We start from the raw sequence: 139,259 nt of genomic DNA, 5'->3' as shown, positions 1-139,259 counted from the left end.
AGACTCACCCACCAAGCTGCTATGTGGAATGAGAGGTCCTGCCTCCCTCTGCAGTGTGTGACCCTCCTTAGCACTCACCTAGCGAGAATATTTCCCAGAGGAGGACCCCAAAGGACCAGACGTCACTCTGGGTAGTGTAGACCTTGTCAAAGATGCTCTCTGGAGCCATCCACTTTAGTGGGAGACGGGCCTGCAAGAGGTAGAGTCAAGGCAACAAGCGTTCAGTTGGGGACATGTCCCAGGACAGCCCTTCTTGTAGCAATGATATGAAAGGAAACTAGAGCCGATAGCCCTGCTCCTCTCTCCTTGGGGGTATGGAGGTTTGGTGAGTTCAGAAGGAGGGGTGAAGACACTGAAAGGAGGAGGAAAGAGTATAAAGAAAAAAAGTAAATTAATGACAAGCTGGAAGGCAGAAAAAAGGAGACATAGGCCTGGTGGTGGAGGAGGAGGACAGCACATACATCGTTGGGCCAATGGTTCCTGGTCCTAGCCACACAAGTGGTTCCACTCCTCCTTTTTCAACTTTTCCTCAGTTTATTCCAGCCCCAGAGTAGTTTATGAACACCTGAAGGGGGGGTAATCTGTATAGAGTTTGAGAAGATAGCACTCACACTGCCTTTCCTGACATAGTCAGGGTCCTTGTAGATGTCCCGGGCCAGACCGAAGTCACAGATCTTTACCACGTTGTTCTCTGACAGCAGGATATTCCGAGCTGCCAAGTCTCTGTGGATGCACTGAGGGCACATGAAGAGGAAGGAACAAAATCAGAGGGATGGGAACCACTATCAGAAGTGCAAAACACCCCCTCCTCTCTCCTTCTATTGTGAACCTGAGGTGTAAGGTGAGAGTGATGGAGGTGGGAAGGAGCTAAAAACAAACATTTCAAAGGGAGGATGAAATGCAACATAACTAAATTCCCAACTTTGTGTACACCAAACTGCATCAGACTTCCTGAGAAGTGTAAGGCAGATCACTGAATCTCTCTGTGTGTCACCTGTAAAGTAGCTGTAGGCAGGTCTTCTCTGGTCAGGCATGCATAAAAGAAGAGGCGAAGGAAGAGACGGGTGAACTCACCTTTCGGGATGCCAGGAACTCCATGCCACGTGCAACCTGGAAGCTGTAGCAGATCAGGTCTTCCATAGTCAAGGGACTTTGCCACAAGTCATCCACTGTCCAGGAGTACAAGAAAATAATTAGACAGAGAGCGGTCTCTTGTCCTCCTTGAATTGCTCTGGGGCTGTGGGATATAACTAGCCCTTTTATGAGATAAAGTTAGTCCTCAGTGCTAACTGGAGTAAACAGCTCCTCTCTAGGATTTTCTGCTTGGGTGACAAAGAGCACATGGCAGGAACCTGATGAAGTGTGAGGAAAATTAGTCCAGCCTCCAGCACGTTTCAGTCAGGCAGAGTTGGGGGTAACAGGGCTGGACAGGACTCTGAAGGTCAGCTCATTGTTCCCATCCTAGGGAGGACCCACTGATGTCCCCCTAATTCTCCTTTCTTTTAGCTAAAAAAATTCAAAATGGTTTAAATCCCCCTTTTGGGTTTCGAGAGTCTATTACAAGAGACAAGAGATGTCTGTTCAGGGAATTGCCACAGAACAGTGGGGTGATCAGCTCCAAGGCTGGGTCCCAGCTGCCCACTGTCATGCTCATTCCCCAGGTTAGCCGAGTATGGCACTTTTCTGGTGGGCCAGGTGAGGGGCTGCTGCAAGGCTGGAGTATTACCTTCCTGGATCTGCTGTGCTGTCTGGCTCTTGTGCATCAGAAAGCGGTTGAAGATTGCACTGTCGCTAGTCCCAGAACGACTCCTTCTGTCTGCTCTCACTGCCTCCACGATGGACTGGACCTGAATACGCAGCCTGGGAGACTTCTCCTGGCAAGGAGAACAAAAACCTCAGCAGGAACAAACACTGTAACCCCTGCATGCTTGAGCTGCACAATCTTTTCCTGTTGTTAGGTTGTAATTCTGGCCTGGAAGCACCTATCTTCCATTGCAGAAATTACATCCCGAATGTGTCCGTGAATCAGGATCACTGTGTAAAGTTGACCTGCTGCTAGAGGGTGTCTTTGTCCCATTGTCACCTTCCAGGCTATGCATCTTCCTTCTCTAGCCACAAGAAATGTCCCTATGGGCAAAGGAAGCTACTTACCCTGTAAGGACTGAATCCTTCCCGCTTGGCCCGCAGGTAGTTTGAGAGGTTTCCATACTTGCAGAACTCAACAATAACCATGAGTGGACCTGGAGAGAAGACGCCAAAGGTCAGGGGAAGAGGTAGGAGCTTGGGATAGGCACAATTTGCCCCAACGCATGTTATGTGCAGTCCTACTGAGCTGTGGCACCTGTCCTAAGTGCACAAACACACCAATAACATCCCCACATGTCCCTGCAGTCACACATGTGGCCAGCAGAAAGGACATGGGACAAGCACTGACCTCTGGAAGCAGACACAGACTACTGCCCTGGGATATTTACCATTGGGTTTGGTACAGGCACCCAGCAAATTCACCACGTTGAGGTGATTCCCGATGTGAATGAGGATCTTCAGCTCTGACATCAGTGCCTTGTGCTCACTTGCAGTAGCTCCCTCTGGAAACACACAGACCATGTCATGATGCCTTCTCACGGCTTTTCACTCCCCCTCACCACCCTTCTCTTAGCAGACTGTTAACGCAAGTCTTGCTGAGGAGGCTGTGACCCCAAAGCCTTGGTACATTTTGTTACTGCATATTTCCTTATGAAATGTCAGAGCCTTCTCTGAAGCTCCCAGGATCCCTTCTGTAATGCTTACGGTGCTCCCAGAACAAAGGACAAGACAACCTGTGTCCAACAGAATTTTCCTTGTGATAGTTGTGCAGGGAAAAAGATCACCTGAGGCTTACATAGAGATGCACACATTTGAATCTCTGCCCTTTCAGCCTCCAAATAGAGATAACAAGCCGTAAAACAATTTGAAAGAAAATTAAAACCAAAAGACATCTGAGTCTTTTGATCATGACAGAAGATAAGAACTGTCACAGCTCAAACAGAGAATATCTTTTTATGATTGCTCTCCAGCAGCAAACACAGTGTTGTGCCCCTGCCAGTTCTCTGTACTGCGTTTTCTCCCAGAGTGCCTAATTCGCACTAACTCTTGATCCTCTGTTTTTACCCTCGGGCTTGTTCTCTGGTTTTCTGTGTCTTTTCATACTTCTCTGCTTCCTTATATGCATTTTGCCTTACTTGGGAGTTTGTAAATTTAGTCTGAGAGAGAGAAGCATCCTCTTGGACTGCAGCTGATGGGCCAGGTGAGAGCCATGCCTCAAAGGACTGCAAAGCAACCTTGCCTGGCCGGGCTTCTCTCCACATATGCTGTGCAGATCATCTGTGCACTAAGTGCTGCTGAGATGAGCCATGACTTGATTTCCACATACAGGCCACTGCTGGCCAGACACTGTCTTGGTATTTTGTTGGGTGCCAAACTACAGAATAATGTTTTGGATGTCTGAAAGAGTGGCTATAAAAGCTTAAAATCTCACTCTGGATTGACTAGGCTTTGGGTGCAAAGCCAATTCAACCCTCAAAGCTGGGTAAGAGCTGCCATCTGCTTCCTTACCCAACTCCGAACCTGGCCTGTAAACATGAAATACAGGCATATTTGGAAGAAGGCAATTGGGAGCAACACTTCCTTCAGTGACCTGCCAAAGAGGGGCTCTGGATTCTTGTTCTTCCTTTGAGACAAATCTCATTCTTTGCCTTTCTAGACAGCTAAATTTCCTTGAAAGATGGGTTCCCTAAGTCCTGGCTGTCTGCTCTGCCACTTGCTTTCCAGTGCAGCTGAATGGGGCGAAAGCACCCACGTGGGGAGAACAAGATGATCAACCTTATTGGGGCCATGAGGCCATAAATTAAAATGCTGGCTCCAGCCTCTCCCCTAATTCAGGACTGGCTCAGGCAGAAGCACCCCGGAGTGCTTGTGGGAGATAAAACATTTTCCAGCGCCTTAACAAATGCTTTATATGAAAGATGGGCATTAATAGGGTGGACATGCCCTAGCAGATGCCTCATCCTTTGCTGTCCCCATGGACTCTATATTCGGTTTCTCTCTCCACATACCTTTCAGCATTTTGACTGCTACGGTCTCACAGCTGTTACTTTTATTGATCCCAAACGCTGATGCTTCCACCACCTTCCCAAAGGCACCGTGACCCAGGACTTTACCTATGAGCAAGGAGAGAGGTAGTGTGAAGGAAGGCAGGTGCAGCAGATGCAGAATGGAATCAAAAAACCAAAAAACCCCAACAGGAAACCATGGGAACAAGAGAGAAAAAAGGTCATAAAGGAAAAGGAAGGAGTGGAACATGTGCCCTTCCCAGGTGGCTGCTTGCTCTGGTGGTGAGAATAAGAGAAAGGATGATGGGAGGAACTGAGATAGAGCTGGCATGGACAAAGCTGAGGAAGGAAATGGCCCTGCAGAAATGAGGGGCTGTTTGTTGCCCTCATGCAGAGTGTGTGGGAAAGGTAAATGTGACACCTTGCAGCAGAGCAGTTAGGGCTAATGTCACTGCTTTGTGCCTCAAAGGTAGTCTGCAGCCCTTTTAACTCTCCCAGATAGAGGGAAGAGACTGAAAGTGGATGTCTCATCATGAGGATCATGGATGCAGTCCTGGTCCTGAATTTAGGCTACCTGCTGTGGACTGGACTGTTTTGTCCAAGATGGCCAGTCAGAGAATATGGGGGTAGGTTTTAAAGCATGCCTAGAGGTCTCCTGGTCTCAGTGATGCCTGTGAAGGTACAGTGGTAGAGTCTGGGCTTACAGTTGGCTCAGGTCTATCCACAGTCAGACACAAAGAGATCTTCCAGGCACAGCTGGGTTTCAGGGACAGTGTGGAGAAGAAGATGGAACACCTGAGGCTGAGAGAAGGTATTAAATATGAAGAAGTGTGTAACAAAGCTGGAGGGTGAGTTTGCAGGGTTGGTGGGAAGCCCTGGCTGCAGCACGCAGTGGCAGGGAGGGGGTCCGGCTCACCTAGGCGCAGGCGGTCCCGTGGGAACTCCCACTTGCTGGAATCATAGGGCAGATACTCGCACTGCTCCTCCAAGGGCACCTCGCCAGGGTCCATGATGATGGAGAGGTAGCCCGTCTTGATGTCTGCATGGGCAGGCTGCAGGAATCAGCCAACACAGAGGGTGAGGAGATGCCTTCCCTGCTCTGGGTGCTGACTCCCAGAGGGATTTGGTTCCTTTGCCTGCCTTTACCTGCTTCCCCCTGGCAAAGGCCATTCCCTGTCACGTCCCTATCACAGCCCTTATGCACCTTGTTTTTGGCAGTGAGAGCGCTTGAAGCAACACTCAATGACCCCCTCATACAGCCCCACACCACATACAGCCCCAAGTCCTGCTAAGCCACCTCCCCTGCCCTGGGACAGAGACAGTCACGTACCCTTTTGATGTTACAGAAGATGAGGATAAGGAGGATCCAGAAGAAAACAGCAATAACCCCAGTCCCAATCAGGATGACAATCTCCACATTTGTCCTGTCATCAGACCCTGTGGGACAGAAAGGAAATCGTAGCTTTGGAGATTCCCATTCCATGCCCCAGCTCAGCTGTCCCTTGTGGCCTGGTTCAGGATGTGGGGAGACCGAGGAGGTGTGTTTGCCTGAGCTAAACACACTCTGGACTACAGCTCCTGCTGTGACAACACCATGCTACCAGCAAGGCTAAGGGGCTTTCACTGCCTCCTGCTGCCTGGTGTCACAGGGAAGAGGCATGGGACCTTGGCCACCCTCCTACTCCACCCTTTCATCCCCAGGGATGTTGTGGCTGCTGGTACCTTCCACGGAGACGCTGGCTGAGGAGTTCACACAGCCCTTAGCGTTGCAGACGCTGCACAGGTAGAGCCCAGCATCCTCCTCCCTCACCCTCTGAATGCTCAGTCTCTGGTTGAAGTCTGCCAGGTCGATTCCTGTAAAGCACAGAAGGTTGTGGTCACTCACAACGAGAGGGGATTAGTATACTGGACTCATTCATGCTCAAAATAAGGCTCCTATTTTTCAGCTGGTACATTTTAGGGGGCAAAGTGAAATTGCACCAGCTGGTAGAGGCTCTCTTCTGTGGACTGATAATAGCCCCAGAAATACCCTGGAGGGTCCTTCCCCAGGAAGTGTTTGGAGGAGACGAAACCCTGCAGACAACGCTGGATGGGGACTGTGCCCAGGGAGTCCAGCTGGTGTGTCAAGCTGTGTTTCAGCTCCAGGATCTTTTCTTTTCCCTCTGCAATTAACTTGGATCCTTCCCGTGTTCCTACCATGGGATCTGGGTTTGTCCCTGCACGAGCAGAGATGCCAGGCACTGGGCTGGGAGTAAGAAGATGAATGATTTATCTCTCTCTGCTCTCCAGCTGAATGTGCACATGCACAGAAAGAGCTGAGCCAGGCCCTAGGGCATAGACTTGGCTGGCAAGACTGCATCAAACTGGGATAGAACATGATCAAAACCAGAGTTCAGCCAATTCAGAGAATGGGCCCCTTTGCCTGGGCACAGCAACTCCCAGAATCCAGCAGTGTTCAAATCTCTAGCTGCTGGACATGATGCCCTGCCTTTGATTCACGCCCCAGCCCTCTGTACCTGACACTTCTTCCACCAGTTTCTCGTCTTTGTACCAGCTGATTTCAGGAACATGGTTGCCGTCCACCTTACAGCGCATCTCTATGGAGTCGCTGACGTTCACCCAAATGTCTGTCAGGTTCTGCTTGAGGCGGGGGATCTCCAGGGCTGGAGGAGCAGCACAAAGAGGAGGAGGGGAAAACGGGAAACTGATTGATCAAAAGAATATCTGTGTTCCTGGGAGGCTTTGGGTCTCTGAACCCTGCTGAAGGGTGTCTTGAGAACCCAGGTACCCTGCCTTTGCCACCTTGAGTTTAGCTTGCTTGCATGGCTTTCCCTGGGGATGGACTGGGAAGCTGATGGCAACAAGAGCACCACCTCTCCTCCGTCACTCCCGCCTGCCCTGCGGACCCTCACCCTGCACAGAGATGTATTTCTTGTGGCAGTGCTTCTCCCGGGTCTTCCTGTTCTGCACCTCACACACGTAGTCTCCCTCCTCGCCCAGGGAGATGTTTGGGATGGTGAGCAGCAAGGTTGCATCGTTGGAGTCAGGCTGGAAGCGCAGCTCCCCCTGCATCTTGGTGGCATAGTGGTGGACGTTCTTGCAGTCCAGCACAAGGGGGTTGCCCTCCTCGTCGTGGAGCTTGGAGAGGTTCAGCCGATACCACTGCAGGTTCTCATAGGTGTAGTTGTCTGCGTTGCAGCTCAGCTGTAGGTCCTGCCCCTCGATGGGCTCCTCTGAAGGCTGGGACTCAATCTCAAACCCATCTGGAATGGCTTTCAGGAAGGAAATGAACATGTGAATGAGGTTTCATGGCTGAGCTGCCAGACACAATGAAATGGTCTCTTTGGACTCAGCTCTCTGAGACCTCTCTGTCTTCATTGAGGGTAAAGGAAACCAAATCTAGAACAGAACTGTGAGATGCAGTCTGCCAGGAACCAATGGCTTTAAGCCCAGTGAGTGCTAAGGGATATGCTGAATTCCCAGGGTCAAATTAAGATGGGGTCACAAGAGAAACACAAGTCTGGGAGGTCTGAATTAGGCTGTTACAGCTCTTGGCTCAGCTGCAGCATTCTGTATTGCACACATGCCTGTTTTTACACATGCAAGCAGCTACACAACCAGGCCAGACAACTGCACACGCAGAGAATTACTGGAACAGCAACTGAAGATGTTCATCTGTCTCCACAAAAGCTGGTGGCTCTGACAGCACAGGTGGTACCTACAGGGGCCATGAGCCCAGGCTTCTGAGGTCTGCCCATAGAGGGACGAAGGTAAATCTCTGCTGTGCTATTGATGGGGTCCATGTCCCCAATCTTATGCAGCCCCATATGAGCCACGACTCCAGCTCACGCTGCTGGGCTCCCAGCTTCCTCCTGCCACCAAAATCCCCTGGGGACCCTGCCGAGGGACTCTGGCCAGCAGGACCCTGCCTGGAGCGGATCGGGCAGTGCCACTAGAGGATGCTCTTGGACCAGGCACATCCCCAGCCCAGAGAGCTGCCTGGGCCTGCGCCAGCAAGATGTCCCCCTCCCAGGACCTGCCAGGACTGCTCCAGGACCTGGGCACAGGGCAGCGCTGGCTCGTCCCCAGGTCTGCCTGCCAAACTCTGCCTGCACGATCTTCTGCCATGGCTCCAGGCTTCTGCCACTCTGCAGAGCTCTGGGGTGGCCCTGCTTTCCCACTGGCTTCCCTGCCACTGTTCGGGGTGCTAACTGTGAATTGCAGGACCCGGTGGTTGTAGGGTCCTGCCTGTTTCAAGCAGAGAGCTTGGCTGGTGCAGGTGGAGGGGATGTCTGCAGTACTCACTGGTCACGTAGAAGTAGATCAGCCGCTCGTCTCGACCCACTTTATTAGAGGCGATACACTTGTACATAACTGAAACATTGGCCTCTTGGATGGCCAGTTTGCTGACTGTCTGATGAGGGAAGAGAACAAACAAAGGAGTTAGGAAAGGCAAGAGTGAAGGGAAGTAGCATCAGTGCTACTCTCTGCCAGCCAGCAAAGCACACAGGCCCCACTGCACAATGACCCCAGGCAGCAGCTGTACCTGGGAAAGGGTTATGCAAAAATAGCCCCTTATTCAATAGCCCTTTGTGCGTGTCAACTCATGGACTGGCTCTAGCAACAGCAACATGGTTTTATTCCTGATCTCTGTTCATTTTTATGGATCTCAGCCAGCACAGATGCCTCTCCATGGGAGCAAAATTCTTGCTAAGCCCCTTGGGTCACTGTAGGGATAGGCCTGTGCCCAGCAAGGAGGACATGAACATGATGCAGGACCGAGGGAGTGGCTAAGCTCCTGCCAAGCTTTGTAAAAGTGGGGAGAAAGGGAAGGGGCACTGAGGCTTTGATTCCCTGTGCCCTCTACAGCTAAGTGACTACTTAGTGTCCAACAGAATTCAGTGGCATTTGTAGGTACTTGCAGACCTGCAAGCACTCCTTTTATCCATAAGGGGAAATCAAACCTGTGGAAGTCTCCCAGCTCTCATCACTTCAGGAAGAGCTGTCATCTTCTCTCCCTTTAAATTCCAGGTGTACATAGACATGGTCCTAAAAGCTTCCTCCTTCCTCCTTCCAGCGAGACATGACTAAGATTGGGTGAACAGCCAGGCTGCTGTCCTGTGGGAGCACTGGCCCAGGAGATGCTGCCACCAAATGAGCCAGGAAAGGCAGCTGGGGAGTGAGGCTGCTCTCCTCCTGCCGGCTTACGCTGCACACGTGTGAGCTGCCAAATGTGCTACAAGCACTCCCCTTAGAGGACATCTGCAGTTTGAAGCGCAGGTTTCTCCTCCCTCCCAGTTTAAATGACAAGTTAATCACATGCAAAAATCTAATAATTTTTAAATGCAAAAGAAAATGTATTCTTAGTAGTTTCCCTAAACTACTTTGCCTTTACCATTCATCCCATGGACTTTGGGAAGCATTTCTGTTCTAAGTGGCAATGTTTTAGCTTGTGTCAATCGGAAGGAACGGTCATTCATTCAGTGCATATTCAATACAGCTGAAGTGCCATTATGATTATACTTTTGGGCATTGCCTTTCTATTTCTTGGGGTTATTCAATACAGCTGAAATATTGCTGGCACCTTTGTGTGCTGCCTTTCCTGTTTCTGGGGGATTTTCCTTCTAGTCTGCGCTGTTACGTTTGAGTTAGCGTTTCTGGATTTGACATCATCCTGCTGTCTGCAGTGCATGGCTATGCACTATACACCCTATGCCTCACTCTGGCCTTTCCAGACAAAACAAAAAACAGAGGAGGTAAGTGAAGACAGGCAGAAAGGAGAAGGGGGGGAGCATAAGAAGATTTGAGGAAATAGCATCCCACCACAAGTGGAACAGCTCTCTTCTCCCAGAGCTCTTGCACATCCCTGGCCTGCACAACCTAAGTTGGATCTCCAGGACAGTTATAACCAATCGATGGAATGAGAAGGACACAGCTGAGTAGCAGGAGGAAGAGGAAGAAAAAAGGGGAAAGATCAAAAGGGACCAAGACGAGAGTCACATCTAGAGGGGGACACAAGGGCTTTTCATCCAGGAGCTCCCACCACCCCTGCTTGCCTCCCCGGGGGACACGGGTCCCTGCCTCTCCCTTTGGCTGCTCTGGGAGGAGCAGCATCTGCCCCTGCCACCTTTTTGTCAGAGTGACGAACTGCCGGCCAGGCCAGGGGACGGGAAGTGCCTTTGGAGGTGTGTAGGAAAACAGGAAGTGACTTTCGGAAACAGGGGCCTGTTTGTTTGTTCTGCATCCCTCTGCGAGCGGCTGGTGCCCGACACTGGCAGGAACAGGAACCCCGTCATGGCGCAGACCTGACACTCATGGCTACCAGAGAGACAGAAAGAAACAGGCAGCGAGCAGCGTTTGGTAGTTTGCAGGTCACACGCTGCAATGAGGGAGAGATGTTCCTTCCAGAGAGGAAATGCTGTGATGGAGAAGTGGGCTCTGCGGGGCACACGTGCTCTCAGTCACAAATACGCAGCGGATGGACGCCAGCTTCTCCGTACCACCCTCAACCCACTGGGATGGGGACAGCTGGATGAAAAGCTCCCCCCCACACATCCATATTCCCAAGGTCAGAGATTTCCTGGTCAGTCTGTGACTCCTGCTCTTCTATCCCAGCTGCTGAGGCTGCTCTGCGGGGTTTGGCTCTCCCAGAACAGCTCATGCAAGAGGGCTCAGAAATGGCCCCGGGAGCCCCCAAAGCATGTGCTCCCCCATGCCTCCCTAGCTGGGTGCCCTGTGTTCAGCAGCGATCGGTGTAAACCCTCCTGCGCAGTCATCCCCAGCAGGAGCCTCTCTGGACACAGGGTAATTTCTCAAAGATGACAGCTCTCCCTCGCCCTGGGGCTGCCTGGTACTGCAGAGCCCCAGAGCTGGGAACGGCTGCTGATGGTTTACTTTAGAAGCAGAGGTGTGAAGCCCTCCCCAAACCTGGTTCTGCCAGGCTCATTTCCAAGCCACTTTTACTGGCTGATCACAAATGACCCTTTCGAGGCTGCCTGTTTCCAGCTCCCCACTCCAGGATGGGTTTGGGGCTACAGCCTCACCTTGTTCCGCCCCTCCACAAACTCCACCCAGGTGTCGATGCTCTCGATGGGGTTCACCGCGTCCTGCTGAGACACATCTTTCCAGTCCTTGCACTCGGGCATCCGATCCCGCTGATGGCGCCTTGCTGCCCGGTGCCTGCTATTGCTAATCCAGCAGCCAGGGAGGAGCAGAAGGAAGAGAGAGATGGAGAGAGGGTCAGCTGGGAAAGAGGCATCAAAAACAGCATTGTGTCTGAGAATTAATGACCCCGTCCTTTGACTCTGCAAAATTTTCTGCATATCTTGGTTACACAGTCTTAATGTGTTTTATAAGGGTGCTCTGCAGTCACTAGTGAGGCAAACATTATCTATGGATGTGAAAACTGAGGCAGGGAATGGATACTGGTGTCCCAGGCAGTGTCTTCACCCCCAGATCTGTGCTTTCATCCTTTCCTACTAGGCCTGGAGAAAGGAGGGGGTGAAATCCATTCATGTGTGCCTGGGGCAGTTCTTGATGCCACTTTGCTCTGCAACAAGGCCTTAAACCCCTGCTGTGACTGAGAGTCAAGGGGAAGCTGAGCACCCAAAAAAAGTGGCAAGGGTGCGTGCTGGCAGTGCGGGGCAGAGTGCTCAGTGGGGCAAGCACTTTGGCGAGCTGTGTAAACAACAGGAAGCTCAAAAGTAGCCTCCTGCATCCTCTGTAGCTATGCTAGGCAGAAATACGGTGGCCTTGGGAGACAGTGCTCATAATTCACGGGCCCCTCTGCTTCCTGACAGGGCCACAGTGCGCTTGCATGCAATGGAGAACTCTCTGGCGTTCCTGGCTCGGCAACAGCCTGCACAGGGCTGCGGGACCCGGCTTCCTCCAGGCACCCTGATGTCCTCCACCCTGCCTGTTCTGGCTACAACTCCCCAACATCCCTCTTCCTTCTTCCTGCAAGGCTGCTGCTAAAAAATGCCACTGCAGCCCTGGCTGCTGCTGGCCCAGCTTCCCGGGGCACAGGCAGTGGGCAAGCACTCTTCCTGCCTACCTGTCAGTGCTGCCTGCACAAACACCCTCCTGGCAAAGCATCCTGGAAGCTGGCAGGAACCTGGCACTTCCCTTGGATTCAGCAACTCTTCCTCACACACAGCAGCTCTGTTCCTCTGCCTACAAACACTTTTGTTTCCATTGTTACCCAGCAGAAGGTGAAGGACCAAAAACCCACAGGGACCTTGGTGCAGGAATGGGGTGAACCCGAGCTGCTCTCTCAAGGGGCTGTGACAATTTTTCCTGCAATCTGCCTTAATTTCCCCATTTGCACAGTTGTCAACAGTTTTATTGCAGGTGCTGTGAGGTGTGGCCAGGCCATGGACATCCCTTGCCAGATGCAGAGAGCCAAGGATGCAGGGGATGCTCTGGAAGCCCTTGGTGTCTGGGACCAGCCAGGCTGGGCAAACCTCCTACATGGAGCACAAGAGTCTCTGATGGGTTCCACTCTGTCTCTTTACAGGGCGAGTGGGTATATAGTGCTCTGAGCTATCAGTTCGTGCTGTCCTCCTCTTGCCACAGTGTGGCTGGGAGGAGCTTCTCTATTGGCAAGCAAAAGCAAGACAGGATCTGGGACACAACCACAGTCACAAGGAGCCCAGAATGCCAGGCTGGTGGCCTGGTAAGACAAGGGTGTTGGAAGAAATTGCACTTACAGGCTGCGTCGGGAGAACATCCGACAGGGCATCCATGGCCTCCACTGCCACTGGATCACCTCCGGTGCTGGGATGCCATAGACTGTGCAGGTGAGGGCCTGGGGGCTCCTCCGGGAGTAGATGCTCGGGGAAGAGGCTTCCTTCTCATGGATGCGTGGAGGAACTGCAAGGGTCAGAGTGACACTGTGAGTGGCTGCAGGCTCATCTGCTGCATCCCCAGGCCAGACACAACCCTCCTGAGGCTCATCTATAGAGTCTGGGCACTAAAGCACCATAGCTCTCAGGGCAGCTCCTGGGAAGCTCAAACCTGCAAGGCAGAGCAGGTTATACTCAGGCAGATTTAAGTGATCTCCTTTCTCCTTCCTCTGCAGGATGTGACTGGATGCTGCAGGGCTCAAAGCACTGCCTGGCAGCCCCCAGCACAGGTCTACAGAGCTTGCTGGAGACAAATCTCCAAGCAGCAGCAGCAGCACCCTTCCAGCACTTTCTGTGCTGGCACCTGGTTCCTGCATGACAGGGACCAGTTTCTGCCTGGAGAAAACTCCCTGGGAGCTTCCCACCCAGAGGAACTGCTCCAGCTCCAGGCTCCATGTGTGTTGCAGCTGCCCTGCCCTCAAGTCCACATCAGTCAGGGTCACCCTCAGCAGTGTCTCCAACTGCAGTTGGGAAATGGCCCCTAAGCAAGGACTTATCCTGCCCAGAGTGATGGAGCCAGGAACAAAACTGTGCCATGTCACCCAGGCTGCAAGGAACCAGCCTCACTGTAAACAGAGCATCCCTCAACAAAGCAGGAGAAGGAGATGATGTAGGTACCAAGTGCTTTAGAACATCAATGGGGCCTTGGTCTTGGAACAGGCCCAAGGCTGGGGCCATGGGCTCAGCGCTCTCCCCCCAGCCCCAGCCCTGTCCCCCTCCCTTACCGTTGACAATTAACTGGAGGCTGATGCGCTTCTCCAGTCCTGCCAGCCTGTTTCGCAGAACCAGTGTGTACGTCCCAGCGTGCTGCTCTGACACATCCTTGATCTGCATTGAAGATTGAGATTGCTTGGGAATTAGCTTCCCGTCCTTGTACCTGTGGGGAGGCAGAGAGAAAATGCAGCCATGGGGAGGAAGTGTCCCACTGGCAGCTGGGCAGGGGTTTGCTCATCTCCACTAGAGCGCAGTCAGGGTGCCCCTTGCTGATGCTGGGAACCTCTTCGGAGAGGCCCCTGGGCTTTCCCTGGACCTGAGTTACAGGTCTGCACGTTGTCTTGTACAGCTGGTGTGTGGGGTTGGGGATGTCGCAGCTCTGTCCTGAGCAGTGTGCGGGTGCAAAGCTCTCAGCTCCCAGCCAGCTCTGGTGAAAGTGCAGCACAACATGGTGCACAACCTGACCCTCTTGCCCCTCTGGGCAGCTGTGATCCCTGCTGCAGGGGGATGAGGGGCAGCTCCTGTGGGAGCATCACTTGGTCCTTCCAGACAGTGCAACAGCTGCCAAGCCAGGGCAGGACCTTTGCTGCTTCTCTCTGAGACCTCACCTCCTCCAGTCCCAAGCTATGCAGCTGAGAGCCAGGGCAGGTGGGAGAAATTACCCCCATGGGTGGAAAAAAGTGATGTTTGATACTATCTTGGCCACAGAGGGACCTAGCAAGAAGGCCAGGCTAGGCTTTCCTACTTGGCAGAGGGACAGAGGAGAGAAGATGGCTCAGTCTAAGAAAGATGCGTTACCACTGGAAGTCTGGTGGGGGATAAGCCACAACTTTCACTGGCAGTTTCACGGCTTCATCTCCTGCAGTGGCTTCAATCACTGGGCCCTTTCTCCACTCCACGTTGATAAAGGGCTTTTCTGCAAGAAAAACAGTGAGCATGGAGGAGAGGAGAACACAAAGGGACAGGCTGTCACCAGGCTCCACAGGGCCTGACAGAAAGGACCAAGGACAGGTGGGGAGCTATTGAGGACACAGGGAGGCTGTGCGGCCCCGTGACTTTCCGCTGCAGGAGACAGCTGCCCAGTGCTGCAGCTGCATGTCTCCCAGGCCAGCCATGCCACAGGGCCATGAGCCCTGTGTGTCCTGCCATCCCACTGGCATTTTGGCCAATTTGGTGTTTGCATCTCTCTCTTGTCGTCTTGGCACCTTGCTGAATGTGATCGCGCTCCCAGTGTGGTGCTGGGGCGCGGAAGGGCTGAGGGACTGGAGGAAGGCTGGGTCTCACTAAAGCAAAGTGAGATGGAGGTGCAGGAGCCTTGGGCCGAGCGCTGCCTAAGCAGTCTGGGGACTGCTACTTTTGCAGCTCGGCTCTGCCTGTGGCTCTGTGAGGGAGCGGAAGGTGCCGTACCGTGCACAATGACGTCTGTGCTCTCCTCCAGCATCTGGGCACCGTTGGTGGCAGTGCATGTGTACTTGCCCAGGTCCTGCTGGCTGACATTGTGGAGGGTCAGGATACTAGAGAGCTCCGTGTGCGTCTGCAGGGACCGGCGCTCAGGCTCCATCACTGCCCGCTGCGTCTGTGGGAGGTGGCAGAAAGAAGGAGTTGAAAGAAAGGGAAGGAAAGGCAACAAGCCCTGCGTGACTGACCATGTGAGGCTGGGGCCAGAGTTTAGCACATGGTTTGCTCTGGTCTGCAGCCCAGTAGTCAGGCTGGGAGCCCTATAGGTACATGAACAGAGTGATGCCCTCAGGGAACTCCTCTATCTCACTGTTCACAAGAGCCAGAGTCTACCATGGGGGGAAAACACAGCAGGGAATGGACCCCCTCACAGGTTCTTGGTAACCAGGGCTGTGTGGCTAGAATAGCTCCTTTAAAGCCAACAATATTTGCTTTGGATTTGCACTGGTGGAAGTGAGCCCAGTGTTTGCTCAGGAGAGCCCCAGAGCAATAACACCTCAGCAAGGAGGGTGCTTTCTGCTGGGAAAAGGGGTTTTCCCTCTGCCAGCCTTCTGCTACAGAGAGAAAAATGGGAAAGCACTCTGACCGAGATGTCCGGGGCACAACATGGTTAGGGATCATGAAGCAGAGCCCTGCCAATGATGTGAAGAGGAACAACAAAGAGGCAGGAGGGGACAACTCAGAGGGAAGTGGTTTAGTGCACGGGGAGCTGCTGTGTTTGCTGGTACCTGTTTGCCAGGGTAAGTCCACTGGAAGCGGACACCAGAGTTGAACTCAGCCCACACCGTGCAGTTCAAGACCAGCTTCTCTCCCACTAGCAGCTCCATGGCTTTCTTGGGATACAGCTGGATGTCGTACAGCTCACTCCCTGGTGCAGAAGAGGCAAAGAAAAGACATTTCTGATCTGTTAACCCTTTGACTCAGATTATGCAGTTACAGCAGGCTTGGGCATGACGTCCTGCTGCTTGGTGTATCTTTGTCTGGCACGCAGTGAAGGAGATATAAGCACCATGCAGAGTATGTGTTGCTAAGGAGGACCACAACAACCCCATGAACCACACTGATGGACTTTAGAGTCATCCAAACTGCCCCCTCACACCCTCCCAAATATTCACCTGCTATATGGATGATGAAGAAATTGGATTTGAAGACCTTCTTATCAATGACAGTCTCACACTGGACGAACAAGGAGTCCCTGATCAAGTGTGTGGGTACCTGCACCCCCTTCTTGTTGTCCCAGAAAGTATTTTTCCCATCAGGGTAGATGAGGGAATTTTGCTGGAAGAAATCAACATATTACCAACTGAAATAAGAAGATAACAACATTCCCGCCCCTTCCAGGCTTTGCACTGGCTAACACATCCCCTTTGTGGGAAGAAATGATGCAGCATCATGCTGTGCTGGCCTCTCGCCCACTCCCCCTGAGGGTTTGTCATCTAGGAATCCCCTACACCCCGAGCAGTCGAGTAGCTGTGTCTTACACCATGAGCCTCCCCATCTGCAGAGTGGGCCAGAGACTTCCAGGAATGGAAACTTGTAGTGATAGCTAAGGAAACTGTCCCAAACATCAGCCCCACTGGGATGAGTGCTGACCTTGGGTAGTGTCCTTCCCGGGCAAGGGAAAGGTCCTCGTCCCCCAGAGTGTCCCTGGAGGGCTTTGTACAATAGTAACACTCATCCTGGAAGGATGTATTTGCGTTGTAAAAAAAAGAAAAAAAAAAAAGGCACAAACAAACTGATAACAGAGTTGTTTTTAGTCATCAACCCCAGGGCTGCAGCCTCCTCCCTTGTGGGGATGCTGACCACCTAGGGGGCTTGTAGATCACAGAGATCAGAGCAAAGAGGGGATGCTGTGGGGAAATGGGATTAAAACAAAGTCTTGTTTTGTTACATAGAGCTCCAGGGAAGAGAAGTAAGGTTGGCAGGAAACCCGTGGGGTCTGCCCAAGGGAACTGGACAGCACAGCTTCAACCAGTAAATAAAACGAGGAAGCCAGTGGCTTGTACTTTCCATGGAAAATGTATCCCATGCATTTTCCATTCCTGGCAGTGCCTATCCTGCTTCCACTCAGGTGATTACAAAGGCAGAACAAATGCAACACAACTCAGTCTGGAGTCTTCCACTGGCCGAGCTCTCACCGAAATCAGTGTGACGTTAAGATCTGGGACGGACACGAGGCATGGTACCCAAGTGTTCTCCTTCTTGCTAATGAGGAGGGTCTCCGGCTTGTTGATAAATGGCTGTTCAAAATCTGATGAAGAGATAGAAGAAGAAGAACAACTAAACAGAGACAAGGACTGGGAAGAGGGACCAGCCAGAAGAAAAGGAGGCTTTCTGGCTTTCTTCAATACAGCATGAGTTTGCCAGAGGGAGCGGTGCTGAGCTGGACAGCCCATCTGCAATGTGTGACAGTTGGAGGAGACACCTGGAGCTCGGGAATGCAAAGGGAGCAGCCGAGGTAGTCGCCTCCGCACCAAACACTGTACGGGTGGAGCGGCACTTGTGTGACGTTTGGGCAGTGCTGGAAATGACCTCCCCTTTCCTGGCCCCCTCAGGGTCTCTGCCTGGGTCTGACCAGTTTGTGAAACTGGCACATCTCAGTCCTGGGCTCAGCGCCTGCCCAGCTGGTGACAGTGTGTGGACCCATGGCGGGGACAGCGTGGGGCTGTGCTGCCCTGGTGCAGCAGTGGCAGCATGACCTTCCAGGGCGAGGAAATGATCCGCAACAGAATGGTATGCAGATGTCATCCTGCAGCCATCCCGGCCGGCAGATAAACAGATGAGCTGAGCTTTCCAGGGCTGCCACCCCACTGCCTCCCAACTGCTGCAAGCACAAATATTGACAGGAAGAGCAAAACCACCCAAAATTAATCAGTGAAATGACTTAGCAAGGCCAGGGGTGTTACTCTAAACTCAACGTGGAGAGAACACCAAGAAGCAGCAGAAGGGCCTGCCCCATCCTGCTCAGTGTGTTGCTTGTGTCAAATGAGAAAAGCCCAAGTAGGACTTTGTGGTGGAAGGGAGTTAATGGCAGCATATAAAGGAGATTTGTTGTGGCCCTGACCCGTCATGCCAGGCACCATCCAGTCACAGAGCACAAAATCCAACCCAGTCCCAAAGAGCTGGCAAGCTACCAGGGCAGCACAGACCCCATTTCTGATTCTCTCTCAGATACACTGGAAAAAGCTGGTGAGATCAGATGCAAAAGACACTTGTACCCCAAGCCATGGCTGGCTGGGGTAAAATGACAAGTCAGAGATGAATTTGGCAATGATCCCCATTTGGGGATCCTGCTTTTCAAATCACACTGGGCCCAACCCAGTGCTCACTGTGTTAAGTGTATAAGGGAATTCCTTTAATTTTTGATCTATAAAGCTGTTGCTTCAGTGAGTGTCATGTTGCAAAGACTTACTCTCGGTGAAGCACTTTTTTCTACAGCTTGGGTGAAACAAGCCATGCACAGGAAACATGTTGGTCAGGTCCCATGAAAATATTGATTTCCCAGAGAATTCTTATCTTTATTTCCTGGGATTTTGTGCTACCACAGGATTGCTGTCTTCTGAAATCACAGATTTGTTTCTGAGTATGAACATGTTCCTCATTCCTCTCCTGAGACCTGGGCACATGAGAGGGAGGAGGTACACAACTGCCAGAGGTAGGAGACTATGAGGGCCCCTCCAAGCTCAGATGGCAGCCAAGAACAAACTGATTTACTGGGCTGGTCTTGCTGCCAATGAGCTTGTGATTCATGCACTAACTCCCCTCTCTGACCACATCACATATTTTCTGTAAGGCCGTCTTAATGACTCGGATGGGAATAATTTAGCATCTTCTTCATTAATATATGCTAAGCTTTATGAGATGAGGGCTGTACATATCCTATTCCACCCTGATGAGGCATTCTGTATGTTTACAGTGCTATCTGTAGCTGTAATAAAACACACACCTAACCGGACACATGGGAAATGAGACATATGAGTGGGGAGTTCACTTGAGAACTGAGCTGCAGGTAAAATACAGAAAACCCAATTTTCCAGCCAAGCACAGATATTTTGTTTCTGGCAATTCCACCAAGCTCTCAACATGAGAAATGAGGTTGATGGATAAATCTGTGGTCTGATCATGCTGTCTCCAAACATCCCTGACACTTACATCAGCCCTTCCAAGCTCTCAAGGGACAGTTCCACATTACAGCCCAGTTCAGCAGGAACAGGCAGAGCTTTATCTGGATGCTCTGCAATGGCTACAGTTACCGTATGCCTGGGTTTTCCTGACATGTCCCTGTCCTGTCTGGAAAGGTGGATTCTGGGGTTTCCTGGATGTTTGATAGCCATAACAGGGGACAGCTTGATTGGAATGAGTATGAACATGTGCTGTGCAGCCATGTGCACAGCAACACTGTGAGGTGTTGGCTGGATCTGTTGCACACACGCTGTCCACAGGCGCTGTGAGTCCCATGGGCCCTAACAATGGGGGATTTATTGCCCCTAAACTACACATGCATGCGTGCTGCTGTCTGGTAAACAAGAGAGTCATTACTGAGCTGCAGATGAGGCTGGAGGTGAGAAAAGGTGGACAATGGAGTGAAGTAAGTTACGTTTTCAGGATCACACAGAAAATCAGCCTCTTGCAAATGCATTCTCTGCATGTAAGCCTGTCAGGTTGTACTTCTTTTTAGCACGTGTAATAAGCTTTCTGGCTTCACCCTGATACAACACTCTAGAGTGTCTGAACCCTCCTTGTCCAACGTGTCTGGGATCTAGGGAAGCTCTGTCCTGTATTAGGATGGGCAGCAGAGCCTATGGGAAGAGGAGGCAATTGCCCAAACAGACCCCAGTTCCTCTCCAGCAGCTGCCCAGCTTTTCTGATTTGCCTCTGCATTTTTCTCAGCATAGCTGCAGAGGCAAATTTGGCTTTGCCCTGGGACTTCTGAAAAATGCATCTTGTATGTCATGACCTGCCTGGCTCATGACAACTGCACCAACTAATAAATGGGGGCGGAAAGAGAAATAGTTCAGCCAACTGTTTCCAGGGGACAGTGCTCATTTATCTTGCTAGAGCAGGCTGTGAGCAGTGGGGGAGATGGCAGAGGAGCCCCTGGGGCATGGGGAAACTGAGTATTGGCCCTGCAGCCACTTGCGGTTCCACCTCCAAGCCTGGTGGACCAGCCCTCCTCCTCCAAAACTTGTCTTACGACCCTGGTGCATGGGCAGCCTCTGCTCAGACAGTGTGGAGAGGAGCATCTGGGTCTGCCACGGCGGGGTGGCTCCAGGGCCATCCAGCCTGGGGACAGCAGGAGGCTGCACATGGTGTGTCTGTGCGACTGTCTCTCTCTCTCTCAACTCAGCTTTACAGAACGTTGTCATCCCTAGTTACTAGCATCTCCGAGAGCCCCCAGCTGCCCAAAAGCTAACTCTTGTGCTTTTTTTAGCAGTTGAGAGTCCCTGAGGCCCGGCTCTCACTCCTTAAATTCCTGCATTCCAGCCCAGCTGGAGTGATGCCCCCAGGCTGGGACATAATTGAATCCCAGGCACTGCTGCCATCCCCCAGAAATGGACGGATATTGGTTTCCTCAAAGTGCAGGGAGCAAGCCCTTGGCCCCTTCCCTGAGCCAGCAGCAGCCACACTCTGCTCTAGGAGGCCAGGGGGCAGATGGGTTTTTTAATCTTCCTGATATTATACTGGTGCATAGACTGCCCCTGAGTTCCCCCAGCCTGAAGGTACACACTGACGGATGGCTCTTACCTCTCACAAACACATAGGTGCTGACTGCTGTGGTGCCCTCGATTTTGGCATCAATGTACTTGTAGTAGCAGCGGTAGTAACCCGTGTCGTTCGCCTGGGTCTCTGTCAGCACCAGGACCTTGCAGTACGGCTTCATGCCAGTCCCCTCACAGTCTTCTTCTCGGATTGCCCGGCCACTGATGGGGGCTGCTGAGGCCACCAACTCAGTCTCCTTCTCCTTCCCAGCAGGGTCCACCTTGACCCCAGGCCACGACCACTCCAAGGGGTGCTGTCCTCTAGACATGGGCAAAGAGAAGAGTTATCTCTGGGGGGAGCAGGGTGAATGAGATGGGGATTTCACTGCCCTGCGTCACCCAGTGCGCTCTGCACGTGGCCCATCCAGGCACCGCTCTTGGGCTGTGTTAAGGAGGAACGGCCATCCTGCCAGGTGGAAAACAGGCACGAGGAGATGGCAGGCAGCTTCACTAATCGCTGGGCAAGCAGAGGCTCATCCCCTTCCCCAGGCCACCTCTCCAGCCATGCTAAGCTGTAAGATATCAGCCCACTCACAAAGACATCCCCCCTCCCGTGACTGTTGATGCCAGGACAGGGAGTCACACAGGGGTCCTCAGGGAAAGGCTCCATTTATTTTCTATTCCCTCTCATTATAAGAAGGGTTCAGAGCTATTAAAAAAACACATGGATGTGATGAGTTCCTTTGGCTCAGTGCAGCTGCTGGCTGGGGCTTGTGATGTGATGAATGGAGTGGGAAGGAGAATGAGGGGAGGAGAGCAGACTGGAAAAAAAATGCTAAAGAAAAAAGCAGGAGGGAGTCAGGGATAAAACACAGAGAGCAGAAAACAAGGGGAGGCTCAGCTGATCGCCTTCTCTCCAGCTGCCAGCTGTATTTCCTTCCCTGGTGCTGTGGGAGGGGGTTCCCTTGCTCTGCACAGCCCCCTGCAGCCCCCTCGCCCCCCAGCACGCTCCCCGCACTGGGGCTGCTGCCCCTTCCCGCTCTGCAGAGACACGGAGCTACAGACACCCCTCCGAGGGCACGACCGCAGAGCCTGTTCACCAACAGTCCGAAGACAAACAGAAAACTCCAGGAACTGCAAGAAACCCCCAGACAGAGCTTGCACGTGTGCATTTATATATAGCTGAGGATCTCCGGAGCGGGATGCTTGCATATGCACATGTATGCACACGCCGCCATCCCTTGCTATAACTGCTCTTGTTTACTACAAACAAAACAAGCTTTTATTCCATGCTGGAAGTTTCCTTCTTTGAAATCAGAGCCCTTTTCAGAGGAAGGCCTAGTTCCCCCTTGAAAGTTTGCCAGTGTAGCTGAAAGTCTCTTAAGAATGTGGAAAAAAAAAAAGGAAAAAAAAAAAAGACATGGCAAGAGACAGCTGTGGGGGTAAAAGTGGCCTTTTGTCAGCACCGTTTGCTCTATTAGGAGAAACCGGGTTCATCTATTATTCAAGTTGGGAATTGGTGTGTTGGCACACGCAGCTCCCTCTGCCAAGGCAGCTCTGCGGGCAGATGCTTTTAAGCACAGCCAGACTGTGGCTGTCACCAATAGCTTGATCCAGCCAGCAAGGGACAGCTAGTGGAAGTGAGATAAGGTGCCATCGGAGAGCACAATGGCTCAGATGCAATGAGGACAGGATTTCTGTCCAAGCACGGGGAAAAGAGCTGCCCCTTTGTATTTGTCTTCGGCAGCTGATTTATCTTCCTGCAGACTTTGCTCTCTTCCAGCTCCCACTGCCCAGCTCTCCAAGGATGAGTTTGGAGGCAGTGTGCTGTGCTGTCCCTGTGTCACCAGGCGCAAGGGCTCCAGAGGCAGTGACGTGCCCTTGGGGACAGCCATGCAGCCCCTCTGATCCAGCTCAAACTTCTGCGTTCACTAAAAGTGCCATCGGTGCCTGAGGCAAGACTGGAAGTACAGCTCTGGTGGCTTGTGTCCATGGTTCACAGCAGGCTTTTCCAAAGGATCAGAGTCTCACAAACACTTTGATAAAAATAAGACTCTTGAACTTTGAGTTTTTCCCATCCTATGCATGCACAGGGAAAATAATAACGAATTGGATCACCAAACCGCTAACACTCGGTGCCCTCTGCCATGCCCATTGCTGCTGCACCCACTCTGGGGCTGGCCCTGCTCTCAGCCCAGAGCCAAGAGCTTCAGACCCCTACTGTGCAAAGGAGCCCCAAAGCCCTTTGCGTTTGCTCAGGCATTTTTGGCGCTTCACGTGGAGCAGGGTAATTGTGCAAGTCTCCAGTGTTTCCGCTTTCTGTTTGTTTACCCACTGGGATTTTCACGCATTATCAGATCTACTTGTTTTATTAACCATCAAGGCTAGCAGTAGCTGAGTGACACGTATTTATATAAACACGGATGGGCCAGTACAAACAGACCCGCAGACCAGCCCACAGGCAGCTCTAAACTAAGGCATTCCTTGCATCATGTGCTGTGCAACCAGACCCAGTGGGGACACAAAGGTGTAGGCATTAGTGAGTCCAAGTTAGAATCACCAGTGTGTTGAGGGCCAGAAGAACACAGGGATGAGGGCATGCCAGGCTCACTTGGGTTTATTTCTAAATCTACACTCTACATTTGGGGAAAGGTCCAGGCAGCAGTTTTGGATGGTTCCCTCCCTCCTACGTGTCACCTTTGAAGATTTGTTAGCAAGTTGTTTTCTTTCAGCTCTGCGATAATGTGCCTCTGGGTGACAGATTCTGCTGATGCCAGCTGGAAACAGATGCACTGTAGGCTTCTCCACAGCTGTTTTCCTAAATCTTGTTAGGACAGATGCTCTTCAAGGGAGATGTTGCAATTGGCACCACTTTTCTTCAATCCTCTTTGAAGCTACCACGTGTGGAATGTGATGGGCAAAGCTGGCTGTGGCTGTGTGGCTTAGCTGGGATAAGACAGATCCTATTTCAGCACCACAGAGGATGTTCACAGCAGTCACACACATGTAGGAAAGAGCAGCAGGTGTTGTGTGTCCCCAGATGCTGCTCCAGAGCAGCCATGGCAGGGCATTGCCTTGTCCTCGGGCTCCTTCAGCCCTGCCACAGTGCTCATCTCCTCCATAGGAGTCAAGAGGGCTCCAGGGTCAAATTCTTCCTTTCTGACAGAGTAGAGTTTGTGCATCCACAAGCACTTGTGAGTCAGCTCTATGAATGAGTCGCTGGGCAGCGAAGGGCAACCTTGCCCTTATTTTTCTATATACCATGGCTGGGTGATGGTCCCTCTTCACTTGAGTGCCCTGCGCCTGCAGGATGGGATGGGAAAGGATAGGATGGGATGGCACAGCTAGGATCGAGCTGATCCCTCCAGAGGTTTCTGCTGTTGTGCAGCTGGCTTCTGTGGGCTCTGCTCCAATGTTCATGAACTGGAACAGCACAAGCTCTTTGCTTTCCCTGAGAACAGGCTGCTGAGGGCATGAATGCAGAGATTCACAATATTCTTCCTTCTTGAGATGGGAGCTAATAAAAGACAAACTGTCCATGTGGGCATCAGCCCCTTTTCCCTACTCTGCCATATGCTGAGATCAAAACATCACTGGGGCTCTCAGCCAGCCCTGGCGTGATCTGTAATTTCAGGAATGCTCCTGTGCTGATCCCTCACTCTGTCTGGACCTCTCAAGGGTGACAGGGGAACGTGCCTGTATGTGATGCCATTTGCAAAAGCAGAGCTGCAGCATCTGCTGGCTCTTTGCAGGTGTGCTGTGGTTTTGCATCTCTGTTAAGCACGCCCAGCTCCAGAGGCATCGCTCATCCCATGGCCGGGCACGGACTCTGGTCACCGATGAGGCGAGGCGGGCTGTGGAGCAGAAGGGGGGCTGCAGAGCTGCGGTGGGTGAGATCCAGGCTGCTGTGAGGGAGCCTGAGAGCTCAGTCAGCTGCGGGACTCTCACGCTCGGTGGGTGAAGCTTGAAAGGTCTCCAGGGAGTCTCACATGGGGTTTTTGAGCTCAGCTTTCTGCTGCAGCACTGCTTCAAGCAGGCCTGTGCTCCTGGCGCCAGGGCAGCTCGAAGAGCAGCCAGAGGACATTGTTCTCAAGGGAAGACCAGGGTCAAACTGAAGCCACCTCCAACACAATGCTCAGCAGGGAATCTCTGGATCCTGGATTTGATTTCATATGTGTTTCTGCCCTACCCTGCCCCACCACCCTCTCCTTTGCCTGTTCTCTTGGTGGTCTGCATGTTTTTCCCTTCAGCTTCATTAACACAAGCCAGGTCTTCCCAGGGTGGGCCATGGTCCAGAGAAGAGGTTGGAGAAGCAGCTGGGTGTAATTAGAGATCCAGTGACCAGGAAAGATTTACTTTTCATTGAAATGAAGTAATAGTGTCCCACAGTCAAAATCCTTTCCTCAAGATATTAGACAAACACAAGCTTGAGATCTCGGAGGGAGAAGGGGAAACTCTGGGCCACACAGAAGATGCTGAGACTTATTTACCTGCGGATGGTGCAAAGGACAGTGCACAGCCCCTGAGGAGCACATCTGGGATAGCAGGGTGCAGAGGTGGGGGTCAGCCAGGGAGCAGCAGGGGCAGAGGGTGCATGGGTTTTAGTACTGTTTGCAGATGGCCTTTCTGCACTTCGCCTGGCCAGTTCAGTTTTGCACAGCACCTGGGAGCCAGGGGTAGAGATGTTCCTTATCTCAGCTGTGTCCACGCCAGCACGCTGTAGGGATGCTGTGCAGCGAGCCTGAAAGACAAGCCTTGGCACCGCAGCAGGAAAGAGGGAGGTTGCTGACACTTGGAGTGACTCTATAGCTTGCACAACGCTCCCTGCAAGGGCAGGCCATGCCGAGTCTGTGTTGGAAATAAGATTTTTTTTCCACTTAATGTGAGTTTCCTTCATATTAATCAATACACAACAAATGCACATGGAAAGGGCAATCTTGTCGTTCACAGTCCAGAAGGGTTAGAAAACAAAAGCTTTACACTTCATGGCTCTAAGCAGGTGTGTTCATGCTTGACTGCAGAAGACACTTTCTTTAAGCACTCCTCTACCTTCAGTATGTGCTTTAGTCTTGGCTTAATCTGCAAGCAACACAGTCTTGAAGACACTTTCTGTGTCCCTCCATGGGTCACTGCTGAAAAAGAGTCTGGCCTCATTATAAGCTCATTTGGAATAATCTCACTGAATCTCTCCTCTCTTCCAAGGTTTTAACGGAGTGTCTGCTCCCACATCCCTCTGTGGAAAGAACTGCCATTGCAGAGCCCTGGAGTCCCCAGACTCCCTCCTCTTCCTCTATGCCCCCACAGCAGCTATATGGTTGACCACAGTCCTCCACCTCATGCATTTCCTACAACCAAGCACACACCACAGCTCCTCAGGTCACCTTACGAACAAGCCCACAACCACTTAGCTTCCCAGACCAAGTGAAATCAGTTCAGTACAACCTTCAACCACCTCTTCTTTGTTCCTGTTCCCTGGCTACGAACCGATTCACAAAGTAAAAGCAATGCCATCTGTTCCAGGAAAAGTTAAATATGTTTATGACAAGACATGAACACAGTGCCAGCCAAGTGTTTGCCGTAATTGCTCCATGGTTATATATAACACTGAGAAACACCCATTTGAGGCCCACGCTGAATTTATACCCCCATTGGGCCCTAGCACTCAGATCCTGAGCACGGATCTGCTTTCAGCTGCTGAAGGGAAACTCCAGCTTTGTCAGGAAAATTGACCTTGGTCAGTTCTCCCACTTGTGTGGTTTTTTTTTCCTGAGATAGGGGGTAGTGCTGAGAACATGTACAGCTGAGTGTCCCAGCATGGGATGAATCAGTTCAGGCATATCACCTTCTCAGAGCCACAGTCTCCAAAATGACCAGGGATTCTCCAGCTCCTCTCACGGAGTTATTAGCCTGGCCTGGCTGAGGTTTCTCTTCACCTCCATGTCTCCAAGTAAGAGTGTTCAATCCCATCTCCTCTGAGACATCTTCAGGTTTTCAATTAATTAATTAGATGAATTCACACTTGGTGAATGTGGCAGATTTCTAGTTGGCCATGCTACTTTGCAGGTATACCACAGCCAAGATGTCCCCAGTGGGCTCTTCCTGCCTGGTCCTCCAATACCCACCAGGTAAGAGCAGTCTAGGCAGAGCCGTGCGCCTTACCTGCAGGTGATGGTCAGTGTGTCCTTGGCGTTGATGACGTGTTCCTCCTCAGTGATGCTGAGAGTTGGGGGGGTCATAGAATAGCCGCTCACCAGATCTGTGGAGAGAAAGGAGAGGGGGGGTGATGCAGACATCTGCTAGTCTGGACCCAGCTGCTGCAGGCAGCAGCTAGCTTGGCATCACAAGCCCAGCAAGGGGCAAAACCTCTTGAAGGAAACATCCTGTAGGAGTCTGCTCTTCAACGACAGCTCTAGAGCTGGGGCCAGAGAGCCCCTGGGCTCAGACTAGCACAGAGAAGGGCCAGAAAAAGAGTGGAAGACAAGAAATCAAGGAATCTAGGTGTGGCCGTTCCTCACCAGGTGACTGAGATTGAGCTCACTTAGACTACTGCTCTGAAATGATGTTATCTGATAAGAGGAGAGAGTCTGGTTGGAGATTTTTCTATATACATGTAGTTTTCTCTAATCAAGGGGACAAATCAGGGGTGCCCAGATACCACAAATGCAAAACTCTTGCAGTTGTATGGAGGTGGTTCCAGGAGCCAGCAGGCATTCACTGAGTGCCCCTGTCCTGCCAGGCACTCTCGGGTACCCAAACACGACCAAACCTTTGGGGATTACAGCAGCTCCCTTCCCTGCACCACAGCCGGGCAGGCATTCCAGAAGTGAAATTATCCAGGCTCAAGGATGGGCAGGTAAACAGATTATCGCACACTTCTCCCAGGTTTTTCTGGGAGAGTCCCACGTGTGTGCTCGCATCTCTGGCATGCCAGACATGCACCCTAAGCGAGTTCCTCGTGGACAAAACATCTCGAAGTACCGGTTACCCTCAGAGAGGTAGCTGTTGTTTTTCATTAGCACAGTGTTTCTGTCCTTACTTCATGATCTTTATCTTAAAACTCCAGCTTCTGGAGACAGGAGATAATTCAAAAGAAAAGTCTCAGTGACTGCAAAAGAGAGCAACCAAAAATAGAAAAAAAAGATGTTGCAAAATGTGAAGCTGTGACTCAGGTAGATGCTAAATGCTACGGAAGAAAAGAATGCAAAAATACATTGCTAGCTCAATTTTCTACAGAAACGTGAGATTTTTTGCAACTGCGTTCTGTGTATGTCTGTCTGTGTCCCTTGTAGCATTCAAACCCATTTATCAGAGAGATCTGGCAGGGAGGGAGAGGCCTCGAGGACGTGGTGTTTCCACAGGATTCACAAGGAGCAGGAATGCCATGTGCTGCCTCTCCCCCAAAGCTGTGTCCTGAGGACTCGGGCCTTGGAAGCCCCATGGTAGAGCCAAGTGATGAATGTTTCTGTACGGGGAGACCTGCTCAGGAGTTGCCAAATGGCTGCCAGGCCCTCTGACATCAAGCCTCTGAGCGGTGGCACGGGGAGCCAGGTCTGTGGGTAAGATGCAGTGCCCGGGGTCCAGCGCCACCAGGAGAGGCTGCCAAGGGGGATACGGCGGTGGAGGGACGTGCCGAGCGGCACCGCCAGCACGGCCAGGCCAGGGCTGCCGGCCTTGTTCTCCCCGATTGTTCTCCACTTCCTTCCCGCCCGCGCGTGGCTCCGAGGTGGCTGTCCCCACAGCTGCCCCCATGGCAACGGTGGGGTGCCGGCCACCTCCTCCCGCCATCTCCCGCCTCCTCTTCCCTCACCCGCGTGAGGCGGTGTCAGACCAGGGGCTGTCCCAGCCCACCTCCACCTGCGCGGGGGTCCCGCTCCCCGTGGCCTGTCCCACAGACTCCCCTCTCTCAATGACAACGGCAACAGCAGCCATTTTTCATCATCCAACACGCTGGGTGGGTCAGCGGCACCGCGGCACCTGGGACCAAGTGGCTTTTGGCCCCCATGGAGGACACCCTGCCTCGCGCCTCCAACCTCCCCTTCCCCGAGGAAGGGGACGTCAGACGCCACATACAAAAATGTGCCCCTGGGCTGTGAAAATAAATGAGCACATTTTTGGTAAAATCCCTTCAAAATGTAACAAGGTTTATTAAAAAAAAAGGCGGAGGGGAAAGGAATCTGATCGCTAAGCTGTATTTCCTATTAATGCCGGACACACTTATCCCAGTGCAAACACTGCTCTCCAGATGGCCATAGCCCGATGGTCCATCGCTCTGGCAAGTGGCCGGGGCACCCGCCACCACCACAGAACTCAGCCCAAAGTGTGAAAGATACAGCTTGCCATAGGGCCCCAAAACCCTGGCACGGCAATCCCCAGGGCTGGCTGTGACAGGCGCCCAAGTGGGTCTCAAACCAAAACCGTCCCTTTTGCTTGAACCATTAAAAAAAAGTGGTCTGGGCTGGCGGGAGCCTCTCAGCCATTGCCATGTACCACATTTGCTACACCGCTGAATCTAATGGGGGAGCAGGACAGCCACAGAAATAATTCCCTGCCTCCCTTCACGTGCTGCTTGGTGACCTGTGAGCAAACAACACCAGGGGGGTGGAGGGGAAGAAAGAAAAAGTACGGTCTGTGCAGGTTGAGGCTGTGGGATTCCTGCAGATGCATCCTGTCCATGGCCCGCCGCGAGTACAACAGGAAAAGGAACCACTGCTGCCTCCGAAAGCGCTGCGGGGCTGGGGATGCTCCTGCTGCCGGCAGCCAGCACCGGGCCGGCCCTCACAGACGTCCAGCCTCCTTGCCAGCACTTCGGGGACTCCCTGCATCAGGCGCTAGCTCATGCTGGGGACCCACTGCTCACCCTGACACCTTATTTTGGGGCTGGCACTTTGGGTGCTGGTGCTCACTGCCAGCCATGGCGCTCAGGACAAGCAAAGGGATGCACAGCACTATTCCCAGCCTGCGAAAGCATCTTCAAGGCCATCAGATTTTCCCCAAAATATCCTCTGTCCCTCTGTGCCTGCCAGCCAGATCCACCCCATTGCTGCCCCTACCCTTTCGCTCCCTGAGGCAGCATGTGCCTTTCTATGGTTCTTTCCTGTGTCTTACTCTCCCCAACACTCAACTTGGTGCTGGGTTTGGCCATTAAATCTCTGCTAACCGACATACAGATGGTTTGTGTCTCTGGCAAATCCCAGGGTGCGAGGGAGATGTCTCCAGAGCACAGAGTGTCTCCTCTCTTCTGAGTGCCTCCTTCCCCACCTCCAACCCCACGGATGCTTTATCTCCTCAGCCCTCCAAGCAGACCTCACCCTCTTGTGCACACCACACCGTGCCCTTGCAAGGGGAGAGCATTAATGTAATTAAAAAGGCATGCGGCAGCCCCGGCGAGCTTTGTTTTTTCAAGATGGTTTCCAAGCAAGTTGGCAGCAGGATATTAAAATAAACAGAGGGGGATTGATGGGATGCGGGGAGAGGAAGCAGGATCCCACAGCCACTCACACCTTGTCCATTTTCAGAGAAGTGTGTTTCCCAGCAGTTTTCCTAGCCTTGATCTCTCAACATGTGACTCTGAAAGCGGACAGGGTGCACCGAGGGCCTTATCACTGGCGGCTCCTTCATTTTCTCCAGCCCCCTCCACCTCTTTCTGCACCCTGAAATCACTGCTGCTATCATCACGGCAGGGCTGCCTGCTAGGGTTCCACATCCCACGGCTCTCCCTGCCTGGCGGGGAAGCCACGCTCACCCCAGAAAGCGCTACCCACCCCAGGGTGTCTCGCAGAGACCGAACAGCCCGCAGGCTCCAGCCTTGTGCCCAACCTTGAGCATGCTGTGGGAAAGTCTCACCATGGGCCTGGTTTTCCCTTGTGGTGGCTGCAGACCGCTAAATCACTGCAGAGCAACGCCTGTGCCAGAGCCAGCACCGCCACAGCGAGCAATGGCTTTGAAAACCCGTGCAAAGGCTGGGTGGGGGTGGAGGCGCAGGCATGGAATGGCATGGCATGGAATGGCATGGCATGGCATGGCACGGCACGGCTCCCGCTCTCTGTCTGCTTCCACTCGCAGGAAGGCCTGCACCGGATCCTCCCTCCGAGCCCCCACACACCACCTCAGCCCCTCTCCGCTTCCCCTTCCCTCCCTCCCTCTCTGCTGAGCTGGCCCTGCTGACTGATTAACGGGGCACCTTTCCGGAGAGGGATTTTGTTCACACTCTGTCCTTCTTGCTGACTTCCTTCCCTGGCACTGGACTGGACCGCTCTGGCCACGGCCACCATGTGTCCCCAGCTAACCGGCACAGCTCAGGCTCCTGCCACCAAACTTACTGCTTTGGGGTTTTGTGGCCAGAGCTGCAAAATAACATGCATAGAGCAAACCTGGTCCAGATGAGGCTGCACACTCCCACTTGTCCCCTGCACCTTGCATACCCAGCCCAGTCCAGCCTGCTCACGCCAGTGCTGTACTGAGGCAAAAAACAGGCTGGAAGGGAAAAAAACCTGTCCTTTCCCCCAGCAAAGCTACTCTGACCCTGCAACCTCCCCATCTCTACTTTGCCAGGTTCAGGCAAAAATTCCCAGTCAATGAGCATCCTGACAAAGCAAGGCAGGAACTTGAGAACACTTTCTACAAAGTGATTTCTAGCAGATTTCTACCGCATAACTGTATTCCCAGACCAGGATGGAGCCCCTGAATTTACCCACATCCTGAGGCTGCAACACAAAGCACCTCAGATGAGCCTGTCCCTGGCCAGAGCTTGACACAACTCTGAATGCCCTGGAATTGATCAGCACCCAGTGCTACCATATAGCCTGATGTGGCTCATCTCGCAAAGCGTGTCCCGTTTCCTTTGGGTTTTACCCCCAGCCCAAAGCCTTGGCTGCCCCAAGGTGCCCCAGCAGGCTGGAAAGCCAGTAGGGGGGCCCTGCCATTGCAAGTGGGGCAAGGCATGCACTTAGACATGCAGTCACACACCATAGTTACTGTTTGAGAAAAACCTGCCCTTGGACAGCTAACAATAACATTCCGGTACCTCACTATTGGGGAAGCAGGGACTGAATGACCCCTTTTGAAGCAAAAAAGCAGCAATAGCTGGCACCGGGGGGAGAGGGATGACAAACATTGCTCTGCCCTTTCTGCAGACCTCTCCTCCCGCTTTCCAGGTTGGGTCTGTCTGAATTAGCAGCATTTGCTGGTGAAACTGCATGTGTACCATTACACCTTGCTCTGCAGGAACTAACCCTGGCACCGCAGGTGACATCTTCCCCCTCTTGCTGCAGTCACCTCTTCCCTGCCTGCCCTAGTGCCAGGTGCTGCAGGACCCCCAGCTGCCCCCAGATACATGAGAGGTCCATGTACCAGAGGCAGAGCTGGTCCAGCTTCCCACCTACGGGGCTGCAGTTCTCCCGCAGAGCGACTCATCCTCACACATGGGGCAGGCATCCAGCTGTGGGCTGGAGTGACAAAGTGTGAATGTCACGAGTGTCACGTCATGCAAGAAGCAGGCAGCTGGCAGAACAGCAGGGGGAATTTGAATGCGGGGCTGTCAGCTCCTCCTCTTCCTCCTCTTGGTGCTCGCCAGCACACAAAAAGGCTTGTTTCGTAGAGAGGTGAGATATCACACGAGGCTGAGAAATGAATGGCAGGCTCTGGCCATGGTGAGATGAAACACCAGGTGTTTTCTCTCCAGCCTGACAGCGGGCAGGGCGAACCCCAAACCACGCAGGGAATTCACACCAAAATGGAGCAGGTTCTGCATGGGATGAGGGCTGCGAGGGCAGCGTGACAGCCAGCCACGCTCACCTTGGGGCTGGGGTAAAAACAGAGAGGTGGTACGCTAAAGGGCTCTGTGGGCAAGATAGAAACAGACTGAGGTGCAAGCGATGAATAAATTAAAACTTATAATGATAGAAAGCTGGAAATCCCCCCACAATCTATGCATTTGCACAAGGGCAAAAGAAACAGGTCCCTTCTTCTATGGGATTAATGAAAGATATTCCTTTTTCTTCAACTTAGGGTTGCCCATCACTTCAAGCCTGACCCAGAAGAGGTTAAACACGGGGGCTGTGCTCCTCCGTGCAGGATCAGCTCCTCTGCACCCTGCCTTACACTATGGCAGCATCGCTGTCCCAGCCATACAACAGAGCCCCACGCACCAGCAGCTCACTCAGGCCCAGGGCAGCACCTTTCCTCTCTCACAACAGGCAGTGCTGATGCTGAGACAACACTCCCCTGGTCTAGAGATTTTCATCCATGAACCTCAAAGCCCTGTTATGTCATCAAATCAAAGTGTGCCTTCACCATTTTCTGAGGATATTTCCAAAGCATCAGATGCTCCTCTAACCAGCTGTCCTCCTTCAGGTAATGCAAGGGAATAATAATTATAGCAACTCAGTCAATACTCACAAACACAGAGGTGACCATCGTTATTGGGTGTCTGATCCCTGCTGCCCAATAGCAAAAGCCTAACGAGACATTAACTATGCCCCAAGACACTTGTGGGTTTGTCAGTGTCTGGAAGCAGGAGACCCCTGGGCAGGGACCAATCTGAGGGCTGACGAAGGGGCTACCAGAGCTGGTGGAAATGCTGTTTTCTTGGCACCTGCCTCAGAGACACCTCAAACACCATGGGTCTGCAGCAATGCCAGGTGGGGGGAAGGATGCGTGTCCAAAGGGACAGGGCATTTGAAGGACACAGAAAAATCAGGGCTCTCCTTCAGCTCAGCACCTGTGGCCAAGGAAGACCCCAGCCAAAGCATCCCCTGCCGGCCAGCCATGTGGGGAGTGGGATGGGTGGGCAGAGGCATGAGCAGTGAACCCTGCAACAGCAGCATGGTCCTGACACAAGCAGAAGAAGCCACAGCCAGAGTGGCAGCACCATGAGAACAGGTGACCTGCTCCGCTCTCCCAGCCCCTGGCACTTTGTGGCACCATGTCTGTGCATCTAGCGTCCGTGGGTCTGGCCAAACAGCCCCACAGCCTCAGTCCAAAAGGTTTGTCGAGTCAAAATGCACGCACACCAACAGGTCCATTTAGCCTCCCAGTGCTCATAAACTTTTATTAACTAGTTATTTTCTGACAAGGCACAAAAATCTCATAACCACCCCCACTGATGGGGAATGAGGCAAAGAAAGTCATGAGCCCTCTGGGCTACTTCAGCTTTTGGACTTCAAGCCAGCAGTCTTATCAGGGGACACAAACAGAAGAACGTGAAAGCTGGAGCCACTTTTAAGAGGGCTGGGCTGTCCTGAGGAGCAAAGCGACCCTCATGTTCTTCAGTCCCAGTCCCTTGGTGCCTCCAGACAGGGGTTTAAATCAAGGTATTTCACAAGCCAGCTGCCCTGAAGCAGCAGAGCACAGCTACACCCAATGCCCCACCGTGCTGCCACCTGCTTTTGGGACTCTGGTCTGCACCAGGCACAGACAACCCATGTCCTTGGGACCTGCCACCACGTCATCCCAAAGCATCCCAAAGAGGGGTCAACGAGCGCCTGTCTGGGAGTGTTTATCTGTCTGCCTTTCTCCCTGCACAGGAAGCACTATCTCACCATCGCCCTGCCTTGCTCCAGCCCGGTTTCCTGCTCCATCCTGCCAGGTTTACCCTGCTTTTTCCTCCTCCCCTCCCCCTGCCCCACGGCTGTCAGACCATGTTTGCATTTCTGTCTCCTGCCGTCTTTCCTCTCCCTACACCCCCCCGTGCTCGCTCCCTACTCCATCCTCCCCGAGAGGCTCAGTCCTGAGCCAAAGTTAGCCTCTGTCAGGTAGCCACATGTCCGGCCCGGGGCAGCGGGTCAGCCGGGGCCACCCTGCAGACCTCCTCCAGGATCTCTGCTGTCAGCAGCCTCCCTGGGCCCGGGGGAGTTGGCTGTTTGCTGCTCTCGCTGGGGTGAGGGATGCTCCCACACATCAGAGAGCTCGTTTCCCCTCTTTGGGACACCCTCCCAGACCTTCTGCTGTTGGCCAGGGGCTGGCCAGACACTGCTTTGTTTGGTCCCCCATTGCCTGAATCACTCCGGGTTTGTTGGCTGCCTGATCTTGCCCGGAGAATCCTTTTCCTGCCTTTGAGATAGAGGATGCTCGAGCCATCTGTGCGTTTTATTTCCTTGTAGAAACTAACAAGCCAAGGATTGCTTCCTCTCCCTGACATTTCGGAGGACAGCTCCGGCTCAGCGGGATGCACAGGGAGGGGCGAGCCCAGTGCCTTCAGACAGGAATAGGACCTATTCTGTCCACAGGATTCACTTCCCAAGGAACAGAAATCCTCAGACCTGCCAAGATGCCTGTGGCAGCTCCTGCTCTGCCACCGCCGCGGCTCTGCAGGAGCCCAGGGTGAGCTGCCCTGCTTAGCATACACAGCCACCCCTCTGTCAGTGTCCGCTATTAACTGCATGGCTAAACCCTTGCAAAACTCAATTAAAATTATCCTCCCACATCTTAAGGACTGTCAGGTTGCTTCTCTTCCCGTTTTAATTTACTTCTCTCAAAATCTTGCCCTGCTCACATTCTCTGCCCCTGCAGGATGTGATTAACGTGGCGTAGAAAGAGCAGAGGGATTGGATGGCTTTAGGGGGCTGGTAACAGAAATTAGCACCGTTCATCACATCTCTAACCTGAAGGGATGCAATGGATGGTCCACAGCTTGTGTGAAATGAGTGTGGGTCCAAATCTGGTAGCTGGCAAACAGGCATTGCCATCACAAAGGGATGGCCAGAATGGGCACGGGAGATCCCTCACATGGGACCTGGGCGTCTCGGATCTTGGGAGGTGGCTTGGGAAAAGCTTTTACTGCTGCTACCTCCAGTTAACCTATTTGGAACTGCTCAAAAGCTGCCTGACCATTGCAGGATTCAGAGTATAATCCTACCCCGTGTATATCCAGGTGCAATCACAGGGGCTTCAGTGTGCTGAAGTTCCTCTGGCAGCAGAGGGTACAAACCCACGGGACACTGAAGAGACATCTTTGGCCACTGAGAAGAAGTGAGAGCCTATGAAATGACACAAGGTAAACCACTAAAGGAAATTATTAACCATTGCTTCTCACTCTGTACCTGATAAGGTTGAGGCAGATGACAAAGCACCTTTACATGCAACTCAGCTAAACTGTGGGCTTTGCCATTGTGGGATAACCACAGAGAGATTCCCAAAGAGAGGGACAAGCACCCAGAGCACAAGTCACCACTAGCTCTTACAGTGATCCAGGTGAGACATCCAGATCTTGGAGTCACTAAACTTCTAATTGCCAAAACAGAGTGGGTGCATCAGGCCAGGAGCTCCCTGCCCACACCAGGGCATCATCCCCTTTTTCAGATCTCAAGCTGCCCATGCCAAGGCCAGTGACAGCCTGGGCAGAGCCAGGACCAGCTCCAGCACCTGAGCAGGGGCTTCCATCCACAGCACCCGGGCTTTGCTGCATGGAGACAGAGGAAGGAAAAAGCCCAAGAAGCTGTGGAGAAGAAACCAATGTCTCTGCACACTCTCAGTTTGGACATCATTAACTACATCTCCGCCATGAGCTGTTCCCAAAGGCTGTGCTCAGGTGAAGCTCCCGTCAAAGCAAGCCACAGATGTGCTGTTGGGGAAGATGGAGTTCAAGCTAAGTGAGGCCTCAGCATCCAACACTCGCTGGGAGATGGGGAGGCAGAGGCAGCTGACTGGGAAGTCAGACAGAGCCCAAGGGTCGGCACTGAGCACGGAGAGAAAAGGGCAGCAGCATTTGGAAAGCAAGCAGCAAGTCGCAGGTTTGTTTTTTTACTTGATGTGTGTGGGCTTAATTGCCGGCCTTTGAAGTTTAGCTCTTCCCAAGACTGCTGGCTTATGGACAGGCTGAGCAGGAGACTGAAGAAATTCCCGTGCCCCATCCAGGGCAGGTTTCCCCCGTGTGAGCAAACCCTCGGACCCTGCCTGCCTCCCGCCCAGGTTGCTGCAGCCAAGCTGACCATGCCGGGCTTCTTCAGGGGTCTGTGAGCCGTGCAGCTGGACTGGGAAGCACTGTGCCAAGCAGAAAAGACCTGCTCCTCCACCCTCGTGTCCCTGGAATTTGCATCCAGATGTTTGCTACTTAGCTGTGATTTGTAATCAACTCAGAGCCCTCAAACCAAACAGCTGCCCTGGGGCTGGCAGTGCCTGTTCCCTGCAGCACAACCCATCCTCAAGTTGATCTGCAGCTGCTGAGTGAGAAAGAAGCTGATGAACAGGGTAAGTGGGGAAAAGAGTTTTGCAATTAGATCTTGGCCTTGGAAAACCTGGATTCAATTCCCCATCTGCTCCAGGCTCCCTGTGAGCCCATCATGCAGCCTCTTTGTATTTCCATCCCTGCCTGAGCCACAGAGGTAGGGCAGCAGGAACAGGGCTGCTTTAGCTTGGAAAAATAATACTCCAGCAAGAAAGGAGGAATCTCTATTCCTTCTAATGAAAGATAACAAGGAACAAAGAAAATAGATTTCTCTCAGAACAAGGTGACATTAAAAAGCTACATTAAATGAGGGTGGGTCCAGAAAGTAGAAAGCACAAGCACAGTGCAGAAGGAATTTAAACTTCATGATCGCCACGGCAGAGTTTTCAAGCACCAAGTATAACCTAATAATAATAACAACCAAAAAAAGCAAAGGGAAGAGTGATCCTGGGCGTGAGAGAGAGCGGCTGCCTGGGGAGCGGGAGAGCACGGACGCTCCTCTGCGGCGCAGCGTCTCGCATGCACACCCGCACGTGCACACACGCATCTGCACGACCCCTTCTGCTGCCTCTGGCGGGGTGGGCACAAGGGGAGGCAGGAAGATCACAGACACACGCTCTTCAAAGAAGAATTAGTCATCAGAGGTAGCGGCAGAGGAAGGAAACCTCAGGTACGAGGTCAGACGTGCGCAAGCAGAGCGGGATGCTGGAAGAGCTCTGAGCGCTCGCTGCAGATCTAAGAGCCCTCCTGGCATCCACACGAGCAGGAGAGGAGGTGCAGTTCCCTGAGGTAAACACATTTACAGCAATGTAGGAGATAAGAAATTTCAGCCCTCCTGGAAAACACTGCACAGCTCGGCTTTCTGCCATCCTTGAAAGCAGCCAGAGCTGGCCAAACCCAGACTCTTCCCTGATGTGGTTAATAAAAAATCTTACTCTGCTCTCTGCAGGATCCCCAAGAGGGACAGGCTCTAGAGCACACAGCTAAGCTGTCCCCCCACATAGGGCTTTGCTGGGTTGCTTCTCACCCTTGGGTCAGTGATCCCATCTGCTCCCAGCTGGGCAAAGAGACTTGAAGATGGAGAGACTCGGGGCACTGGGAGGAAAGTTGGCCCCATGGGGCTGCCCGGGGCATCGATGGCAAATTACAAACACACACACTCTCAGTTTCTCTTGGCACAGAGCTGTGACCGCAAGCCAGTACCCGCTGCAGCAGGAGATGATGATCATCATCTGTGAGAGCCAGAGTGTATCAGGGCATTCACGTCACTTGAGATTAGCTGGCTGTTTAACATCTGCACCGATTTCTCTCTCCACCTCCACATAACACCCCTCACACAGCTATGAAACTCATTTAATTCCCTTCCAAGAAAGTCTGAGTTGGAAATGTCACACTTTGTATATTATAGCACAATTCCTACACTGAAACACCAAGCCCAAATGGCAGTATTGGACTCTGGTGCTATTTGAAGGTCAGTAAGTTAAAACACCTTATGCTGCTTTTTAAAAATAGCTTACAAGAGGGTTACCAAGTTTCATAAACACCCAGATACTCTCCTGTTAACACTCAGAGGCTGACTGTTGTTTTCCCGTTCAAAGGTGCTTCCCTTGCCACGCAGCTCAGCGGGGAGAGCACGCAAGCGGACGCAATGGGAAGGAAGCGTTTACACATGCTAATGACTTCCACTCAAGGAGCACAAGTACTAAAAGGGAAATAGTGCTAAAGAGACAACACCGCTTCCTTGGCTGTCCCTGTTCGGTCACTGCAAGGTACTCGGTGCTCAGAGCTGTGGGTGAGGCTGGGGACACCCTTCCCAGCCGCACGGGGAAGCCAAGGCATGAACCAAGGGAAGATGTGCTGGCTCAGACCGCAAAGGCAGGAGAAGCCTCCTGGTAGTGGGGCCGTTTCGGCACCACGCTGGGCCAAAGGCAGACACTGGGCCATTCCCAGTAACGCGGGTATGGGGCCAGAACCCTCCCAGGTGCTCTTCAAGCCATTTCACCGCACGCATCTCTCTTCATGCCAGCACAGGTTTCCTAAGTTCACATGGGGCCCTGTTTATTTTTTTTATTTTTAAATCTACTATTGTGTTACGAAGTGTTTTTCTTTTGGCAAAGGTTACTGCAGGGCCAACGCTGTTCAGAGTCTCTTGCCTTCCATCACTGCTACAACCTCTGAGCAGGAGCTTAGTGGGGCCAACACCACTTATCTTTGGTGAGGGCAGGCTTGTATTTCCACCACCCTATAAAAGAGAGACCCCAGTGCTCCCCCTCTCCCCCAGTGCATTCTTTGAAATGCCACCCATGCCTTGTTATTGCTGGGAGGCTGGAGAGCCAGGGATTAACTGCCTCAGGCTGCATTAAACTTTGTTTGTCTAAGCAGCCAAGGGTGAGGAGAGGCCATAAATACAGGGTGTTTCAAAAAGATGGACCCAATTTGAAATAATTTTGCTTTGAAATGATGTCCGTCTTTTTGAAACACCCGGTGTTGTGGAATGCTGAGTGTTGTGGAGCGGTGAAATTATGCAATGTAGGCACCACAGTGGTGGGCATCATGTCTTGGGATGAGCACAATTCTGGTGTGACCAGTGTCATTGGAAAGTTTCCTGTCCCTACAACACAGGAGGTTTGGGGACATCAAAACCCATGCTCATGTGTTCTAACTGGGGACATTAAACTACCACCCATGCCTTCTGGTTGCCTCCTTTAGCCTTATAGCACACGAGCAAGAAAATGTGGTAGATCTACCGCACCAAATAGCAAAATGCTACCACAATACTGTCACCCAAGTGGACACATACTGGGGTCTGAGCCTGTTTGCCCAGAACAGGGCAGTATGGAGTACGCTGTGGCTCCCCTTCACTTGTGCACTGGGACATCACGGCACAGAGAGGAGATGAAGGCCAGGGTATGCCCTGACCCCATCCCAGCACCAGCAGTACCATCAGAGCCTGCACTTACAGCAGCCCAGGACCTGCTGAGCCTGATAGTTTGGCAACAACCAAGAAACCAAATGAGGAGTCATCAGGCCCAGATGCAAGCTACATTAGCTAAATTGCTTTACAAAGGCATCACTGGGTAACTCTGTTTGCAGGCAAGGTGGTTGCTTCTCCCATGTCTCATTCCAGCATGAGGACCACACACTGCCCATCCAGCGGCTTGTTGTGAATCACGTGTGTCCCACGGGAGCATCCTGCGCCACAGCTGGCCACCGCGCTTTTGGGACATGCCGTTAAACTTCTGCCCTTTCCTTCCCAAGGGCCGGGCACTGCAGTGTGATGAAGGGATGATGGCCACTTAGACCGGATTACACCTCACTGGGGACTCTGCTCAGGCTAGGACAACCCAACATACAAGTGATGGATTTCTGTGGGCGCTGGATGCTGTCACTTCTGCTGGATGCAATTTTGCTTCTGCCACCATTCTGAGCTGTCAGTTTCCAAATCTGAGTGTAAGCCACAATTCGTGCCCAACCTTCTTGCCTTAGTAAATATCAAGATTTACTGTTGTCCATGGAAAATATTGACTTGACCCTTACGTTTGTCAGTATTTATTTTTTTAGGTCACTATATCTAACATTAATCTCAGCAGACACCAGTAATTCAGAAATGGGCAAACAACAGTCACAGATAGAGAGGCAAGCCCAGAGTTGAGCCTGACTGTCAGCACACACGTGTGTGTCTGTGCACACATGTACACACATCCCCCAGCCAACGAGGACCTTTCACACACGGGGAAAATGGTGGAGCGTTTTCCAGGCTCTGCGATGCAGCCTTGTGCTTTCTGTAGCTTTTTGGGAGGAATACATGAAACCAGCAAATATTTTATAGACTTCTTTGCTGCATGAAGGGTCCATGTACCTCTGTAACTCAAACAGCTGACGGAGGACCCCAAAACCCTCTGTGGGTCTCCTGGGTCTCATGAGCACGCAGACAGACCTTCACAAACTTGTGGAACCACTACCCAACTTGGTGCACCTGGCGGGCACTGTGGGGTCTGCCAAGCTCCATGAAGCTCTGACAGCAGCCAGAATGGTGAACCCACTGGTGGGACGGGTGCTTTGCATCACCTGGAAGGAAGGGGACGGTGACCCAGGCAGGAGGCCTGGCTGCTGTGTGTGCTGCTCGCTGGCCCGTGCTGACTGCTCAGGAAAGCCATCACGAGCTTGGAAATTCTTTATAAGCTGCTCACGTGACACAATTACCCAGGGGCCAGATGCTGAAGCCCTTTTTTCTCTCTTTCCTCAGACCAGTCTCCACTGAAGTCATTGAGACATTTGCCTAAATACAACTGAAGGACTTCAGGATTTGGCCCAGTAATAAAAACTTCCTTCCTTTGTCTGCTGCTCATTCCACATGATCCCACTGCCTCCTGGCCACGTCTCCCGAGACTGGGGCCATCAGTTGTTTTGGTTGATGCTGTTCTTTCATTTTACCCTCTGCAGGACTGTGTCTGTCCCCTGACACAGCTGCCATGACAGAGGGAGCCAGGGTGGCCAGTGAGGAAGAGGATGGATTGGGGGGTGAAATGCAACCTGTCAGAGGGGATTGCCAGCCCTGGGGACATGTACAGGTGCAGACACTGCGTGTGTTGGGAGCTGGCTCTGCCATCACTTGGGGACCTCCCCAAAGGCAACTCTTTCGGCATCTCTTTGAGGATGGGATGGAGTGTCTCCAAAAAAGCCTTTCTCCCCACACTGAACATAGAGCAAGTGCCTTATGCTACACACTAAAGTTCTGTGTGATGGGGACTGGGTGAGATGACTCCTGTCCAGGAAGGTACAGCAGGAAGTTAATTCACCTCGCTGCAATGGTGACTGTGTGTCACACTAGGAAGTGACACCATAAGAAACACACATAATTTTAAACAAATAACTTGCAATATGAATTTTCCTGTTTTTCCTGTCTCCGAATAGCCAGGAGGACACCAAACCCTGTTATTCCCCATGGGTACCCAAACCCCAGCATGGTCATTTGAAATGTGCACTGAGGTTTGGGGCAGGAGCTCCCACTTCCTTGCCATGTCCACCAGTTCAGCACACACCTACGGCACTGGTAGAGCAGTAAATAAACACAAATACAGCAATTCCCTTCTCACCAGTCTCCCTGCCTCTGCCGCTTTATGACAGAGAGCAAACACAAAGGAGTTCAAACTTAGCTGAAATGAGAAGCTTTTGGTCCTGAGCTACCAGCATAGCTTGATGACCTAAACCCCAATCCTGCAACTCACGGATACTGAGGTAGGTGACCTGGTTGTACAGCAGATTGCTCAGAGAGCACAGAAACAACCCATGAGAGTTCCTGCTGAGGTCTTCAGTCTTGCAGGGAGAGTTTTAATATTGCTCAGACAAAACTGACACGGTTGGACACGCACCTTGGAGCACACAGCCCTAACCAGCCCAGGGAACACAAGATTCTCTGAGCAGCAGAGGACCGGTGATCTCAGGGCTGTGAGGCTGTAGCACAGCCTTTGCATCCCAATGTAAAGCATAGTGCATTGCACAGAGGAAAACTGAGTGTCCAGCGGTAAGGGCTGCCTTGCTTAGGGCTTGCTCTTTAAAAAATACAGTCTCGCCGTACATTCTGCCCTTTTAAAATACATTAATTGCCATGGAAACAATGCTCTTATTGGCATGGGAGCAGCCTGGTGGCCTCCACAGATGCAAGATAAAAATCAATGGATATATTGAAATATAAGCTGTATTTCAGGACCTTTTGTGGTTTTGGGGCTGGTCACCATAGGCACATATATGAGAATGGCTCAGACACTAGCAAGATGCCATCTACTATGGAGAGAAAGCTGGGGACAATAAACCATGAAATAACATCCCTTTTGCAGTGTTTATCTGCTCCATCGGAGCATCCTGGTATGGGAGACAGTGCCAGTACTGATGTGTGCACTGGTCATCACTCCCAGCTCCTGCTGATGCATCCCAGGCCCGGCTGCCCTTCGCGTCCTCACTGTCAGCGAGTGGAAACCTCGCCTGGTCTCAAGCCTCGGCAGGGCAGCTTTGCTCCATGCCTCCCCGCTCCCCATCCACGGCCCTTTCCACCAGCCCACATGCCTCACCAGAAGTAAGAAAAAAATGCTAGTGTAATATATATATATGTATATGCCATAGTTTCTTGGCCTTAGGAGTCTTTTAAATAGTACCAAGGGCATTTGTACACAAACCAGCACAAAGGGAAGGGCTGCCAGTGCCATTCCCGCCCTACCCGCGGTCGCCCCTGAAAACCCGGTGCAAAGGGCAGCCCCGGCTGCCTGGCAATCCCCTCCCGGCAAAGAGGAGAGCTGCTCCATTCCCTGCCATGCCGCCCATCATAAAGGGGTCCCTGAGCTGTTATCAGGCAGTGACAGTTTCCGCCATCAGATTCCTCCTGTCCGTCAGGAAAGCTAAATAAGGAACGTCGTTCAGGCGGCTGCAGGAAGAGGGGAAATGCAGGGACATCCGGCCCAGCTGCCAATTTTTCCTTTCCCATGAACCACCGCTGACCTTCGCCAAGGGAGAACCTGGACACCCAGCCTGGCATTGGCACCGCTCGTCTTCGCTTAACCCTTCCCCAGGGGGCTGCCCCAGCCCCCGGAGCCTGCCCAGGTGGGTGGCTTTGCCATGCCGTGCAGTGACACCGTGGTGGGATGGCACATGGCTGCTGTGCCACTGGCACCAGCACCGCAGAGCGAGGTTGGAGGACTCAGTGCACCAGCTGGCGTTCACCCAGATGAGTGGAGCTGCAGCCAGGAGAAGGCTTAACCCCTCTGTGCCCGCACGCCGGTGAGTGGCTGCACCTCGCAGGGCAGCAATGGGTCCCAAAAGCATCACTGAGCTACTCTGAGCACTTCCCACTCTGCTTGCGCTGAGACCGGGGAGCAGGGTTGAGCTTCTCCTCTCACTAAGCCCTCTGCAACTGGATCTGCGCTTTTCCAGGCTCTGCTGAGAGTTGTAACCAACAGCGGACTGGCTGCTGCAGGCAGGTAAAATCTTACCTCCTTTTTCTCTCTGCTTGCTCCAGAGCTCTGCCCATCAGTAATGGGGGATAAAGACCAAGAGCGTCAGCAACCTACTCAGCCCTTTGTCTTGGTCCTTCCTGGGAACAGCCCCAGGGTCCTTGCTGCCTTTCACTGCACAGAAGCAGAGCAGGGGAACGGCAGCTGCCAGGTTCTTACATGCTCAGAGAAGAGGAGACCACAGCTCCTGCCTTTCCCCACCACCCTGTTCTCTGCTTCCCCAGTTTGCAGTATTTTCCTGACCTCCGAAACCAATCCTCCCTCATTAGCACATGACATCTGTCCCACGGCACCTCCAGGCTTGCCCGCAAAGCCTGTGCTGGAGATCCTCACCCTGGAAGAAAGGGGCAGAAAAGCAGCAAGAAAAACAGTTCACACGTGGGAGAAGTTGTAAGGTGAAATATAAGTCACTGGCTGAAACCTGTTTCTGCTACCTCAGCAGGGAATTCACTCCAGGAGAGACTCCCAGCTTAATATCCTCAGCGTATAAAACTTAGTGGGAGTGTTGCCACCGGCTGCCGCGGGGCCAGGTTTTCACCCTCCTTTTGCTGAACTTGCACCTAGAGATGGAGCGATTTGCCCGTGGCCACTCAACAAAACAAGTGGTCACGCTGGGCTCAAGGCCTCACACCTCCTTGCCAAGCTGACCACAAGCCACCTCCACTGCCACTATTTTGCGTTAATAATGAGGCACCACAGATGGGCAATAATACTGTGTGCTGAAAACATCACAACTGTTTTGAACAGAAAGAAAAAGCCCCCCTGGGACTGGGCTAACCCTCGCTTTTAACAACATGAAACAAGAAACAAAGGTCTGGGATAGCCAGCGGCAATAAAAACCCTGGAATTAATTTAACTAGTCACTAGATGCCAGTGCAGCTGCAGTAGTATTTCTTTTCCTAATGAAGGACAAAAGATAATTCCAGCTCTGGCCCAGGGCAAGGCTCACCTCTGGCCCCCCCAGCAGACATTGGCACACACCAGACAGGTTGCTGTCCCCCACCACGGCACCCAGCTGCCATGGGACCCTCTCAGGGCCACGTGCCCGGCTCCCCGCTGCCCCTTGCCTGGGTGGAGATTGGCAGGAGCTGCCTGGGGCAGGTCAAGGTGAAACATGGTGCTGAGCACCTCTTGCTTACAGTCTGCGGTGGGAAAGGGGACCTTCAGCTTTAACTAACCACCTGTGGATTTTTTCCTTGCAAACCCACATATTTTTCCATGCACAGCTGCCTTTGGACCCAGGCAAAGGTCTGACACCCACAAGGCCCTGTGGCGATGAGCTCCAGCACTGCACAGTGGCGTGCAACAATGCACAGCCCCCTGCCACGCTCCGCATCCTCCCAGCACGGGAACCCGCCAGGAACTGCCTTCTCCAGGCGAGCTGTGATTTTGCAGCCCTCGGTCACAATGCCCCAGTCTGTCTTCCCCAGCGGAAGAGCCCTGCGACGTTTAGTCATTCCTCACACGGAAACCACCACAACCGCTGCTCCTCCGCTGCAGCTCCCCGTCCCAGCGCAGCCTGCGGCGTCCGGCCGCCACAGCGCTTTCTGCTTCCCCCGACACCTGTGGGACCCCTCGGGATTCCCACCACCTCGGGCTTACTACAGCTTTTCCCCATCACTGGGTTTAAATACACAGACTATACCCAAAAGAGAGGTGAGTGAGCCCCCTACCCTGCCCACATTGCTTGGGGCTGTTGCAGTCCAGCAGGCTGAACGCAAGGATGCCACGATCATTTGGAAATGCTTCTGCTGCACCTGCTTAAGTGATTGGGGAGAAGGTGGGTGAGATGGGCACTGTCTCCAAGGCCCATAGTGCTCCCCAGAGCTGCTGAGAGCTGGGCAGACCCGGAGGCCCATCAAGACCCAACTTCATCTCAGCAGCCACTCTGCAAAGCAATCTCCTCTGCTCCACAGATGCCCTGTACAGCATCAGAGAAACTGCTGCCTGGCCACAGTCCCTCCTGCCGCTGTTCCCGTGGGATCCCGCTCTCCCTTTCGCTCCCCAGGAACTGCCCTGGGACGCTGGGAACAGCCGGTTCCCAATTGGGAGCACCTGCCCTTCCCACGCCTGCCCTGGAAAACACCGCAGCAACGCGGGGCCAAGGGACACCCTGGGGACAGCGATCCCACATGCAGCAAGCCCGCTGGAAAAAGGCAGTGGAGTAGCGGGGGGGACATGCCGGAGGAAACCCCCTCCCGCCCAGCCCTTGCTGGCCAGGGACATTGTGCTGCTGGGGGAGCGTCACCCCGAACGACACGTCAAATTAAGCTTAGCAACAAACTGTTTGTGCAGGCAGTAAGCCATGGGCTTGCACACCCAAGCCGAATCCCGGGGTGGTAGTTGCAGCCCATTGATGTGAAATCGTCCCCAGGCAGACGGTTGGGCACAAGGGCCATGGCTGCCTGCTCCCTGGCAGCCCCCCGGGACCATGGGCTGCATCCCTCCCATCGCCCACCTCCTCCTCGGGGGCCCTGGCTCTACCTCATCACTAACAAGTGACTGGGTTAAGCCAGAACGGGGTTTGTTGTGCACTCACAGGCTTTTGCATGAAAGGGTGTTGCTGAATTGGGCCACATTTATTACTTGCAATAAAGCAACTGCTTCAGTTCCCCAGCTGCAGAGGCGAATGTTGCTGCTGGCATGGTCAGCACGGGGCTGTTCAAGCACCCGGCCGGGGAGGTCTGTCTGATCTTAGAGGAGGGCAGGCAGCGGCAGCCAACGTAATCGGCTCAGGTCCTACACAAGCACAGACCCTTCCCTCACACAGAGTGCATGTGCTCTTGAAAGCAGCAAGCTGGAGTCCCCAAGGGGATTATTTGGCTGTGGGGCAGTCAGTGCTGCTCTGCGCCCAGAGTGTGGTGGCTCAGGGAGCGTGTGCTCTCGTCGCCACCCAAAAAGGGTTAAATCGAGTTGGCCTGGGCTGCTGGGGATGAATCTCCACCTTCTCCCCTCATCTCACAGCCTGCAAAGGACAGCTCCCCAACTCCATCCTGGGAGCACTGTGGAGCTGGGATGCAGGGAGAGCCTGTGTGCTCTTACACACGGCATCCCCTCTTAGTGCTGACACATTGAACCAGGTGCAGAACAAGCAGGATGCAAAGCCAGAACAGACCTTTCATGATCCTGAGATGAGTATTTCACCCTTCCCAGGTAGAACGGCCTTACACCCCCATTCCTGCTTCCAAGGGGAGCAAACATTTACACACAGTTGGTATTACAGTTAATGAGGAATTTGCGGGTCCTTTATGCATGGACAAATTGGTCTCGGGTAGAATGGAAGAAGAGGAAGCAAATCACCAGGGTACGATCCCCCAGATGAGCTCCACATTGCCCTTCATCGCTGCGCTAATCAGGCAGCGCTGGAGAGCTTCAAAGCTCGGCCCGGCCCCGCGCTGACGAGACCCACACATCACGCAGCCGCGCTGGCCACAGCCTCCCAGGCACAGCTCCCTACACCTCCAGGAGATGAAAGAACCCGAGAACAGCTACATGATGCTTTGCAAATTGCTAACAAGAGAGCTCCGAACAGCTGTAGCTCCCGCTGCGATGCCACCGGCAGCAGGTCACTTTCTGCTCTGCCTCCCGGAGCTCCCCCTGAGCTCTGGCAGCCCGGTGGGTCCTTCATCCCCACGGCACTAGAGCCCCATCAGCAGCATTTTGGGCAGAGCGGATTGACAGTGCTGCTGCCGGTGATGCTGTTCATACTGCACCTCAGTGGACAGACCTGCAGCCCTCCTGTGAGCTCACTTCAACGATGGCAGCAAATGCTGCCGATGACAGTGAGTCACTGAGCTGAGGCTACAGAAAATTCTATTTATGCTCCCAAAATTCATCTCCCCACGTTGCGAGCTTCCAGTGGTACTAACTTTCTGTTGGTCTCACTCTGATCTGGGCTGTAAATGCTTTACTTGTGCAAGCAGGAGCTTCCCTGGGGGAAGCTGGTGGGGCCGGTGCCCCATTCCCACCACCCTAGCAGCACCCACCCAGCTCTGCTCTGCCCCGCGGTCTCTGCTCTCTGGAAGCGCATTGCAGCCCCATCTCTGCCACGGCCCCTCATCCACCTGACCCAAGACATGGCCAAGGGGTTTGATTCACTGCCCAACACCCTTTTGCCCCAGAAACACCACGGAGAGGAAAAGCCGTTTCACCAGGAGCTGCCTTGGGTGACTTCCCAGGCAGACCAGAGCTACCAGCGGCTGGCTGGGAGAGGCTGGCTGGACAGCATCGCAGGGACCATGGCCTCCTCACACCTTCCTCCCCAGCGCACTGCCCGGCACTCACAAATTAATGACTGTCTGCATGAAAAAATAAATAAACAGAGCAGCGAGCTGGCCTTCAATCTGTCCCTCCCAGGCAGGCACTTCCCTGCCCAGAGAAATTCCTCCTGCAGGAGCCCAGTGCTGTTTCTCCTGGCTTGCAGCAAGCACACTCGTGACATGGGCACGCTGTGGGCTCCCCACAGCCTTACCCCCGCGGCCCCGGACCCCACAGGGACGGCAGCAGGGTCCTCCCGTCATGTCCTCTCGTTGCACGGACACTGTCACAGCCATCGGGGACACCCGGGTGGACACCACGGCGTGTCCCCGTCGGGGATAGAGGAGCCCAGGGCAGACTGTGCCGGTCTTGGCGGATGCCGCGACGGGCTGTGTTGGTCCCCGTCGGGGATAGGGGACCTCGGGCCGCGGAGCGCCGGTCCCCGTCGGGGATGGGGGACCCCGGAGCGTGGAGTGCCGGGACACGGCACGTCCCTGTCCGGGATGAGGGACAACGCGGCGGCCAGTGCGGGGTCGCGGGGACATGCGGGCGGCAGCGCCCGGTCCGTCCCGCCGGAGCAGCCCCATCCCCAGCGCGCCCGCAGGTGCGGGGCGGGCGGCAGAGCGGGCAGCCCGCAGCGCTCACCTGCCTCCGAGACAAAGCCGAGCCAGAGCCAGAGGGACAGGGTGCAAACTCTCTTCATCTCCGGGGCTGCGGGCAGGTCCGTGCGGGGCGGCGCGGAGCGATGCGGAGCGGAACGCCCCGCTCCCGAGCTCTGCTCCCGCCGCGCCCCAGCTGCGGCGGCGGGCGGGGAGCACCGGGGCCGCTTCCTTTTCCTCGGGCCGCCCGCCGCCCTTCGCCGAACCCGCGGGGCGCCGGGCGGGCGGCGGGGCGGGGCGGGCCGGGCCGGGGCGGGGCGGCGGGCGGGGCGGGGGGCGCACCTGCGGCTCGGGCCACCGGTGGGGTGTCTGTCTGCACCCCCGCACCTACGTGGGTGTCCCGCACCTGCGTGCATGGTGTGCATCATCCCGGCAGCTGGGTGCAAGGGTGTCCCCCACCTGTGTGCGTGCGTGTGCATCATCCCTGCCCCACGCACACACAAGCACCCCCACACCTGTGCGCACACTCATGTGAGCACACACCCTGCATGCCTGCGTGCAGTTCTGTACCTTCCAATCACATCTGTGTGCATGCACATCACCCCTGTGTGCAAATGCCCTGGGTGCACACCCCGACCTCTGGGACCAGAGGGAATGCACACAAATACCCTCTCACAGCGCTGTGCACACACCTCATTTGTACATGCACATCTCACATCTGCCTGCACATGCACCTTCATGCCTGCATGCCCTTCCAAGCCCATACCTCACACCTGTATGCACACACTCAGGCACACAGTCCTGCATGCAGTCCCTGCAGCCCCGCTCCTCCTGCACGCCCCAGGCACACAAAAAAGCACATGCACTTCCTCACTCCTGTGTGCACACGCTTGCACCCCTACTCATTTGGGGGAGCACCTCGGGCCCCCACTCATGCCTTCCACCCATGCACACTGCCAGCAGCATGAAGCAGCCACATTGCCCCCGAGTATCGTTACATGTGGCACAGCCCCTGCTCTGGCAGGTGTACACCAACACTGACACACACGACTGCTGGCAGCAGGACAGTGCCAGTGCCACTCCACGTGTGCCAGTGGTGCTGCCCCCACACCACTGCCACTGCCAGCAACAGCAGCTCCTGCTCGGTGCCAAATGACTGTGAAGGTGCTGCAGATGGACGTGGTGGCAGAGCTTGGGGAGAGCGGCAGCTCGGTGGGCACAGCCCCGGCCGGCTGCCTGCGCACCCGAGGGGCGCTGAACAGATAAATTAACACAGCCCCACGCGGCACCCCGGGGGTTTATTAATTATGCATGCTGGCAGACAGTGAAGAGCGAGCTTGAATGAGAACCATGTGCTCATGGCTTCGAAAAGACATGAAAACTTCTTGTGAGCTCAAGTGGTCTCATTGCCAAACCCGTGGAAGAAATCACCCTGCCCCTCTCAGAGCCGGCAGTGGGGCTCAAAGCCATGTAAGTTATTTTACTCAACTCCCTTGGGCCCAATTAGTGAGCTTTTAACCATGAGAGTGCCAGATGCATCGCTCTTCAGCACACTCATCTTGGACCACCTCCCTCCTCGATGCAGAAGGAACAGAAAGCGATGGTGTCCTTCCATCCCTGGTGGGTGCTCAAACCCTTGCAACTTTCTGGAGGGAGAATTTTAAAACTTGCCGTGGTGATAGGGTGATGAGGCAGAGCTGGGGACCGCACAGAGGGGCAGAACGGCACAGTGCCACGGGGAGCTGAGGTTGTGCCGGGGCCACGAGCAGAGATGGGGCAGCCGTGGGGCTCCCCGCCATGGCAGTGTACCCGTGCTGGGGACCACCGTGAGCATCCAGGGTCATCACGCACCTGAGATGAGCGGTGAGGCGGTGAGATGCGAACAGTGATGGAGGGATGAACCACACCGCACTGCTGAGATGCTGGACAAAATGCACAGCCTGAGGGCTGCCTGGAGAGGCTGAGTGCGAGAAGAGCAGAGGGTCTGGTCTGGCGTTGTGGGCAATGGGATCCCCTGGCACCCCAAAAATCAAGGGAACTTGGCATCATGGATCCATTGCAGTCCAAACGTGGCACCGTGCAGGGGGTGGTGGCCGGGACCAGCCCGTCCATGCTGCCATCTAACGGCAGGACACTGGGGAGGACTCGCCCCACGACGACAGGGAATTTTCCATCACAAACACAGGGTGACTGTGGGACTGATGGGACCTTTCCATTGTTTCCGCCCTGGGAAACAAAAGGATCTTATTTTAAAATCTTGTCCCTCTTCCAGCACGTGGGGGGACCCGAGGAAGCAAAGGCTTCCCCAAAGCACAGAAAAAAGACACAGACACGTTGCAGCAGGGGCGCAGGGCAGGAGCTGCTGGACACTGCGCAGCCCCAGGCACACTATGGGAAAAGCGCACTGGGGTGGTTCCGAGAGCACCCAGGGATAAAATGACAAGGTAACCTGCAAGGAAAATACAGCCTGGGAGCAGGTGGCGAGAGCAGCCCTGTGATGGTAGAGCCTGGGTGCTGGAGCAGAGACGGGTGCTTTGCCCCCATGGTGCCAGCTCTCTCATCCCCGTCCCCTCCTGCCCGAACCCAGGGCCAGGCCCGATAGGTCACTGCAATCACACCATGCCTGTGGCTTCTAGTCTGCATTTATCAGTGAAATGCGTTTTCCAGACAGCATTTAACAGCAGTGGTATTTCCTTGCCCACCTAATGCTGGATGTACAGCTGCTCAGAGCAACTTTTTCCCCACTCACAGGAGCTGCCGTACATGCTGCGGGCAGGGGCTCTGCTGCCCCAGCCTTCCTGCCACAGTCCTTCCCGCAGACGGGGCCAGGCAAGGACACTATACCCCAAATTGTGGCTCTGCCTGGGAACGGCACAGCATGCCACAGCCACCCCACACAGCCTGGCGAGGAGGAGGAGGAAGGACGCGCTTCCTCGCAAGCTTGCTCAGCCTGGGGATTTGGGATAAGCAGATTTCACCACTCTCCAGCTCTGCCTTTGGCAAGGAGAAGGCGTAGGAGGTGGTGGCAATGGCACTGGCACGCGTGGCAGCAAAACGCCAGCAGCCCGTGGCGCTGCAGCGGCCCCCGCGGCACACGGCAGCACTGGAGCTCGGCTGTGCCAGCACCCGGCAGATCCGCTCCCCGTCACACCTCGGGGACAGCTGCCTGCTGCTGCCCAGCCTTATTTGCCTGTGGTGTCAGGGCAGGTCGGGGATGCAATGGATTTCAGCCCCCCCTGCTGTGATCAAACCAGCCTGACCTTCCCGCAGAGGCTGCCAGCCCTGGCAGGGGGTTACAGCCCTCCTCACAGCAGCATTTCCAAGCCAACAGCTCTTTTTTTCTGCACTCTTTATTTCAGGGAGGCTGGGGTGCAGCGAGAGGACGCGGCAGGAGCCGGCTGAGGAACCCAAGTCTGGCCCAGGGGCTCAGCAGGGAGGGGGCAGAACTCACCAGCTAAAGCCCCTCTGGCTGACCACAAAGTCCTCTCCTGCCCTGGCACAGGCTTTTCACAACCCCAGAACTGGGTGCTAAAGCAAAGCCCAGCTCTGGCATGCTGCAGTGGTGCTGACACCCTAAGGGGGAACGTCCTTCATGGACCTGTGGGAGGACAAGGTGCCCGGTCCTGTCCCCGCTGTGCAGGGGTATGACCAGCAAAGGACTTGCTTTGTAAGCGTCCCTGTGCCCGGCTGTGGCAGCTGGAAAGCCCTTGTGCCTGGCCCTTTCCAAGGCCCAGAAAGCTGAGCCTCCGTAGATGGAATACACAGGTTCCAGCCAGCACCGGGGGCTACGCAAGATCAGGGCAGCTCCAGCCTCTGCCTTGACCCTGGAGTGGATTTGAGTGGAATAAACACAACGATCCCATCCACCCCAGCACTGCCATCCTCCCTCCCACCCATGGCCCCCACCAGCCCAGCCCCAACCCACCCCAGCACCTCTGGGCTCAAAAGTGAGGTCAAGCAAGCTGCGGAACATTGCCAGCACCCCCAGCATGACCCACAGCAGCCTAATCCACGCCGTTTGGTCCCCCAGGAGCCCCAAGCTGCCCTCCTGCAGTGAGGGTGCTGCCAGGGGGCTAATGGACAAAGAGCTGCGCTGGCACTGCCTGCTTCTGGCAGCACAGGCTGCCAAAGCTTTCGTGAAATTGTCCAGAAACAGGACTTGGCATTTTTCACATACACAAATCCTTAAGAGCCAAGCAGGGCAGAGGAGACTGAATCTTAAAACCCAGAAGGTGGCTCAAGACAATCCCCCTCAGCCTCACCTTGTTGCCAAACAGCCTGACACGGGGGTAAAATGCAAAAGCCCAAGAGCCACAGCAAGATGTGCAGGGAACAGTCCAAGAGATGGGCTGAGTGAAAGCGCAGGGACAAGGCAGCCAGGGCTGGAGCAGGGGTTGGGAGGGCTGCTCTGTGCCCCCCGGCTGTGCTACACCCCAGCACAGTAGATGCCAGCCAGCCCACAAGCCATGAGCAGGTCCAGCAGGCAGTGGTCTTTCTAATGAGCTTTAATGGTGATTAAGCATAGGGGAGACAGCGCTGCAGTCCCTGGGCTGCGGTGGGTCCCAAGCCGTGCACCGAGCTCCCTCTGCCGCTGGCCTGGGCGCAGAGCCTGTCCCCAAGAATCAATCTGAGCAGAGAAAGCCCACTGTGGGGAGACAGAGTCAAGTGTCAAGAAGCACCTGATGGTGCTCAGGGTCAGCTGTCCTTCTCCACAGGGTGTATGGGTGGGAACAAGGAGGAACAGGAGGTGCAAAGAGCCCACAGCCACCTCCACTGTGGTCACGGAACCATGCAATACTCAGCCGTGGAAGGCTGCTCTTCAAGGGGCGTCAGGCACCTCCGGCGATGCAGTGCAGCGACCACAGCCCATGGGACAGAGAAAAGAGGGCAGATGGGAGCTGGGAAGAGATTCATCCCCCTCCTCCCTCCCAAAACTGAAACCAAAACAGTCCCTCCAACATCCACCAGGTCCACATGTGCACAACTGGCCTCCAGCACAGACCCAGGGAGCCCCCTGAGGGAGGGACAGGTATCCCAATGCACCCCGCTTCCCCCACCCCTCACAGGGCCAGGTGGCAGAGGCGCATGGGCTCCACGTTAACCCTCCCGTCACTAAAGCAGGTGCTAAAGAAGGGGCAGTATCTCTCCGCAGAGACCTGGTGGAAGGTGAAGAGGTGGGACATGTCCCCAGCATCAAAGAAGGTGACAGTGCCCTCCTGGCAGTCCAGCAAGACCCCGACTTTCCAAGGCGGGCGGCGGGGAGTCAGGCGCACCCATGGGGTGGTGGTGGCCCAGTACTCCGTCCTGTTCCGCAGGCGAAGTGTCCAGTAGCCGTTCTCCGGGCACAGCTTGACCTTCGCTGCCCGGTCCACAGACTCAGCGGCCACCCCCAGGTCCCACTTGGTTTTCCTGCCCACCCAGACCTCCCAGTAGTGCCGGCCGCTGTTGAAGGTCTGCGCGCCCAGGACGTTGACGCACTGAAGGAAGCGCCGGGGGCTGCTGGGGACAGGCTGGGCTCGATTCCTCTCTGTCACTGCCGTCAGGTCTCTGGAGAAGACCAAGTTGGGGTGGGCTGACTCAGGGTCGAAGGTGAGTGGGGCAGGAGCTGTGGAGATACCAAGCATGGCATTTTACGGGTTCTATCTTCCCTCTGCAGAGCATCCGCGGCCACCATCCAGCACATCCATCCCTTACACAGATCTGCTCACCGGGACAGATGGACTGCAGCATACGTCTCCAGAAGATGTACTGCAAGGGGCCGCTGTGGCTGTCCCTGTAGTGCTCCAGGTTGAAGGCAGGCTGGGTCTCAACACGCACCAAGGGCCTGGGGCAGAGAGAGCAGCACGGGAAGAGCACGGTCAGGACTGCAGCACACTGCTGCATGCGATGGATTTGGTAAATCTCTCCAATGGCTGCTTGCTCCCACTGATGTGGTGCTACCCCCAGTGCAAGCAGCTCGGGACAGAGGTGTTGCGGAATGAGACAGATCCAGCGGCACTGTTCATAGAGAAGTGACTCATGGCAGAGCAGCACCCAGCACACCCCAACAGGACTCCCCCCATGGGTGAACAGGCCAGGCTTGCACCCCACTGCAGCCCCCAGGGAGGCAGGGGACAGGGACATGCTCCCCTGTGGCAGCTCTGACCCTCAGCTACTCGCAGCCTCAGACAAACCAGCACCTCCGGGTCAGTTTTGTAGGCCCATAAGTTGCAAGAAGCCAAGAAAGGGCAGGGAGAAGACAAAGCACCCAAAGTCTGTGGCATCAGCCTTGCTCCTGCTTGCAGTACGCACGACTCTTGCACCCCTCCCAAACCAGCACGTCTCCCTCCACCTGATCTTGCAGCCCAGCCATCTCAACACGTGCTCCCTGGGGACAGCATCCAACATGTGCTGGGGACCAGCCCACACCTCTCACAGCACCAGCAGCTCACTGAGCCATTTGTCATGCTTTTAAAACTTGAGGTAAGATCCCTCTCCCATGTGGTCCCAGCCAGGGACAGAGATAAGCTCCTGAAAAGGGAATCAACTTCTTTCATGCCAGACACGTACCTGATATCCAGGCTCTCCACCTGCAGTGAGGAGCAGAGAGAATTAGCAGTCACTATCTGTAATTCATGCAGCTGCACAAATAAGCTCCCTGTCCTGCCTCCTGCTGTCACAAAGCACTGAGACAGGAAACCAACCTGCCAGGAACCCCCACCCTGGGGGAAGCTGCCTGGGGACCGCAGCCAAGGCAATTTCACAAGGGCTGCAGAGGAGGAAGGCTCTGAGACCCACCACAACCCTTGTGGCTAAAGCATCCAGACTCCAAGTGTAGATAATCCACAGCGCTGGCAGTAAGGGTGACTTCCAGGTATAGCCTGGTGCTGTCATTTAGGACCCTCCCCATCCCACATCCTGAAACACCCTCAGTCTCCTTCCAGGGTCAGCCAAGGATGCTCACCTCCAGCAACGACACTTCTTCCATCTTGCTCAGGGTCTGCTCTATGCGCTCCACGTCCCTCTGGAGCACCGACATCCCCTCCTCCAGCCGGAGGACGTCCCCGTGCAGCCGTGCCAGCGACTGCTCTTCCTGTTCGCTCAGCTCTGCCAGCACGGCTCTCTCCTCCTCCTCCAGGATCTGATGAAGGCGGGCAAACTCTGCCCGGATCTTTAAGTTCAGCTCCCCAGACACCTTCTGAGCAGAAGGAAAAGGCAGAAGATGAGTCTAGCAGTTAAAACACACAAATAGGTGCACAGGATGGCTGGGCCCATTACTCTGCTTACAGAGCTCTGGCAACTGGAGAGACTCTGTGAGACATACTCACAATTTTTTGTATGGAGAACAGGACACAAGGACAACTTTCAAGGCTGCAGAGCCAAAGTGGGGGGGGGCAGAGGGGGGGAGCTCTACTGATGGCTTGGTCACCTTAACTAGAAATCCCTGCACAGTCACAGCAGGAGCCCAGAGCCCTCTCCCACACCACCAGGAATTTGCTTGTGTGCATGACTGGAGCTCTTGTACTTTTCTGGAGCTGCAGACTCAGCTGTTCAGGTTAGTCAGGATTTATTTCACATTGTGCCAGACCCCAGGCAGAGCTGCCTGACACTGATAACTTGCTCTTTTTCTTTGACGCCTCCGTCTCTCAGGGTTCCTGTTTGTATGGGAGAGATGGGGGAGCTGCACAAACTTATCTCTTTACTTAAGGCTGATAAAATCCCATTCAGCTCTTTTCAGAGGTCACTTTTTTCCAGTTGTTTGGTCGGCCAGCCAACCTTGTGGTGCCCTCACTGCCATCCTGACTGTTTACAAGAGACAGCCAATGACGTTTTATTTTCTCAGTCTTTAAGCTTTTAATATCAAAGCGCAACCTTGGCCCTCCTTGTTTTCTTGAGAAGCGCTTCCTGAAACGCACATCCCTTTGTACCAGCAGGAAACTCATCTCCCCCAGAGTCCATCTGAAGCTTCACCAGCCAGCACGTCACCCCAGCCCCCTCGGCTCTAGCAGGTGCTGACACACCACAACCACAGAGGATGCGCACGGCCTCCTCCTTCAGACCAGCAGTTCACTCCTGTGCTCTTGAAACACCTCTTAGTCCGTTCTTCCACTGCAATGGGACATCGGATGCATGTGCGTATTTGCTAACTCTTTTTCATTAACCTCAAAATTCTATTCCAAATCTGGCAGCACAGGCAGGGGGGATCAGAGACGCCAGTCAGAAGGCAGGCTCCCATCAGTTTTCTCTCGCCTCTGAACTACTTGCGTTTTCCTTAAAGCCTTCCTTGGCTTTTAATACTTCTACGTCACTCAAGAAGGAAGCGTAGTCAGCCTGTGGCTGTTCGTGCTTCATTCAGTGACAAGCAGGCAGTGCTGCCACTCAAGAGCACTCGGGCTCCTCAGATCATCCCAGAGCTTCACAGTGAGTCCAAACACAGCCCTAGTGACAAAGCCACTGCTCCCTGCAGCACCAACACTGCTGCTCACCCAGCTCCTGCAGCTTTGCTGCCACCCCTCCAGAGCTTCCAAGAATTAACCCTCTCCCAAAGTGACAGTGCTGTGGGGCCAGAACAGGCTGCTCAGCTGGCAGCTCTCGCCACTCACCCTGTCCCAGCTCTGCTGCATCAACACACCTTGTAAACACTGCATAAAGAAGTGCCTAATGCCCCCTCAAAACATCCACTGAATATTCAGTAGTGATGGGCTTTGGCACACATGTGGAGGAGTTTGTTCAGATCCCTACATAGCCATTAGTCTAGATTTTTACAGGAAGCTGAGCTAAATCTCAGCTGAAGTGATACACAGATCCTTTATGAACATCAACCCTGATGCTGTACAAAAAGTGGCTATCACAGGGCATTACCGTCAGGCCACAGATATCTTCCTGCACCGCATGCTTCCTCTGTAAGAAGTTCTCCATCTCCTTTTGACGAGCTTGCAAAGCATCTTCCAGGTGCTTCTGCAGGAATGAGGAAAAGAAGGTGAGGAAACCATTGCACTTTTCTGCTGTGATGCAGGAGCAACCCCAGTTCCTGAGGCCAGCATTAGAGGGTGGCTGCAACGGGATTTCTTATAAAGGCAGTAAGTAGAAGAATGCACTGATGCACAGGCTTGAGAACTATATTTGTGTGCACAAAATGAAACAAATCTATTTTTGAGACTGAGATCTCCAGCCCAGTCTATCTTTGCAGAAGGTTTAACCCCTGCATGCTGTTAACTGCCTTGTGCGTGGCCTGGCACCTCACGCAGCGCACCCCGCACAAGCAGCCCTCGCTCCTGGTTGTGTGGGGAAACAAATGCCAGAAAAGAAAGTGTGCAAAAGGCAGACACCTGGAAGGAAACAGGGAGAGGGAATGAATCAGGAAGAGACGCAGATGCCATTGCAGGGGGGTCAGGTGAAACACACGCAGGGCTGTGGGAGGAGTGGGTGCTGGGCTTGCGCTGGCTGCACAGGGCTCACACAGCTCCAGCTCCTTCTCCTCCAGCCAGAAGCCCCTCACCTGCATCTTTTGCCGGTGCTCCTGAGAGCTGCAGCGCCGCACCTTCTCCACCAGCCCTGACAGCAGGTAGTGGGTGCGGAACGCCCGGCCAGGGAACTCGCGGCGGCACTGGGGGCAGGAGGGGACGCGGGTGCAGCTGTCCCAGTAGCCCTGGATGCAGGCCTTGCAGAAGTGGTGCATGCAGTCCAGCATGACGGGCTCCCTGAAGAGGTCGCAGCAGATGGCACATGTCAGCTCCTCCCGCAGGCTCCGGTCCTGGCTCCTGCCGGCCATCCCTGCTGGCACACAGGTCCCACACTGAGTTCCCGGCCACCCCCATCCCCAAGGCCCTTCCCCTCCGGCTGGGCAGACCTCTCCCCCTCCTCACACCGGGCTCTGCTGGGTGCTCCAGGGCACGATCTGGTTACGAGAGCACGGGCAGGCGGCACAGGGCCTGCCCAGGTGCCAGCCCTGGAAAACCCCAAACGCTGGGAACCGCGGTGAAGCTCCAGCAAAGGGTCAGGCCCTTTGCAAACAACTTTCTGTTTCACATCGGTTCAGCAAAACTAGTCAGTGTCAACAGGGCCCGGCCGCGTGTCCCTGACAGCGCCCCAGGGCAGAAAACGGCCCCCGCACAGCCCGGGGAGCCTTGGGCTGAACCCCAGGGCCCGGCGGCACCGTGCGCTGCAGCCCCCCGGCTGCAAGGGGCCCCAGCCCCGCGCTGGGGAGAGCACGCTGCACCCCCCGAGCCCGAGCCTTGAGCTGCGCACCCGGACCTGCACCGCGCACCCCTGGGCACAGCCCCGGCCACCCGGGGGTCCCGCCGGTCCCCTCGACCCCCCCACTACCGCCCCCGCGCCACCGGACACGCACCGCGCCGCTCGGGGCCTCCCGGCTGTGAGCCTCCGCCCCGCCCTCGGACTGACGCCCGCCTCGACCAATCGCCGCGTGGATGCACGGCCCGCCCGCCCGCTCATTGGACGGACGCTGTGGCCGGGGGGCTGGGCGGGGCTCCGGCATGTGATGGGGTCACGTGTACGCGGGCGCAGGCGCTTGGCGGGGCTTCGTGCGCCGCCTGCGGGGGACGCGTGCTGCGGTGCGCGTGGAGCTGCGTGGAGCTGCGTTGAATTGCATGGCACTGCGCAGCTCTGCACTGCATTGCATGGCACTGCACGGCACCGCGCTGCACAGCATTGCACAGCATTGTATGACGTTGTGCTACCTTGCACTGCATGGCAGTGCACGGCACCGTCCCTGTACTGCTCGGCTCCTGCACCGGCCCGCTGCTGCATTCAGCAACGGCAGCCTGGGGATGTGCCCAGTGAAATATGTTCGTCGCTTTTCCCCAGTTTTCCTGCACCAGAGGTCTGATGCTTGCAGGAACGGAGCCAGCTCTCCGGGTCACCACACCTTCAGAGAGCAAATCAGACCAGTGCTTCAGGGTCAGAGCTTCAGGTTTTGTCCAGTTCATCACAAGGGCTGCAGGGTTGTTAGCAGGAGAAAGAAGGATTTTCATCCTTATGTGGTCACCTGATGGACCCTGGGATGTCGTGGGAAGTCGCAAATACCGGTGAACTTGTGGGAAAAATTGCAAGAGCTTTCAATACTGGATGATAAAGCAAATAAAACTGACAGGAGGGGAGGCATAGGGACAAGAAAGAGTTGCACAGGCCATCTACCTCCTAACCACTGTTAGAGCATCCCTGCAAAAGAGCAATGTGCCAGGCACTGTCCATCTACTGCCCCCCTCTTGCTTCTGCTTTTCTGCGCCCTCCTGCTCTAGCTCCCGTGGTGGCAGTGGGACAGGGGTGCTCAGCCCCTGCCCTCGCCAGGCACTGGGGACAACAAGCACTCGCTGGGCAGGAAGCGTTTCCAACAAGCTGAACCTGCTCCTGTTGCTGCCCTTTTCCCCTCTCCACTGCAGAACTCAGTGCAATCGTCCTGGGAATGTCACTAGGACGGTGGCACCAGGACCGAGGGATGACACAGGGATCCGGGGATAAACGAACAATCTCCACTTAGCTGTGACTTAATGCAGCAAAACCTCTTTCCCCACAATTACAGAGTTTTGTGCTCCCCGTCGGCTGGATGTCCCTGTGTGAACGGCCGGGGTTGCCGGGAGCAGTGGTGGGTGCCAGCCCGTGCAGCAGCCGCTGTGCAGTGGGGAGCGCCCGCGCAGTGGGACAGCGGCTGCTGTTACGTGTCATCCTTCTGCCACGCACCAGCAATCCCCGAGAAATAGCTGCCTTTGAACTGGCGGATTTTGGATGGGAGATGAATCATCTGCCTCAGTGCATCCTTTCAAGAGGGAAATAGCTTCATCCGTGTCCAGCTTCTGATCTCCTGGCTTTGCCACCGTTTCTTCAGGAGGCAATTATAGACTATGCATAGACACACACATAGCAGCAGACAAGATGCCCAGCCCAGGATGCGCAGCGCGGTGTGAGCCAGGGTGCAGCTCACTGGCCTGTTGCAGCTTGCAGCGCCATGGTCCATTATTGGTGTGGCTTTGCACAGAGGTAAAAGCACCAATAATTGCTTTTCAGTAGAGATCTGGAATGTGCTGTGGAAGGTTATGTTCCTCCAGCAGCTCAAGCTATCAGTGCTGGGAGATGTCCTTGTGAATCAGCATCTGTGCTGTGTTTGGAGAGCTCATCCCTCCCCACAGGGCTGGTGACAGAGCCCAGGGAGGTGACATCCCCCAGCCGGCACCTCCATGCATGTGGAGGCAGCTGCAGGCCTGTTGTTTGCAGAAGGTGAGTCCCTCTATAGCCAGATAACTGAAGCTTCACCCTTAAACAGCAGAATTTGGGATTGTTCAGCTGATGGTGAGCTCCCCAGTCAGCTCCCCTTAGTCGCAGCGGGACCCTGGTCCTGGGCGCTCTGTGCAGTGTGAGCAGCAGGAGCAGCCCCTGCTGCAGCGCTGCCTCTGGGGCTGCACGGGGCTGCGGGACGCTGCTCTCGCAGGAGTGATGCTCTGTGCCAGGGCACGGCACTGCCACCTGGGTCCAGGCACCCAAGGGAGTCCAGGACCACTGGTGTCTTGACTCAGTTTTCTCCAGCAAATGATACTCTCCCCAGTAACTCTCCTTGCTGCCAACAGGACCATGAAAAATTACTTATCTCCATCTTTGCAGGTTTGAGCTGCAAACACAGGTTTGGGAGCCAAAGGAGGAGCGGCACCATTTTGCCATGCACTGCACAAATCCATCAATCCCAGCAGAAAGTTCTAATACAAGCAGGGATGTCCTTGTCATGGCCATTTAACTTTCTGGGACATCAGCTACGAGGTCTCAAGCTAACAGCGAGTGGCAGCCATTTCCCAATGAACACATCTCCCATCTGCGGATTGAAAACACACGCCCGAGCGTCTCCTGGTCTCGAATTCTTGTTTAAGTGCTCCTGGCATCTCCCTCCTTTCAGCACTCGCTTCAGTTGGCAATCTAATGTTTTTCTTTCTTTTTTTAGCATGTTCCTCTTGGGAGGCTCCAAGCTCTGGGCTGGGACCTGAGAACGCCGTGTTTTGGAGAGCCTGATTATGCACTGGGGAGATGAAGGATAACGTGGATCAGGAAGGGTCTGGATGAAAGCTCATGGATTGGCTCCAAACCTCTTTGTGGTTCTCCACCCCCTGCAGTAATCACGTATTCTTGGAGACGGGTGTCAGAGGCATGGTTTGGCCTTACAGAAAGAGGGGGATGAAAAGGGGAGCGCGGTGGTCCGGAGGGTTTCACTGGGCTCCCAGTGATACACAAATGGAAGGGGCAGAAACTGCTGATCCGCAGTATCAGTCCCTTGTGTCGGCTCTCCAAACACAGACAGAAAAGCTCAACAGGGCTTGAGGAGCTTTGCATTTTGATTTCCCTTTTCCCCTTTGTTCTGAGGACTCGATTCCTCTCGATCCCTCTGCCTGAGGGGTGCCTGGTTGTGGGGCAGAGGGGTAAATTGGGGCTGGAGCACTGGGGTCCCGCAACAGGGAGGTGCTGGGCAGCCTCTCTGTGGGTGACTCTGGTCTGGGCGCCCCTGCACCCACCAGCCCCTTCCCTGCAGACTGGAAACCTGGAGGCAGAGGGTCCTCCACACATGGACATCGGGCCGAGATGGTGGTTTTGGTGTGGCTGTAAGGGAACAAAGAGCAGCAGCACTTGGCAGTTCCCAGCTCAGCTGCCCTCTGGGGTTTGAAAGCCCATGTGTGGGAGTTTGTTTTAAACACAGTCAAAAGACTTATCAGTGCTATCAGTCCTATCAGTCCTATCCTCTGTCCTTGCCCTGGAACGCTTCAGCAGTCCTTATTTCTACATTTCAGGCACTGAGCTGAAGTAAATCTGGTCTTTTCCACATGCTGCCCCAGACAAGCCTCAGGGGAAGGGCTCCATGGGGGTGAGGATGGGGCAGCCTGGAGCCCTTCCCACTGCCCATGGCATCCCTGATGGGGTGGGAGCATGGTGAAAATCTCCTGACATCCACAAAAGCATCTCGCAACCCAGGAGACTCCACTTCGGTGGGCTCCTGCCTGCTCTCTCCTGCACTGAGACCAGAAGGCAGGAAGAAATGGGAAGGGAAGATAGCAAACAGAAAGGAAAAAAGTGAAAGAAGAAGGGGTGAGGTGAATCAAGGTAACAGCTGGATCACCGTTAATGAACATTACACATCCCTCCATGACCTCAGCTGCAGGGACATGATTTAAAAGTCTTGGTTAGAAAAGTGAGCAGGAAATGAAGCAATGCTCTGAGATATGATATCTTCGCATAAATAACTGGAGGAGGAGGGTGACCAAAGGGTATGCCATTATTTGCCAATATTTTCTTCCCAGGCCCAAATGACAGTGCTGTTTTGCTGAGGCCAAAGCCTTGTGCTCAGAAAGCATCCAGCTGGTCTCAAGTACTCCTGTGAACCAGCAAGCACGGTTCAGATGAGAAACAGGTGGAGATGGTGAGAGGTGTTGAGCAGGTTCAAACCAACCCAAACATGAAAGGACCCAGGTCAAGTAAGGCCAGTGGTCTAAAGGTTTGTGTCACCTTGTACCTCCTGTGTGCAGGAGCTTTTGGAGGAGGGTTGGGTACCAGCTTGGACAAATCCAGCTCCTACTACAAGGGAGTTTGCACAATGGGACTGGGGTTCTGTGAGTGCTGCATGGCTCTGGGGGGCACCAGCGTTGTGAGAGAGTTTAACCCACAGCCCACTGGTGATTCCCTATAGGAAACAGGTCCTGGAGGAGGCTCAGGAGGAGCAACACTGCTTTAATCACGGCTTTTGTTTTTCTCAGGGATGCTCAAATAGCTCATTTCCTAGGGATCAGATCCACATGGCTGCTGAACTTCTCAGCACTGTCTCCCTCCCCAGGACTCCTCGTGTAACCCATCACGAGCCGCGCTGCCAGGTGGTCTGACACGCCGGGATGTGAGATTCCCCATGCCATCCATGCAGGCAGCCAGGAATCCACGTTTGCATTCCACCAGCCTCCTTCAGATCCCCACACCCAGGCGCCAAAACGAGGAGATTTCTGCAAATATTAACATTTCTGGCTGCTGCTTGTTTGCCTGTTCATTGTGAGTGATGCATGAAACCACTCTGATATTACACACAGAGCACAGGGCTTGGTCAAAACAGCTTTGTCCTCTCAGCCTTCCCCATGATGCGTCATGATTTGTCTCCCCAGCCAGCCCGTTACCTGGTCCAGGTGAAGGATGCGCTGTGATGCTCCTCTACTGCACTTGGATGCCCGGTTCATGGTGAGGCTGCAAAGCTTTCATAGGTGTGCCAAGCTGCCTCTGCAGGGCCTGAATTATGTGGATTTTTTTTTTTTTTTTGAGGTTTCTGACCTCAGCTCTGTACGGTAGGAATGTGGGAATGGTCTTCATGAGCTCAGTCTACAAAACCGGGCTGGACAGGCTTGGCTGCTCAAGCTGCTTGAGTCTTTCGTGGGTTATCATCCATATTCCCTGGTCAGGACACAGTAACTGTGAAATCCAGCCCTGTGGCCACATCACATCCTCAGATTGCTTTCACCTGGCTGGTCTGAGGCTGTTTGCTGTATTTATTGCTTGCATTAAAGATGCCCACAGACCCCATTTTTCTGCAGCACCCCCAAATGTCACATGTGAAAATCTTCAGCCTATTCAGTGCAAACGGAGAGGATTCATCTACCCTCAAAAGTCAGGGGGTGTTTCTGTAGAAGACCCTGCAAGAAGAACAAAATCTCTCAGTGCAGCATTTTCTGCAAAGCACAGGTCACTGGGCAAAAATCTTGTCCCTTGCTGTTTTCCTTGGGCTCTGCTATCACAGAAATATGCAGATGTGCTCCAAAATCTCACTCATTCTGGAGAAACTGAGAGTCACAACTGCTGCAGCTCAGCCACCTCCTATAACCTCAGCAGGATTTAAAAGCAGCTCTTTGCACTTGGCTCTGCCTTTCCCCTTTCATACTGTCACGCAGTGAAATCTGGAGCCTGAGCATTACCAAAGTGGTCACCAGAAACAAAACTAAAGAAATTCAGTTGCCGTTGAGTGAGATAACCCTCTCCTTTAAGGAGAAGAATTAAAGTTGCTATATCTTTGTTAAAAAATCTGAAAGATCCTCAAAAACATTTTCCTTCTGGAGCTGTCACCATAACAACGAGTTTGCAAAGGATGTGACGGGAAGGGAGCAGGGAGAGACGTGCCCCCTGTAAGCACATGGTGCCATGCCCGGCCATGCAGCCGATGGCTGCAGGTGATGCTGAGGATGAGGGTCAGGCAGCCGAGGAGGACGGACAGAGGGACAAGATGCTGTTGATGGGGAGGAGTCCAGGAGGAGGAATCCTCTGGTCCCCAAACAGGGGAAAGGACAGATGGTCAAACCAGCACAGTCCTGGGAATACTGCGCAGATCTTCTGGCCCGTTCCCGTGTCTGTGCTGGTGAGGCTGTGACAGTCTCCGTTGGGCAGTTTGCTGCCGCCCAAGCCCTGTGCTGGAGCTGTCCTGAACGGCCCCGGGGCCACCGCAGGGGCCAGCCAGGCTGAAGCTGAGGTCAGGGCCAGGCGGTGGCTTTTGGGAGGCTGCACTTTCTGCCTCCAGTTTTGACAGCACGGTGAACACCGAGAGGGAGGATCTTACCACGGGGATGAATGGATCTTTTTCAGAGCCCTGCTCTTTGCTCCCCGTTCAAAGTTCATAGATTGTTTTATCTGTAATAGAAGCCAGGCAGGCTCTTTCTCCCTCCTTTTCCAGGGGAATAAGCCAGGACACTGCCTTGCCCAGGACAGCTGTCAAAACAGGGAATACCCCACCCCAGAGACACGGCGCTGTGGCCCCTGCCACCTTGCCCCTTTGTCCGGCTACCAAGGCTGGCTGTGCTCCTCCACTTCGATCTGCAAAATGACAATGCACACCACTCTGGTCCTCAAACAAGGGTGCCATGGGAGGCTGTGCGTCTTCTGCCCAGAGCAAATGTCACCCTGAAGGAACGTGGTTTTCCCCCTGGGAAGCTTAGCATGACATGTGGCAGCATTTGGAAGCCCTGGGCGCTCACAGACGTGATGCTGTATTTCCCCTGGGACCTTAAATACATTTAATGCCTGGGGAGAAATAAGCCTCTTCTCCTTCCAGCATGAAATGGCTTTTGAAGTGGATTTGCAGGCTCCAGACTCACCTCCCTCACGTGTCTGGTCTGAGCTCTTCAGTGGAGTCTGAGTGGAAATGCTGCTCATCGAATAATAAATTGCAGGCACATGCTCCCCTGAGCAGTTGTTTGGAAAGTGTCCCACATGCCTCGTGCCAAATTTGCTGGCCAGGGAAGCTCAGTGGTATTAGCATGTTCCAGTTAATTAGGGTTGTGAGCCGTCCTTTTTGTCGCCTGGAAGAGCTGAAAGGACAAACCCAGAGCGCTGCCTTTATAAGGCTTTGTGCTTTCCAGCACTGTCTCTGCTTGGCTTGTGCATGCTCCGCTTGTACCCTGGGGACGCCGCTCTTTCTCCTGGGGGACTTGGTGACATACCCCTCTCTCAGTGTCACACGGTGGTTTCTGAGTCACATTTCTGGGGAACATGGAGCCAAATGGATTCCCAGCCAAATGCCTGGGTTTCTATCAGGAGTGGATGTGACCCTCCCGCCCCGGTAGCGCCGGTGTGCACTAACACTGCCGCCAGCCCAGCACCGCAGAGCTGAGCACGGCGTGGATGAGCTGCTCCTTGCTGACAGCTCAGGTGGGTCCCTGCAGGACTGGGCAAGATGGAGCAAGGTAATGAACCAGCAAACATGATCCTGCTGCCTCTGTGGTGGAGCTGAGCATCAGGGCTCAGTCCTGGCAACCTGGTGCCTTTTGGCAGCATCAAGCCCGTGGAAAACACGCCATGCTCTGAGTTTTTTGCAAGCACCTGCATCTCCTTCAGTCTTGACACTTAGGTACAGTTCAAGCTGGAGCTGCCATCAGCCCATCCAGCCCTGCCTGCTCCTGTTGTCACAACCCAACATTTACAGCGCCGTTTGTCATCTCAGGAGCAATGAGACTGACCACAGATTTGTAACTTTGTCATGGGCATATGAAGCAGGCATCTCCATCCTGGGACAGCAAGACCCTGCTTGCAGAACATGCTACCTAAATGAGATGGGCAACGTAGGAAGCAATCCCACAGGGCAGAAGCGTCATCCCTCAGCTGTCGCAGCAGGGACTGCGCATCCCAGCAGCCAGTCCCCCATAGTGCACGTCGTCCACTGCGCCTGTGCCAGGGTGAAGCATTTTTATCACCTCTTTTACGTACAGGGAATTGAGATACATCAAAGGATTTGCCCAGAGGCAGGCAGGGAGTCTGTGACAAACGGGGAAGCACACGCCTACCCAAAAATTCAGCCGGATTTCTAGTTTATCTGGACAACTCCTGGTGTACAATGTATCATATTTTTGCGGTCCTGGCTCTGAAGAGCTTATCTGACTGCAATTATCCTGTTTCACAGAAGCTGCTTTCTAGCTGGCTCGGTACACAAACAGCGAGCAACAACCCTCTAATAAATTAGCAAAGCTTTGAGTGCAGTGACTGGCAGAAATGGCAGCTGAATGCAGGGGCTGGCTCTGGGGTCAGAGCCGCTGGTGTCTGCCTGGAGGGACCCTGCTGAGCTGCCCGAGTCCTTCTGCCCTGATGTGAGGTTTATCAAGGGGATTTTGCATGTTGGAGCGAGATCCAGTGGTAGGAAAGGAGCAAAAAGGGTAAACCCTCCTCGGCATTAATCAACTTGATCAAATGAGCCCTGTGGGTTTGCCTCAACTGTCCCTATCTGCTCACCGCTCTGTCAGGAGCTGAAGCTTGGTGATGTGTGTCCTCTCCAGCACACAAACCCCAGTAATCTCTTTCCATATGATCTCCTCACTGATCCTTGTCCTGAAGACACCCTCAGTGTCCCCTTCTCCTGTCTGCCCCGAAGGAGAGCAGAGCTGCGGCAGTTCCAGGGTCTCCTCCTGCTTCTCCCATGCCTTTCATTGCAGCACCAGATTGCTCAGGTATTTCAGCAAAACCTTGTCGCTGATGCTATCTCTGCTCCTCCACTAATTCCAGAAATGCTCATATTGGGACAAAAAGCAGTTACGAAATGAGAACCTGCTTTTACATTCAGAGAGGGTGCAGCCAGCTTTCCATCCTCCCTCCCACCTTTGAGCAGCTTTGTGGCTAATTTAGTTCCCAAATGCATCACAGGCTCCCAAATCCATGGCATCCGTGAACTCCAGGGCTCAAATGGAAAAGGGGTTTTCATGTTACCACAACATGCTGGTGCTCCTGAAGCTGCTCAGCAAAACACAGGCTTGACACCACAGGAAGGAGCAGTGGAAATATTTTGGTTACACGCAGGTGGAATTAAACAGATGTTTGAAAAATGAAAAGCTGCTTTTTGAAGTATGTCAGTGTTGCTGCTCCAGATGAAGCAGGATGAACTGGAGCATCTGGAAGCCTTGGTAACAGATTTCTTAGAGATTTCTCCCAGGGAACAATCAGATAATATGCCTTTCTTTATGACAGAAGTTGAGCTACAGAGTATGGTTTACAGCTGCAAAGTGTTCTGACCGAGGATCTGCCTGCGTTCTGAGGCAGAGCAGATCATGGGCCGATGAAAAGGCAGCCCTCTGCCCCACTTCTTGGCCTTTTGACATCCTTTTTTCTCCCTGGAGCATAAAATCCATTGTTGTATACTCAGAAGAGCAGATGAGCAGATTCGCTTTTGCCTAATCAAAACCCAACCACTGGGAAAGGCTTTTGGGCTGGAAAGATCCTTTGAAAGATCCCATTGTGTTGGAAAGGACACGAGGCTACCAGCACACCTGTACAGGTGTTCGTGTGTACCTTGTGTGTGCAAATATCTCAGGGTTAGAGGTCCTGGCACCTCTGTTTGGGGCTGTGGAGCCTTCGACACCTTGGGATTGTGCAAGGGACCATCCTTGTATTTCCCCATCTTTGTACTTCGGGGTGTAGTTGCGGATTGAGGCTGGGAAGACCCTCAGCTGCTTTGGGATCTGCTGTTAATAGCTGCATGAGGAGGTCTCTTTGCACCTCGGTGTTCATGCTTCCAGACAGGCTCTGCCACAACTGCTCCTCTCGACCCACCAAGAAGAGAGAGGCTCTGCCACAGCACACCTGGGTGCCCTTTCGCTGGCGAGAAGCCGCGGGCCGGGCAGCATCGGGGCTACGCTGCCTGTGCTCGCTGCCGGCAGTGGTTCTGCTGCAGCTGGGTGAGATGAGGCAGGCTGGCAGGCAGCCTGCATCTGCGGTGCTGGGAGAAGAGCCTGGATCCCGGAGAGGGAGCTGGAGGGTGCAGAGGGAGTGGGGGCCAAACTTCAGCTCTGTGGCTGCCAGCTGGAGCGACAGGCGTGTTGAGAGCTCAACCTTCCCGTCCAGCACTGCTCCATGTCACAGATGGATCACTTGCAGGGGGATGATTTGTATCTGCATGCATCACCATGGATCATGGGCAGCTCTCCCTTCACGGGCTCTGCCTGTTCTGCCATGCACAAGGTCGTTTTGGCTGACTAAGTTATCTGGTCGAAGAGGTGAGTTGATGCTTGGGAGCATCGTGGGTTTTGGTGCTGACCTCTCTGCTGGACCCATGAGACCGTGGGAGAGGACGGTCTTGGGGACTTGCACTGACTGATCCATGATTTAAGGGTTTGCATTTGCTGTCATCCAGCAAATACCACGTGCAAAAAATGACTGGAATTTACCCCATGGCCCTGATGAATGTTCACAGCTTCAGGCTGCAGCGAGTTTCTCTCTTGTCAGTCACTGCCTTTTCCCCAGGCACCTTACTCCAGCCCAGGGAAGAGAAAAGTGGGGAGCTGTAGCAAAGTACTGTGGGGAATGGGCGGAAAAATCTTAAGCCAGAAGAGAAAGGTGGAAAAAAATCTTTCTCTTGAGCAGAAATCAACCATCCAAGGCTGAGGACCCTAGAGAGGAGTATCCATCCACTGGGAACACGTGGAATAGCACACACCACTCACATCCCATTAGCTGTGCCTTGCCTCTCCCTGTGGATTGCTGGGACACAGCAATGGCCCCTTTCAAGCGTGTTTGTCTTGTCCCACTCCCCTCCATGCTCTCCAGAGCAGCTACATCAACAGCCTCAGGGAAAACAAAGACACAAGACTCCCACAAAAATCCAGCTAGTGCAGCTGTTGGATTTGCTTGTCTGTCGGCGCCAACCTTTCCTTCCTCAAGGGGAGGTGGGGAGAGGAGAGGGAAGGATAAGACTCATGAGGACCCTTGTCTGAGTCTTGGGTTCAAATGCCACATTTTGTGTGATTTACTTCAGGAATGTTCTCACTCTCCTTTTTCTGCCGAGCCATTGGAACATTTTCTTTTTGCTGGTGTATCGTGACTTCTGTGGCACATAAAGCTGATTGAAAACCCTCTCTGTTTCCATTCTCACAGAGGAAAGGAAACCAACGTACACTGTGGGGCTGAACAGCAAGGCTCCTCTGATAAACTTCTAGTTGTAGATACTCAAAGCCGAGAAGTGTCCTCCTCCCTAACCTCTGGGAGCATCCCAGCCCAGATGAGCTGCAAACTCGCAAGTTGCCCGTGGTGGAAATCCTATGCTGGGAACACACTTGACATCTTCTCTTTGAAGGCAAAACCTATGGCCAGGTAGGGAGCTGTGTTTCTCCTGCTTCCCTGTGCTGCCTGCAGGATGCTTCCCTGGACTCTTGTGAGCTTGGATTTGGCACATGAGGATGCTGCTTTTGTGCCTCTCCCTCTCTCTTGCTCCAGACATGTGGGCAGTGCTGAGCACCCTAAAATAGAAACTCACTTGGATTCTTAGCTCCACACTGAATCTGGCTCTGGAACAGACCGAGCCATTGCCAAGTGGCTAAAACTTCTCACCATTACTTTTATGTGCATCCCAAGAGTGCCTGAGGCCTGTCCCACAGCAGCAGACTGCTCTGCGTGGGGGGCTGTACAAACACACAGGCAGAGGTGGGTGGGGGGAGGTCTGTGAAGGCTCTGCGGAGCTGCAGGACCTGCAGACCGCTTGCTGCAGGGGAGATCCACCCTTGGACAATACCACACCAGTCCTGATGAGTTTAAAGCTTGAGTAGATGGGAGAGCTGTAGAGTGAGGGTGGATGGACACTTGCCCAGGTCAATGCCACCGATGAGGAGGCTGCAAACCTCCAGCTCCCACCACCTTTCCCTGGAGAGGGAATTGGATGTGATGGAAAAGCGTCTCTCTCCTTGATGCAAGAAGCCCCTCAGTGGCTGAACACTGTATAAACAGCAGCAGCAGGCTCCCTCCCCTTTTCCATTTCTGTTTGTTAAACACACGCTCCCTGCCTTTCTCTCATTCAGGAGCTAACACAGCATCCAGATTTATAAGACGGGGGCTGCCAGTCACCCTGCAAAGAGGCTGCTCTCCGGATGCGCAGGCTGGGGTACCAAAGCTACCCCCGGCGATGAAGCATCCTCCGGCAACCCAGATCCTCGCCTGACTTCCTCGCTTTTCAGAGGACAGTTGCAGAAAAGTGCTTTTCACCCCTTTGCCACAGGTTGATTGCCAGAGAGTGGAGAGGACGAAGCGCTCCATCCTGGCCAGCAATGAGACGATAACTCGAGGTGAGCGGCTCGGTTCCTGAAGGAGGACGACACTCTGGCCTTTGCAGGTGAGTCGGGGAGGGCTGATCCAAGTGGCAGGGCTGAGATGGAGCCAGGTCTTGGCCATGCCACATGGTTTGAGCAAAAAGGGTCCGAGCATCTTTGGGAAGCTGAATTTGGGGATGGACAGCCCTGAGAGCTAGAATAGAGAAAAAGTGAACAAGGAATATCAGCAGGAGAGTTTTGAACGGTCCCCAAGCAGAAGCAGGGAGTCCGGGAAGCAGGATGCTGAGCGAGCACCGTCAGGAGAGCAGGTTGCTCCAGGAGGCTGCAGAAACCAGGCACGTACAGCTACAGAAGCAGCGTGCTGCAGGTGTGGGGCTGAGTTGCGCGGCTATCTGAGAAATCCTGATCTCTCCCACAATCTGCCTCCTTGTGTCTTGGTACAAACCTCCTGTCAGCTCCTCCGTGCTGGGACTGCACACGTTGCTGGCACTTGTCTTGCTGCCAGAGACCAGTGCTCTCAAAAACAGAGATGCAAAGGGAGATAGGGGGCTGCATGAATAAAACTGGTTCTTGTTTGCTCTCTGCACTCATTGCATATTAATTCTTGAACAGAGAGAGCCTCTTATAGTCCTGTTGTAGCCTGAATTTCACCTACAGAGTTTCTGGTCTGTCCCAAAGCAGGATACTGGGTTTGCTCCCTTGTTGTTCTGTTAGTGGGTTGTTATTTCCCTTTCCTCCCTTGTCTTATCTACCCCAGACTCCCTAAATTTCAGGAGGTAACAGACTCCCCAGGTTAGCCAGGATCATTCCACCACGCTATTTCTTCCCTTCTACAGCCCCAACAACTGTTGTGTCTCCATCGCAGTGTCACCCGCTGAGCCCTGTCCCTGGCATCCTTGCTCTGCTCCCATGACATGTCCCACAGCGCAGAGGGACTCTGCACTGCTCCCTCCTGCCTTTTGCAGGAAAAAATTCCAGGAGAAAGCCTGTATCCCTGCCAAATCTCTTCTCATCACCTCCTTTATCACCCTGTCCTGAGCTGAGTGACTAAGACATCCTCCTTGCCTCGTCCCCTTCAGAGGCTTTTGTGGCTCCAGCGTGGGCAAGGATGTGCAGATATTTAGAACAAGGAACCACAAGAAATTCCTGGTGTATTTCCTCCTCCTTGCACTTTGTCTCCTGATGCCAGTTCTACCCTGGGTCCCCTGGGAGCAGCTCCGAGGCCCCAGAGTTTTGCAAGTGCAGGGGTGGCAGTACGTGTCTGATGCTGTTAGGTTTCTTCACCAATGGGCCTGATCTGGATAGATAATTTACAAAGCTGCAGCAGATGATGGGCAGGCCAGAGGGTCTTCCCTTCTGCCGTAGCGTCATAGTGGGGCAATTACCCCTTCACCAGAGATGGAAGCACCTGGGACAATTTCTGTCTGCTCTTTGGCTTCAGGAAGTCATCCTAGAGCTGCTATTTGCCCTGAAACCAGCCCATCAAACAGAGAAGGCAAAACACGCTCCCTTACATCATTCACATTTTGCATTTTCATGCTGCTCCTGAAATCTATGTTCAGGTTTTAACCAGAGAGATGCAGAGTCCTCTTTGGTGGTGAGTGCAGGAGGCTGGAGTTAGCAAACTTGGGCTCTGTTCCCAGCCCGAGGGAACTCAGGCGTGTTCAGGGCTGAATGCTGCTGCCTCTCCAGTGCCGCAGGGGAACATGAAGGTGGTAAAAGGTGGCTTGCCCCAAGGTGACAACTGGGTTCTGATGATGAGGAACAGTCTCAGACCTCTTTGCCACAGACACCTGACTGCTGCCAGGTGTGGGGCTGGGGATGAGATGGGTCAGTGCTCCAGACTGGGCTGCTGGAGGTGAAGGGGTTTCATGGAGCTGAGCTGCTTTGGAGAAAGGACACAGCATGGAATAAATCTGTGAGCCGAGCCATGAAAAATTCCATCAGCCTCTGCCCTCACACCCCAGTGCTGCAGTAGAAAGAGGCTGTGGCTGTCATTAGCCAAATTCAGAGCAGAGAGCAGAGGCTGGGCCAAGTCCTTCCACTCCTTCCTTTTAAATCAATGATAACTCCGATAGGATTTTAATTCCTGCCTACGGTCTGAACAATTTTTGTCCTTACCTCCCTTTTTTGTGCACCTCTTGTCCCCATGCTGGCTACAGCGATCCCAGTCTCACTGCTTGGGACAAAAAGAGGAATTTTAATTAACAAACTCTGTTTCCTCCAGCCCTCTGCCCACCCCTCCAGCCCTCCTTTCTGAACCCTGCCAGGCTTTGTAGATGGCTCTTCCAGGCCTGGATGTACCCTGACAGATCAGGACCGGGCTGGCTGCATGCCTGGGGCTGCAGCAGGGACACAGAGGGATCTGGGGCAGCCCCAGGGAGCAGATGTCGATCCGAGTCCCGAGGATCTAGTCCAGGCTCTCTGTAAACATGTGCTCAGCAGAGGGCTTAGATTTTGCAGCTCCTCTGTGCTTCCCCCTCCCCCTGGCACAGGGCGCAGTGCTTCTGCCTCATCGGGAGTCATCCCTGGGTCCCAGCCCTGCATCAGGCTGAATCCCAGCTGGAGGAGAAGGTGAGAGCAGGATCCATGCAATGCCCTGCTTCTGCATCCCTTCATGGCAGCCCAGTGCAGAGGAAAGGGCCTAGGGTAGTATTTCTATGTCCTCCTGGTCTGCCCTGTTGATTTTTTCTCCCAAAAGCAGCTGGCTCTCAGCTCCAAGGATTTTTCCATCCAGCCTGGCAGGCCCACTGGACATGGGAGCGTGTGCCTGGTAGCAGCTGCACATATGCCAGCACTCCCATTTCTGGCTGGAATGGACCTCAATCCACTCCTAGCAGCATCCCCGCGACCTCCAGGAAGCCCCTGGAGTGGCAACATTTATTATGACCATTTTGCCGCTTAATTAAAATGCCTTAATTGATTTTTAATAGTTCCCCTTTGGAAAAAAAAAAAAAAAACAAAGCAAACCAAATCAAATAATAAGTCCATTAAGGTCATTTTGTTAGGAAGCGAAACAGCTCCAATAATCATGATGTTCCTGGCTCCTCTCAGATGGTGGGTAGCTGCCAGTCTCCAGTGAGAGGAAACAGCCTGAGATGTGAACACGGGAACTGGCAGCCACCTGGTGGGTGAGATAGGGAGAAGGGAAAGAAGTGTCCACATGACTTGGGTACCAAAGATAAATGAGACAGGCAAGCCACAGAAAAGAGGATAGTGATAAAGAAAGTGATAAAGAAAGTAATGCTAGACAATATGGAAGGTAGAAAAAGCCAGATGGAGAGGAAGCAGGGAAAGCACAGACACTGAGAGTGTGCCCAGCCCTTGATGTTTCCTTCATAGATCTTGCTCTGCTGGCAGTGAGGTTTGCTTTGGGGCCTGGGGCAGCACGGGGAGGCTCCGGGCTGGGCTGCGTGGGTCAGGCTCTGTGGAAGAGGCTGTGGCTGTGCCACCTGCCCAGGGTCCTGCCTGTTTCCTTGCTCTGTTTCCCACTGTCTTGGATGAGCAGGGTGGCTTTGAGCTCCTCTCTCCTGTCTTAGAAGGTGGGGCACCCTTTTATCTTTGGGGTTACCTTCCCAGGGCTGGGGGCAACTGTGTCATGGCGGTCTGAGATCACCCTAAAGCAAACCGTCACCCCAGCAAATCCACCCATTTTTCCCCTCCTGCTGCTTAAAAGCTTACCTTCCTACCCTATAACAGTAGCTATAAGGTCTCCATTATCAGAGTGTCTGAGCCCAACAACTGCTTTTACAGGAATCATTGGCATAAATCAGCTGTCAGAGTCAGACAAGTTGGGCAAGCCAACAGACGTGGGGAGGGCAGGAGAAAGAAGTGTGCAAGGATGTTCTACTGCAGGCAGCCCTTTTGATGGGTCTCTGCAGGGGTCTGGGTTTGCAGCTGGCCAGGCAGGTTCCTGGGAGCAGCTCCCAAAGGGCAATCACAACCCTTGCTCTGAGGAGCGATAAAAGAACAAGCAGCCATTTATTTTTAATTACAATGTAATTGCTGCCACCTTTACCATCTTGCCACCATTATTTTACGTGATTTGTTTAAGGAACTAGCTGAAATGCAGGTGTTCTGCCGAGAAAGCGTTCTCTCTTCCCAAGGACAAGCTGTCCTTAAACATTTGGACCTGAGGAACCCACCAGCACCCAGTCGGCAGTGCTCCCATCTAACAGGTACAAACCCAGAGCCGTTCATTCCTCAGGGAGGCCAAGAAGGCAGGCTGCCTTTAATTTCCAGCTTCATTTAAGCCCTGTGCCTCCCTCCCTCCGTGGCAGGGTATTATCCCCCTCTCTGCAGGTTGGAGAAAACATGATGCTCTGCAGACCACCCTGTTTGGGCAGAGCGATGATTTTCGCTCACTTTTGATCAAGTGTGCAGTGGGAATGGGGGCCCCACACACAACGCTGGGGAGATGTGAGGGGCCACGTCCACCCCAGTAGCAATTCTGAGACACGGAGGCTGAGAAGGAGCCAGGAACAGAGCTGGCTTTCCTCCTGCTGTGTTTGGACTGAACGAAAACCCTGCAGCGACAACACCACGCTGTTACAACAGCACCGAACGCCAGCTGCAGGTTCCAGACTGAGTCAGTTCTGGCTCATCAGTCGGTCCCCCTGCTCCCGAAGCCACACTCACGCAGATGTTTGAGCACCACGTGGCAGGAGTCTCGCTAACACTTGGACTTTGGCTCTCAGGCCTGTTTGCTCCTGGACGCTCAGCAGCAGCTCTGCGGGAGGCTTGTTCACAGCCTCGGCGGTCTGTCCCCTCCACATGCATGTCCCTGCGGGAGCTCCCTCCTCTGCAGAGCTGGCGGATGCCCGAGTGCCACTGACACTAAGGGGACAGACAGGTTCATTTAGAGATCCTCAGCAGAATGATGATGGCACTAAATGATGGTTACAATTAAAGCTTTGGTTACAATTAAAGCTGTATTTTCTTAACAAGCTATTATGAATAGTATAGCACAGAATTTATTCTTAGAATGGCACAGGATTTCTACAAGGTGAATCAATGTAGTACAATCTATAAGCAGCACAATACAGAATTTATAGTACAACTTATTATTTCTAATCACCTAGACCATATGATTTTTAATCATTTAAGAAATACAGAATTTATAATACAACTTATGATTTCTAATCACCTAAGTAACACAGAATTTATAATAGAACTTAGATTACGATTTCTAACCATCTGGACCCCCTGCAGATTGGGTCAAATCTTAGTACATGGTTTGCTGTATCTATATAACACTCAGAATCTAGACTCAAAAGTCATTAAAAAGATGAGTCACTCCATCCTCAGAGGAAGCAGAGGACAGTGGCAGTGTCCCTGGCCACAGCGGGGCACGGGTCTCACTGTACTTAGGACTTGTAACTGCTTGATTTTATGGACAGGGCTCTGGATGCTGTTCAGCTTCCCTGTTCATCTGACGGGGCCATCAAAACCTGTCTGGCTGGCTTTCAAGGCCAGCAAGGAAGGGAGTAATCATCCTGGTGCCCAGGAGCCTTGAGGCTGGCAGGGAGGGGAAGAATAAAACTGTTCAGTTTGTCTGCTTGGTTCACAGGACCTGATAACGAGGGAAAGGGTGTGAATATGTGACCCGTTTGGCCACAGAGAATGGCTGCTTAACTCATAAAATGGCATTAGTTATGCTAACCATGTTACCTGGGGTCAGGAGCAGGGGGTACTGGTCTTAGGTAGTAGCATCACTAGCAGGAGCAGTGGTGGAGACTCATGCAGAGACAGGGTGGCAGATATTTTCACCTGGAGATGTGAGAAATAAGAAACTGAAAAAAACCACTACTGCATGATTTTGAAATAAATCGTTTTGGGTAGGTGGAGAAGAACACCTTGAATTTGAGGTTGTCTTGTTGTTTTTCTCCTTTCCCAGTTCTAAGGAGTTAGGACTCGGCATTTTTGTAGGCAAGTAAATCTCATTCAAGATGACTGATGCCATCATAAATTTCTTCCATTAGCCCCAAGAGGTCCCAAATTTCGGCTTGTTTGAAGCGACTTCCCTGTTTTGCAAAGCCTGTCCTGAAGAAGTAGGAGAGGCTGTGTGTAAAGGGGCTTCATGAGCAGGAGATCTTTCCAGTACCTACCAGTCTGGCCCTGGCTGGTTGAGGGTTTTTTTCCTGTTCAGTTCAAACAAACAGAATCTCAGAAACTTGCGTGAAAAGTTGCATTTTCCCTTGACTTTTCCTTGGGGAATCGATCACAGGCTCTAACAGGAGGTGTAAGAGAGGTGAAAAGCCATTTGGTGTGAGGAAGGATGTGGGGTGAGGGAGAAGGAAGGAGGATGTCACTGCTGCTGCTGTTTAGCCTGAAATGGTGTGTGGGACATGCCCTTTGAGTCTCAGCTCTTGCAGATGCTCTGCTATCTCCTGTGCCCTCACTTCTGCTGTGTCTGTGTTCCAGACCTCCTTCTCCTCCTGACGGAAGGGCTCAGGCCAGCCATGGGATTGTTGGAGGGAGCCAACAGCACCCTCACCATGGAGAAGACAGCATTAGACGAGAAGCTGCCCCAGGGCTGGCATGCCAAGGACTTTGTCACACCTAGCCAGGATCTCGCAGGGTCCCGCAGTGTTATGATGGACAGCACCAAGATCCTGGGGGTCCAGGTTGTTCTGATTGCTGCCTACTCCCTCATCATTCTGCTGGGATTCATTGGCAACTCCTTGGTCATCTACATCATAGTGAAGTACAAGACTATGAGGACCGTCACAAACTTCTTCATAGCTAACTTGGCCCTGGCAGACCTGATGGTGGACACGCTCTGTCTGCCTTTCACCCTGGTGTACACACTCCTGGACGAGTGGAAGTTTGGAGCTGTTCTTTGTCATCTGGTCCCTTATGCTCAAGCTCTGAGTGTCCATGTGTCCATTCTCACCCTGACTGTGATTGCCCTGGATAGGTACCGGTGTATTGTTTTCCATCTGGACAGCAGGATTTCCAAAAGGCTCAGCTTCACCATCATCACCATCATGTGGCTAGCAGCAGCTGTCCTAGCAGGTCCTCTGGCCATCTTCAGAGAGTATCGGTATGAGGAAATCCCATCCATCAACCTCAAAATGGCTGTCTGCTCAGAAAAATGGCCCTCTGGTAATAACAGAGATGCCACTATCTACAGCCTGTCCATGCTCCTCCTGCAGTATGTTTTTCCTCTTGCAATTATTTGTTATGCTTATACCAGGATCTGGTTCAAGCTGAAAAACCATGTCAGTCCCACTTCTAGGAATGAAAACCAGTGCCGGAGGAGGAAGACAACCAAAATGCTAGTGATGGTAGTTGTGGTATTCGCAGTCTGTTGGCTACCCTTCCACATATTCCAGCTTGCCATTGATCTTGATCTGGTTCTTATCTTCCATGAGTACAAACTCCTGTACACTGTCTTCCACGTCGGAGCCATGTGCTCTACATTTGTCAACCCCCTGCTCTATGGATGGATGAACAAGAACTACCGGAATGGTTTCCTTATGTTCTTCCGCTGCCAGAACAAGCCAGAAAGCATCCACACTGAAGGCTCAGTTAGAGGGAGGTCGTACATCTTCAGGACCAACACCCTAAACGGGAGCATGAAACAGACTCCTGGCAATGGACCACTGCCCACAGAGGTTTAGGGCTGGGACATCCACCTCCAGGACTGAGCCCAGAGACATTCTTGGGTGAATGTCTTTTTATTTTGGTGGGATGTTGTGTTGCCAAAACATTATAGCTACCACAGCCACATAGAAATACTCCCCTGTATCTCTCAAAACAATAAATTCGGTGTATTTCTGTCTGATGAAACACATTAATTTGTCCATTCTCTGTGTTCAAGTTATACATGCAGAAGCGTGAAAAATCACACACAGAGGAGGCTTTCATTTAGCCACCAAAATATGCCCTTTTTGCTATTTCCATTTGCCAAAGTGGGTTTCTCAACCTTTTACCCCCTGGCATATTACACATGACAAATGCAGAACCTATATTGTGTACGCTTGCTCATCTGTATGTCTCCTACCCAAAAGCCATAATGATCCATCTGGTTAATGCCTCCAAGGGGAGGGAGACCGACCCTCTTCTGCAAACAGGGGTAGTTAGTGCCATCACTCCACAGGCCTGGGAAGGAAACAGGCTGGTGCAGGTTGAAGCTGAGCAATCCAAGATCTCTTGCAAAGCATTTGCGTGAATTTGCATCTGCAGCCCACAGAGTGAGCTCTGGTCCTCAGAAAGCCCAGGAGGGGGCAGTGACACTACTGACCACAGATTCCTGTACAAGTGCCAAAGCAAGGCTTTGGGGACACCTCATTAGGCAGGGAGCTTGTGAGCCGGTGCCCTGGATTTAGCGAGGAGAGAGCAGGCAAGGAAGCAGATAAGAAAGGTAAGAGCAGCTGATCAAGAGAACTGAAACTAAAGCCAGGTGTTTGGCAAAGGGGATTTCCTCCAGAGCATGAGATGTGGCTCCTGCCGTGCAACAACTTGACGGGTGCTAGAATGACCAGAGAGGCAAAACTGCGAACGACACCACTCTCCAGGGCAGTCAGGGTTTTAAAGCTTTACTCTTTCTGGGGTTGGAGATATTATAGTATGGGTGCTTCAGTTCAGAAGATGGTTATAACCTGCTTACATGGTTATCGCAGATGTGTTGTCTTCTGGCAGAAGAGAACATGGAGACAAAGAAAGATGTATTCTTTCACTCCAAACTATACGTTCTCTTCCTTAAGGCTGTGTCAGCTGGGGAGCATATTTTTAGCTCCGCCATCAAAGGAGGCTTGATTGCTACTGTGATCTCAGCAGCTCGTCATTGGTGTTGTCTCTAAAAGTCAGCGTTCATCAGATTGGAAAGCAACTCCCAGATGCAGGAAAGAGACTCAACAGACCTCCTCATTAAAGATAAAAAGAAAAACTTTGATTTGTAGGTCTTCACTGGAGCAAGGGCAAGAGGTAAGAGGACTTGCAGCACTGAGCATGTCAGCCTGGATCAGGCTGCTGGCCTGTCACATCTGGAGTCCTCAAGAGATGAATTGTCAAAGGACTTATTTGAAAATCTAGCTCTCCTGCCTCCTCCCCAGCTTGACCTGCTTCTGGCCCTTGTTCTACAGCTCAGCTTCTCACTGCCACACTAGATTTTAATCTCTCTGTTTATTTCTTTCTCTTGTGCCCTGCTTCATTTTCCTAAACAGATGAAAGAAAGTGGTCCCTGGATCCCTCCTGAGAGGCATCGCTGCCAGGCAAGGGCTGCAGACCACACTTGTGGGCTCCACACTTGGAAGCATGGGCACGCTGATGTCTAATAACCTCCCCAGCACCTGATTCTGCAGATCACAGCCCGTTTTTCTTTTCAGGGAGCTTCAGACTCAATGAAGATCCTGTCAGGAAGTCATTGATGTTCCATTAAAAGGGTCATCTGCTTCCTGACAGGCCAAGACAAGATGGAAGAGCCAAGACACAAGCAAACCTGCCCCATGAGAAGTGCCATGGCATGATGGCAGGAATTTGCTGTTTCATCCTGACAGAAGGAGGAGGATATTCTCCTCCACAGCGCTGGTTAATTCTGTCCCTACCTAATGAACCGGTCACTTCTACAATCCATCCTCCCAAAGAACTCTCCCTGTGTTTCCATCAAACTCCAAGATACAAGGAAATGTTTATGTTTCAAAATCAGCTTAAATGAGTGGAAAGAATTCAACTATTACCAATAAACACTTCAGAAAGTGATTTAACACTCAATATATGTCAGAGTAAAATAACACATCCAGAAATGCAACCTTGGAAGCCAATCATGCTGCCAGCTGAGATGGATGAGGAGCTAAATTGCTCTTTTAGGGGCCTTGCCAAAGGTTTTGTCCTGTGACACCACACACAATATCTGACTACAGAGCAAGGCAGATAGTGACATTATGAATGACTGTTTAATTCTGAGCCCAAACTTTGAAACTATATATGGATAAATAAATAAATAGATCCCAGCTCTCCACAAATAAATACTGGCAATGGCATTTATAGGGCAGAGGGATTGTTATGTTGGAGCAAATGGAGAAGGAGAAACTATTTACTTGGAGTTTAACAGCAAAGTTCTGTTTGCTTTATGTAATACACTTGTTCAGCTTTACTGGTGGACTTCTGCCCGCGAACTTGCTGCTTTTTCCTTGCCGTTGGAAAAAGCTACAGCCTTCCACATTCACTGCAAGCAGGAAAATGAGTTCTCAGTTGTGTAAACATGTCCCCATGGAAAACCACAATGCCTCTATCAAGGGAAGGTGGCCCTAGTGTCCACTGCCGGACAGGACAAGAGAAGGTGGAGAACAAGGAAGCAAAGCTTCTTACCAAAGGCTGATTTGGAAAAATAAATGGTATGTTATAGACTGTCGTGACTGCATGGAATACAGAAATTAATTTGTTTCCATGAAACACAAATTTGTTGGAGATGACCGTTCCCCAAATATTAAAACTTCACTAAAGATGGTCTTACTGCCATGATCAGTTCTGTGAAACAAAAGACCGGAAGCATTTTAAGTTTTTGAACTGTTTAGAGCTCAGGACAGGGCATGACCCTGTTATTTTGGTGTCAAGAGCAGATCCTCCAGTAGTTGCAGATATTCTTGGAGTGAAAGGCATCTTCCCACTGCCTGCTCCTTGCGGAAGGTCCATCAGTGAATGCCCGCCAAGCTGGGCTCCTCTCCGCAGAGCTGGCCCTGGTGTTACTGATGTGGGATGGAATGACTCATGCCAATGGCACAACAGCTGAGAGGGATAAGGTATTTCATTACAGAGTTAGAAACATGGTGACGAAAATGAAAATTAACAAGTGTTTCATCAAAGCTTGTCTGGAAGTCAGTGTTGCTCCTGGTGACCAAACAGATTTCCCCCAGGGCTCCTCCTGACTCTTGCTGACATCATTCTTAAAGGGCTGCTTCACTGAACTGACCTGAGGATATTTCAGAGTTTTTAGGAGACAGGTTCTGAATTCTATGAGAAACACCCTATTTCTTATGCTAGGACACTCTTTCTGGTCACATAATACAAATCTTGTATTATTAAAAGTACCGCTAAACAGTTCTTAATTGCCAAGTGAGCTCTAGCAGATGATTAACTCTGAATAGACAGCACAGGTGGGGATGCCTCTAACTGTCCCATGCAACCATTACTCACATGCCAGACAAATACAGGAACAGCTGAGACATGGCAACATCATAATTTAAAAACAGCAGCATCAATAACTGTTTTTCTTTATTACACGCTGCTCTAAGATCTCTCAGGAGTCACAGAGTCTCTTATCAAACTTCCAGGCTTGACAAAGCACATAGAAATTTGCAGAGCAAAGGCTGAGCTTTGGACACAGAAGGCTCTCTGAGCACTAGAAATTTTACCTCTAAAACACTTAGTTTGCTCTGGAAATCCCTTCCCATTTGATTTCCAAAGCATATATGTCTGTAACAAGCTAATGTGCGTAAAGAGGGCAAAGGTCTGGGCTTTTTACTTCTCCTTGTCTTAAGGCAATAAATACAGCCAGCATTTAGATCAATGCAGGGAGAGCTGGTCCTTCGGTCAGGGCACTGTTAGAACCAAAGACGTGACACACTCCTGCGTAAGCCTGTGCTTCATTCCGCTCCTATAAAAGCCGTTTTCATCCCCTCATGGCTCTCTGCCCTGCAGTAACATGTGGCCTCTCCCATTACCCATGGCAGCCCAAGCCAACAATGTCAAATGGCACATGTTTTATTCAATAAGCCCATAAATGTATTGGCAGAAACATTGCTCTGAGCTTTTCACAAAGGTTCTGTAGGGAAATACATACTAGAGCAAGAAAGAAGCAGTTCCTCTAACACATGCTAATACGTGCCATTCTGCTGAAGGAGGTCATGGACGTTTCCCTTGGTATCAGGTGTTAATCTTATCGTTGTTACAGCTAACATGTTCTGAAACCAAATTAGCTTTTGTTTGGGCAGGAGCTCTGGAGCTGGTGCTTTCTTCGCATGCCTTTGTCTTTCGGTTCTGTTATTCTGTGATATCACCAGGGTCTCTGAATATGCTGGGTTTTAAATAAGGCCTCGGGATCAGCTAGCCTGGTGAAAATCAGGAATTACCGCAATAATCCAGAAAAAAAGAAAAAAAAAAAAAAAAAGAAAAAAAGGATTCTGCGTTTATATTAGTGAACAGAATTTGGTCCCTTGCATTTGATAAAACAGAGCTTTGTCTTCCTTTCAGTTTTCCTTTATCTAGCTCTAGATTCTTCAAGTGCCAAAAATAATACTGCATATTACTGCCAGAACATTTATCTTCTCTTTGAGCTCATTTCAGAAAAGGGATTTGTTCAGGAGGGCCTGGGAGGGGAAGAAGGCTAGGTTTTAAAAGCTCACCATTATCTCTAGTCTCAGTGTTTTGTTAAGTTAAAAGACAAATAAGAAAAAGAGAAAGTCACTCACACACACTAAGGGAGGTACAAATTTATCTTCAGACAACACAACCTCTATTTAATTTTCTATCCAGACACCCCAGCACCCTTTGCTGAAGTGTTGTATGTATATGGGGCTGAATGAGGTTGTGGGAGGAAAGCATTTTTCTGTGGCTAATAGCAATACTTTAGTGTCACTCATGATTTACAGCCAGCGAAAAATGCTTTTTCTGGTCTATGTTCTGCTCAGTGTAATGAGTACAGAAGGAATAGTGCAGATGTCTCATGGAGCTCACAGGAGGAGATCTTCATTAGTTCAGTCCTCTTCAGTGTGGTAGCAAAGACTGTGAACATTAGAAGAGAAACTCTTTTGTTTATAACTAGCTTATTGAAGTGCACAGGCATGGAGTTGTCACCGTGGCACTTTGCTGTGGCACAGACCTTCAGACACTGTTTGTCTGCAGGACGTGAAGGCAGCTCAGCTACAACGTGCTTTTCTTTGCTGCTGCGCGGAAGGAAGAAGGAAAATAAGTCACAGAATAAGATTTCAAGATTTTCAGGAGAAGATGAGCCCCCAGGTGAAATTTAGAGGTTAATAAGATTCTCTGTGGAATGTGGGGGAGATTGTTGGCTCTGTTGGGACCAGGATGAGTATCATCAAAAGGGAAAGGAACTCTGCCACAGTGCAGGAAGAACAGAGCCTCTATCAGACTAGAGACAAGTATGAAATAACAGCACTTCTGGATCCATCATGTCCAGTATTCTGTCTTAGACTGAGGCAACAAAATATGCTGTTTAGGGAAAGCATGCTAATTTGCCCACTTTCATGGGCCATTCCTCTCATACCCCTAGCAGCAGCCACAACTGTTGTATTAGAGATGTTAGAGGGGACATCCCTGTCTAGACCATTTTGTATCCATTTCTAGACTTTTTGTTTATGATTTTGTCTAATGCCTCCTTGACCCTGACAATTCCATCTGCTTCCACAGCCTCCTGTGACAGCCAGTTCCAGAATTTCAGTCCTCACAGTTTAAAGAAGTACTTTCTTTTAGCTGTTTAAACCAATCCCCTACTAGCTTCAGCAAATGCCCTCTGGTTCCAGTACTGTGGGACTTACTGAACAGCAGCTGAACATTCAGTTTACCCAGAGCCACCTTCATTTTGTAAATCTTGATGCTCTCCTTCTCCAGCTTTCTCCTCTCTCAGCAAAAGCCATATCTTCTCCTAAGGCAAATTTTCATCCCTGATGCATTTTATTTGCTCTTCTGTGGACCTCCTCTGGCTCCATAAATATCACAAAGGGCTGAATTCTGCTCATAGTTCCCATGCAGGAGTGGGATCTATCAACTTTGTTCCAACCTTGTTGAGATCAGCCATATGAGCGCTTTTAGATATGTGTGGGGGAAGGACACCTCTTGATGAAATGTCAGGCTGCCTCTCCCTGGCTGCAGCATCGCTGTATTCTTAATGAAATCTCATTACACTGGTCACTGAGTCAGTTCAGTGAATCATGAAATGCATCCCCAGTTTTGTTTTTGAAGTCGAGAGCTACAAGGGCACTCAGATCCCTACCTCACCTTGAACCTTGTATCCGATAGATTTATTCAGCAGCAAGACCAAAGTACAAATGATCCTGAGCCCAGTCTAGTGTCCTAAATCACAGCTTCATATGTCCATCCCACCAAACAGAAAAGCGAGGAATTGTGCATTTCAGGAAAAGAGTGTTGAGTTTTTGTTACTTGGCAACTGTCTCTCCCACAGATTTTGGAAGAATTTGAGAACATCCTGCACCTCAATCAGCTTAGGTGAGGAGGAAGGGAACTGGCAGCAGGTCCCCCAAACTTTGAGCTGGGAAGATGTCTTGGGGCTCATGGAAGCAAAAAGTGCTTTATGTCTGCATGCTCCTCAGCTCGTCTCCTCAGCGTGACTGTCTGCATCAGTTCCTGGGCTCTTCATGGTGAAATAAGCCGTTGTTCTGCCATTTCTGTCTCACAGAAGCATTTCACAGCCATCTGAATGTGCTCTATCTACCTGCCAGCTGCAATCAGCACACAGCATGGTTGCATTCCTGTCAGCCAAGATTTGAACACCAGAAACAAACACCTTCAAAAGAAGCATCAGCAAGAGATCTGCATGTGAAAACTGGGGAGGGGGCAGTCAAACCTGGGGGCTTGGTGACTGTATATACAGCGACAGCAAACCCAGGCAATGAGGCCAGAGTAAAATTTGACTTGTTTCCTGCAGCAGTAATCGACTTCAGACAGGAATTCAGACATGATTATTAAAACAATAATTGAGGGCTTTGGTTGCTGGGAGCTAATCTCCAAGGCTGGACTCAGCAGATGGCTGTGTAAGTGGACCCCAGATAATGCACTTACGCAGTGGTTCAGCGTTTTCAGTCTGGTTTTGTCACTGACAACTTTGCTATGCAAAATCCCATTTCTCTTTCCTAGGTTAGATTAAGGAATCCGATTGTTTCAAAGTGCAGATCTCAACTCTCCGAGACAGCTCTGCAGTACCCAATTAAGCAAAGCTAAGATAGCAAAACTAGCATGGCAAGAACTGATTGAAATTATTGCTTCAAGGAGTGCGGTAACACCAGATTGCTATGGTGGCAAAGACGTCTTACTAAAGCATAGGGTTCATTGGTCTTTGTAAGGTCTGCCTGGCACTGCAGTTCTTTGTCGCGTGAAATTCCACTTGGCTTCATGCAAATCAGTGAGAGTTGGGTCATTAATACCCAAGAATTTGTTTGGAACCATGGTCTTTGTAATTATGTCATTAAAAGGACATGAGCTAATTTCACTGCAACCCAAGCAGGTAGAACAGCCTGGCAAGAACTTCTCTCCCTGAAACGCAGCTTTTAAAGTACTTGTAGATCTCCCAGACAATGAGGACATGTTCTGGGGTATTTTAATCATGTACATAACATAAGAACAGTGCAAAAAAAGATGATAGGAAATAAAAGGAAGGGAGCTGGAACTCCTTTGGCTAAACCATTCCTGCTCACAGGGTGTCTCACCTCTTCCAAGGCTCCTTCGATGGAGATTTCATCCACTCCCAGCAGACTATTCTAAGCCCTTCCTAATGTATAAACAATAAATCTTCCTTACTGCAATCTGCTACTTCTTGTCTTCTGGCAGGCACAGATAATAGTTTATTACCTTCTACACTGCATCTTTACATCTCTTCCAACCCCTCCAGACTAAACTAAGTCATTTTTTCTGTCCTTCCTCACAAGGCTCATTTGTTGTAGCCCTGTTCGCTCTTGCTTCTCCCCTCTGGACTTTGTGTTCCACAGCCAGTAGTTTTTCAGGCAAACAAAAGGACTGAAGGATGTTAAAAGGTTCTGCAGAAATGTTAGGTTCTCTGAGCAATCAGTATGTGTACTGGAATGCATAATTGGGAACTGCTCTTTTCCAAACACAGTGACTGCCTCTACACTGTGGCAGGAGCCCAGGGTCTTTGTTTCGCTGTCAGCAGAGCTATTTCCATGTTCTGACTCATGAACAGCTGTTTCTACACTGGTAAAAGCAACAGCACTTTGCAGCATTATTCAAGCCCTCACAGGTGAAAACAACCGTGAGGCAAAAGTTTCCCTACAAGTTGCATCAGTCACGTGGAGTTTTGCACCTTGTCTGTGTGCAGCTCTGGGTGTGTCCATGGAATGTGGCCCTGTTCTCTAGGACACAGGAACACAAGTGACAGGAGGCCACAGCCATCATGGCCAAACTTGCCATTCCCAAGGAACCTGGTGCCTCACAAATGCGTCCCTCTCTGAGTCAACCTCCGGGCTATTCTTTCGCTGCCTGGCAGCTTTCTGCACTCCCCACCCCTGTTGTGAGCTCAGCAGTTGCTTCCTTGCCCCATTACGTATACAAACAGGCCCAGGGAAACTTCAGGCTGTGGCTGGACCCCCACTCTTGGGTTCAGTGGTGCCGGTGAAAGAGGTTGCAGTCCCCAGCCCCACTGAGGTGCTTGAGCAAACAGCTCTGCCAGCAGACCAGCAACACATGGGCAGCGCTGACTTCTCACTGTCCCTGTTATCTCCCCCTCAGTGGACCTTTAATTGCCACGTTTTCTCCTTTGCCTCAAAGAACAGCACTGATATTGTATTTCTTCATTTTGTGGATAGCAAGCAAAAGTCCTTTCAGCTAGTTCTCTCTTCCAGCTTTGTTATATCCTAGATGAGCTGATCTTAAACTGCTGAGCCTTGCTTTTCTTTTTTGTGAAACAGGACAAGTGCAGCACCCAGAGGCTTGTAAAACATGTTGTATGTGCCAGCTGAACAGCACTACTGCAGTAAAAAGCATTATAATTGAACACATCTTGCAATAATTATGTTTCTACCGGTCATGTATTAAAGCAGAGAGACCTTACTCAGAAAGTGCTGTTAAATACTCAGAGAAAAGCAATTTTTGAATTCTCAGGGGTAAATATTTATTCCAGACTCTTAAAAAAAGTAATGATTTGTGAATCCAGGTGTGGAAGGGGTTTTAATGGTGACAGTGCCTGGAATTCTTCAGCAGCATCTACTGCTTTCAGTGTGGAGTACGAGTATCGACTGAAGGATGACCACAGGCTTTGCTCCATTGCTCATAAGCATTTCTGAATTGTTTGAACAATGATTCTAAAGAAATACCAACACAGTTTTCTGTTCCAAGGAAGCTATTTTTTTTTTTTAAAAAAGCAATTTTTAGCCAATTTTTATTGTTGTCTTGTGCTTCCCTCCCTGATGATTTCTAAGATGTGCAATTGGAAGAAGGAGCCTCCTCTGCTGAAACCACTTTGGAAGATGACGTGTTCTGGGCTGTAGCATCAGTGGACAGCTTGAAGAGAAGGATGGGGCACCCTGGCTGCAAAGCACATTTACAATGTAGTGTGCATACCCTAGGAGTCAGCATGACTAAAAATTGAATTTAGGGGCAGTGTGGAGGTGACCTCCTGAGGCACAGCATCTATCACAGCCAGATTAGGAAGCTAGAAGGCAACCTGCTGTCATTGTTTTTATTATCAGGTCATGCCTTCACTAATCTGTGGTCCGTGTTGCATCAGTTATTAGCAGACACATTTATTTCTCCTTTTTTTAGTAAAATACTTCCCCCCACACCTGTGATGTTTTTATTAAAGGGTCTCAAAGTGACGCACGCTCTCCAGAGGCTGAAGTCTATCCTGGGAAGTGTTTGAACTGCTCCTTGTCAAAGTGTGAGTTGCAACTCGGAACAAATATATTTACAAGTAGTTCAGTGAGCCACAGAAGGAGGAAAGCCAGGTTTCCTAATGGCCTTACGCCTGCTGCCTGTCTCTCTGGTGTCTAATAATGTGTCAGCTCAAGGAAGTGGCACTCTCTACCCTGCTGTGTTCTTGCACAAAACTTCTAAAATGTAGCATTGTGGAGACCCTGACCTTTCTGTCAAATTTTGTTGAAATTCATTAAGTGGTTTAAAAGCTAAATGGGGCTTTCTACCCCATTGGCACTTCACAAATTCTGGAGCCATGGGGCATGATGGTAATTGGCTTTTTAGGGAACTGTATCTTAAAGTTACCCTTCACCACATGATACCTCAAAAGACGTCAGTTGTTACATGAGTGTTAGCAGCCCCTTTTTCTCTTTTTCCTTAGAGGGTCTTGTGGGTCTCTCTCTAGAATTTTTAAGCTCTCTCCCCACTATTGAAGACAAATCACAAGTCTGAGCTCTGGCTGAGGCTTCTCATTAACAAGTACTAACAGGCATGGCACCAGCAGCACAGGAGTCCTACAAAAGAGAAGAGCTGGGGCAGAATCTCCTTGTTCCTTCCAGTGCACTCGTTACTGTTTTGTCTCTTCAAGTTCTATTTCAAGTCATGGGTTCCCCTTGGTTCCTTGTAGGACCATTCCATAGATTAATGGATCCAACTCTGAGAAGCTTCTTTCTGTTTCTTCAGCATATATTTCCCCTTTGTTACAGTGTCTGGTCATGCCCTAATGTATTTTGATATTTCTGGTACCCTGCACTGTCTTAGAAGAAATAAATGAATAACCTCCTTCCCCATGTGCATGCCTTTCACTGTGCCAACTCAAAAACTGGAATGCCTGTTCTGTGGCAAAAAATTCTTCAGTGATGCATGCAGATGACTGGTGGCTTACAAAAGCAAGTTAAAATGAGCTTCCTAAACAGAATTTAATATATACTTATTGTTGCAGTGGTTGTAACTCAGTGCAGATTTGATGTTTTCAATCCAGAATTACAAGGATATGCAGTTTTTTTATCAGTCTATTTTAACTTAAAATCTTTTATCTTTATTGTACTGTAGGCATTAGGTTAGCTCAACCTGCTGTAGTAATAAACTATCTTTTGGATGTTTGTAGCCCTCTTATAGCAGCCAGGACTTCTTGAGCTTTATGGTTAGCACAATGCTATACAGAGCTCATTCCTTCTATTCCCACGTGGTTGTGCTAATAAACATGACATACATGCCTTTTAGCATTAACAAACAGGTGCAACCCCTACAGTGTGACAAAGAAATAATTCTGGCTGGGACTTTCCAGGGACATATTATCAGAGGGGATCGTATAAACAAGCCAGCACTTGTGAGAAGGAAGCATGGGGATGTGATTTCATTCCTGGTTATCATCCTACTTTACAGTCCAAAAAAACCTCCATGAGACACTGGAGCTTTGAAGGCTGGAGGCAACTTGACTGTGTCTCTCCATGTGAACTGTGCTGCTAAGGGTCTGCTCAGGGACCCTCCAGAGTGACAAATATGACAAGTCACTCTGAGGCATTATATGAAACGAGACCCTGGCACTGAGCTCTACTTGGTAGAGACTTGCAGACATTTAGAAATGCTCTGTCATGAAAGCTGAACCACAACTCAATGTTCTTTTATTCTTGTAATCAGCAGACAACTGCTGAATGTGATAAGGTAAGAGTTTCAGCTCAGAATGGACTAGGGAGCAGGGAGGGGAGAGGAGAAAGGCAGCAGACAGATACCAGGTAGGAGGTGCAGATGGTAATGCTTTGATGTTCTCTGTCAGTGGAAAGGATGGAGATGAGATTAGCACTATTGCACTGAGTAATGGTTCAAAACACCAGGAGATGCAGTTGGTCTGAATGTCACTGTGAAAACACGAGCTGTCAGGGTACTTGATTCTCCACTCAGTTGCTCTGTTTGAAATGAGATTAACATCACAGAGACCAGGACTGCGCCTTTTGTGTTTGACAGTTGGAGTTACTTTCTGTATTCAAGAAAACTATCTCCTTGCTGGAGTGCGTGGCACTTCAGTGATTGTCACAGAGCAGCGGTGTGGCGGAAGCCATCAGCTACCACGGGAGGGGAAGCTGAAGGCTTTCTTTCCTAGTCATGCTCCTGATGGTCAGCAGTGGTACATACCGTCAGCATCCCAGATGTATCTCAAACGTGACATGAGAGAGTAAACCAGAGCCTCCTTGTTTTCATGCACACTGCAGAGCAGGAGAATGAGCAGGACTCTGAAGGGATTCACACGTACCCTATGTATTGCAGACTAGCTGTACTCATATCTGAGCTCTTTCCAATACGGCACTGAGTGCTTCACATCTCTCCTGCTGTTCCTTTTCCCAATGTATCTCTAGGGAAAGATGTGAGTGCAAGGAGTGTTTTGTTCTGGTGGATATATTTAAAAAAATATGTATTTAATTACCTTGCAGGAGGAAAGATTTTTAAAAAGAGCCTTATTGCTTTAGGATCAGAAATCAGTGGCGTTTATTCCTGAGGGAGCTAATTTTGAAATCCCAGCTCAGCTCCGAGAGGCTCTGCCATCTCCCACCCAGTCACACTTCACCTTTTATTCCAGCCATGCTGTGCCAGGAGAGAAGCTGTTGGCTCTTGCTTGACTCCTGGCACTGTGCTGCCTTTTACTCTACGTCCACACTGCAGTGAAAACTGTGGCCATAAGTTCTGTCAACCTGAATAAGCTTGATTTTGGCAGCGATGAGTCCCAGCACTGCCGTGACACAGAGAGACTCGGTCACACAGCATCCCAAACCATTGCTGGTAAAGAGTTATATTAGAGCTGCAATTCCAAATGCCAAGTCTTTGAGTAGCTTTTCCTTCACGAACCACAAAGGCCAAGTTGAGCTTGTCATATTTAGCAGGCTCAACACAAAGGACACTAATTTCATAAGGTGATGCCTTCATAAGGGGCAGGCCTTTATGAATGAATGTGTTTACCACTTAGTGAAATGCATTTCTGTACTTTATGAGCTGTGAAAGGATCTGAGCAAATACATTGCTTTGGGAAAAAGAGAAAAAATCCAACATGGCTCAAAATAATAAACAAGTTCATTAAAGGAAGGAGGCAGTTACCTTGATTGATTTCAGAAAAATGTTACATGCTACTTAACAAATGAAATAAAGTAATACATCCCGTCAGAGAGAAAACTATGTACCATCTTAGGGGCTCCACTGTTTTGTTTTTTGGTGTTTTATTGTTTGTTTGGCTTTTTCTTTCCCCCTTTTTTTTGGTTTTCGGTTTGTTTCCCCCCCCCCCCCCCTTTTTTTTTTTGAATAGTGAACACAACTCACAGATAGTGGGAGAAAACTCAGAATCTGCTTCTTGAGGGAAGACCATTTTTCTGGCTCTCTGGAGAGGACACCAGGTAAAACAGGGAAAACGACACGTTATTCCTGATGTTCCTGGGGAAAGAAATTAGTAGGACAAAACTGTTTATTTAAAGAAAATATATTCAGGACCCTATAAAGTGTCAGACCTATCAACCCTCTGTCTTTAATAGCCACCAGCACTGTATTCAACCCTCTCTAATAGACTCTTATGGTGATATGGGGCCTTGGAGAACTTTTCCTGGTCCCTTAGTTAGTGGTGGGTTTATTCTGTAAACGGGAAGAGGTTTAGTTTCTATTTGTTCATCCTGATGCAGTTTTCTAGATGGGTGCACTGTCCATATTAAATTTTAGAGGGTTTGGATACTTGCTGATGTACTGTGCTGCTCCGCAATCAACTGGCAGCAAAGCTGGAGATATTTCTTCCTGTGAGCTTTGAATAGTTATGCTTCAATTTCGCTTTCCAAATCTGAATGAAATTAAAATTTTCAATTTGAAAAGCTATGCCCTTTCCTTTATCTGCATTTGAGAAGGAATGGGAACACTTGTCTAGTCTTTCTGTACTGTTCATTATTCTACACAAATGTATCGCCAAGTTTCTCTTCCTCATCATAAACTCTCTAGACAGTCTTTTTAACTGTGCCTCTTCTCACAGCTTTCATTATTTTCATCACCTAGCACAAAATACTTCTATACCTCATTTAGTAGAAAACTGTATAGAGATCAAATTTTAGTTTAAAACATGAAGGTCACCTCTAAACCTTGTTAGTAATTTTATTGAAATAACTAGAATAGAGTAGTCATACGAATCATTGCTCCCATTTTACTCTTTAGGAAAAATTGAATAAATGTCTTGAAAATGTTTTATGTAACCTTTTTGAAAGAAACATATTTTACTTGCTGTAAAATATGTGCTAGTTTGACTACCGTTGAATATATTTGGTCAGGAGGTGACTCAGACACAAAGCAATTTCAAAGAAGAGAGGCAGGTTCGGTTTTATAAACACAGAAACCCCAAGTACTATGTGTGGCTATGGCAGCCTCACAGAGAAACTGAAGTTTTTATGATCCTGGAAGATTGAGAGATTGGTACAATTTATCAGTTGAGCAGCTGCTTTGTTTTGGATAAAAAAAGAAAATACCTTTTGCTGCCTAAATCAAATATATCACTTTTGGTCCCTTATTCAATAATTTTGTGCTGTGAGTTTCCTGTTCAATGACAGCCACAATTAAGAGCCAAAGTTTTGTTGTTTTGTAACCCCCACTCGCCTGAAACCTGTGAATATAATTTGAAACATTGAAAATGTTAACATTTCTGAGATCTGTGATGTTTGTACTTGCACACAGCTCCCAAACAAACCAGAATTCATCAGAAATCTAACAAATCCCTTCTTCCTTTTCCACTGGCGCTATTTTAAAAATAGTGACATTTTTATTGCAGGATTTCTGAGGGGAAAGGGGCTCCTTTACCCTCTGCAGACAGACAGATGCTCCGTCTTTGTCTCCAGTCCTCTGACTGCTGCTTTATCACGCTGTTGCAGTTATTCCCAGCACAAAGACCACGAACGGCGCAGTGAAATGGGAGCTGCAGCAGATGTGTGCAGAGCCACAGAGGAACTAGTTCAGTGTGTTTTTACTCTCAAAGGAAAGCATGACCTCATGGTCACCAATGCAGCGCCCTAGCAAACCTCAGGAAGGTTTAAAATGATTTAGAAGGGCTGATGAAAACAGTCCCTGGTGACTACAGCTATAACAGGCCCACCTGACTGCTCTTACATCGCCTGCACGCCTCCCTCACCAAGGATGAGGCTCGGAATAGGTTCCATTGTGGATTTGATCCCTCCAATGTGAAAATGCCCCCCCAAAGTTCTTGCCAGTGTTCTCCTCCTTGCTGCCGCGCTGTCTCGGTCTCACATGAGTTTCATTTCAGGAATTAGTGTCACAAAAGCCTCTTGGAAACTGGTGCTGTTTGAGCACTGACAGAGAGAGGATGTCAAATTGTGCTCAGAAAAGAGGCCTCAGCCCCACATCACTTGCATGACAAAGTTGTGTTGATGGAACAGGAGAAGAGATCGAGCCTTGGAAGGCTTTGTAGATGAGGGAGCTGGAGATGGATGGAACTAATAATAATCTGCTACACTTTCTAATCTATTTAAACAGACTCTGAAGTCAACTCCTCAAAAGCACATGCTGGTACCTGCTGTGGTTTGGTGTCCTTTGAAATCCTTCAAAGTGGCTCTTGTGCTTTTTCAGGGAAATGAACAGGGAGATCCCTGTGTAATCTGCATCGTTACCTTTCATGTCTCGAGGTAATGACCCTTCAGGTGTCCTGAGGAGACAGCGCCTTTCCCTGCTGGCACAGCAGGTTCTCCTTTGTAACCTTCCTTGGGCTTACAATAGACGCCACACAGCAGCTTCCCCTGCTCTTCAAAATACTATTACAGCATACATAAAATCATTTACATGCTGTTAACATTTTTCTGAGATAAAACTGTTACGTTCATGGAAGAGTCAAAATGCCCAATTTAGGAAGGAGTTTGTGTTTCTCATGCCATCAACAGCATGCACGCCGTGAGAAACTCCTCTGTGAACGATGAGGAAAATACAGCTGCTTTCCTTCCTTTTTCTTTTCCTCTTATTTTTTCAGTTGTTCATTAGTCCTATAAAGCAAATCAGCCCTTTTTTCCAAATATTTGGCTTGGTGATTTCAACAAAATTCTACCAGTCATGTGTTGATCCAGATAAAAGTACAGACCTTCAGAAAATTACCCCGGTTGGATGAAGCTGCACAGCATTTGATGCAGAACAGACACTTTGCCAACAATTTTTGCACATAAACACTAGCAGAGCACATAAACGGCTGCAGGGCTTCAGAAGAATAAATAACTGATTGCAGATTTAATACTGGCTGTCATATCACTGCTTTATGGATTTTATTAATGACTTGCTAGACAAAAGGAGCCTTTATTTGGCTCCTCCGAGATCTGAGAAGACATGTGATAGGTGTGGTTTACATTTCTCTAAAGTTAGAAGTCATGATGTAAAACATGGAAATAAGACAGAAATAGAAGAAAAAAAAAAAGCCAAAAAGTGTAATTTGAAAAACGTGTTAAAGCAATAGCTGCACAATATCCCGCTCTCCAAAAGGTTCAAAGGAAGAGGGTTATGGGTAGAGAGAGGCAATAAAATAATTAGTCACGTATGGAAACTTTCATTCTTCAAAACTGAGTGAAAAACATTGGTGAGCAAGTGCTGGCACCCAAAGATCCCATGAACACTTGTAGCAGCTGTTACACCTGTGCTGATACCACATTGCACGCCAGGAAGATCTCCAGGTGCTCTTGTGCCGTGGTGGTGGCACCGGTGGAACAACCACTGCTCCAGCTGAGCGGCACTCAGCCTTCTTGCGTCTTCAGCTGGATCCAGTTTTGGATTGCCACTTCATCTGCCCCATTGCCGGGAACGGAGCAGGATGGACAGCACTGCTGGGCTGATGTTATGGGAGCCAAGAAGCTTCACTCCGCCCTGCTGCCTGTCTGCTCCAGGGGCCAGGCCTGTGCCTGCTGCTCCAAGGAGCCCACAAGGGAGAAAAGCTGTGGAAAATCAGACCAAAAGTTGGCCTAGCACCACTGGAATGACAAATGCAATGTGAACCAACAGTGTGTCCTGGCAGCCCAGGGGCCACCCGTGTCCTGGGTGCATCCAGCACAGCATTGCCAGCCGGGCAGGGAGGGGATTGTCCCACTCTGCTCTGCGGTGGCCTTGCCTGGAGCACAGTGTGCAGGTCTGGGCACCACAGGACAAAAAAGATAGAAAGGATGAAAAGGATATAAAGCTACTGGAGAGCGTCCATAAGAGGGCTATTAAGTTGGTGAGGGGTTTGGAGGGGAAGCCATATGAGAAGCAAATTAAAGTCACTTCGTTCAGCCTAGAAGAGACTGAGAGGAAACGTTATGGCAGCTACGGCTTCCTTACCAGGGGAGGAGGGACTGGCATCGAGCTCTTCTCTTTAGTGACCAGCGACAGAACCCGAGGGAATGGCAGGAAGATGTGCCAGGGGAGGTTTAGGTTGGACATGAGGAAAAGGTTCTTCACGCAGAGGGTGCTGGACACTGAACAGGCTCCCCAGGGACGTGTCATGGTCCCAAGCCTGACAGGGTTCGAGAGACTGGACAACGTCCTCAGACACACGGTGTGAACTGTGGGGTTGTCCTGCGCACGGACAGGAGCTGGACTCGATGATCCTTGTGGGTCCCTTCCCGCTGAGGACGTCTCATGGTTCACTGAAGAACGCATGAAGATGGTGCTGCTCCTGCAGAGCGCACTCCCCGCTTCCAGGGCCGGAGCCCTGGGCTGATTACATTCTAACTGCGCTGCGCTCCCGTCTGACCGGCCCTGAGGAGAACTGGCGGGAAGCGGAGCCGCGCGCGCCACCTCCCCCTCGCGCCCCGAAGTGAAGAAACGCCGCGCACACGCACACAACCTGACCCCTCCCGGCCACCGTCCCGCGCCGCGCCGGCCCTGCCCGGCGTCCGACCTCGCCTGTCCCCGGTGTGGCCCCGCCCCCGTCCCGCCGCCACCCGGATGCTGTTGCCACGAGCACTTCCGGCGGGGGTGGCGGCCGAGGCGGAGGGTCCGGTGCTGTCCCGCCCCGCGGCCCGGCCTGGCCCAGCATGCCGGGGCTGCCCGCCCCGCCGAGCCCGCCCGCCCGCTCCTCTCCATGCGGCTGGGCCTCAGCTCCGCCGCTGCCTCCTGCGCGCCGCTGCGCCCCGGCTGGGACGTGACCGCAGCTCGGTGCCTGCCCGACCGCCCGTCCCCGGTGCTGCCCGGTGAGTGGCCGAGGCGCCGGGGCCTTTCCTCGGGGGGCAGGGGCAAGATTCACCAAGGCTGGAGGGGACCCCGCCGCTTCCCTTCGCTTGCGGCGCTGTGGCGGTGACGGGGCCGCAGTTCAGCGGCGTTGGTGCCTGCGTGGGGCTGAGCGGCGGGTTCTGCGTGGGGTGGGTCTGCCCCTTATCCCTGAGGCTTCTCGCGTCCTCTCTGCACCCCCGCGCGGCAGAGGCGGAGCTCTCGTGGGTGTTAAGCGAGGTGCCCCGGATGTCTTAGAATCATAGAATCATTTCGGTTGGAAAAGACCCCCAAAATCATCGAGTCCAACCATAACCCACCCCAGCTCTAGCGCTAAACCATGTCCTGAAGAACCTAATCTACGCATTTTCTAAACTCCTCCAGGGATGGTGACTCCACCACATCCCTAGGCAGCCTGTTCCAATACCTGACAACCCCTTCCAGGAAGAATTTTTTCCTAATATCCGATCCAAACGTCCCCTGGTGCAACTTGTGGCTGTTTCCTCCCATCACTTGCTATTCCTGATACAAGCCAGGGTGCTGTTGGCCTTTTTGGCCATCTTCTGGTGGGTAAGAGGATTATGAGGCTGCCACACACCTTCAGCCTCTGCCCTTGATTTTGTGAATGTGGCCATGGCGTCTTGTAGCTGGACACCTGCTTGCTGGGTATGAGGCTCATTCAAGATTACCCGACTTACCTGAGAGGTTCCTGGGGAATTGCACCTTTTAAGTGCAGCGTGTCTGTGCTGAACTGATGGTAGTGAGGTCACAGTAGTAAAGGTGTTTTCTTCTAGAAATAGATAAATAGCAAACACATAGTTATATTGGTTCATTAACATCAAACTTACATGCCAATGATCCTGTCAGTTTGCAAAGGAGATTAAGAGCAGTCTTGGTTGGGAGAAATGTTGTATAACTTGGTAAGTATGTAACATAACGTATGTATTTTTAGCAATGGAGGCTCCATATGATGGCACTGAAGTAACTGTGGTAATGGAGGAAATAGAGGGCACTTACACTTACGCATCGCCAGTGCCCTCTAAGAAGAAAAAGAAATATAAAAGTACTGGCGATCATGGAGAAAAAGCCAAAAAGCCTAGGTAAGTTCTTTCTGTCTTTATTTAGCTCCTGCGTAGGGCATGGGAGGAGTATTCCTTGTTTCTGATAAGAGGAAATTTTGTACTGCACTTGGAACACTTAATAGTGTAAAACATCACATATAAAAAATGAGTTTGACACTTCGGGCTACTCTAATGTCTTTGCCTTTGTGGGTGCTACGTTGCTTGATTTAAAGTTTGTGTATTCCTGAATAATTTGCTTTAGGTTCTTTCTCCTTACTACAGAGGTTCTCCTCAGAATCTTTGGTTAAATATAATGTGCTTGTCATTTCACCTTAAGACAAACATAAACCTTGCAAATTTCTTTTTCCAAAGGAATGACTTTAAGGTTTAAGTCTCTGGTTGCCTTTCAGATCCGCTTACCTCCTCTACTATTATGACATTTACTTGAAAGTACAGCAAGAACTCCCCCACCTCCCTCAATCTGAAATCAACAAAAAGATCAGTGAGAGCTGGAGGTTGCTCAGTGTGGCTGAAAAAAGCTATTACTTGGAGAAAGCCAAGCTAGAGAAAGAGGGATTGGACCCGGTAAGTCACCTTTCTAACAGTTCTTTGCCATGCGAAGAGAGTGCTTACCTGCATACACTGTGCTGTGTGTGGGAGAGTCGCTTAACTATGGATTCCAGTTTGTATTTCTGCATTTTTGTAAATAATTGATGTGAGAGGCTACTGCCTCTTACTTTTGTGTTGTGTTCAGTTAAGGGATTATGTTTCAAAATTCAAGATGGGTATGTCTTGTGCTTGCTGATTATTTGTGTGTTGTGTCATCAGTCTGACAGCTGGTGAAGCGGATGATAAAACCAGGGCTGAGAGGGATTCCTCTGGCACTGTCACATGGAGAAATTCCCAGCAAACTACCTCAGGAAACCATTTGAAATTTTAGCAGGATTGAGAACTGAATCCCTTCTTTTCTCATATTCATTTATTCCATACTGTGTTTTTGCCAACAGAACTCCAAGGTGTCCATGCGAACTGCAGTAGTTCCAGACATTCCAGGCTTCCGTAAGATTCTTCCTCGCTCAGATTATATAATTATTCCCAAAAGCACTCTGCAGGAGGACAGGAGCAGGCAGTCACTGGAACTGTGTGTGACACCGGGTCAGGCGGCATCCGAAGGGTTCACAGCTTCCACCAATCTCACAAACGTCTCCCGCGATGCTGTACAGAACATCCTGTCTGTGGACTCGGGCCACGCTGGCGTTTCTGAGCAGTGCATTGCCATCGAAGGGCTGGCAGAAGAGGCGGCGTCCTTTGGTCAGCCAGATGCTGTGGAAGAAGTGGTGGCGTCAGAGGTTCTCTCTCACTACGTTGGGCCCGTGACAGAGAAAGTGGCTGGAGATATCCTCTTGGATGAGGCTTCTTTGGAAATAGAAGGGCAACCATACGGAACAGCTCGGGTCGTTATTGAAGAGACTCTCGTTAGCAGCTCCGCAGACATCTCCAACGGGAACATCGCGGTGGCCCCTCCTCAGGTTTCAGATGGTGTGTCTGTGGTGACAGTGGTGACTGGGAGGGTAAGTTGCTCTGATGACACTGAGCCTCCTGTCAGTGTCTCACCTGAAGTGTCTGAGTGCTGTTTCACACATTTTACTTGAGATCCTTAGTGGCTGCAGGTGATCCTGTGCTGCCCAGTGTGAGGGAAAAGGTGACTTTTCTAACTTGGTGATTTCAGTATCTCTGCAGGGTTGACTCTGCCATGTGCTGGTATCATTTCTGTTGTAAGATGACTGCTGGACATTTTCTAAAATTATTTCTTATAGCAATACTTGAAATGGGTTCCACAGTTGGGCTACAAGATTTTGGGGAGAATAAATGTTACTTCTCTGCTACTGATAGCTGTTTTCCTACTTGCAGATAGGTAGCAGGGAGTCCTTTTAAGTTGAAATGTTAGGAATCAGTTCTAGAAAACCTTATTCTGTGAAGAATTTGATTTGCTATTTTCAATTTATATCTGTGAAGAGTTTGGTAATTTCCAGTGTACCTGGTAAGCTCATTGCTTTTGAAACGATCACTCTTCTTTCCTACTTTCTGGTCTCATCAGTTCTTAAGGGATATGTTCAATGGTGGTATTCATGAGAGAGTGGGACACAGATTACCATGTCTCTTTTTTTCTGCATGTATTTTTTGTTTTAGGATACTGAAGAGAATAGCTCCTCCACTCCTGCCACACAGTTTATTATGTTACCTTTGCCAGCTCATTCTGTTGTGGAGAACCCAGCTTCAATTAAATTGGTAAGAAATTCAGAGTCTTGTGTGGTATTACCAAGGGTTTGTCTTAAAGATGTTAAGAGTAAGAAGAGTTTGATCGTGGTCTAGTTCTTAGAGATAATCCAATTTGGAGTCATTATCTTAGCTGATGTGTTTCTTGCCCCTGTTTTATGTATGTGCTGCTGAGGGTCTCTGGCTCCCCAGAGTATCTTAGTGGGCCTATTTCTGTTGCCTTCTTTCTCAAGGAGTTCTGGGAGACAGCTGGAGTAGTTAATGCTATCACAACACACCGGGCCAACAGCAGGTTCTGTTTTGCCCTTTTCAGGGTCTGTGTAGCCATCTCTCCTCTACTTGGATGCGTAATTGTCTTCATAAAATGCTGGTGCCCATCCCTTTAAGGGCAAATATCTGCTCTTGTGACAGAACACGTGAGCTCCCTGGTCTCGTGGTGTCACTTTGGCCACATGACAGGAGAGGAGCAATGACCTAAGGTTTTGAGAACCCATGTAAAAGGTTGTGTGGCCTGTTGCATGAGGAGGAATAATATTATTTCTCTAATATAACAACTCCAGCCATCTCTACTTCCATAGTCATTGTAGGATTTCAGTGTACAGTCAGCACTGCAGCTCCTTAAGTTGTACAAGCTAGCACCGAGTCCTGTTTTCCAGGTTGTCCGTGCTTCCAGCTGGTGGAACACTGCAGATATTTATAGTGGTGCATAGCATGATAGTCTTCCAGGTGTCTTAGGGAGAGTGGAAATACCTCAGGTTTCTGTTCCTGAGAAGTGCCTAGCTTAAGTTGTCTCATTTCTTTGACAACAGCACATGCATTTCTAGAAAAATCTATCTAGTTAGGGACTTACAGTACAACAGCTCCCTCGGGAGTGTTGAGTATAGAATATTGAGAATTGCTGCGCTGACAAAAACTCAATGTGTTGATGCGGTTATCCAGGCAAAGATGACAAGTTCTGCTTTAGTTGCCTTTATAAATAGCACCTGGTGGCGCTGTTGAAGTTAGAGTAGTTTGTAGCAAGTTACAGTGAAGCACCAGGAATACTTGACCACTGCACAAATCACTGATGAAAACTGCCCATAAATCATGAGTCCTTGTCTCCAAGTTTTGTCACCCTGTTGACATGAGTCAATCACATCTTGCCTCACTGCGGACTGCTCTTTGAATCATTTTCTTACCGTCTTATTATGACTTCTTCATATTCATAGGAGAACTGTTACATCCCTGTAAATGCAAAGTTACCTTCTCCAGTAGGTTAAATGTGTTGTTGATCTCTGCTCTGCAATTTGATATAAATTCTGGTAATACCGAAGGCTTTTGTAGAGACGGAGCATTTAGACTCAGAGCAGTTATGGTGCTGACTCACTCCAATCCAACTGTGTGGTGGCTGATCAGTGAAAGGAATAATAGTGTAGGGCTGGTGATTTGCTGAGTAACGTTTGTAAAGTGCTTATGAGGAAAAAGGGAGTGATGAGCAGCACAGCTTTGTGTTTTTCAGCTCTGTCAAAAAATTCTTGACAACTCTCGTTTCAGACAACCACCTATACTCGCAGGGGACATGGAAACTGCACCAATCCTGGCTGTTCCTTCACTTACGTCACCAGGCATAAGCCACCAAAATGCCCGACATGTGGGAACTTCCTGGGAGGGAAATGGATCCCAAAGGTATATTTGCCTTTCCTTTCCTGATTTTCAGACAAAAAGTGCTGTTTCTGTGAATACCTGTGGTGTTTCTAGATCTGTAGATGTAGCACAGGAGCTCAGATGCCAGAATTGATCCCTGCACTTGTGTTCCAGTGCTTGTGCTGGTGCAAGTCACCATTGCAGGGGACACTTGGCCAAGGTGAGATGGACCTGAAATCACCAAATATGATGTAGACGCCACTTGTAATGGCATGAGGTACAATAGATGGGGCTGCGTTTGGTAACTCTTTGAGAGGACACATTCTTCTGACCACCTGCCTGCATTATCGTTCTGTGGCTGGAAGGCATTGCCTGTTCTTCCTGCTACAGCCCCAGCGAAGGTCAGGAATTCAACTGAACCATTTGTGGTAATTCATCTGTGTTTGAAGTTCTACAAATTGAGGTTTTCTATGGTCTTTCAACATTGTTTTCCCAACAGAAAGGAGGAACAATTCTCAACTATAGCAGGTACATGATCCTTTGGGAGCTAGCTAATAAAGTTGATCTAGTGAAGTGAAGTGTTGCTGAGTATTGCTGACTCATGGCCATGTATCTGATCGTTCATGATGTTCTGACCTTTGGCTGGAAGGAAATTCCCAGGTGTTGATGGGCTTATGAAGTTTGTTTGAGTGGAAAAGTCTTTCTCCACGTGATACCTACTCTGCTGAAGTTATTGGCATCTCTACTAGCTGCACACAGCAAAAAACACTTGATCCTTAAACCTTGGCAATGTCATGGTAATTAGTCAGCTCTTAACAGATGTGCATTCATTAAATTTCTGTCTGGAACAAGTATCCTCAGGCACAAGTTAAAGGATGTTCTCGGTTTGAAAATTTGCATTTATGTTCAGTGGCTTTACATAGATTTGTTCGGAACCTCCTTTGTTTTGTGTCTAGACCCATTAAACATTTTTTAGGCAAGCATCTTTTAGGCAAGAAATGTTTAGGCGCTGTACAAACTGTGTGGTGTCTGAACTGATGGCTGCAATGGCTGGCCTTCCTTTTTTTGTTTGTTTTCTAGCTTTCAGTTTTATTCTGCTCTTTTGGGAACATGTTTGCATAAACAGTTCCACTTGTTTTTTGGCGTTATGCCTTGGAAAAAACATGCACCAGCAGTTTTTTTTAACCAGTAATAACGTCAGTAGAACTGAAACTAAATATATGCATACCTTCATCTTCCTTGTAAAGAGAAGGGACTAGGTTAGAAGAGAACTGTAGAGAACATAGAATTAATGTGTTTATCTTGCCAGAAACTCTTGATTCCATTTCTCATATGATTTTGCGTATTACTGATTCAGTGTTCCATCATACCTTTGTTGACCCAAATACATGGCTTCTGTAGCCTTAGTCTTGAAAGTAACATTTTTCTTAAAGTCAAAATACCTTCCTGAGTAATTCTGTGTCTCTTGACTTGCTCAAATCCATGCTTTTCTGACTGCATGTGTCCAAAAGATACAAGTTCTCCATCCCTTTGGTTCCTCAGCAGTGTGGAGGAACAGGCAGCACCAGGGAGCTGCAGCTGTGAAAGAGCTGCAGCTCTTTCAAGGACATGGGTCCTTGTTACAGAGGGTGGTGGGTGAGTTTGTGATGTTGATGCTAATGGTGATATTGGAGAGGGTTTAAGAAAGACAGATTATTCAAAGTAAACAGTGTCTAAAAATAATACAAGAAAGGCCAGGAGGCTTGGTAAAATGTTAACAGGGACTTTGCTGTCGTAGGAGATGAGGTATTTCTGGTCTTGTACAGTTCACTACTTAAACACTTAAAGATTTTGCTGGTTTGATCCAGCATTAAATAGGCTGTGGCAAACATGGCATATGTGAAAGCCTAAAGCTCTGAAATGTGACTATCTCTTTCTTTTCAGGAAAAGCAACCAAAAAGCAAATCTGAGCCAAATTCAGGCACCTCTCTTAAAACTCCAGTGGCTAAAAGAAGTCAACAGTCAATATTCACAGAACCGGCAGCTGTTAGCGAGAGCACCTCCAAGTCTGCCGTGGAAAGCTCCAAGGCGGTCAGCCAGCTGCTGAGTGCTGTGCCTGTCGGAGGGCAAGTGCAGGAGACGGAGTGGGAGGAGGTGATCATCTCGGAGGCTCACATTCTCGCAAACAACGTGCTTGCTGAAGACAGAGGGAAAGCTGTCGGAGTGATGCTGGGTCAAGGGAGCCAACGGCCGGGAGACTCTTCTTCAGAGCAGGCAGAAAAAGATAACACAGGGCTGGGGATTCCAGCATCTTCTGAGGTGCCAAGTCCAAACGCCTCTGCAAAAAAGCCAATAGGGTGAGTCAGTTTTCCATATGTTATGGGAGCGTGAGGTGTCTGGTTTGTGCCGGTGGGACTAATCCAAGAAATTGAAGGCTGTTGGCAGTGTTTCCTATAAGACTTGTTCTGTTTACTGTCTATTTTCTGCCACTTCAGGATTGTTCCTTTGAGATTGTTTTGTCCATCAGAGCTAATTTTGTTTTAAGTGATAAATTATAGTCACAGGGCAGATGTATCCTTAGCGCTATTTCTCTTTCTACAGCAATATTTGTGATTGTTGTGCTAATAAAGGGAAGAGACAAAAATTGAGGGTGAGAGGGAAACCATGGGATTTTCTTTCCAATTGTAGCTCTTGTCCTTTCAGAATTGATGCTTCAGCTGCTACACACAAAGGGCAAGAAGTAAAGAGTAAACCAAGACCTAAGCCCTCATTGCTGGCTGCAGCAAGACCCATGCGAGCCATTCTGCCCGCACCAGCCAGCGTGGGAAGAGAAGCCAACGCTGAGCAGCCTACCAACAGACAGGCCTTTGCGAATACAGGTAAGAGCAGCATTCTCTGGTGTGCTTTGGGAGTGATTGTCTTTCCTCCCCAAGTTGAATTGGAGTCTGTCAAATAATAAGATGTGTCTGAAGGGAGATAGTGACCTACGCTAGAAAAAACACACTCTCTGAGTGTACAGGGCCATGAAACACCTGCTTGGGTCATTACAAGTTCAGAGGAGAAATCTCACATGACTATGGTGGCAGTTGCCAAAGATATAAGAATGAAACAGGACCTGTTTTCTCCTTTCTAACCTGGTGCATCCTTTTCCTCCTTCAAGACAAGCATTCCCCTGTGAGAACATCAGGCTTGAAGCCCAGTACGTTGAAACAACTGGGTCAGTCAGTTCTGCAGCCACCAAGTGCCGAGGAGCGAAAGGTATCTGTGGTTTGTTCTTCAAATGCATATTATTTTCCTTTTGGATTTTTTTTCCCCCAGGTGAGAGATATGCCCTAAGTGGTGAGAAATAGAACATAAAAATGCAGCAGCCTTATGATGATGGGATCTGTGACTGACAGTTTTTATGAGATGGCTCAGAAGCAGCACAAATACTGGATGGTTGAGTGTAGGAACTGATCTGATAGATGTGGTTGGACAATCATTCTGGTGGCTGCTTTGAGAACCTCCCAGCTACTTCCAGATGTTTTTTGAGGATCTGCTAGTGCTTTGATAATCTGACGGGCAATACTGAATACTGAATCTTTCACCTGTGAAATATGACTGAGTATGCCAAGATGCTGGAATACTTCTGTTTGAATTGTAATGACTTAGTATGCAAAACAGTGAGTTGTAGTCCTCTGATATTAAATGAACATTAATTGTTTTCTTGAAGGTAAAACATGCTAATAGGTGTTGCTTACAGGATGTATGTATTCAGTAGTAGGTGTCTCATGGTTGGTGTTTCTTCTGCTTTCAATCTCTAGCTCCAGAGTGCTTTGACCAGCAAGGCGTCTCAGGTTAAAGTAGTGGAGGTCAAACCAGACATATTTCCTTCCTACAAGTACAGCTGCACTGTAACTTTGGTGAGAATTTTTGAAATGGTCTGACTTCTGCTGTGGGGAGTGTCATCTCTGGGATGAGACTATTTGGTGACTTTGGTTTTACTGACTTGCAGAAATGTATCTCATATCTAATGTGAGACAATCTGTACTTTGTCATCTGTTGACCTAAGCCAGGGTGACTGTACTCTGTTGCGGTCGCGTTTGGGACCTTGTTAAGAGCGGATTTTTATTCTTCATGTCCTGGCATAATCCCCATCCTTCCTTGAGCTCAGCAGGGAGGATCAGTGGTTTCAGAATTAGTTTAATATGTTTGTGGTCTCTGGAACACGCCCCAAAATGTTTGAGTGCCAGTTAAAATGTTCTGTGCAAAGTGGCAGGACTTGCTCTTTGAGCTTTAAACGAGGTGTTACAAAGTGGTGAAAAACCATGTGATATTTCAGCAGACTTTTCTAGAATCTTGTTGGCATCTGAAAGTTGAGGTCAGCAAACACCTTTTTTTTGTGTCATTCAGGATTTGGGATTGGCAACATCACGTGGCAGAGGGAAGTGCAAGAACCCCTCTTGCAGTTACGTGTATACAAACAGGCACAAGCCCCGAATCTGCCCAAGCTGCGGATACAATCTTGCCAAAGGCAGAGCTGAGAAAACAGCAAAATCCCTGGTAAGATTCAGAAGGGTTTGTCTCATCAAGTGGCTGTTGTGGGGTGGGCAGGGAAGTACCTTAGTTTGCAAGTGTCTGTGGGAACACATTACTTGGTTAGAAAAGCTTACCATAACAAAAAAAATTGTCTTATTAAAAATACTTGGGATGGTGTTCGTACTATCCAATTCCTGTAAGAATGGTGCTTCAGACAGAGGATGAGGCTGAGAGCGTTCGTCTCTGCCACTGGATGTCTCTGTAGCTTAAAAATGCTGAGGAAGTGTTGTACATGCTGGGGAAATCACCCTGAAGTCACATTCGTTGTGTCAGCTTTCCTGAACTTCAGACTTCTTCAACAAACTCCCAAGTATGCTCTGCTTTGTGCCCGGATTGTGGCTAATGTCAGTTGAGTTAGTACACCTAGTGCTAGAGCTTCCTATTTTTAGGGTTTTGTAGTGCAACTTTACTTCCACCTGAATTTATTTCTGGAAGTAGTATTTTTTCCTACTGTATGAAGAAGTTTTTCAGTTGTCTGCACTTCTACATAGATGTAAATAATGAATTCTGGTTTTTTGTTTCATTTGGGGCTTTTTTACATTTGAAGTTTCAAATGTTAGTTTTTCTCATACAGAATTACTTTGTTTAAAAAGATTAAAAAAGGAGCTGTCCTGTGCTTAGCCGAAGTGCCCATCCCACACACAGACAGACTCCGTTTTAGTCTATGTGGTAATGACTCTTCCACTTGTCTTTTTTTTGAAGAACAGAACTTTGTGTAGTGTTTAAAAAAAAAAACCAAAACAACCCAAAACAAAAAAAAAACACAACACACCAAACTGAAAAACCACAACAACAAACTGAAATGGCCTGTGTGAAACTCAGACATTAGTAGCTGTGTAAAGAACAGCAGTGTGCTTAGCTCAGCTTGCATTTTGAGAGGCATGTGGCTTGTTTCTTCCTCATTTACTTTTTTTCCTATTTTCTGGTTCTAGATGTGTTTAACATTCCTGTCACACAGTTCATGGTTGTCTCAGGGCTTTAGACTGATCATTTGTCTTGTTGCTGGACTAGACAGAAAAACAGCTTGAAGTGTTGCGGAAGAGTTTAAGTGATTACCCAGATGAACCTGTTTGCGTTCTCCCTCTTCTTCTGAGCCACAGAGTTTGATTGTCCGGTGCTTGTGCATTTTGTCTCGGTAGCATAAATGTGTTGTGTGGTGTGGCTAACAACTATAGCTGATGAATTGTAATTGATAGTGTATTCTTTACATCACAGCCCCTAGTTCTTGTTTAGCGCTTGTCTTCTTTAACCTCTGGAGAGGCAGACAGATGGTCAGCTGTCTGAGTATCTTATACAGGAGAACATGCTTGAGAGCCTATGGAGAAGGGCACTGATGATTGCCGGAATTACCAAAGTGTTTACATACCTGTTGATGGTTGTCCTCACCCTCTTGCTTCTGCATCTCTGCACTAATGCTCCAGTTTGGTGACAGATCTGTGGTGGTCCCATAGTGTTATGAGTTCCTCAAGGGCTGGGCTGTAAAAAAGTATTTTTGGTGAAGTAACATGGGTTTGAAGCTACTGTCTGGAGTCAATGATTGAGCAGTGGAGTAGAAGTCAAGTTTACTGGGTACAAAGGTTACTGTGTTTTTTCTACCTTAAATGTCTTCTTTGGGCTTCTTAATATTTCATCCCCATGCTCGCCTGGTTGAAAATGTGTTTGACTTGCTTTCTAGGAGGTCAGTCCAGGTCAGTCTGATGTGCTGAACACCAGCGAGCCCCTAACCCCAGCCCAGAAAGAGATCCAGCGTCAATCCACCCTGCAGCTGCTACGCAAGGTAATGCAGATCCCAGAGAATGAATCGGAGCTGGCCGAGGTCTTCACGCTCATCCACGAACTCAACAGCTCGCGGCTCATCCTCTCCAACGTGAGTGAGGAGACAGTCACCATAGAGCAGACCTCCTGGTCAAACTACTATGAGTCTCCGTCTGCACAGTGCCTCCTCTGTAACAGCCCGTTGTTCAAGGGGGGACAGAAGTAAGATTCTGTTTTAGACTTGTGACCCTTTCAAACTTGTGCTGATGTTCTATGTTAAAAGCGTGCCTGAAATAATATTTGCTTTAGCCCCTGTTACTGAAGCTGGTGTGACACTGAATAAGCTACATGTGTGTGGAAAGGGTTTAGCTGGTTAGTGAGAAGCTGTTACTCCTGTGCAATGTAGTTTGTCGCAGCCACCATTTCTGTACAGCAGGAGAGCTTGGTCAAAGAGTGATTGCTAAGTCTAGATGTTGGTTTTTTTCTTGAAACGGAATCTTTTTATTAGTCATCTCTTCTTTGTTTTCCAGTCTGATGTTTTGAGGCTGACAGAGGCAAAATTGTGGGATTATAGATGTGCATGATGTGACTTCCCTTTTCTCTCCCCGATCTGAGTATTTCATGTGTGGATCTTCTTGCTTATGATATTTTTGCTCATTTCATGGCTTAGTGTGGGCTTGAGTGAATCCTTTTTTTGGAACAAATATCCAAATTGAAACCTGAAGGACTTTCAGAAATTACCAGAGTATAGGCTAGATTACCTTAACTAGATTTGTATAAAAGCCCGTAGTGTAGGATATCTCCTCACTGGATCTGCCAAATATCCTCCTGTTGCCAAAAGCCTGAGCTGAAACATTTCCTACAGCAAAATGTCAGGTAGTTCACTGTTGTTTTTTTTCTTCAACCAGAAAGATTTTCTTGATACCAATTAAGGGTGTTTGCTTTGGTCAGACTCATACTAATTGAGTTTTTTTTCAGCAGAAACACTTTTTATACTCAGTAATATTTGCAGAACAGTGCTATCTTCCATCCTGTCCCTCGCCTTGTGACTTGCTAACCCATGCATTGTAAATCTTTGCTGCAATGCTCCGAATGTGGGACCCTCATGTGTGCCTGCACAGGCTCTAATCAAACCCCTACCAGCGGGAGGGAGATCGCTTTGACTTTGATTCCTATTTTCTCAGGTGCACAGCTATATTTCTGCCACTAGTGCACAACTGGCATTTTCCTGTCTGAACTTCCTCCTTGACAGCTGTACTGTAGGGGGGCAGAGGCTTTTCTGAACCTTGCTGTGTGCAGGGACCGGCTGTCACGTAGAATGTGTTATTAGTCACCACTTGTTGCCCCACAGCAACAGGGTTGACACTTCTCCCAGGGTAGCTGGGCGGTAGATTTTCTCTACCTCTAAAATACTCTGTGCCAAATGTATGGAGCTGGAGACGTGCTGTAGCACTGTTAAAAGAATGTGAGCAATGACCTGGCTCTGCCAGGGGAATCCATTTTTAAATTTAACTTATTTTTTTCTGGTGTGAACTGCCTTAGACTGACATATTAATGAACTGACCTCAGCTAGAACATTTTAAGTTACTGCAGGAGAGGACTGTAAAAGCTGCTGACTTGCCTTTGAGTCGTCTTTTGTTGTCTGTTACAGTTCCCTTGCTGGTCCTCAGGAGTGCTGGCTGCTGACAGCCAACAGATTACAGGTGGTTACAGCTCAGGTCAAAGTGTGCTTGAACCCACAGTGTCTGGCCCTCCACAGCTTCACTGATATTTACACAGGTAGGAGAAATGTTAGCACACCAACTTAGAGCATGACTACTGCTTAAACCTTTCAGAAGCCTTAGGACTGTATCACGACATTGTCTTTGTACAGAAAAGTCTGTTCCCTGCCCCAGTATATTAAAATTTAATTGTTTTTGACTTGCACTATTCTGCTTCTTCTGCAAGTCATTCTGTATTTGTGAGAAAAACACATGTGAATGCTTTGCTGAGGAAGACTCTGCTTTGCTTCACCAGTGTAGGACTCCTCTGTTTAAGTGGTAAATGTTGAATTCTGGAAGGCAGTAACTGAGATCATAGTCAAAGACATCTCTGCAGAGTGCTGCTTCTCAGTGTTGACTGGTGGGAGCTGGAGTGGCAGTCACTGTGCTGCTAGGCAGTGTGGAGCTGAGGAGATGGGTTGGCTGCTGTTCCTTGTAGCTTTTTAAATTTAAAGGCAAGGCTGTGAAAGGAGCTAATCTTGCTAATGTGCAGAGGGAACAGTCCCAGAAGCACTATCCACCTGCTTCTGTTATCCTCTGAACCATACTCGTGTGAGTGTTTTGCGTATCAGTATAGAATGTATTTACTGGTAAGCAAGATCTGTAACCCTACAGACAATAACTGTCTTGTTTTAACTGCAGGCCTTTTCAATGTGGGTAACAAGTTGCTAGTGAGCTTGGATCTTCTGTTTGCAATCCGAAACCACATTAAACTTGGAGAGGATCCCAGAGTGGCTGTTGGCAATATTCTTGACTCCGTTCAGGAGCAAACTGGTGGGTTCTCCTACTTGTGGTGTGGGGTTTTTTTTGCTTTTGTTTTTTTTACCATAATGTACCAAACTATGACCTACTGATGACTGTTAGGTTACAAAAGGGCAAAACTCACCTCTTCTGGTGTGGTGTGTTCCTATTAAATCACTTCCTAGACCAAACAGTGGTCACCTCTGTGACCAGTTCTCTGTAACAATTCTCTGGAACACAGTTTTGTTTTATTCTTTATAGGAGAGTTCTTCTACCTCTCCACTGACTTTAGGAAGTGAAAGCTGTAACAGTGGCATGTTCTCTTTTCAGAAAAAAGCCTGAGCCCTGATGAGCAGGTTCAGCTCCAGGAGCTGCTGTGCAATGGCTACTGGGCCTTTGAATGCCTCACAGTCCGGGATTACAATGATATGATCTGCGGAATCTGTGGCATAACCCCCAAGGTGGAAATAGCCCAGAGGAATGTGGAAAATGTCCTGGCACTGAAAAATATAGAGGTAGGCTTTTCGCAAACTTCACATTCTCTTTGTTTTCAAAGCAGATCACAGTGACTTTTGCTGACTCTGGGCTTTGTAATGTACGATAATTACACGAGAGCTTTGTGAGCAGTTTTCTGCTCATGCCTGGCAAGAGGATGTGGCTGGAGTGGTGATGCCTGCACTTCCTCTTAGAAGTGTTGATGTATGGTTTGGGAAAAACACAATCCCCTGGCCCTGGACCACAGCTTTTGTCCAGCAGCCTCTGACAGTAGAGACCTTGGATGAAAATTGCTGAACTTGACCTTCTTCCTTTGATGTGAAGATGTTCTTCTTTTTTTTCCCCTAACAGCAGTTTCCTTGAGGTGTTGTCTTCTCTAATGGGAAAAAAAAAAGCCCCAGTAGTAGTATGTAGCATGTATGGCTTTTATGTCAGATAAATGGTTCTGACTATCACCCAGTGGAATGTAGTTGTGGTGAATTCTAAGAGCCTGGGGTCACCTTGTTATTTATATTCAGGCTGAGGACTCTCATGGATAATCCTCCTGCCTTGAGTGAGGCTGACACAGAACTGTCAGGTGAACTGTGGTTGTGTTTGAGCAGTGTGTTTCTTGCTCTTTCCAGTTTACTTGGCCAGAATTCTTGCCATCAAGTGAAGTGAACGTAGAAGACTTCTGGTCCACAATGGAGACAGAGGTGATTGAGCAGGTGGCTTTTCCTTCTAGCATTCCCATCACAAAGTTTGATGCCTCTATTGTTGCTCCTTTCTTCCCTCCACTGATGAGAGGAGCGATGGTGATCAATACTGAGAAGGACAAGAACCTGGATGCACAGCCGGTGCCAGGTAACTGCTGAGGTTGTGCTTATTAAGGAAGTGCTTTACGTGGCAGCAACTTAGGTCTTTTGGTGATGTTTAGAGTTGAGAACTGATGATTGTGTGACTCTTTAAACATTATATCTGCTGACAGAAGGCAGGAACATTGGGGTGAGTTCAGCTGTTCTCAGAATACTGAGCAGTTTGAGCATTTTCCTGCGAGGTGAAGCTTGAATGCTCAGAGCAGGTGTGCTCTGGTATGTTTGAGACATGTGGGGTGTGAAAACACTGCACCCCGAGTTAGATGTGGTGTGATTGCAGAGGGGATCATGGACAACGTGAATGCCAGTCAGTATTTGTTTCATCTTAAGCTGATACTTGGACTGTGATATGTCAGGGCTTGATCTGTCAATATCATGATGTCAATATAAAGGCTGAATAAGGTTTTACAGAACTTGAAAAAAGACTAGAAGATGCATTTTTTAGTCCCGATCAGTGTTATCAACACTCAGTATAACCAGAACATTGACTGCACATAACTGGAAACCATGAGATGAATAAGCTCAGATATATGAGAGCTAAATTTAGTTAGCACCTGGTTCCCTCAACAGTTTAGGTATTAGCTATAAGAAGGAAAACTGGCTCTATGAGCTTAACAGATCTATGAGTTGGCTTTGCAGGCAAAGCTGCAGCTGTTTTAGAGGGTTGAACTGCTGAAGCGCTACGTGGGCTTTTGTGGAAGTGCAGCTCTGGAGAAAGAACCAGGGAGATGTGAAGGGTAATCCTGGAGCTGCTCAGTGCAAAGGTTGCAGGCGCATTTCTCTGTGCTTCTCTGTCACTTGTTTATCCTCGCGTCAGTCCAGCAAGGTTACAAATGACAGGATACAGAAGTATTCATGGAGTCTGTGGCTCTGCTGGGCTCAGTCTGGTGACCCCCCGAGCGAAGGGTTTGAGAGAAGTGTGGGCTGTGACGCGCTTTGGAAATAGGACTATTCACAGCTTTCTGTTGCTGGGAGTTGGTCACATAGTCTCTGCTGCTCTTGTCTTCAGGAGAAAATATTTTGGTGACTTCCCTTCCTGAGAATGAGTACTGAGACTTGTTTCCTTCTTTTGCAGGTAATGGGAGTGCTTTGGTGAGGCTCCTTCAGGAAGAAAACTTGAGGCTTGAGATGATAAGCTCTTACAGTGAGGCAGAACTGCAGAGCTTTCTGACACAGTGTGGCATCCCCTGGAAGGTTTCGGATACAAAGGTAATGTCTTGTTTGCCGACATACACGCCTGCAGGAGTGGAGCTTTTCTTCACTGTCTTGCCCTCGTTCACAATTTGCCATCCTAGATAATTAACTCTTCATTTGACTGCATGAAGGGCAGGGGTGGGTTAGCAGTGAGTGCCTGCAGATTATAGGATAACTCGCACATGGTGAAAAAAATTGAGCCTTTGTGGGCTAGAAGAAAGGAAGCCTGTAATTACCTTGTCACGGGCTCAGCATCATGTAATTGCTTGTCATCCTTGCGGTGCTGAGTGTGGGATTAGGAAGTTATTGGATGAAGTGCAAATTAGGATTTGGGAGACCTTGCCTGCAGCCGTCTCTCTTTCTGGAGGAGTCCGTTAATTTTAGCCACATACAGACTTTCTCTGGGGCCTGTCTTTTCTAGGACCAGCTCTGCTACTCCCTCCTGGCTCTCTATGAGTTTGTACAGAATGGGACAAACATCACGAAAACTTCTGCTCATCACACAGGAGGGAAAATCTACAAAGTGTGTCCACATCAGGTAAGGAAGGCTGGAGTCAGCTATTCACTATTATCTGATTTACCAGTGTGGAACTCATTAAATAGAAGCAATGGAGGTGGCCTCTCTGAGCCTTGGGAATGAAACACTTTGCCTCGGGGGTTTGGAGTGTGAGCACTCCTGCAGGAGCTTTGAAGATCAAGTAGTGATGTGGAGCCTGGTTTTGATGTTGCTGCTGGGGTGGAATTGAAAATCACCTCTCTCTGAACAAGATGAAGTTAGTGTGTATGAGGAGGAAACAATATCTTTCACGAAAGTAACTGTCTGGTTACTGTATTGTCTGGAATACGTGAAAGGAAGCTTAATTTTTTTTGTAAGACGATATTTTTTTCCGTAAGTTTTCAGTTTTATTTTGCTATTTGGTGCTAAGCCTTTTTTTTTTTTTCCCAGGTTGTGTGTGGCTCGAAGTACATAGTAAGAGGAGAAAATGCCCGGGATCATGTGGACTTGTTGGTTTCCTCACGTCACTGGCCTCCAGTGTATGTTGTTGATACAGCCTCTTCAGTGGCACTGTGTGCAGACATCTGCTGTCCTGGCCTGACTTCCCAGATGTGGGGGAAAAACCAGGGCTGCTTCTCTGACCCCATGGATCCTCCCACGGTTAGTTACGTCCACCCTTGCACTGTGCTGTGCCAGTCCAACATGGAAAGGTTTCAAGTGAGATTTAAAATAAAAGAAAAATTAAAAAGTATATGTAACCTGCATTGTTCCTCAAGGTAATTGGACCTGATAAGTATCTCCTGACAAGGACCTTTACCAGTGAGCAGCTTTTGTTCATAGCAAAAGGTGTTCATTGTTGCTTGGGGCATGGTGTTAGGTCTGTGCTCCCTATTAGGAGGAGCTGTGCTGAAAGTGCATGGTATAATGACAGTTCAAATCACGAACTGTGGAGGAAATAGCTTATTTTGACACACCAACTCACTTCTCTCAAACTACTGCTATTACTTGAGAAATGGGAGAGGAATAGGGTTGCTAGTGCCTTGGAATTATCTCTGGGGACACACGAGTGAGGATGGAGTGTACAGAACCACCTTTGTGGCATTTAGTCACCTAAATCGGCCTGAATCAATTATCCCTCCCTCTGTCCTGGGTCATAGTGCTGGTTGGTGGTTTTGTCTTGTTCTTAGCTGTGGGGAATTTGCTTCATGTTCTATCTGGTTTGTATTCTCTCTCCCAGTACGTGTCCTGCCCTGAACTGCAAGACCAGCACTACAGTGTAGATGTGACTGTGGCTGAGCATTCTGTTCAGCACCCGATCACCAAGTCGTCCACACGCCGAATTGTTCACGCGTGTTCGGAGCAGAACAGCCACCAAGATCCGACGGCTCAGCATCACTGCATCTCCCTTTGCCGAGAGCTGGAGCCTTATGGCGCCGTCATCGCTGCCATCAACGACAGCAAAACGAGCAACATCCGCCAAAGGCCCATCACCTTCGAGAACGCCACGCACTATTACCTCTACAACCGCCTCGTGGACTTCCTCACTAGCAGGGAAATTGTGAATCGGCAGATCCAGGAGATCGTGCAGAGCTGCCAGCCTGGGGAGGTGGTGATTCGCGATGCTCTCTACCGGCTTGGAGTGGCCCAGATCAAAACAGAAACAGAAGAGGATGAAGAGGGGAAGCAGGAGGATGATAAAGGTTGCTGAGTAACAGAACAGCTGGTTGGTTTCTCTCTCTGGTCATGTGGAGGGGTGGTTCTGGGCCAGCTTCTGCAAGGTTTGGGCAGCTGTCTGGCTTGAGAGTTTATTTTTACAGGTTGGAGATGTGTGCCGGTGGCTATGACTGCTGTTACTGACCAAAGAGCTGTGTGCTTCCAGAGTGTCACCATCGCCGCTGCTGCACGTGGGTCTGTCACCGCCTCGCTGAAGGCTGCAGCTGCCTCCCGAGGTGTGTGACGGACCTGCTGTTCCATGCTGGGAAATGTCGCCCTCCCTGCAGCTGCCGAGGTGGAGAAGGGAGAGATGTTTCTGGTAGCAGGGAGTACGCATGGTCAAGCGCACAGGTTTTTTAATTCTGAATCTTGCTTGCTGACTTCTTTGTGCATATTGGTGGCAGGGCTGGGGGGGTGGGAGCAGGTGTGGAAGGGAGATGGCTAATGAGAATTCCCCCAGAACGTTGTGAGTGGATTAGCTTAGGACACCGACTCCTGCTTAGAAATCTTAGAGAGCTCATGCATCGGTTGCAAGGAGTCTTCAGTTGAGGAGGAGCCACGCAGCTTTAGGTGTCGCATCGGGGGACCTTCCCTGGATCCAGGATTGTGGGTGCTTTGGCTGCAGGAAGTTTCTAGAATTGTTTATCCCTTCACATAAGCACTAATAATTTAGAAGCTGGAACATACAGTGAGTGAAAAGTGTTCTGTATGTTAAGGGAAGAACTGATGGAGTGAGCCCCAGGGGAGCCAAGCTCGTCGGCGGAGCTGTATGAGCACTGGGTAAGCTGGCAGCTGGAGACAGGGGAAGGACAGTCAAAATTTCTGTGCTGTCTTCCTGGACAGTTTGGTTTTCTTTTTAATCAGCTTTATTCTGTTCAAGAACACGAGTTTGGTTTGTGTTGCCCTGCCCTTAGAACAGAATCACAAAGACTGTCCGTGGGTCAAGGAGAAATGATGCAGTGCCAGTGGAGCGGGCAGGGTTTGGTGTTCCTCCCTTGGAGGCGGCGCTGGGAGAGCTCCATCCGCTGTGCCATCTCAGCGCTCTGTTAGGTGTTGTATTTGACCTGCCCCTGTCCGTGCAGTGCTGTGCAGGTTAGAGAAGTCTCATCCTACCCAGTTTGCTTTATCAGCTCCTTGAGAGACATGGGGCTGAGGCGTCTGTCCCTGCAGCACGTCTGAAAAACACCTTGGGCTGCAGCTGTAAAGCTGTGTGTTAATTTTCTGCTGCCAGCTCCCTTTGCTCTTGCTGGCGCTGGATGGGGGTGCGTGTTTGCTGCGACCCACAGAGGAGGGGGATGCTGGACTGTTAAGTTGCAATCCAGGGAGCTCATTTTGGCTGAGCAGCGGGGAAGATTCAGAGGCTTGCGGTGTGGTTGAAAACTCCCTTCTGTGAAGGGGAACTTATTGAGTACCGTACTGTTAAAGTAAATGTATTAAGTCTGATCAAATGCAGTAATTATGGCTTGGGGTTTTTCTGTTAAGAACATTAACTTATTATAAGAGACATTAGTGACTTTTTTCAGTCAGTGATAAAGTTTAATAAATTATCTCCAATTTTGGGGGTGAAACTGTGGCCAAGTGACTTGTTTTTTGTGTGCAAGACATGGAGGACGGCAGTTGGAAAGGGCACCAGCACTGGGTGGATGTACCTGTGGTTCCAGTCTGCACCCCATGGTGCTGGGGAAAAGCCTGGAGTCTCAGAAGCAACGTGTCCCGAGAGGAGCAGCTCAAGAAATTACTTGGGCCACCTCACCAGAGCATCAAATAAAGTTATCCTGCTAAATATAGGTAAGGTATAGTTCTTATAAGTGGCAAGCAAGTTGCTTCCGCAGGTGGTTGACTCCCCTGCTTTACCTGCTCTTGTTCTGCAGCTTGTGCACAGGGCAGGTCCTGAGGTGACTTTTGTAGGTGAAAGTCTGCAGCAGCTGCCGGTAGCTTCTCTTCAGGATGTGTCTGAGAGCCTGGGCTGCAGCTCCTGCTGTGTCTAAGCTGTCGGTACAGATGGTTCTGCTGCTGTGAGCTCCAGTCTGGTCACCGGGGCCCTGCCCTCAGCATTGCACAGACTCAAACACAGTGACTGTTGTCAGGTGTCCCATCACCACAATTGAAGTTACTCTGACATTATATCCGTGCATGGGTACTGCTTCATTTTTCCCAGTCAGAGACAGGTCAGACAGAGCAAAGTGCTTTAAAACCTTGCTTTTAATGCTTTTTTCATTATACAAGATTGAATGCTTCCGAGAGCTGGTAGTAAGTATGTCTGAGGAACTGGACCAGAGCTGCAAGGTGTGAGGATGTGCCAGTGCATCACCCTTGCTCTGATCTATTCCCCTCTGAGAACAGTCCTTAAAGCCCTGGAAGAGACTTGTTTTGTTAAACATCTTATTTTTATTCTTTATAATGCTGACAGATAGAAATATATTAGCAATTTGTTTAGTAAGGAGGAATGAATCACTTGGTGTTAGGATAAAACTGGGTTTAATATAATCAGAAGTGGCCCACAGTGTAATTGTTCACAGTGTGACAAAGGCCACCTGCCCCACAGTCACTCTGTCTCACTGTAGTTTGCCTGAGTCCTGTCAGTGCTTGTACCTGGAATACTGATCCCTCACCCACCCAGTCAGGTGAAGCTAAGCAGGGTCATTAGCTGCTTCTGGTAGCTACACAGGACCAGGTGGCTGTGGCATTAGTAACCCTCACCAAGAGCTAGGTGAGAAATAAGTTTAAGGGCATTAGGCCCTAGCTTATGAAAAATAATTACCTCAGCTGTACTATTAAAATACACTCAGGAAAATATGTACAAGAGCATATCTCTAATTGTGACAAAGGCAGTGACTGCTACATTTTTAATAATTCAAAAGGTTTATAGGGTATGTGTCATGTTGATCATCTCCAGATCTGTTTAAGCTGCCATTCTTTCCTGGATTGGGATTGTGTGCAGCATTCACATGGAAGAACACTGGTTACATCTGTATTTTACCTGAGAAACAACTGCCCCTCTGTCCTGTCACTGGGGCACAAGTTCACATAACCCTGGGGTTGTCTTCTCTCAAACAATCCCTGCAGAAGCATCAGCTGCAGAGAGGTAGATTGCATGAGGAAATGTAAAGGTTAATGCATATTTAATGCTAAGTGAAGGCTTTACCTATATCTAAACATTCACTCTGCAAAGGGAATAGAGTGAGACCACCAAGAAAGAGGGCTGCTGCTGGCATGTGGAGCAGTTGCAGGTTCAGGACTTTGTTCAAGGCACGTGAGTCATTTTTGGAAATGTCTTACTTGGCTGCAACTTGTATTTAAAAAAAAACTACAAAAAAACCAAACCTCTGCACAGCATCCTCCGGGAGGTGAGTGGGCAGGTGACAAGGACCTCTGTAACTCACAGAGGGGGAATTGTCCCAACAGCTCTATGCTACGCTTGAGATAAGACTTTAAGGACCCCATGGTGAGTCTTGGTGTTGAGTCACTCCAGCACTATCTTTTCAGTGAAGGAGTTGGTAACACTCATAGTTCAGAAAGCACAGAGGGAAGAGCCAAAGCAGGAGGCACCTGTGTCCTTGAGCAGAGCAGAACCCTGTGGTCTGCAGAGCCAGGAGGATGGGGATCCACCCTGGGCGATGGTACCAGCTAACAGAACTGATAGTTGTTGCTCTTGAGAAGGGGCTGGCCACTCTCCTCTTGCTCGCAGGTCTCCTCGCAGCAGCCGGAGGTATCACAGCCACTGTCTTCCTCGGCAGGGGAGGGGAGGTTGGTGTAATCCTTGAAAGCAAAAACCACCCCAAGTGCGTTTCAGTCCTTTCAATGGTGTATGACACCTGTTTCTGCACAGGTGACCAGCTGGAGATGCCAACTCAACACTACCCTGCGCTCTGCCCGCAGGGCAGGGCCAGCTGGCAGGACAGGTGTGCCCCTGTTTTCCTGGAGCCGCAGGACAGCCATAGCCAGGAGGCAGTACAGCTTCTGTCCAGCTGCACGCCAGATCCCAGGGCATGGGGCAAGGTTGTCCTATCACTACTCGTGTTGCTGCAAATCTGTATTGCTTTGTCTGGTCTCCTTTGGTCATGGTGGGGAGTGATGTAACCCTTCAGCGCAGGGAAATCTCGATTCCTCTCTCTGCTTTCCAGCAGCACTAAACTGCTCCCATCAGTTAAAGGTAAGGGACATCACCAGGGAAGCTGGCCAGGAGCTGTGTTCATGTAGGGAAAAAGCATATCTCCCCCGCCTCCCCTCTCCAGAGGTCCTCACCTGCTCCTTATGCACCTCCAGCTCCTTCTGAATGAAGCAGCCGATCTGATCGAAGGTGGGCCTCTGGGTGGGCTCCAGGCTCCAGCATGCCTGCATGATGCGGTACCTGCAGAGCCAGACAGGGACAGGGTGGTCACACTGGAGGGTCTGTGCCCCCAGGCTCTTCCCTGCAGCACTTTCTATTTCAGTCATACAGTCCTGAGCTGTCCCTTCTCTTCCTGCCTATAAAACCCGTGGTCAGCGCATGTGCAGTGCTCCAGAGGAAGGGGAGCACAGAAGTAGATGGAGCAAACTGATCTGTCGACAAGGGGCTTATGCCTCCAAGTACTTTTTTCTTTAAGCTTAATCTCATTCTCCTCCTCCAACCCACTCAGATTTGTCTTCTCATAGTCCTAGAGTCAAAAGTAGTGGATCCTTCACCCCCAAAAAACAGAAATAATACTCTAGACATCAGCTCTTCCATCTTCCTGTCCATAAACAGAGGAAATATTGAATAGAGCATCATTTTTGACTGTCCCAGCTCTTACTTTCCAGCAGAAAGCAACACCCTGATAGGATCCAACCTGAGCCTCAAGGGCAGGCACACCTGGGAGCAGCAGGCACACCTGTGACCAAGGTCTCTGTGCCCTCTCCCTGCCCACTCCCCACCAAGTGTCTCCAGCCACCCTGTCACCCTCAGTGCATACACTCACATCTCTAAGGGAGCGAAGTCGGGCCTGGCCATCTGGTACCCCTGCTTCACCATGCTGTAGAACTTGCTGTTCACCACCATGCCGGGATATGGACTTTTACCTGTGACAGTGACAGGAGGTGACTCTCAGATCAGAGGCTTTGACACAACAGCCTTGTGGGGTGGGAAGAGGCAGTCCGGAGCACTGTCTGAGCTAGTGCTACTTGGTCTCAGGGAGTTCTGAGTTAGAGCAAATCATCCGGGATCCATTGCTTTTAATGGTCCCTCTGGAAGTGTAACACAGTGTTTTATAGCCCTCATAAAACCCAGATTGTTGTCAATCTTCCTCATTTCTTAGAATCCTTTCTGCAGAGATATTAGGGCAGTGGTAAGCCATGGGAAACAAAAGAGGTTTGCAAGATGGCTTCTTTCTTACCAAGGGAGAAGATCTCCCAGAGCAGGATGCCGTAAGACCATACGTCGCTCTGCACTGTGTAGATGCAGTTGAAGATGCTCTCCGGGGCCATCCATTTCACAGGCAGGCGGGCCTGGAAGAACAGAGTCCTGCAGACTGGGACAACCTGGCAGCTTACGCTACACCTTGTCATTCATGCTCCAGCCTCACCCCACCTCCAGGACCCTCTCTTGCCCTCATTTTAATTACTTACGTTGCCTTTTACAACGTAGTTTGAATCGTTCATGATATCACGGGCCAGGCCAAAGTCGCAGATCTTGGCTACCCGTCCATCCGATACGAGCACGTTCCTGGCTGCTAAGTCACGGTGGATGCACTGGGGAGAAGAGAGTGCGGCTGAGGCCCAGGCAACATCCCCCAGCAGCCCCAGCCAATTCCCACAGCCCAGACCTGTCACTGAAACAACACTTAAGGGGGCAAGCAGATCACAGACTGCTTGAAAAGCCCATCAGAGGCACCAAGTCACATACAAAGAGGACAGGCTCTCTTTCAACTGCTTCATTTGCAATGCTAAGACATAGTGACATTTCATGCCATGTCCTTTAATCACTCATGGGGCACTCATCGTCCCCATGGTCGAAGCTCGGAGCCAGGGGCTGTTGACACTGGGTCCTCGTCTCTGGAGTGGTCATACGGTTACTCTCTGGTGCCATAAATGAGCCAGCCCTGGCAGACAGCACAACGGCCACTTTCGGTTCCTTGTCCCTGGGGCAGCGGGGAAGCTGCCAATGTGAGAAAGCTTCTCAGAGTTCCTGCCCTCCCGTAAAAGCTGGGGAGAAAACGTTGAGACTAGCACAATGTACAGCTCTGGGCTCCCCCCGTAACACCACCCTGCCGTGATGGCCTGTCCCGAGCCCGTGGGAGAAAAAGGCTCTGAAGGCAACATCGGTCACCAGCGTCTCTGAACCCAGCAGATGGAGCAGAGAGGCTCATTTCCACCAGCAGGGTGCTTGAGCTTGGCCACTCTGTCCAAAATCATCCCAAGCCTTGTGCAAACGGGATGGTTGATGCCTGCTGGTTGGAATGGCATCTCCCAGTTGGGGGTGCTGGGGCAGCTGTCTGCTCGGCACTCACGTTCTTGGATGCAAGGAATGCCATGCCCTGGGCCACCTGGCTGGAGAACTGTAGCAGATCAGAGAGACCGAGGGGACGGAGGTCCTCCCTGGTTTCGTGTTCTTCTTCTGAGCTTTTCGCTGAAATTCAAAACAAAGTTTTAGGATTGCTGCAAACCTGGTGAGTAACGCAAGCTATGCTGTATCCTGGTTCACCAGGCCTAAAGCAGGCAGGACGGCCAGAATAAAGAAATCATGAAAACACAGAAATGAACTTTTAACTCACCCCTGGCTTGCACAGAATCTGATGATGCTGAAGAAGATGATGATGACACAGGCTTCATTTCAACATATGTTTCCAAACCCTGGCTCGAAAAGCCACTGTCACTGAGACAGAAGCAACAGAGATGGGGGCAGGCTGTTAGCAACCCTCCAGCAGCACCTTCTGCCCTTCTACACATCCACTGAGAGAAGAAACCACATCCCTGCCTGCAGGAAGTGGCTTAGCGAGAGGCTTAAGGGCAAAGGGAAGGTCAGCACTGAGGTTTATTTGGAAAGGGGACCTAGGTGTCCTGTGGTACGGGGTTCCATGCACTGCCTCCCCAGAGCTTTGGCTTTAACCTCTCCCCAGCAGAGCCCTCTACATGCTTCTCCCAGCAAGAACCCAGACCTGCATTGCTCAGCACCAGAGCTCTGCTTTTACCTGCGGATGTATTTCTTCTCTAGGTCAATGTTTTTGTAATCAGCAGTGCTGTCTAAAGAGGTGTCCAGGGCAGAATCCTGAATAATTATGGATTCAGCCTTCTTCCGCAAGAAATTCAGCAGATCTCCATAGCGACAATACTCAGTGATAACAAGGATTGGGCCTGGCAGAGAGGCAGAAAGGGTTAATTAAGAAGTGATATTACTGTGACCTGTCCTGTGGATTGCAGGTCACGGGGAGGGTCTGTGGGGGAAATAGGGCTGTGGGATTCTACCTCCATAGGTACATGCTCCCAGAAGGTTCACAATATTCTCGTGGTGTCCCAAGTGACTCATGATCTTCAGCTCAGACATGAGAGCCTCCTGCTCATCCGTGTCTGCCGATGCTGTAAGACAAGAGGAGAAGGGCTGCGTGAAGGAGGGACATGGAAGAGACGAAGGGGGGAACAGAAAAAGCTGTAGACAGAGATATGGAATCAAATGAGGAGACACACTCAGAGAAGAAATTTCCTTCTCTGTCTGTGCCTCTGGCCACGCGTCCACAAAAATGGCAGCAGTGCAATTCCATCACCCAGCACTTATCACAGGAACATCTAAATAAGTAGATGTTGCAGCCTGGGAGCATGAACACGTGGTGAACATGCACTACATTCTGCACAAAGGAGCTTGGGGATTTCAGCCTTTGCAAGTTGCTCTGGGCTTACACTTCAGCATCTTCACAGCCACTTTGAGGACCGAATCTTCTTTGCCCAGCCCAAAAGCAGTGGCTTCTACCACTTTTCCAAAGGCTCCTGCTCCAAGAGTTTTTCCTGTAGAGGGGGGAAAAAAATGTGCTTACAAGATGCTTTGTAGAAAGAGGTTGAGCAGTGGTCCTGCACGCAGCCTTGGGGAGGATGTCTGGTGGGTGGGGATTCCTGCTGAGCCCAGACAAGATGACACATCCCTTAGTCAGGAGCTAGTTAATGTTTCAGGGGAACTCTACTGTGAGCAAAGATGGGATGGAAGAGGCCATGTCCAAACACAGGCTCACCAGCTCCACACTTTAGAAATGCAAGAGGAGGGACACGATCCTCTTAACCTTCCTTGCAGCAGTGGAGGGCTGGGGGGAGGGTGTACCCTCACTTTTGTAACTGTGGAAAAGGGCAGCAGGCCTGGTTAAGGATGTTGCTGTAATGTCTGGATGCAGCTTTGGATGTTGCCCAGTTGCTTTGGCTCTGTACTTCGGAGCACTCCAGCTCTGTGGTGAGCTGCGTGCTGCCATGCAATGAGCAAGGAAGGTTTCTTACCAAACTGGAGGTTATTCCTGGGAAACTCCCATTTTTCATTGTATGGCAGCTGAGTGGGATCAATGAAGATGTAGTTATTCCCTTCACAGGCCTCGATGATCTTCCACCGCACCTGGTACTTGGGTTTCTGTAAGGAAGAGGCTGCAGTTATTCAATGTCCCCCAAGTCCTGAGGGTTCCCCAGTCCCAGCATGCACTCTAGCTCTCACCCTGCAGGCATAGAGCAAAGACTGGGGTTTCAGCCCATCAAATACTTCTTGCTTTGAACCTGGACTGAGAGAGGCTTTGCCTGGACAGCCTGGTCCCTTTGCTGTTATGAAGTCCCCCTCAAGTCATCACCCATGACTGAGGGAGGCTCTCTTGCCTCTTTCACTTAAAGCAGCCCACTACCCTCACTTGGGATGGCAGAGCTGGGACAGCCACCATGTCCCCACACACCAGTGGCTGAGCTGTGACCAGCTGGTGCCAGAGGAAGATGTCCCTGCTCTGTCCCCTTCCTTGGTACCCTGTGCTGCTGAGCACAGCAGAATGGTGGAGCTGGCCCAGCCCTGACTCCCTTACAGGGGGAAAAAAAGGCATGGGGAAAGAGAAGTAAAATCTCTCTTTTCCACAAATCTCACAGCAGAAGCAACCAGGCAAGGACAGAGAAAAGCGGTGCTGGAGTCTGTGGGCAGAGACAGTCTCCAGCTTTGCTGGGTGGTGTTGTTCATGTTGAGGGGGCTACAGAGCCAGGCTGGAGACACATACAGAGAAAGGCAGCAAAATACCTTGTCATGAGAATACTGTGTGTGGGCTCTGCTCCTGTACAAAGAGACAGGAAAGGACCCACAACCAGAGTGGCAAAGGTGGTCTCAGGTCCACCAAGGCAGGCAAGGGAAACACGGGTGGAGTGATCATGGCTGTGGTGAGTCACCTCATGTCCCAGATACTGGGAGGTGGGTCCTGAAATGCTTCTCCCCACCACTTGCCCTGGATAGTTGCAGAGAAGGATGCAGCATGCGGGTAGGTGCCCAAAGCTGGGTAGCACAGGCATGAGGGACCATAACCGAGACAAACAGACCTGTGGTTTTGATGCAAAGCATCTGGTTGTTTCCCCCCCAACACACACTGTTTCTTTTTTGATTTGCCTGAGAGTTAAACATCCATGCCCATGCAGGCTGTTGAAAAAAGGCCCAGACAGGAATGTTCCAAAACAGCACAGTTTCTGCTGGAGGTCCCTCATAAAGATTGCCACAGGCACTCAGTTTATTTGCTGTTGCCTGCTCCCAGAGGGTGAGAATTGCTGCTTTCTGCTCCACGGTTCACCTAGCTCTGCAGTAATCAGCCATGGCTCAAGAAGCCCATGACTGAGAAAGATAAGATTATTTATAAACATGTCCTGCTTCTCTTGGGCTGGCAAGGCCTTCCTGAAAACTGTTTCTTCTAAGCCATGCTTACATATCCATCCACCTCTTTATCTCTGGTCTACTGGCCAAAGACAGCTCTGCCTGAGAAGCTGTAGGCGCTTGTTTGGGAGAGAGGTCTGCTGGATCTTCTGACAAACAGCATCAGAACTTTGCTGCAAAATTTGCAGCCTTGATGGGCTGTCAAAGGAAGGGTGTGAAAAGGGAGAGCTGAAAAACATGAGATATTTCACCCACTGATGAAGCAGAGGTGTCTACTGATTGGTACAGTTTATGGAAACAACAGAGAAGGAATCCAAATGCTGAAAATGAGTCTTGCAGAGAAAATGGGGCAAGTTCTTGTGTAAAAATAGTGACCAAGTCTTCCTGGAGACAAACACCTTCTAACATCATCCTGTTTCCCCATAAAGACAGCTTTTTATAAAGCAAGGAGGAGAATAAAAAGTAGATGCAAGATGCAAACCACTTTTTTTTTCTCTCTCCTTAATTTGGTTTGTGGTTCATGTGACCAGAGCAAAATCAGCTTCACGAGACAGCACAGAGCGAGAACCTTTGGCTCCAAGGAATATCTACATTGACTTCTGGGCTGCAAGAGTGAGGCACCAGGGTGGGAGAGGTGTAAACACTCTGGGTTTGGTGCATGAGCCTTGCCAGGCAGCAGGAAACTCCTGGGGAAGTTGGGAGGCAGTGGAGGTGACCTGCGTGGTACCTCCCAGCGGGATGGTCCCTGCCTGTGGCTGCCGGCAGAGCCAGTGAGGCTGGGCAGGCCCTGCAGCTCTTGCCGTGCAACAGGGAATCTGACCTGGTTGTACTTGTAGAGGAGGAAGAGGAGTAGGAGGAGCAGTAGGACCGATGTGCCTATGCAGGTGGAGAGAATGGGGCTGAAGAGCTTGTTTGGCGGGGCCATGATACTTCCTGGAGGAGCAAAAAAAACCAAAACCAGGGATGAGTAAAACACTCCTTTTTCAATCCTTACTGCCTCATCTCTAGACACATTTTGCTCAGGTGTTCACTTAGGCTTCCCCTGTATGCAACACAACACACTGCAGGCCTTAAGGACACCCAAAAGAGTTGCTGGCAACTGAGGGCAGTTCTTGATGCCAAACTCAAGGCTGCGATGTTTCCCCCCGTGCACCCCAGTTTCCACACAAAGACAATCATGTGCAGGTCAGACTAACTGGGGACCCAGATCTCTGCAGCAAGAAGAGTCCAATCAAAAGATGCAAGCCCTGTACTCCAGCTGGCTGAGCTGTGCCCTGGAGCTGGACCCTGCAGTTATCAGGTGTTCATGGAGTGGCTCAGCCTTTGGCACCAGGTTCTGCCCAGCCAGCAATTCCCACATGGCTGCTAGGACTGCCAAAAACTGAAGCCTCACACCTCCTGTGAAGACAGAAGGCTTGTGGAATTTATGCCACCACTCTTACAAGACAATAGGGATGTATGTATATATGTATAGGAAGATGGGCCCTCAAATTCTCCCCCACTATGCGAAGCTACCAGTTTGTATCTTACTTGTGATGGTGAGTGAGTGAAGCATGTCAGAAGAGTTCCCCTCTCGGTTAATGGCCAGACAGCAGAAGGTGAAGTTGGCACCCAGCTCCTGAAATGGGACAGTGCTCTCCACCTCCACCTCTTGGAAGGGCAATACATTCATCACCTGGGGAGTGGAGTCATTCAGTAGCAGCCTATACTCCTCGTTGTATCTGCAGAGACACCAAGCAGGAGAGAATGAGTGTTCCTCTGCAGCACAGTTGCTCTTAAGTTAATTGGAACCTGTATCAGACTGGAGATGAGACACTGGGAATTAGGGCTGCAGCTCTATGAGACAAGTTACTCACTGCCTGGTTAAAAGACCTCTCCCTGAACATCAAAGCACCATATAGATAGAGCTTTAACTGCCTTTATGTAGCTACAGCTGTGTTCTTGCAGCAGTTCCCTCCTTGGACAGGGCTGGTACCGAGACAAAACCACCTCTGTCCAGACAGCTGCAGTTGCCCTCCATCACACTGTAGCTCAGTACGCCTGTGCTCTGCGGAGTTTCAAACCTGTGGAGGTCCTAGAAAAATTACTAAGACCAGCCAGCATGTAGCTCTACAGTAACCTCTTTAAGCTCAGGACTTCAGGAATAAGTACCTGGCCACTGTCCTCAAACATTCCCCAAGAACCTCTTTTTTTGGCAGAGCATCCTCCTCGTTGCCGCTACTGAACAGGGTCTGCTGTCTGCTGTGTTGCCTGTAGGCAAGTCCACATGGTGCTGGTGCTCAGCAAGTGCTAGCACAGCAAGGGCAAGCGCACACCTTGGAGGTGCTCAGTCCTCTGGGCATTTCTTACCTGTCAGAGTGGGTGGGGCACTGGTACCACTCGATGCGTGGGGCAGGGTAGCCGATGGCCATGCACTGAAGGATGCTGGAGTCATTGGCTGGCACCTTGATTTTGCAGACCCTTGGAGGAGCTGTTGGGGAAGGCAGATAAGCAGCGAGTGCTATGACCAGAGGAAGAACACATTCCCTGTGCTCTGATTTACTTTCCATGTGTGCAACAATAAAACATCAGGAACCCCTGTGCTACGCGTAGGTTTGGGCTGGGTCCCAGATGCTGTCTGGCTATGTCCTGTGGGTGCTGGGCTGGAAGCAGCCCGGTACCCAATGCTATTTGCTGCCAGCTGGGCAGCAGCCCCAGGGCAAGCAGGGTGAAAGAATGGGCACTGCCGAACACTTACATTTCACAGAGATACTGAAGGTAACTGATGCGCTGGTCTCATTGTTGAGGGCATAAAACGTATAGAGACCTCCCTCTCCTTCCTGCAGGCGGTTCAGGAAGAGCGTGTTGTTATACCTGCTCACAAAGAGAGAGTAAACAGCATGAAGAAAGCTGTGTTGAGGAAACACAAGCACTCAGTCTTTGCTCAGCAAGATGCAGCTGCTTCCCTTGCCTTGGAGTGGGTGAACACTTCCCAGCACTAATCCCAGCCCACAAGGGGAATCTGCTACTTGCTTCTTCAGGGGAAGGAGGGAAGGTCTGGTCTTCATTTTGCCACCAAGTGCGCAGCACTTCTGAAAGGCTACAGGTGAATGAATGCTCAGGAAGGAGAGTTTAACATCTAAATCTTGCCTTTGAAGGGGGAGAGGATGCTGGTCCCCCTGTCTTTGACAGAATGAGTTATTCCTCCCATTTCTTAGCCCATCAAGTCCTGATCCCTAGTGCCCTCTGCCCCTCATTTCTCAGATACCAATGCAAGAAAAAGTTCTCCCTAAAGCCATCGTGCTTGCTGAGTGGCACAGTTCCTCTCCCATGGATTATTTCAGGTTTCTAAGAAAATGGAAGGGGTATTGCCAAAACTCTGTAACAAATGGAATTATTCTCTTTCTTTCACTCTCCTTTTGGCCTCAGTTGGCTGTAGGCTTTGGAAGAGCAGGGCTGTGCCTTATCCAAGGCACCAGGTCTTATCCACACAATATTTCTGGCTTCACCTGACATGGGGCATACAGTCCCTCTCCAGACTGCAGAGAATGAGACAGGTCTGAGCAGCAGCAAGGGGATTCAGGTTTTTGTACTGTTCATTCACCCCTGCAATGTCTTCCTGCAAGGAGAGCGCAAATTTGAACAACCAGACCACAGATGTGATGCCACAAGGTTTTCTAAAGAGAAGGCTGCCAAGTTAGACAGAGGTGGTGTCCTCCTTGACCTGATCAGACATGCTCACTGTGGTTTGCTGATAGCACTGGAAAGACAGAAAGGTACAACAGTTCCTTTCTTTAAAACCAGAGTTTACTGTGAGTAGCATGAGGTCTGCCTGTCTCACACTGAAAGTGTTGCTGGAAACATGCCATTGCCAATGTAGAAGAGAGAGAACACGTACCAGTTGTTTCCAGAAATCATTTGGCCCTTGAATGTGGTACTCCCAGAGTTCTTCAAAGGGTTCGTGTGCTCCCAGCCCCAGTGGAGAAGTTTTGGGTAAGCCTCAATGTGGACCTGCAGCTTCAGACTCTCTCCCACAGCGACCTCCTGGCTGGTGGCTGGCGCTGGCGTCAGGAACACAAAACCTCTCTCTGCAGGATGGAGGAGAGCATGACCATGAGCAGGCATGGCCAGAGACCTGAAACAAGCTTATACCAGCTTCATAAATGGACCGTTCTTGGAAAGGGCAGACTCAGCTGGAGGAGGGAATGAGGCATTACACAGATTATGTTGCCAAAGCAGTACTTTTAAATTGCTTATTTGTCAAGGCAGCTTGGATTAGTGTCTGCCTGAGGACAGCTATAAAATCGTAGTGAACTCCCATGGGGAAAGAGGTTTTTACATGCTGTATCCTAATGAGTGATGAGGCTAAAACTGTATCTATCTCCTGATTGTCTGTAGAAAACAAGCCCCTTAGCTAAACCCCTGGCTTCTCACTTGGAAACAACTCAGACCACGTGCTGTTTCTGAGCCATGGCATGCAGCAGCCTCTGAGGACAAATTTTCTTTCTTGAGATACCAACAAGAGTATAATAGACCTGAGTCCTCCTATGTGGATCTGTTACTGGAAGAGAGAAAGCTCTATGCTCTGCTCATGTGGCTTGCCCTTCCTTCTAGCCAACCTTTTGTGGTCTTCAGTGTAACCTTGCCCCATTGTTGTTTTAAAGATGTTTATAAACACAAAGAAATCGAGAAGAGATTTCCAGTTTTCATTCAGACTCCAAAACCTGTCCTCCTGCACCTTAAGATGTCAGGGGAACACCAGGTCCTTCCCTAGCGGTTCCACAGTTCTCATGTGAGCCTTCACACACAAGCAAGAATGATGTTTCCAACAACAAAACCAGGAACAAGATGGAGGGCGGAGTGGCAAGTACTCAAGGTTATGTGTGATTCAGCCCACACCTTCCTGATCTTTTGGGCAAGCACTCACCTACTACCTGAAGCATCGTGGAGGCATTCCTGAATCCTGCTGAATTGTTAGCTATACAAGTGTACGTCCCAGTATCTTCCATGGTCACCGATGGAACAGACAGGATGTCACTGATTAAATAGTTCTCATTTTCAAAGCTAAGCTTTTTAGTTCTCCTGACCTGTCAGGCAGAAAAGGAACATCAGGCACTTTCTTGGAAGGGCAGAGCATGGGACTAAATAATATTTATGACAAACACAACCATCCCCTCCTGTTCTGGGCAACTGAGCTTTGTTATAGAGCCTCTGTCACTGAAAACTATCTCTGTGGAGACCAAAAACCATATTAAACTCAAGTATTCAAGACAGATATTCTACAGCAGTTAGGGCTGTAGCTATTGTCAGCCTTATAACTGCAAGCTGTGTGATCCAAACCTATCTTGTATATTATTTCAACTCTTTAATAAAGGCATCAGACATGATGGGGACTTCTAGCAAACCTTATCTGACCATCTAGCAGTTAAAAGTCAGCACAACAGCGATTTTTGAAATGCATTGCCATTCTTCACCCGTATCTTCTCTCCAGGGAACTCTGTGTCCTGAACATGTTTGCTGCTTTATAAGCCCTGGCAGGGCTTGGTGGAAAAATGTTGCCTTAGTAGGTACTGTGGCTCCTGCTCCATGAACCCAGCTGAAATAACATATTTCTCTCTTGCAACAAGACCCTGATGATGGGCAGGTGTTTCTTAGCCCTGTGTCATCCCAAGGAAAGGTTGGTCATATTCAGACTTCTACAACTTGTTTAAATAGCTGCTTTGGTTGGGCAGTTCAAGACTTTGCTGCAGGTAACTTGGGGCTGGGCAGTTCTTACCACCCCCAGTTTCCGGGAAAGCCCTATTCCCTCCTCAAAGGTGCACAACTTACGCTCTTTGCTGCTGTCACCCATCTGATGTCATACTTATGGGAAGGAGCAATTACTCTACACGTGACTTCGAAAGTTTCACCGACAATTCGCACATGGTCTATTGGGTCCATCATGACCGACACAGGCTTCTCCCGTGCTACACAAAGGCAAGCAGAGAGACATTCAATGACAGCTGGTCCGGTGACCCTGTGTGCTCTGGGGACTCCCCAGGGCCTGGCTACCTTCTCCTTTCCATCCTCTTCGGTCTCTTTACCCCCAGCCTTCTCCTTCCCCAGGGATCATCACTTCTTTTTGTGCACATGTCTATGGGAAGCAGTACAAGTGAGGGAGAGCACAGCAGTCAGCACCATGGGTTGAAAGGGAAGGGGAACCTTCAGCCATGGTTACATCCTGAGCATCAGAGTTTGAGGACTTGCAGAACATTGGGGAGATGGGTGGACTTTTTTCTCTGTTCTGTGATACTGCCTGCAAAGGTCTGAACACTGCTGAAACCATGGAGACCTGCCTGAAGGAGCCAATTTACCAGAAGCTAATGGAATTTTGTCCCTATTAAATACCCTTTAAAGATTGCAGGTTCAGAAGGTCTTTCCTATCACTAGTGAGGAGATTTTCCTTAACTATCTACAGTAGCCAGCTTAGATATTGCTGCCTCCCTGAGGACAGCAGCAACACCAACCCTTTACCTTCTTCCACAATCAGTCTTATTCTTGATGACTTCTCTGTTTTTCCGTTTATCATTGCTTGGCATCGGTAATAGCCCTTCTGCTTGCTTTGCACATTGTATAGTGTTATTCCCTTCTCAGTACTGAAAGAATAGTTTGTCCCGGGTGAGAGACGAGAGGCGTCATCCATTATCAGTGTCACGCTGGATCCGTACTCAGGCGCCGTGATGAGACAAGGGAGCTCAGCATTACCACCTTGGGTCACAAAGGTCCTGAAGGTTGGGACGTACCACACATTATTAGGATCTGCAGAGAAGACAAGGTAGGCCAGAGAATGGGATCAGAAAAGGTATTGAAGCTGAGAAATACATTCCAGAAAAGGCAAGAGTCCAGCATTACTGCCCAGTGGGAGTTGGATGCTGGGGCAGCTCTGTGCAACACCTGCCTGACTCAGCCTCCAAAAACTCACAGGACAAGCCCAATTCCAGCTAAGGCATTTGAGGAGAGCACAGCAATCAACTCACATATGCACACAGGCAAGAGAGACTGAGAAGTGTGCTTACCTCTAATCAAACTTTTCACCATGGTGTTTTATTTATCAGACCTCCAGCTCCCCTGGTACAAGGGAAAGGGTGAACTCAAGTGGTGGAGCTACCGCAGCATAACTTCTTCTGAAGTAGAAGAATATCTGGGGCTCAGGTCATGTTGTGAGGATATGATTCATCTGACTCAGTCCCTTATCTGTGGTACTGGTAATATGGTTCTCTGATTTCCCAGTCTCACTGCTCATTACAACACCAAAAAGACTTTCATCTCTGTTTTTTCAGGAGGGGAAGCCAAGGTAAATAGAATCATGGAATTCTTCTGGTTGGAAAAGACCTTTAATATAATTAAGTCCAACCATTAACCTAGCACTGCCAAGTCCACCTCTAAACCATGTCCTTAAGAACCTCATGTACATGAAACATTTCATCTGTTAATCCCTTGTTTGAAGACCGTATTTTTCAAAGCACAGCAGCCAGGAGTCATTTCAGAGTGATCAGAAGAGTCCATGTTTCCCTCTGCACCAGGACAGGATCCCACCTGGGGAGTGTGAGCTGGCAAGCAGAATAGCCCTGTGCTCTGGATGCCTGGGCAGGTGACACTTTCCAAGTTCTTCACCCTCAGGGCTTTCCTGTGACACCTGGAGGGCAGTGGACATGCCAACACTGCTGTCACACTGCTTTGCACAAGTCCAAAGAGTAACAAGACCTGGTGGGGATGAGGTTCTCATGACCTCTCCACCAGCACCCCTGGATCAGCCTTTTGGGGCAGATGGAAGAAAGCTGGGTTCCCACTGCCCAAACAAGGTGAGTTCTTGGTTGTATCAGCTTTATAGCTTGGATAGAATCATAGAATAGCATGAATAGAAATGAAGGGAGAGGTCCAGGCCATATGCATGACATGTAGATGCTCTGTACTCTACCCCAGTGCTTCAGCCACAGACCCCATTTTATGTGGGCTTACATGGTTGTGGGTAAGCCACTGCCCCACCAGGAGCCTGTTCTGCTCCCCCAAATACACACAGAACCACAGATGCCCTGTGTAACAGCTGTGCTCCCTGAAAGGCAGCTGCTCTGCCAGCACAGGTGGGAAGAGGGAAATGTGTTTACCTCGCACAAACAGATGCACGGTTGCAATGCCGTTGTCGCTGCTGTTGAGATAAGCACACTTATAGGTGCCCGTATCCCTGTAAGTGGCCTTGGGAATACTGAGCGTGCTGCTGGTGTGGTTGCTGAACGTATCCTTTCGGCTTTTCCATTCAACTTTGGACTCTCCTGAGCAGTGCAAGGTGACTGGATCACCCGTGTTGACAACCAGAGCCGGGAGGTCAGGGCTGATCACTGGGGATGCTGAGCCTAAAAAAAAAAACAAATGCAAGAAAAAGAGTGAGGATGCAAAAATGATGCTTAAAGATGTTCTGTTGGAGTTCACACTGGTTGGTATGGAGTAGCTCAGCGTCAGGAAGAAGCTGGGTTTGGGGTTCAGACTGGCCTTTTGGCTTACCTCATTCATTACTCACACATTCTCCATCCCATCAGACCAGTATGGCCTGATACTCCAAGGAGTGAATTTCAGGGAATGGAGGAAACCCCACATATGAACACAGAGAGCACTGGGACAGAAAAAAACAATAATCTGGAGCTGATTAGGCCAGATGCTAGCTTGGAAGTTATTCCCATTGGGTTTTGTTCTTTGTTGCAACAGTTTCCCTTCTGTGGCAGAGCTGGAGTCACTGTATGAACTCAGTTAGTGTGCAACACCATTTGGTGAAGTTTAAGCCGAGTCCAGTGGATGGGACTCCCTTTCTCGCATTGGTGCTGTGCTGATCTAGAACAGACCTGTAAAACTTCTGCAGAGAAGGAGTTCAGAGCATTTTCCTCACAGATACTGTCAAATCGTTATGAAGCAAAGCAAACTGGGCCACAGAAAAGCTAAATGGCTCACGAAAGCTGCAGTCATAAATACAGCACAACTAGCCATGTTGACACTGGCATTCCAACATAGCTGGATTTCGGATGTTATCTCCGCTTTGAAGATGGTTTCTCTACTGGCTGAATAAAGGGGAACCAGGGTCCCACTCCAGCTCTTAGCATCAGAGGGAAATATTTCCCCCCCCCGCCATTTTGCCACATCAGCGAGTTCTTTGAGTCAGCATCTATATTTAGGGAGGGGGGAAGTGAGAAATGAATCAGTGCTGTGGGGCTGGGGAAGAAGCGGCACAGCCACCCCCACGCCAGGCCCTGAGCAGGACAGGAAACACATTGCGAATGGCTATCTGTGCTCGGGGGGCTCTGCACCCCCCTCCAGCCCCCATCGAGGGCTATTCTCCCACTTCTGCTTCCCTTCCTGGCTGCTAACCCATCCTCATATCTTAAAGAGACACATACTCAGGTTCAAATAATAATAAGTGGAAAGGTAGCTGCCCAATTTATCAATTAAGTGCTGCTCTGGAGTGGTGGGAGCAGAAACAAGGGCTGAATTTGGTCTTGTGATGCCTCAAGCTCACAGCAGACTGCTCTGGACTCGCAGGGGCTCTTCAGTTGAAAGATTTGTTGGCCAAATGAACATAAACCCCAACGTTTTCAGGAAATGGGAGAGGACAAAATATAATGGCACTATTAGTCCAGCTGCACCTGCATGTCCTTCAGGGGAAAGGGGAATAGTGGCCAGATGTTACAGCCCTTCAACACCGAAACCTGTTGCAGGGAGGAGAGAAGAGAAGGCGGCTTCTGGCCATGGGTACCCAAGGCAGTTTAAAATACATCTCTTCCCAGGTGCTGCCTTGGACATGGCTAGCAGAAGCAACACACACCCATCCTCATCCAGCCCTGCTCACAGTTCTCCCTGTGCCTGAGGTACAGATGTGTCCTGTGCTACCAGCTGCGCTGGGGGCTGTAACACCAGAGCCTGGCCATCAGAGCTCCAAGGGCATCATTTAAGCAGTCTTGGTCTGCTGCCTCTCTCTGCGCAATGAAGCATTGAGAATATGAGACCTGAGGCCCTGAAGAGCATTTCTGGTGCGTGACAGTGAAGCAGTTGCCCAAGGGAAGCCCAGATGAAGTCTGGATCAAATTCCCTGGCCCTGTGGGAAGAAGCAGAGAACAGGGAGCTTCGGAGTATGGAATATTTGACATATTTGATGTTTTATTTCCCTAGGGTGTTGGTGGTTTTTTGTTATTGTTGTGTTTTGTTTTTCTAAGTGATGTTTTTATCTTTCTGTGGAAAGAGGAAAAGCCTCATTTATTCCCAGAATGGAGAAAAACAGAATCCTTAGCAAAGCCACATTTTCCACATATCTGAGGTACAATGTTCCTCCCTTTTTGCTAAGCTGTGTTTTCTAGTGGGGCTTGACACATTTGTGTTGCTTTTACTCTCTATCACAGGATGTTTTTCCCTCACCTACTCTCTGTTTTATCTATCCCTTCATGTCCAAGGCTTCAGCACCATTTAATGTGGGAGCCAAGCTCGTTGACCTGCAGCTGTGTTCAAACTGGCTAAGGGAACAACCATGTTGTAGTTGGTCCTTGGTTTGGGCACAGCAGGAGGACAAGACAGACAAGAGTCATGTCACATTGTGTCCTTGTTGTCATCAGCCTCTAGTTACTCCTGAGATGCTCTGGCCAGAAAAGGCTCAGAGGAGTTGCTCTCCATAACAGTGAAGACACCAGCAGCCTTCAGGCTATCACTGGAGACTCCTGTCAATGGCACAAGCGAGGACAGACAGGGCAGAGATGCTAAATGCAACGCCAGGTGAAGGCCACCCAGGCATCCCCTTCTTTGTGTGTTCTTGGGGACAAGTCAGACCAGCAGGTCCTTTTCCAGAATGGGGAAGCAGGGTTGCTGGGAGAGGCTTTCTCCCTGCTGACCAGTGTGCAAACTTGCACAAAGCCCAAGGATGTCTCTCTGCTGCTCTCCAGCAGCTTCCGCAGCATTGCCAGTAACTGCTGGCCAAAGGTTTTACCACACTGGGGTTGTGTAACCATGACCTCTAGTTACAGCTGCAGGCTCTGTCCCTGCCTCTCCCATGCCAGCCAAAACACTGCTTTCCTCTGCTGAGGGTTTGGAGAGGGTGAGGAAGGAGAAGCGAATGTTTGTGTGACACAGAGGCTCAAGAGCCTTAGCACAGAAGCCAGCCATCAGGACCTTGAACTGGTCCTAGGGGATACCTAGGCTAAGGTCTGGCCCTAGGAGGGACCCATACTAGGCCTGAACTCTCCTTGCTTCCCACTCAGTGATGGGAGGGAAGAGCTTGGTCTCTCAGGACACCTTCCCCAGCGTCACCTGCAGTATCTGGGCAGGGCAAAGGGGTACTCATCATGTCTCTGCCTGGGGCTTCTACCTCAGAGGTTTAGGTTCATCCACAACAAGAAAACTAAGGAAAACACTGGAAGAGCTCTCAAGATGGCCAAGAACACAAATGGGAGCTGGTCAGATTTCAAATCCTTCCTCTGCTTGATCTGAACCTGGGATTTGAGACCCTGGCACTCCCCCAGCAAGAGCCCAGACCACAATGGTCATACCCTGGGTGCCCTCAGAAGATGCACTTGCAATCCAAGAGTTAGAAGAAGGAAGCCAGGCTTTAGCTTCAGCTTGAAGTTGTTGCTTTGGACAACCCTGGCATGCTGCAGCTTTGCGCTAGAGATGGCCAACAGTGCTGGTACTCAGACACACGTGTGCCTAACACCCTGACACGGCAGACAGCGTCTGGTGATAATGTCACAGCTTTTCCTAGTGCCTCAAGGAACCTTCAGAGAGATCCTCATGAGACATCATTACCATCTCTCACAAATCTTTGTCAGACCTGCCTTATTCCTATTGTCTTAAAGAAACAAACAAACAAACAAAAAAACCCCAAAACACTGCAGCCTTCACAACCCCATTCCCAGCACAGCAGACCTGGAAAAATCCCATTCAGCACATGAAAGATGTGACTTGGAGTGAAACCACACAGTGCTACAGCCAGAGGGATGCACATTTCCTGGGCTGAAAATATGGATGCAGCAGTGGCTCAAGAGGGATACACTGCCTCCCTGTTACATGCCAGATGCTTTGCCCCCAAGTTGCTTCCTTCCAGAGGGAACTTCCCACTAGTCTCATTGGGTGGGAAGCAAGCTCAAGATGAAAACAAAGATCTGAGAAGCTGCGAGCACTTAAGGTCCAAGATTAGTAATACTGGTTTCTGTCTGTTTGGTTGAAAACCTCAAAATAAGCTTAGTGACTCTTGAGGTTGACGGATTATCACCTCTTGGCCATCTCTGCAGCCTCAAAAACCAGGTGTATTTACCTTTCCTCCTTGGCTGCCCAAGTTCCGTTTCCATCAAAAGGTCTAACAACTGGCTTTACAGACCTGGTGTGTCTGCCAGCACCACCAGAAAACATCAACCCTCAGACATCTCCAGCCAGGCACAAGGTGCATTGGACGGTGCCAATGCAGCCAGCTTTCCCAACTCTTTCACCTTAAGGTCAAACATCTTTGCCCCATTTAGTCAAAGTGCTATTTCAGACACTACCTCTCTCAGGGCACACTTTCAGCTGAGCCTTTCTCTCCTCCTAACCCACACCAGACCCAAACAGTGGGAAGTTTCCCTTTCCCATCTCCCCAGTGCCAAGGCTCTTCCTACACTATGTGCACCTCTCTGTACCCCTTGGCCTTGCCCCAGTAGTGCTTCAGGCAGCCAAGAGTGAGCCCCCAGCACAGCGGGGCTCCAGAGCCAAAGCAGACTAGCAACACACCACTGTCCTCCCCCTACAGTGACAGCCAGTTCTGGGTGGTCTTCATGAAGCTATGACAACCCAGTCTGCACTAAAGCCAAGGCAGTGTCTCTTCCCTGCTGTGCCATGGAGCAAACGTTCTCTTGCCTGCTCCCTGCCTCTGATGAGGCTCCTTGAACCCTCTCCACAGCAGCCGTGGCTGCCTCATTCAGCAGGATCCAGAAGCAGGAACTGCCCCAGCCCACAGCAGGGTTTTGCTTGACACAGGAATCTGGCTTTGTGATCCCCTGCCAGGATCCAAATGCCCTTCGGTTCAACTTCAGCATTGCCCCGGCCCAAGCCCTGCTGAGGCTGTCACCCCTCCTTGCCCAAGGAGGGATGGAGCACTTAAACCAGACGTCCAGGAAACCCTTGCCGCATCCCAAAGCTGCACCAGAGAGACATCAGAGGGCTTTGGGGGGCTGGTGGACCTACCGTGCCAGATGCCAGCTGCAGTGAGCAGCAGGAGAGCAGGACCCATGTCCCCAGGGAGTGTGGCGTCCCCAGTGTGGAGTGGGGACACGGATGGAGGATCCTCTTGAGCAGCAGACACCTCTCCTCGCAGGCACCGTCCCCAGTACTCCCTCAGCAGGAGCTTCTCCTTTCTGAGTTAACCACAAGTTAAGAAATTCCCCTTTTTTTTTGTTTGTTTTTGAAACAGGAGGAAAAAAAAAAGCAAGCAATGTTTTGAGATGTCACTGGTGACAAACCCCCTCAGCAGAGGTGGGGCCAGGCATGCACCCCACTGTTGGGGCCACCTTGCTGTCACGGACCCTGTCTCAGGGAGGGGTTCAGCCCCAGACCACTCCTCGGGGCTGGCGGGGACCACTGCACCATGCCAGGGTTCAGGACAATCCCAGTCCATCCTGGCTACTGCCACCAAACCCCCAGGGACTGCTGTACACTCTCTTCTTGCTTGGGGACACAAAGAACCCAGCCAGAAACTG

The 139,259-nt window shown here is 50.6% G+C and overlaps 5 protein-coding genes and 1 long non-coding RNA gene across 9 annotated transcripts in view; 2 read left to right on the top strand and 4 right to left on the bottom strand.

Annotated features, from left to right (window-relative positions):
- The window catches only part of FLT4 (fms related receptor tyrosine kinase 4), a 57,864-nt gene extending 8,785 nt beyond the window's left edge, over window positions 1-49,079 (bottom strand). For 2 of the 3 annotated variants that reach the window (XM_082063717.1, XM_082063719.1), the window contains exons 1-24: window positions 48,934-49,079; window positions 27,025-27,121; window positions 20,912-21,186; window positions 17,305-17,417; window positions 16,282-16,444; window positions 15,895-16,034; window positions 15,116-15,284; window positions 14,507-14,624; window positions 13,720-13,871; window positions 12,800-12,962; window positions 11,135-11,279; window positions 8,397-8,505; window positions 7,004-7,363; window positions 6,608-6,754; window positions 5,814-5,945; window positions 5,422-5,528; window positions 5,008-5,143; window positions 4,095-4,199; window positions 2,475-2,588; window positions 2,152-2,240; window positions 1,727-1,874; window positions 1,075-1,169; window positions 612-734; window positions 79-190 (exon numbers count right to left, since the gene is read on the bottom strand). In XM_082063717.1, coding sequence (XP_081919843.1) covers window positions 79-190; window positions 612-734; window positions 1,075-1,169; window positions 1,727-1,874; window positions 2,152-2,240; window positions 2,475-2,588; window positions 4,095-4,199; window positions 5,008-5,143; window positions 5,422-5,528; window positions 5,814-5,945; window positions 6,608-6,754; window positions 7,004-7,363; window positions 8,397-8,505; window positions 11,135-11,279; window positions 12,800-12,962; window positions 13,720-13,871; window positions 14,507-14,624; window positions 15,116-15,284; window positions 15,895-16,034; window positions 16,282-16,444; window positions 17,305-17,417; window positions 20,912-21,186; window positions 27,025-27,121; window positions 48,934-48,991 — 3,370 coding nt within the window. In that variant the 5' untranslated portion in view covers window positions 48,992-49,079. The remainder of the gene's footprint in view (window positions 1-78; window positions 191-611; window positions 735-1,074; window positions 1,170-1,726; window positions 1,875-2,151; window positions 2,241-2,474; window positions 2,589-4,094; window positions 4,200-5,007; window positions 5,144-5,421; window positions 5,529-5,813; window positions 5,946-6,607; window positions 6,755-7,003; window positions 7,364-8,396; window positions 8,506-11,134; window positions 11,280-12,799; window positions 12,963-13,719; window positions 13,872-14,506; window positions 14,625-15,115; window positions 15,285-15,894; window positions 16,035-16,281; window positions 16,445-17,304; window positions 17,418-20,911; window positions 21,187-27,024; window positions 27,122-48,933) is intronic. The other variant, XM_082063718.1, reaches the window with a different exon arrangement.
- A 4,305-nt stretch (window positions 49,080-53,384) lies between these two features.
- LOC309445171 (zinc-binding protein A33-like) lies at window positions 53,385-59,252 on the bottom strand. 2 transcript variants are annotated; one of them, XM_082063682.1, is made up of 7 exons: window positions 59,218-59,252; window positions 58,366-58,640; window positions 57,729-57,824; window positions 55,831-56,064; window positions 55,437-55,456; window positions 54,596-54,711; window positions 53,385-54,492 (listed from the first exon to the last, which is right to left on the bottom strand). In XM_082063682.1, exons 2-7 carry the CDS (start codon window positions 58,636-58,638, stop codon window positions 53,948-53,950), a joined length of 1,284 nt encoding a protein of 427 aa, XP_081919808.1. In that variant the 5' UTR covers window positions 58,639-58,640; window positions 59,218-59,252; the 3' UTR covers window positions 53,385-53,947. The 2 variants fall into 2 exon arrangements, with proteins under 2 accessions (XP_081919808.1, XP_081919809.1); XM_082063683.1 differs by having other exon boundaries at window positions 55,831-56,061.
- Window positions 59,253-77,859: 18,607 nt separating this feature from the next.
- LOC309445157 (neuropeptide Y receptor type 2-like) lies at window positions 77,860-79,023 on the top strand (the record flags this gene model as incomplete). Its single annotated transcript, XM_082063667.1, has 1 exon — window positions 77,860-79,023. The coding sequence occupies one exon, from the start codon at window positions 77,860-77,862 to the stop codon at window positions 79,021-79,023; it is 1,164 nt and encodes a 387-aa protein (XP_081919793.1).
- A 16,248-nt stretch (window positions 79,024-95,271) lies between these two features.
- On the bottom strand, window positions 95,272-96,914 carry LOC309445088. Its single transcript, XR_014185229.1, has 2 exons — window positions 96,837-96,914; window positions 95,272-95,925 (listed from the first exon to the last, which is right to left on the bottom strand). It is a non-coding gene; the product is annotated as an uncharacterized lncRNA (long non-coding RNA).
- Window positions 96,915-96,974: 60 nt separating this feature from the next.
- On the top strand, window positions 96,975-117,306 carry HMGXB3 (HMG-box containing 3). Its single transcript, XM_082063800.1, has 20 exons — window positions 96,975-97,191; window positions 98,160-98,307; window positions 98,679-98,853; window positions 99,276-99,839; window positions 100,459-100,557; window positions 102,079-102,210; window positions 104,092-104,504; window positions 104,851-105,026; window positions 105,308-105,405; window positions 105,951-106,049; window positions 106,540-106,689; window positions 108,401-108,702; window positions 110,132-110,259; window positions 110,883-111,014; window positions 111,312-111,496; window positions 112,100-112,319; window positions 113,406-113,539; window positions 113,946-114,062; window positions 114,471-114,680; window positions 115,258-117,306. The coding sequence occupies exons 1-20, from the start codon at window positions 97,083-97,085 to the stop codon at window positions 115,726-115,728; spliced, it is 4,062 nt and encodes a 1,353-aa protein (XP_081919926.1). The 5' UTR covers window positions 96,975-97,082; the 3' UTR covers window positions 115,729-117,306.
- A 611-nt stretch (window positions 117,307-117,917) lies between these two features.
- CSF1R (colony stimulating factor 1 receptor) lies at window positions 117,918-138,913 on the bottom strand. The gene is made up of 21 exons (XM_082063801.1): window positions 138,748-138,913; window positions 133,671-133,916; window positions 132,040-132,324; window positions 131,356-131,492; window positions 130,454-130,613; window positions 129,425-129,614; window positions 128,285-128,400; window positions 127,897-128,017; window positions 127,078-127,268; window positions 126,368-126,480; window positions 124,164-124,290; window positions 123,582-123,686; window positions 123,153-123,263; window positions 122,879-123,041; window positions 122,462-122,562; window positions 122,198-122,316; window positions 121,317-121,439; window positions 121,085-121,196; window positions 120,671-120,770; window positions 119,979-120,084; window positions 117,918-119,492 (listed from the first exon to the last, which is right to left on the bottom strand). Exons 1-21 carry the CDS (start codon window positions 138,791-138,793, stop codon window positions 119,361-119,363), a joined length of 2,904 nt encoding a protein of 967 aa, XP_081919927.1. The 5' UTR covers window positions 138,794-138,913; the 3' UTR covers window positions 117,918-119,360.
- Window positions 138,914-139,259: the final 346 nt, after the last annotated feature.

This window comes from Streptopelia decaocto (genome assembly GCF_964273445.1).
Source record: "Streptopelia decaocto genome assembly, chromosome: 12".
Lineage (NCBI taxonomy): Eukaryota > Metazoa > Chordata > Aves > Columbiformes > Columbidae > Streptopelia > Streptopelia decaocto.
Note: the sequence above shows the minus strand (reverse complement) of the source record. Positions and strands in the feature narration are given on the sequence as shown.

Coding starts and splice junctions, on each gene's coding strand:
- CSF1R (XM_082063801.1), bottom strand. CDS start 138,793: ATGGGTCCTGCTCTCCTGCTGCTCACTGCAGCTGGCATCTGGCACG. Junction 127,269..127,896: donor TGCCCCACCCACTCTGACAG/GTAAGAAATGCC, acceptor GTGTCTCTGCAG/ATACAACGAGGAGTATAGGC. Junction 119,493..119,978: donor TGGAGGTGCATAAGGAGCAG/GTGAGGACCTCT, acceptor TTTGCTTTCAAG/GATTACACCAACCTCCCCTC.
- LOC309445171 (XM_082063682.1), bottom strand. CDS start 58,638: ATGGCCGGCAGGAGCCAGGACCGGAGCCTGCGGGAGGAGCTGACATGT. Junction 55,457..55,830: donor AAGAAGTGTCGTTGCTGGAG/GTGAGCATCCTT, acceptor TCCTCACTGCAG/GTGGAGAGCCTGGATATCAG. Junction 54,712..55,436: donor GTGGAGAGCCTGGATATCAG/GTACGTGTCTGG, acceptor TCTCTGCCCCAG/GCCCTTGGTGCGTGTTGAGA.
- HMGXB3 (XM_082063800.1), top strand. CDS start 97,083: ATGCGGCTGGGCCTCAGCTCCGCCGCTGCCTCCTGCGCGCCGCTGCGC. Junction 98,308..98,678: donor GAAAAAGCCAAAAAGCCTAG/GTAAGTTCTTTC, acceptor GTTGCCTTTCAG/ATCCGCTTACCTCCTCTACT. Junction 105,027..105,307: donor ACAGGCCTTTGCGAATACAG/GTAAGAGCAGCA, acceptor TCCTCCTTCAAG/ACAAGCATTCCCCTGTGAGA.